The 144,179-nt window shown below is 39.4% G+C and overlaps 1 protein-coding gene across 1 annotated transcript; it reads right to left on the bottom strand.

Annotated features, from left to right (window-relative positions):
* Positions 1–58,231: 58,231 nt before the first annotated feature.
* SRD5A2 (steroid 5 alpha-reductase 2) lies at positions 58,232–99,370 on the bottom strand. The gene is made up of 5 exons (XM_042979794.1): positions 99,090–99,370; positions 70,071–70,234; positions 65,500–65,601; positions 62,896–63,046; positions 58,232–59,906 (listed from the first exon to the last, which is right to left on the bottom strand). Exons 1-5 carry the CDS (start codon positions 99,368–99,370, stop codon positions 59,840–59,842), a joined length of 765 nt encoding a protein of 254 aa, XP_042835728.1. The 3' UTR covers positions 58,232–59,839.
* Positions 99,371–144,179: the final 44,809 nt, after the last annotated feature.

Genomic DNA, 144,179 nt, shown 5'->3' with positions numbered 1-144,179 from the left:
CCCACAATGCTGTGCAATTGCCAAGGTACAGGACTTGAACACCTCTAGTTAAATTTATTCGTAAGCATTTTATATTTTTTATGTTATTGTAAGTGATAATGCTTTTAAAATTTCATTTTCCAAGTTTCATTGCTAGTATATAGAAATATAATTGAGTTTTGTATAATGACCTTGTATCCTAGGACATTGGTAAATTCACTCCTTCTAGTAGTTTTTATTTATCTGAGGATAAAGTGTTTTAATTATTCATCTCCAATATTTATGTCTTTATCTTTTTAAATTTTTACCTTATTATATTGATTTTTTATCTCCAGAACAATGTGGAGTAGAAGTGGCAAGAGTAGACATCCCTGCCTTGCTTCTGTTCTTAGGAAGATAAGAGTTTTGTATCTGTCTTATTTCTCCCACTAAACAGTAAGATCCTCCAAAGTAGGAATCATGACTTATCCAGAGTTGTATTCTCCACCATGCTCAACATAGGAATGTTTCTGACATTTAAGAAGAGTTTAGTAAACACTTATTGATGTTGACATGAATGACAGTTGGTGGAAGTGCCTTGGGACCTCTGTTTTGAATACTGGCCTCATTTGGTGTTGATCTCTTAATGTTTATCTATTTGTTTTGGAGAAGAGAGCACATGAGCAGGGGAGGAGCAGAGAGGGAGAGAGAGAAAATTCCAAGCATGCTTCACACTGTCAGCGCAGAGCCTGTGGGGCTCAAACCCACCAACTGTGAGATCATGACCTGAGCTGAAATTAAGAATCGGACGCTCAACCATCTGGAGCCACCCCGGTGCCCCTGGTGTTGATCTCTTAAAATGAAGTGGCAGCTCACAAACAGGCAGCCACTTATAAAATATTTTTTTTTAAAAAGAGTTAATAGTTTCATATTCTGAGTTTTATGCAAATATCTTATTAGAATATCTAGGCATGTCCTGGGTAAAGTGACCATTTTGAACCAGGAGGCAAAGTAAGAAACATTTCACTGATGCAGGATCATCGAGCCCAATGGTCAAGAAAGAATTGTTGAGATGTTTTGCAGTGCAAAAATGTGTTTTTATCATAGCACGACCCATGGGCAGAAAGAGCTGCATTGTGATTGCAAGGAGTGGCTGATTATACAGGGTTTTCTATCCTATGGAGGTGAAGGTGACATTAGGGCTATAGAAAATTGAGTCTATAGGTTCCTGGTGGGCTGACTGTTATTAAGATTGTGTCTTTCAAGGCGCCTGGGTGGCTCAGCCGGTTAAGCATCTGACTCTTGATTTCTGCTCAGGTCATGATGTCACGGTCACGGGGTAGAGTTCCATGCTCAGCAAGGAGCCTGCTTAAGATTCTTTCTCTCCCTCTCCCTCTGCCCCTCCTCCATGTGCATGAGTGCACACGCGCTCGTTCACGCTCTCTCTCTGTCTCAAAAAAAAAAAAAATTTCTGATTTTCTTGTAAATAATTAAGACAGTTATAAACTATAGTGGAGTTTCATGGCCTACAGGACTGCGATCTTTATCAGTTGATCGTTTGTTTTTCCTCTGCCTTTGTTGTCAGGCAGTGAGGAGTGCTGAGGAATGTTTTACGTGTATATATCCCGCCTTAAGGCAGTGGAGATTTACCAGGTGTCAACACGTGTTTTGCCCTCAGCTTGCCTTTTGCCCTCCCATCCACATTACCCTGACTCTGAAATTCTAAGCACACAAAGAACTGTTGAAAATAGCCATAATGTTCAGGTTCACCAACTGTGAGCCCCAAGTATGCCAAACTTTAAAGTTGGCTAAAGAGAATAAAAACCGGAATACTAGGATTTGTGGGAGAATGGATTCATCTATCTTATAATCATCCACTAAGTACTGTTACCAGATTGTTATTAAAGCTTTATCACCAGGTTCAGCAGCAACTGTTGATGCTTTTTCCAAAATACCATGTAATAATAAGTAACTAGCAAGTATTGAAAGCTCAGACCAAGCATGGTGCTAACAGCTAAAATACCTTTTGTTGTGTCATCCACCTACACCTGGTGGCGGGCATTGCACCCATTTTATCAATCAATATTAAATTTCTGCCCCCCCAGAAAACATGAATAGACACTTCTCTAAAGAAGACATCCGGATGGCCAACAGGCACATGAAAAGATGTTCAACGTCGCTCCTTATCAGGGAAATACAAATAAAAACCACACTCAGATATCACCTCACGCCAGTCAGAGTGGCCAAAATGAACAAATCAGGAGACTATAGATGCTGGAGAGGATGTGGAGACACGGGAAACCTCTTGCACTGTTGGTGGGAATGCAAATTGGTGCAGCCGCTCTGGAAAGCAGTGTGGAGGTTCCTCAGAAAATTAAAAATAGACCTACCCTATGACCCAGCAATAGCACTGCTAGGAATTTACCCAAGGGATACAGGAGTACTGATGCATATGGGCACTTGTACCCCAATGTTTATAGCAGCACTCTCAACAATAGCCAAATTATGGAAAGAGCCTAAAAGTTCATCAACTGATGAATGGATAAAGAAATTGTGGTTTATATACACAATGGAATACTACGTGGCAATGAGAAAGAATGAAATATGGCCTTTTGTAGCAACGTGGATGGAACTGGAGAGTGTGATGCTAAGTGAAATAAGCCATACAGAGAAAGACAGATACCGTATGGTTTCACTCTTATGTGGATCCTGAGAAACGTAACAGAAACCCATGGGGGAGGGGAAGGAAAAAAAAAAAGAGGTTAGAGTGGGAGAGAGCCAAAGCATAAGAGACTGTTAAAAACTGAGAACAAACTGAGGGTTGATGGGGGGTGGGAGGGAGGGGAGGGTGGGTGATGGATATTGAGGAGGGCACCTTTTGGGATGAGCACTGGGTGTTGTATGGAAACCAATTTGACAATAAACTTCATATATTGAAAAAATAAATAAATAAATAAAATTGGTTAGAAGACAAAAATAAATACATAAATAAATAAATAAATAAATAAATAAATAAATAAAATTTTCTGCCCCCAAACATATAGCTCCTGAGTGCTAGAGGCAAGACCCAAACAAGACTAGCTCCAAAATATGTGAACTATACCTCTAAATGCCATGCTGTGGTGAGGGCGTCCTGGCCACCCTTCTCCAGACTGCCCTGGGACCTGGGGTCAGAGTCATAACATCAGGGACCACACCTGGGTGTCACCACTGTCACCCAAAATCTAGACTGGTGGTTAAAACTAACTAGGCACTCAGCCAAATTTTGTAAGTGAAACAACATACTTTACCAGTGAATCTGAACCACAACCCTCATATTTGTTCGCTTATCTGCAATTGAAATTTTTTTCATCCAAATAGTCTACTCCAATGCTGAATTCACCCATTTCTCCTGGGAATTCCAGGTATCTTACCAATTTTTGCTTTATGTGTTTGAAACTATGTTGAAAGCATCTTTCTGGTAATTTGTAAATACTATGCAGAGACCACTCTACTCCTGAAGATGCTTTTTGTCTTAAGGTCTGTTTTATTTGAAATGAATATCTTGTCTCCAGCTTCCTTTTGTTTAAGATTTGTGTGTTTTATCTTTTTCTATCCTTTTCACTTTTAACCTTCCCATATCTTCAAAAAAGTTTTGGGCATGTCTTTTGTAAAAGCACATGGCTGAATTTTGCATTACTGCTTTCCAAAGAGACTTTCCAAAGTCTGTTTTAGGTAGTATATTTAAGTCATTAACATCTTATTAATTATTTCAATATTTGGGCTTGTTCCTACCATTTTACTTGGTGCTCTGTGTGTGTGTGTGTGTGTGTGTGTGTGTGTATGATTTTTTTCCTTTTTTTTTTTTAATTTTGAGTTTCTGGCATGTTTGCCTTCTTATTCCATTTCTTTCTCTTTTCTGGTTTGGAACTTTTAGACTCCATTTCATTTCTTTTAATGGTTGGTCCTTAAGTGTTGCCACTTACAGGTGTTTTTAAAAGTTTGCTTTGTTTCACTTTTAAATGTTCTATTCTCTTTCAAAATAGCTGAGGGCTTAAAACTTCCACCTTTTCTAAGAACAATCTGTCAAAAGCCTAGCAATAAAGGTAACAGAAGAACAATAGAATTGATAAGAAAAGTGTTTTGTAAGTATGAAACATATTGTATGCAAATTGCAGATACTTATAAACAGGAAATATCCAGACTTTAAAAACTTCATAAAGACAGAAATGTTGACTTACCAAGAAAAAGGAAAATTACTCCTTTTATCAAAACAAAATGGTTTTTTTTTAAACCAGAAGGAACTTTTGCAATCTAATCCAACTTCTTTAATTTAGAGCTAGGAAATACAAAATCCAGAAGGTGGAAATAATTTGCCCAAAATGTTGACTGGTGGACCTAAGATACACGGTGAGATAATTTCTTTTTCTGTAACTTTCCTGGATGGAGATGCAGGAGAAAATCCAAGCATTAAATAATAAGTACGAAAGCAAGACCTTTTCTTACATTAGTCTCTCTATCCAAGTAGGACCTATTGACCATTTGCATCAGTCATGGTAAAGGGAAGCATCTGGCAGATTAAAAAAAAGCCTGTCTAGGGACAGTTACTACCACCTAGCTGATTTTTATTTGCAAATTATGGTGATGAGGGAGAAAAAGGCAAGCTGAGGACAAAGCACAAGCTAGCACCCCACAACCCCCCACCAGGAGGGGTATGTGTGACATTCCTCAGGCACTCCCAGCTGACCAAAAGCAAATGGTTAACTGATAGAGATCACAGTCATGCAGGAGGGAGTCTCCATCAGTTTGGAACTGTCTTAATGATTTGCAAGCAAAAGGCAATTTCCAGAAACCTATAGACTCAATTTCCTAGAGCCCTAACATAACCCTCCCCTCCATAGGATAGAAAATCTTATATAATCAGTCACTCCTCACAACCCCAGTGCAGCCCTTTCTGCCCATGGGTCCTGTCCCAGTGCTGTAATAAACCACCTTTTTGCACCAAAGACATCTCAAGAATTCTATTTTTCATTGGCTCCAAACCCCAACACTTCAACCACATCAACAAGCCTGCAATCTCGGTGGTAGCTGCTGTCAGGGTGACCGTGGTGGCATCCATTATCAGCAAAATCTAAATGACTAACTTTGAAGAAGGGAGGTCAGAAGACCTATCTACACCCTGAGAGCTTTTTATTTATGGTCTCTCTACTGAACTAACAAAGCATAACATATTAATCTCTAATTGCTAATCACAAAGGTCACTAGATATATCTATAAAGAATTGAGTTTCCAAAGTCTATGAAGAAAACCACCCATTGCTTTCTAGACACATCTTCTATACAGATGGGAGGAATATTTATATAGTGCTTTCCAAGCTGATATTTTGCAGAATGAGAGTGCTAACAGGTGTTTAAGGGTTCTCTGGGAAAAGGTGTTTTAGGATCAAATACACATGAAAAGCCTAATAACTTTCAATGCAGACCTTATCAGAGACTCTTCTGTACCTAATGTACAAAGGGTTTTCTAGCTTTGAACAACAGAAACTTTTTCTCATGAGAGCTTTCATGGAGCACATGTTGAAAACCATGCTTTAAAGAACTGCAAGCTTTTGTGCAAACAGCACATTATCTTTCTCACCAAGCTTTTCTTTTTTATTGTGGAAAAATACACACAACATAAAACTTACCATCTTAACCATTTTTAAGTGCACAATTAAATGGCATTAAGTACATTCGTGTTGTGCAACCATTTCCACCATCCATCCACAGAACTCTTTTCAACTTGCAAAACTGAAATTGTGGAGCCATCGAACGGCTCCCCATTCCCCTCTCCCCACCCTGGCAACCACCATTCTACTTTCTGTCTCTGTGAATTTGATCACTCTAAGTACCTCATATAAGTAGGATCAAGCAGTAAGTTTCTGACTGGCTTATTTCACTGAGCATAATGTCTTCAAGCTTCATCCATGTTGTAGCCTGTGTCAGAATTTCCTTCCTTTGTAAGGCCAAATAGTATTCTATTGTACGCATATACCACATTTTGTTTATCCAGTCTTCTGTCAACAGACACCTGAAATGCTTCCACCTTTTGGCATTTGTCTGTGAATAATGCTGCCATGACTCATGACGCTTATTTACTATAAATTTTACTCTGATTCCATGAATAAAATTGAAAAAACTTAGTCCAGGGGAGGAGCCAAGATGTTGAAACAGCAGGGAAGCTTTTTGTGTGTCTCACATCCATGAAATACAGTCAGACCACACTAAACCATCCTACACACCTAGAAAGCTGATTGGAGGATTAACACAACAATCTACACAACCTTAACCACAGAATTCAGCGGGTACATGGCGCGGAGAGCTGAACTTGGGGAGCGAGAAGCTGCGAAACGTAGGGAACCCCTTTTGCGGGCAGAGAGAGGACAGAGACTGGGGGGGCGGAGAATGCGGGAAAAACATCTCTCCCTGAAAGCAGCTGGAGAGAAAGTGGAAAATTGGAAACAGCCACAGGGACTAAACTAAAAAAGGAAGAAAGGAGAAAGGAGAGGGTTTAAATTCCATTAAGACTATAAACAAGGGGAGCGCAAAGGCTGCAACTCCGGAGCTCGATACCTGGCGGTGCTCTGGTGGGAAGGGCGAATCCCCAGGAACAGAGTGGGGTTTGGGAGTTTTTGGGCCACACGGGGAAAAGCAGTTCCAGTGCTGGAAGGACATTTGGTAGAGACTGTTGAAGTCACCTGGTTCCAGCAGATCCCAGAAGGCGGCAACGTTTGCTGGAGCTGGGGCAACGTCGTTAAGGGTGAAGCCTGGTGCCATATGTGTGTTGTGATTTTCCATAATCCCTGAAATGCTGCTGCTACACTGTCTCGCAAACATTTTTTGGGGTGGGCTGGCACCCGGCTGCAGTCCTGGGGCACCAGCAACAGCTAGGGCCCAGCGGGCATTCCTGGGTGCAGCCAACATTCAGCCATTGCTCATTCAGCCACTGTTTGGTGAGACCCTCCCGCAGAGGGGTGGAACAGGTCAAAGCCACAGTCCTTTGGAACTAAGGGGCCGGGGAAAACAGCCGCATCTGAGACAAAACTTGGGAGAGAGGTACTGCCTGGGACCTGGTTACAGAGAGTGAAAAAGCGGGGAGTGGACGAGAGCTGAAGATAGAGGACAGGTGCGTGATTGCTGATCTGGGAAAACAGACTGTGTAGCTGGGTGGCGCCATTTTCATCACTCCCGCACATGCGCATATGCACCTAGGAGCACTGCAACAATCCACCCCAGCCTAGTGGAGAGTGGAGCTGTTACACTGAGCCCCACCAAACTGGGCCAACTTTGCTCTTCAAGAACACAAATCTCACCGCCGGCTTAATTTATGGACTTTAAAGAGCTACATAGACTGATTTCTAGTGGAAAACAAAGCAATTGCAGTCTACTTCAATCTGTTAGCAGATTCATCTATGCAATTTTCTTTATTTTTTTTCTTTTTCCATTTTCTCTTTTAAAATTCTTTTCTTTTTCTTGAATACAAAAAGAGAAAAAATTCATTTTTATTTTCAATTTTTATTAAAAATATTTTTCTTTAATTTTTATTACTATATTTTTTACTTTTGTGTAAATTTTTTCAAATTCTACTTTACTTCCATCATTTTATTTTAGTCTACTTCAGTGTACACACCTTTTCAAATTTCCAAACAATTTCCTTTTCTTTCTTTCTTTTTCGTTTTTCCCTTTTTCATTTCTTTTCTTTTTCTTGAATGCAGAAACAGAAAAACTACATTTTTACTTTAAATTTCTATTAAAAATATTTTATTTAATTTTATTACTACATTTTTTGCTTTTATGTAAGTTATTTCAAATTCTATTTTACTTACATCATTTTATATTAGTCTACTACAGTGTATTCATTTTTTTCAGATTTTCAAACGATTTCTTTTTTATGTTTTTTCTTTTTCATTTCTTTTCTTTTTTCTTAAATACATAAAATGAAAAAATACATATTTATTTTTAATTTTTATTAAAAGTATTTTTATTTAATTTTTTTCTGCTATATTCGTTAATTTTGTGTATATGTTTTCAAATTCTACTTTACCTCCATCATCTCATTTTAGTCTACTCCAGTGTATTCATTTTTTCAAATTCTCAAACGATTTCCTTTTTCTTTCTTCTCCCCCCACATTTCTTTTCTCTAATCTGTCAAACCACTTTCAACACCCAGACCAAAACACACCTAGGATCTAACATCATCTATTTGATTTGCGTGTGTGTGTATGTGTTTAATTTTTAATTTTAATATTTTTTATTTTAATTTTTTTAATTTCAATTTTTCTACCTCATTAATTCCTTTTCTCCCTTCAAAATGACAAAATGAAGGAATTCACCCCAGAAGAAACGGCACGAAGAAACGACAGCCAGGGATTTAACCAACACAGACACAAGCAAGATGTCTGAGCCAGAATTTAGAATCACAATAATAAGAATACTAGCTGGGGTCAAAAATAGATTAGAATCCCTTTCTGCAGAGATAAATGAGGTAAAAAAAAATAGCCAGAATGAAATAAAAAATGTTATAACTGAGCTGCAATCATGGATGGATGCAGCATCAGCAAGGATGGATGAGGCAGAACAGAGAATCAGCAATATAGAAGACAAACTTATAGAGAATAACAAAGCAGAAAAACAGAGGGAGATTAAGGCAAAAGAGCACAATTTAAGAATTAGAGAAATCAGTGACTCATTTAAAAAGGAACAACATCAGAATCATAGGAGTCCCAGAAGAGGAAGAGAGAGAAATAGGGGCAGAAGGGTTATGTGAGAAAATCATAGTGGAAAACTTTCCTAACCTGGGGAAAGACAGACAACAAAATCCAGGAATTACAGAGGACCCCCATTAGATTCAACAAAAACCGACCATCAACAAGGCATATCATAGTCAAATTCACAAAATACTCAGGCAAGGAGAGAATCATGAAAGCAGCAAGGGAAAAAAAGTCCTTAACCTACAAGGGAAGATAGATCAGGTTTGCAGCAGACCTATCCACAGAAACTTGGCTGACCAGAAAGGAGTGGTGGGATATATTCAGTGTGCTGAATCAGAAAAATATGCAGCCAAGAATTCTTTATCCAGCAAGGCTGTCATTCAAAATAGAAGGAGAGATAAAAAGTTTCCCAGACAAACGAAAATTAAAGGAGTTTGTGACCACTAGACCAGCCCTGCAAGAAATTTTAAGGGGGACTCTCTGAGGAGAGAAAAGATGAATATATATATATATATATATATATATATATATATATATATATACCAAAAGCAACAAAAAATTAGAAAGGACCAGAGAACACCACCAAAAACTCCAATTCTACAAGCAACATAATGGCAATAAATTCATATCTTTCAGTACTCACTCTAAACGTCAATGGACTCAATGCTCCAATCGAAGACATAGGGTAACAGAATGGATAAGAAAACAAGATCCATCTATAAGCTGTTTACAAGAGATCCACTTTAGACCTAAAGACACCTTCAGATTCAAAGTAAGGGGATGGAGAACCATCTATCATGCTAATGGTCAACAAAAGAAAGCCAGAGTAGCCATACTTACAGCAGAAAATCTAGACTTTAAAGACTGTATCAAGAGATGCAGAAGGGCATCATATAATAATCAAAGGGTCTATCCACCAAGAAGACCTAGCAATTGTAAATATTTATGCTCCAAAGGCAGAAGCAACCAAATATATAAATCAATTAATCACAAACATCAAGAAACTCATCGATAGTAATACCATAATGGTAGGAGACTTCAACACTCCACTCACAGCAATGGACAGATCATCTAACCAAAAAATCAACAAGGAAACAATGGCTTTGAATGACACATGGACCAGATGGACTTAACAGATATATTCAGAACACTTCATCCTAAAGCAGCACAATATACATCCTTCTCCAGTGCACATGGAACGTTCTCCAGAATAGACCACAAACAGGGCTTCAAATTAGCCCTCAGCATGCACAAAAAGATCGAGAGCATACCGTGCATATTTTCAGACCACAATGCTATGAAACTCGAAATCAACCACAAGAAAAAATTTGGAGAGGTAACAAGTACTTAGAGACTGAAGAACATCCTACTAAAGAATGAATGGGCTAACCAAGAAGTGAAAGAGGAAATTAAAAAGTATATGGAAGCCAATGAAAATGATAACACTACAACCCAAAACCTCTGGGAGGCAGCAAAGGTGGTCATAAGAGAAAAGTATACAGCAATCCAGGCCTTCCTAAAGAAGGAAGAAATATCTCAGATACACAACCTAACCTTATGCCTTAAGGAGCTGGAAAAAGAACAGCAAATAAAAACCAAAACCAGCAGAACACAGGAACTAATAAAAATGAGAGCAGAAATTAATGCTATCAAAACCAAAAAAAAAAAAACAGTAGAATAGAACAATGAAACCAAAAGATGGTTCTTTGAAAGAATTAACAAAATTGATAAACCACTAGCCAGTTTGATCAAGAAGAAAAAGGGAAGGACCCAAATAAATGAAATCAAGAATGAAAGACGAGAGATCACAACCAACACAACAGAAATAAAAACAATAATAAGAGAATATTATGAGCAATTATATGCCAATAAAATGGGCAATATGGAAGAAATGGACAAATTCCTAGAAACATATACACGACCAAAACTGAAACAGGAAGAAATAGAAAGTTTGAACAGACCCATACCAGTAACGAAATCAAATTAGTCATCAAAAATCTGCCAAAAAACAAGAGTCCAGGGCCAGATGGCTTTCCCGGGGAATTCTACCAAACATTGAAGGAAGAGTTAACACCTATTCTCTTGAAACTGTTCCAAAAAATAGAAATAGAAGGAAACCTTCCAAACTCTTTCTATGAAGCCAGCATTACCTTGATTCCAAAACCAGACAGAGACCCCACTAAAAAGGAGAAGTATAGATCTATTTCCCTGATGAACATGGATGCAAAAGTCCTCAATAAGATATTAGCCAACCAGATCCAACAATACACTAAAAAAATTATTCGCCACGACCAAGCGGGATTTATACCTGGGATTCAGGGCTGGTTCATTATCTGCAAAACAATTAATGTGATTCATCACATCAATAAAAGAAAGGACAAGAACCATATGATCCTCTCAATAGATGCACAGAAAGCATTGGACAAAATACAGCATCCTTTCTTGATAAAAACCCTCAAGAAAGTAGGGATAGAAGGAGCATACCTCGAGATCATAAAAGCCATATATGAACAACCCAATACTAATATCATCCTCAATGGGGAAAAACTGAGAGCTTTCCCCCTAAGGTTAGGAACAAGACAGGGATGTCCACTGTCACCACTGTTATTCAACACAGTATTGAAAGTCTTAGTCTCTGCAATCAGACAACACAAAGAAATAAAAGGCCCCCAAATTGGCCAGGAGGAGGTCAAACTTTCACTCTTCCAAGATGACATAATACTCTACATGGGAAACCCAAAAGATTCCACCAAAAACTGCTAGAATTGATTCATGAATTCAGCAAAGTTGCAGGATATAAAATCAACCCACAGAAATCGGTTGCATTCCTATACACCAACAATGAAGCAAAAGAAACAGAAATCAAGGAATTGATCCCATTTACAGTTGCACCAAAAACCATAAAAAACCCAGGAATAAATCTAACAAAACAGGTGAAAAATCTATACACTGAAAACTATCGAAAGCTTATGAAAGAAATTGAAGAAGACACAAAAAAATGGAAAAAGATTCCATGATCCTGGATAGGAAGAACAAATATTGTTAAAATGTCAATACCACCCAAAGCAATCTACACATTCAATGCAATCCCTATCAAGGTAACACCAGCATTCTTCACAGAGCTAGAACAAATAATCCTAAAATTTGCATGGAACCAGAAAAGACCCCTGAATAGCCAAGGCAATCTTGAAAAAGAAAACCAAAGCCGGAGGCATCACAATCCCGGACTTCAAGCTATACTACAAAGTTGTAATCATCAAGACAGTATGGTACTGGAACAAAAACAGACATTCAGATCAATGGAACAGAATAGAGAACCCAGAAATGGTCCCACAAACATATGGCCAACTAATCTTTGACAAAGCAGGAAAGAATATCCAATGGAATCAAGACAGTCTCTTCAGCAAGTAGTGCTGGGAAAACTGGATAGCTACATGCAGAATGAACCTGGACCACTTTCTTACACCATACACAAGAATAAACTCAAAATGGATGAAAGACCTCAATGTAAGACAGGAAGCCATCAAAATCCTCGAGGAGAAAGCAGGCAAAAACCTCTTTGATCTTGGCCGCAGCAACTTCTTACTCAACACATCTCCAGAGGCAAGGGAAACAAAAGCAAAAATGAACTACTGGGACCTCATCAAAATAAAAAGCTTCTGCACAGCAAAGGAAACAATCAGCAAAACTAAAAGGCAACCGACAGAATGGGAGAAGATATTTGCAAATGACATATCAGATAAAGGGTTAGTATCCAAAAATCTATAAAGAACTTATCAAACTCAACACCCAAAACACAAATAATCCCGTGAAGAAATGGGCAAAAGACATGAATAGACACTTCGGCAAGGAAGACATCCAGATGGTCAACTGACACATGAAAACATGCTCCACATCACTCATCATCAGGGAAATACAAATCAAAACCACAATGAGATGTCACCTGACACCCGTCAGAATGGCTAACATTAACAACTCAGGCAACAACAGATGTTGGCGAGGATGTGGAGAAAGAGGATCTCTTTTGCATTGTTGGTGGCAATGCAAGCTGGTGCAGCCACTCTGGTAAACAGTATGGAGGTTCCTCAAAAAACTAAAAATAGAACTACCCTATGACCCAGCAATTGCACTCCTAGGCATTTATCCACGGGATACAGGTGTGCTGTTTCGAAGGGACACATGCACCCTCATGTTTATAGCAGCACTATCAACAATGGCCAAAGTATGGAAAGAGCCCAAATGCCCATCTATGGATGAATGGATAAAGAGAATGTGGTACATATATACAATGGAGCATTAATAGGCAATCAAAAAGAATGAAATCTTGCCGTTTGCAACTACGTGGATGGAACTGGAGGATATTATGCTAAGTGAAATTAGTCAGTCAGAGAAAGACAAAAATCATATGACTTCACTCATATGAGGACTTTAAGAGACAAAACAGATGAAGATAAGGGAAGGGAAACAAAAATAATATAAAAACAGGGAGGGGGGACAAAACATAAGAGACTCATAAATATGGAGATGAAACAGAGGGTTATTGGAGAGTTTGTGGGAGGTGGGATGGGCTAAATGGGTAAGGGGCATTAAGGAATCTCCTCCTGAAATCATTGTTGCATGATATGCTAACTAATTTGGATGTAAATTTTAAAAAATAAAAAGAAAATTAAAAAAAAAAAAACTTAGTCCAAACCTTTCCTTTCAACCACAAAATCCTTCCTGATGAATGAGGATTTGTGGCTCTGACTAAGGCTCTTAAAACCTTTAGATAGCCGGCTGACAACATTTCTCACAGGCACTCTGTCCATCTTTCAGGCAAAGCCTTTGCCAGCCACATAGAACCTTCCAGAGAGCACATGTAGCTGTCTGACTATTCCTACTCCCCTGCTCCACTTTGTCCTCTTCCACAATAAAAAGTGGCTTGCTCTGCATGGCTTCAACCCCTTTCTGAGAGCCCTCAGAAACCTCATGTGGGTGCCAGGTGGCAAGCTGAGTGACTTCACCTTGAGGATTCAGGCTTTTTTTCTAGTTGGAAGAAGATAATCTCCCCTTTAGGGGAAAGAGCCTTTCATCAATATTTAAAACCCTGCAATTAGCTTCTTTAGTGGGATGGAATTTTATTGCTCTCCATCAGAGACCTTTATACTGCTCTCCATCTTTTAAGACCTTAAAGAACAAAGAGGAGCTACCATGTGCTTTTTAAAGTCAGAGAAGCATGAACTGGCACAACCTCCTGTCGTGGGGGAAGAAAGCACGAGGCTGCTTTCAAGGCATGGCAGGAAACAACATTGGCCAGTCAGACAATACAGTGTGGGAAGGAAAGAGACTAAGAAACACTGGGGGGAAACAAAGATGTCCTTCTAGTTTCTGGAAAGTTAAATTAGCACTTTCCAAGAGGACAAAAGACATATTAAGAAGTTGAAGTATCTGTTCCAAGTGCAAGACTTGGAAGACTGTTCCAAGACTCTAATCAGTCGTCTTGTCCTTCTTGTCCCTCCTTTTCTTTCTTTTTTTTTTTTTTCAACGTTTTTTAATTTATTTTTGGGACAGAGAGAGACAGAGCATGAACGGGGGAGGGGCAGAGAGAGAGGGAGACACAGAATCGGAAACAGGCTCCAGGCTCCGAGCCATCAGCCCAGAGCCCGACGCGGGGCTCGAACTCACGGACCGCGAGATCGTGACCTGGCTGAAGTCGGACGCTTAACCGACTGCGCCATCCAGGCGCCCCTGTCCCTCCTTTTCTTTAAGCCAAACTTTGCAGCTCCAGACTGCCCTGATCCTGGGTGCCCCATGCTCTCCAGCCCATCCAGCTTGCCTGTCCTTTGAGATTTAAGTAAATGTAGGTTGAACTTGATCCTGCATAGAAGAGCCCTCGGCACTCTTCTTCCACCACTATTGCTGGGACTCCTCAGAGGCTTTATTTTTCCTGGTCTTCTCTTGATCTAGCTCCTTCCTTCACTGAAGTCTTGCTCTCTGTGACATCTTCCCTCCTGCAGCTTTTTTCTTCTCCACCTTGCAGCCACCCAAACCTGGAGCTCAGTCCCTTTCCCTTGTTTCTCCCAAGCACCACCATACAGACAGTTGTGAAGAAGAAGATTTCATTGAAGATCTTGGGATATTAGCATGGAGCTGAGAGCCCCACAAACTCCCCAAGATAGTACACACACCTATCTTTCACCTGCTTCCCCTTCTCAACTTGTGTCCATCTTGCTAGGTCCTCTCCCCAACACACCTTCAGTCTTTTGCCTAGATTATTCCTTGTGTCTTTGGTAGAAGGAGGAGGATGGAGGAGATGGGGGCTGTCCTCACCTTGTCCTTTGTTAGGTTGTCCTTGGACACTCAAAATTCTGCTTTCATTATTTGTGCAGAATGGTTTAGTCTTCTTTGACTGATGCCAGCCAATCCAGGAAATTCTCCAGGCTATTCTTTCAAGTCAAAAAATTGCACATTGAGTTGTTTTGCTAAATATAGTCCTTTCAGTAAAAATCCTGATATAATAATTATTCATATTAAGCATACTTTTCCTGATAAGAACTGACCTTTGCTTAGATGTTGCACACTCTTCTAAAGATAGTGAGGGTTAGACAGAAATTAGGGTAAAGTCCTGGGTGAGTCTCCTGCTGGCAGATTGCCTAAGCAGTTGCAATCCATGTTCACATTGCAATTTCCCCCTTGCCTGCTATCATCTCCATGTCTGTGCCAACGTTTCCCAATCTGCTCTTGAAAGCCCAGTTACATTTTCCCATCAAACATGGACTTTTAAGAGCCACTGTTTGAGAGCCCTCACTCCTGTTCCTAAGGCAAGGTTAAGACGCCAGAAGAAGTGCTAATATTTACAACTTGATAACACACGGGATTGGCTTCAAAAAGAAGAGGTATGGTGCCAACAACCAAGTCCGGGAATTAGAAAGAGAAATTCTATTCTTTTTGGCTGTAGAATTGAAATCCCACAAGGTAGTTTCCAAGAGTTTTCTTATTGAGTCATTCGAGCTCCCCTCCCTGCTCCCTGTAGCTCTTCACCTATTTATGGTAAACTTTCTACCTGATTGGCAGGCAGCATGTACAGAGCCAGAAAGAAAATAGCTTCTGCGCCAGGAGGATTTCAGCTCTACTTGGTAGCAGTGACCTCTTGGTTTGCAGGTATGGCCAGGCCAGACAAACACTTAGGTCCTCAACTCCTGAAAAACTGGCACAGCTGTCTCTGTCCTTCCTTGTCCTTTTCAAAGTGCTAAGTTTGTGCATGCTTATTGAATCTTGAAAACATTTTTTTCTATGAATGCTAGAGCTGCTGGTGAATGTGTGAAGAGGAGCAAGATATTTACATGGTCTCATGTAATTACTTACTAATTACAAAGAATTTGTATGTACTCATGGCAGAGTAAATACTCAGTACAGGAGTACCCCCCTTATCTGCCGTTCTGCTGTCTGTGGTTTCAGTTACTTATGGTCAACTGCATGGTCTAGAGGCAGATCATCTTCCTCCTGACATACCGTGAGAAGGTCAAGAGTAACCTAAGTCTATGTCACGAGGCCTACATCATTCATCTCCTTCCATCTCATCACATAGGGATTTTATCATCTCACATCATCACAAGAAGAAGGTGAGTACAGTACAATAAGAGGTTTTGAGAGAAAAAGGGACCACATTCACCTAACTTTTATTAGAGTATGTTATTATAATTGTTCTATTTTTTATTATTTTATTGTTATTACTCTACAATATTATTATAATCTCTTACTTGCCTAATTTGTAAATTAAAGCTTTATCATAGGCATATATGTATAGGAAACAGCATAGCACATATAAGGTTCAGTACTATCCCCAATTTCAGTAATTATTTACTAATTACAAAGAAAAAAAGAAACAACTTTACAACAGAGGAACCTGACAGACACCGCCGTAACCCCATGATCAAATCAAACATCAGTGATAACGGACAAACCAGCATCCTGTGCTTCCTGATGTGATGTACCAAGAAGGACACAGCATCATTTTGGTGGAGTTCTCATCAGAAATGCATCATCTGACTATAACCATAAGGACACATCAGACAAACTCAAACTGAGAGATATCCTTCGAAACAGCTGATCTGTATCTTTCAGTAATGTCAAGGTCATGAAAGACAAAGAAAGGCTAAAGGAATCTAAGGAGGCATGAGAACTACATGCAACCTTTGATCCTAGATTGTATCCTGGGTTGGGGGAAAAATAACCATAATTGACATTATCGGAGACAACTGGCACAAATGAATATAGACTGTGGATTAAATCAATGTTACATCTCCTGATTTGAATCATTGTACTGTGATAATGTAAGAGAAGAGAATGTCCTTGTTCTTAGGAATTTCACAATGAAGTATTTAAGAGTAGAAGCACATGATATGAACAACATACTCTCAAATGGTTCAGAAAAATAATAATGTATGTGGGGAGGGCAGAAAGCAAAGGGAACAAATGTTAAAAAGGAAAAGCTTATTGCAGTTGGGATCTTGTCTGTTTGGTTTCAGTTTTGGTTTTGGTGTGTCTATTTTGTGTGTTCCCTGAGCACATGTTTAATCAGCCTGTTCCAGTAATCCATCCAGGCATCGGCCAATAGTGCCAGATACACCTTCTGCCCTCTCCAACCCAGAACACGGTGTAGCATTGTCAGTGCCAGGATTAGGGTAAGGCAAGTGGGGTTCTCCACTTGCTCATGTTTAACAGGGTGCAAAAAACCCACTCAATAATTAACATAAAAACTATTATAGTGCAACATCTTTTAAAATCAAAATTAATGTCAAATGATGAACAAAATATGAAAATTTTAAATAAAGACAGGATCCCAGAGTGCCATGTTGAGGCATAGTTTTAATGGTTAGTTTTTTCCAGAAGTAGATTTTGGAAAGACTATTGATGACTTTGTTTCCATCAAAGAAAGGAAAGTAAAACTATAATAAATTCTTTCAGGGGATATAAATAAAATATTTAAACTTAAAATAATGTGAGTTTTAATGAACTTGCTTATCAATTTTTCAATATTCCTTCAACTTCTTTAATGTTCTGGAAGAAAACATTAAAAGGTAGGTAAAAATATGTTTATAGGGGTATACATTTTTTCTTTTGGCCCCTGGCACTGATATGGCTCAGTGTGGTGCTGGCTTCAGTTAATAGGAAGAATACAACTCAGCTTTGGCCCCCAGAATTCTGGGTTTGGCAGAGATAGAGAGAAACAGCTCAGAAGATGTCAGAAGCCATGGGTATGCTTCTTCACACAGCCCTGAGTGGAACCAGAGGAGGAGAGGAAGACAGAGTGAAAACCACAGAGTAACTGAATGGATAGGTAAGACACTGGCACAGGTTAAGCAGGTGCTTCCCAGGAGGCCAATGGTCCATGGTAGGAAAGTGAGAACAAGAGCTGGCAAGATTAGGTTTCCCACAGATGGAACAATCACTTTCCCATGGAAGGACAGCAAGTAGAACAGGCCCACATCACCTAGTCTGGGTCTGGTTTCCTGACAGATGGAAGTGGTGTGTTACCTTTCAAATGAATCATTTTCCTCTTGAATGCCTGACTCTGCAGGTGGAAAAGGATCAGGATGGGTTAGTCTCAGGAGCTTGTTCTCCCTACCCTTTCTCTGTCACTTTCCCTTCTTACACATTCCCACCACTCCCAGCTTCCTTCTCTCCTTTAATTGTAACTCTTGTCTGGCATCCATATCTACATCCTTCATTCTATCTGCGGGGAAAATGACAATAGAGTGGGGGCCAGTGTATGCTCCCATTGTGTGACCTTAATAAAAATGTTGGTAAGTTGGATCCTTACATTTACTTCTTTAAATCAAGACTTTCCATGCTGTAAGCTTGGAAAAGCATCTGCATAGAAATGGCAGGTGGAGACTGATGTGGAAATATAAAACCCTAGACTTGGAATTAAAAAAAAAAAAAGACTTATTTGCAAAACCTTCTCTGCAGACAGGCAGATGGTTAAGAGCTTAAGGCATTGACTACCACTCCCTCAACACATCAGTGTTTCTTTCCTTTATAAATATAATCCAAAATCCTCTGAGAATTTCCTTGAAGTCATCAAGGGAAGAGGCCCTGGAAGGGGAGATCGGACCTCATGATACTCAGCACAATGGTGCGATTAGACTTTGCCTTCATAAAATTAGATACTTTCTAAATAGGCTATTTGAAATGGGTGCTGATAGCATATATACAGAAGAGGACATATTTCCCCAGTAAATATTAAAGATCTATAAGTGATCACAGCATTAGTCCAAGGGAGTAATATGTTGTTAACTCTATAAATGAGTCAAAGTCAAAAGTCAACATCCATTAAAGATAAAAACTCTTAACCAATTAGGCATAGATGGAACATATCTCAACATAATAAAGGCCATTTATGATAAGCCCATATGTAACATCATACTCAATGGTGAAAGGTTGAAAACTTCCTCTAAGACCAGGAAGGTGCCCACTCTCACCACTCCTATTCAACATAGTACTAAAAGTATAGCTGGAGTAATCATGCATTAAAAATAATTTCAAGTATCATAATTGGAAAGAGAGAAGCAAAATTGTCTCTATTTTAGATGACATGATTTATTTTTTACATAGAAAATCCTAAAGACAATAAAAAATACTGTTATATCTAATTAATGAATTCAGTAAGTCTTTAGGATACAAAATTAACGTATAAAAATAAGTAACAACATACTTTCTGAAAAAGAAATAAAGAAATCAATTCCACTTACAATAGCATCAAAATAATAAAATACTTAGGATTAAATTTAAAGTGATGACAGATTTCTACTCTGAAAATTATAAGACATTGATAAATGGAAAGGTGTTCCATGTTCATGGATTAAAAGGACCAATATTGTTAGGGGCACTTAGGTGGCTCAGTTGGTTAAGCATCTGACTCTTGGTTTGGGCCCAGGTCATGATTTCGTGGTTCATGAGTTTGGGCCCTGCTTCTGGCTCTGGGCTCACAGGGCAGAGCCTGCTTGGGATTCTCTGCTCCCTCTCTCTTCCCCTCCCCTGCTTTCTCAATCTATCCCTATCACTCTCAAAAGTAAATAAAAAATTTTTTAAACTTAAAAATAAAAGAATCAATATTGCTAAAATGCCAATACTACCAAAACCATCTCTGGATTCAATGTAATCCCTATCAAGATTCCAATGGCATTTCTACAGAAGTAGAAAAAGACACTCCTAAAATTTATATGAAATCATGAAAGAACCTGAGTAGCCAAGAAATCCTAAGAAAAAGAAAAATTCAGGAGGAATCACATTGCTTGATTTCAAGCTATATTATAAAGCTATAGTCAGCAAAAACAGAATAGTACTGGCATAAAAATAGACAAATAGACCAATGGAAGAGAATTGAGAGCCCAGAAAGAAACCCAAGCCTATGCAGTCAATTAATATTTGACAAGGGAGCCAAGAATACTCAATGGAGAAAAAGTTTCTTCAAGAAATAGTGCTGGGATAATTTAATATTCACATGTAAAGGAATGAAACTGGACTCATCTCTTACAACTCACAAAAGTTAACTCATCAACTCACAAAAGTTAAGTCAAAATGGATTAAAGACTTAAATATAAGACCTGGAGCCATGAGAAACTCCTAGAAGAAAACACAGGAATAAAGCTCCTTGACAAGGATCTTGGTAAGGATTTTTTGGATATGACACTTAAAGCACAAGCAACAAAACAAAAAAATAAACAAGAGAGACTTCATTGAACTAAAAATTTCTGTACGGCAAAAGAAACCATTGACAAAGTGAAAAGATAACCTATGGAATGAGAAAATATATTTGTAAATCATACATCTGATAAGGGGTTTATATCCAAAATATATAAAGAACTCTTCAACTCAATAGGAAAAAAAATAATAACCCAATTTAAAAATGGGCCAAGAAAAGATATGAATGGCCAACAGATACATGAAAGGATGCTCAACATCACTAGTCATCAGGGAAATGCAAATTAAAACCACATGAGATGTTACTTCATGCCCGTTAGAATGGCCATCATCAAAGAGACAAGAGATAACAAATGCTGATGTGGATGTGAAGAAAGGGGAATACTTGTGCACTTTTGCTGGAATTATAAATTGGTACAGCCACCGTGGAAAACAGTATGGAGGATGTTCAGAAAATTAAAAAGTAGAACTATCATATGACCCCAGCAAATCTACTTCTGGAGATACATCCAAAGAAGTGAAAACATTAACTTCATTAACTTGAAAAGATATCTGAACCCCCACACCATGTTCACAGCAACATTATTTACAATAGCAAAGACATAGAAACAAACTAAGTGTCCATTGATGGATGGATAAAGAATTTGTGACATATATATATATATATATATATATATATATATATATAGTATATAAATACATATATATGATAGAATATTATTCAGACATTTAAAAAATGAAGAAATCCTACCATTTGTGACAATATGGATGAGCTAAGTGAAACAAGTCAGACAGAGAAAGACAAGTACAGTATGAACTCACTTATGTGTGGAATAAAAAGACAAAAACAAAAAACAAAAAACAAAACTTATAGGAAAAGAGATTGGATTTCTGAGGTGGAGGGTGAGGGTAGGAGGAATTGGGGGAAGGTTGTTAAAAGGTACACACTTCCGGTCATAAGATGAATAAGCACTGGGGATGTGGATGCCGACATGATGACTACAGCTAACACTGCTGTATGACATATAGGAAAAGTTGTTAAGAGAATAAATCCTGAGAGTTCTTATCACAAGGAGAAAATTGTTTTTCTTTTTTTCCTTTCTTTTATTTTTAGTGTATCTATATGAGAAGATGAATGTTAGCTGGACCCACTGTGGTAATCATTTCACGATAGGGTACTCGCCCCCTTATCTGCAGTTTTCACTCTTGTCTTCCAAAGAGCACCTCACCACTCAGCTCTATCAGCCTCTGTCTGTGAAACTTTTCCTGTGCCTTGCACCTGCCTCTGTGTCACTGAGCTTAGTACACACCTACATCAGTATATGTGTTGTTCTACACCGCAGTTGTCTGTGTCTGTTTCTTCCACTAACCCGTACCCTTGGACGAGAGAAGCTATGACTTATTTATGTCCTCAGCACCTGACAGAGTAAATACTCAGTAAAGAATCTCTCCTTATCCACAGTTCTGCTGTCTGTGGTTTCAGTGACTCATGGTCAACTGCGTGGTCTAGAGGCAGATCATTCTCCTCCAGACATACCGTGAGAAGGTCAATAATAACCTAAATTTATGTCACAAGGCCTATGTTATTCATCTCCTTTCATCTCATCACATAGGCATTTTGTCATCTCACGTTATCACAAGAAGGTGAGTATAGTACAATAAGATGTTTTGAGAGAGAAAGGGACCACATTCACCTGACTTTTACTAGAGTATTATTATAATTGTTCTATTTTTATAATTTTATTGTTATTACCCTACAATAATATTATTATAATCTCTTACTTGCCTAATTTGTAAATTAAGCTTTATCATAGGCATATATGTATAGGAAACAGCATAGCCCACATAGGGTTCGGTACTCTCCCCAATTTCAAGTATCCACTGGAGGTCTCGGCACATATCCTCCATGGATAAGGGGGACCACTATTCATGTAAATCAAACCATCATGCTGGACACCTTAAACTTCTACAATGATGTATGTCAGTTATTTCTCAATAAAACTAGAAGAAAAAAAAAAGAGTCAAAGTATTTTTCCAAGAGAATAAAGTGGTGGAGATTTATAAAGAGTGAAAGTGGCTGTCCAGGAGAATAAAACATTAAGGACTCAGTGTTGGTTGAGATTTTATCTTTAAAACCAACTGGGACTGGCCTGGGCAAATTGAAATGTAAGATCATGCTACACACATACCACACTGAGGTGCGTCAATTACTCTGACTCATTTACGACAAACCCACGGGATTGCCAGACTTGAATTAGGCCGAGAGCAAGAAAAGCCTCTGCAATTAGTCCAATTAGTGAAAGCTGCCCAGCGACCTGGGCCTTAGAACCCAGAAGATCCCATGACGCTCACAGTGTCTGTAGTAGATAAAGATACTGCGTGGTCTCTCTGGCAAACCCCAGGAGCAATACAGACGCCTCAGGTTTGGGAGCAAGGCCATGTCCTCCTCTTCAAATGTCTACTCTCCTTTGAGAAACAGCTTCTGGCTTACCCCTGAGCCCTGACTGAGACTGAATGCCTGGCCATGGAGCCCAAGGCACAATTTAATCACCATTGCTCATTACGAGCTAGGTATTACCTGAATCCCAGTTTATAGCACTGGACATGCACCGCAGCATGCCAAATTGAGTAGAAATCGTTCTGAAACATAAATAAGTTTTATGAGCAGGTGGCTCAGTCTCCCATGGCACCTACTCCGGCTGTATTGCTGCTGCAATTGGAACCACATCCATTAAGTGTGCAAAAACGCACAGTCATTCTCCATGACCCTGCTGCCTTCCAGCCAGGCCAACGGGCCAGGTAAGTGAGAATGTAGAAGGAATCACTGTTCCTGCATCCTTCGAGTCTCTGGTAGTAGTACTAACTACTGCAGTTCGCTCAGGCCTTGGTAGGGAGAGGAAGTCCCAGTGGCTTCTGTTTGGATCTTCCTATCTTAACAGCCCTCAGTCTATAAGTCGGGAAGCCAACGTGATGATTTTGCCAGTTCCCAGTGGGTCTATTCCAATCATGCATTCAGGAACTTGGGAAATAACTCAAGGGAAATTCAGACTTACTAGGCCTGCTGTAAGATGGGTTTAGACCCATAGTCCGTTTATCACCCAACTTCCATGAGCCCCAAATCTCATAGACTATGGATGCATTTCAGGTCCCCAGGAATTAATATGTATTCTGATTTGCTGACTACAACTCCTAAAGATATTGTTATTTCTTTTTACTCAATTCACCATCACCTTGATACATGGATGCAGGTCCTTTGGGGGAAATTGTGGAGGAATATTTACACTATGTAATTGTGGTATTGTCACAGCTCTTTCTTCAAAGAGACTCAGTCTCTCCTTCATTCAAGAGGCTCCAAGTCAATGAATTGGCCTGAGTGGGTTCAGGGTGAGAGGACACAGTGCCACTGGGGCTACACAAGCTCAGTGCCTCTTGTCCAGATAGCAAATGTTTCTGACCATCTTTATGACTTTAGTTGGCTGCCCATTTACCAGTCACAAAGACACTGATCAAATAGCCACAATGAGTCACCACATTCAGATTGCTCTTCCACCCCTAATGACCATTTCAGGAGCTGGGCCCATGTTGTCTCAGGCACTTAAGTGCTGCTGCTTGGTCTCAGCCGCTCTGAGGGTGCATGGTAATGGCGGCCTCTATCACCTTCATCCCCAGTTAGCAAGAGACAGACTGTACAGAGCATGACAAAATTAGGGTGTTTCACTCCTCAGTGCATTTTTTTCAGTGCTCTGGGTCCTCTTAGTGGAAGGGGGAGAGTCATACCCGAAAAATTTACCCTGACCTTTGTCTCCCTAAGTCTTTGGATTCCTTCTTTTCCACTATACCAAGGAAGTCATGGCACCTCAGATTCATTGAATTAGGCCACTGGTGAGTCCAGGCTTCAGTCAACTAAACAAGTGAACTGAAAGTAACCACACCAGCTGCTTAAGATACCATAGAAATTTCAAAATCACTGGCATTTGCACCTGTATCAATAAATGCAGTTTGATGGGCCATTATCATCCCGAAAGCGATGTGCCATTATCATCCTTGGTAGCAAATATTGTATCGGTCAGGATTTAGTCAGAAAAACAGAAATCACCTTAGGTATTTTCAGCACAAAGGGATTTAATACAGGAGATACTATTTAAAAGTGTTAAAAGGACTAGACTACTGAAGTGGGGAGAGGGAAGAGAAGGACTGTTACCCAGAGATCAGGTACTACAAGAAGTCACTACCATCTGTGTTAGTCAGCCTAGGCTGCCACAAAGAAGGAAGACAAGGACTGTCACCATCAAGGGGAGTGTTCACAGCAGCTGGGATGGGGATGATAACTCTGGGCATGGTTAGAAGAGGGATTTGCTTGCTACATTGGATGCGGGGTATAAGAGAGAGCTGTAGACGGCTCCAAGATGGCCTTGTGGTGACACTTAAAACAAAGGCCAGAGTGGCCCTTGATCCATGGACGTCTTCTCTTCTGTCTCCACACTAACTACCATAGAGATCTCGCCCAATCTCATGGACTTAAATGCTATACATTTCTGGGGTGCCTGGGTGGCTCAGTTGGTTGAGAATCCTACTCTTGATTTCAGCTCAGGTCATGACCCCAGGATTATGGGATCGAGCCTCACATCGAGCTCCATGCCAAGTGTGTAGCCTGCTTAAGACTCTCTCCATCTTTCTCTGCCCCTCCCCTACTTGTGCTCTCTCTCTCTAAAATAAATAAAAAATAAAATAAAATAAAATAAAATAAAATAAAATAAAATAAAATAATGAATTTTAAATAATATTATAATACCAATATAATATAATACCAAAAAAATAAAATAAAATAGAATAAACTAAACTAAACTAAAATAAAATAAAATAAATTAAAAATAGAAAGTAAATGTTATATATTTCTATGTAGGCCACCAGCCCTAATATCTAACTCCTATATAGTATCTTCAGACTTCTACATCCAACTGTTGTCCCAAAATTTTCCCTTAAATGACCAACAGATATATCAAATTTATTATATACCACACTGGAGATAATTCTCTTTTTAGCTTTTCAAAAATGCTTCTGATATTTGTATTGGTGTCTTCCCATCACAGTTTCACTCAATTTCTAGGACCACATAAACACCTTGTCATTATCCTTGACTTTGTATCTTTGTCTCACAACGTATATCCAACCCATTAGCCAGATATGAGCTCTACTTTAAAAGATGATATAAATCCAACCACTCCTCACTCTCTCCACCCTAACACTCTGGTTCTTGCCACCACCCTACCTTACCCGGACCCCCACCCTAACCCCTTGCTGTTGGCTTAGTTCTATATTTGAGCCCTTATTGTCTGTTGTCCACAAAGCAAGCAGAGTCATTCTCTTAACACATAAGTCAGATCATGTCTGGCACCTGTCCACTTCCTTCTCCTCAATGGATAAAATGTACTGCCTTCTCTGTCACTCACTAAATCACCAGGCTAAATCCATCACCAGGCTAAATCAAGGAACCATGAAAGCCTTCCAAACACTCCCAAGCCATCAAGACATAAGCGTAGGCCTTTAGGAACTTTGCCAGACCTCTTTGGAACTTGTATTTGATTCTCAGCCTTTTAAAATAACATCTCAGCCTGTCGTCCTCAACCCAAATTCCTCAAGCCCTACACATCCCTTGCACCAATTTCCCAGCAAATCCCCGCAGTGAATGGGTCAAAATCCTTCCAACATGTTTATTCTCACTTTTTCTTATTCCTCAGGTAGTGACGGAAAGAACATGGGTTTGGGAGTTAGCCCACCAATCTCTCAAAGTCTCATATCTTTCATTCATGGTGTGGACACAATACCCACTTATCAGGGTTTTATGACATTAAATAGGGTAAAATACACAAAATGCCTGGTCATAGGCAGTTCTGAATAAATGTTTCCTTTCCCCCTCCCTTACCCCAATATCTAGTTACTTTCCCTTTCTGCTTTTTCTGCTTCTTTTATCCCACTTTCTTCCTGAATCAAGAGTCACCTTTGTCCTTATTCAGCAAAAGGAGATCCTGCCAAAGTAAAATGGAAATTGAAGCAAATGGCCAAGTTGTTTTGACACTCTCGAACCCTACTTTTAATGATGTGCAGTAACATTGAGGTTAAGGCAGCGAGTTGTGCCATTTGGGGCTAACTTAATTATTTGGCTTCAGTTGACTTGAAGAGACCAGGTTTTACTCCTCTCCCTGCCCAGAGTGAAATACTGCAAGACTGACGAGTTTCTTCTGTTTCCAGAAGTAATAAGACCTCAGAAACATGGTGGCTCCGAGAAGGGAATTCAATGTGGAACTGAATTCATTCGATAGGATACTTAAATTTCATGGCTTCCAGAGAAACTCCATTGTGTTGAAATATGAATGTGTTTGGCTCACACCATGTTTTTACTTATATAATATAGCTTAGTATAGTGAAAAAGAAAAAAATTATACGCAGACCTTTGAAAAGTAACCTAGTTTTAAAATGTGGCCCCCATTTTATGAAAGAAAAGTGGGAAACAGTACTTAAACTTGTGTAAGGAAATGAAAACCCCTGAAAAAAATAGGTTCCTAGGGATCTTTATATGTGGAAATACATGGTGGTAAATCCATCTAGCAAACTGCTGGCAGACAAGGTAATTTGTGGCCTAACTTTAGCAGAGCAGAACCCTGATTACACCTGAAAAATGTTATCAAGGAACTGGAAAAGACTGAACAAACCATCTATCATTTCAGAGCAGTTTTCCTTGTTTATAATTGTCCTTACATGTTATTCATCTCTGATTTAAAAATATAGTAAATTTTTGTGTGGCGTTTTCAAAAACATAATTTTCTGTTTCATTTATAAAGAAGCAGTTTTTCAGGCTCATGTGTAGGCCCTTGGGATCCTGGTTACATGGAACTAAGATGACTAAACCCTGTGTTTGCAAAGCTTGGTACCATCCCTTACCTCGAGGCAGCTCAGGAAGGAGCTGAATCTGCAAGAAAGGTGGGTGATCACCCAGCTTCCCAGGGACTCGACTCCACCCGACTGGAATAATTCTGTGGTGTAGAAAAGTGACACCTACCTCCTATCAAAACTGATGACCTGGAGAGATTTCAGCAGAAATAACCCATCCGACTGAAATAAATGTGTCTGGCTGAGAGAGCAAAAATCACCAAGCTAACTTAAATGACTTGATCATTGAGGTCAGGTCGGTCTTTCCATAACCCTTGGACCAAAAACGCTCTAAATTCTCTTTCTAAATGCTGTATACATACAAGCAAATCAGGCAGCTTATTTGCCATGTTTATAATAAACAACAGCAAAGGCAAAAAGGAGCTACCACAGATACTAAAAGGAACCAGTCTTCACTCATAGGGAGTTTGACTTCATTTCCTTTATTTAGAGGTTGAGGTGGAGAATGTAAAGCCCACATTTCCTATACTACTGCGATAGTATCTATATTTTTGCAGAAGGCAATGAATAATTTTGGAACTTTTTTTTAAAAGAAATACCAGCATGTTTCCAGAAAAATCTATAACACACTTCACTACAAGGTCTGTGCAGGTAATAAAAAAAAATAAAATAAAATGTAAAAAGCACAGCCATCCAGGGACCTTCTTAGAGATCAGTAGGCAGCAGTGGGGACCATGGCAAACTTCGCAGCAGATTGGATGGTACATGCTTAGAATAAGTGGGGTAGCTGCCACTCGGCTTCCACTTCATGTTGCTATGTAAAAATTCAGGTTTCAAGAGTAGATGAAAACCTGGGTTTTTTTTAGTTTTTTCATTTTTTGTAGACACAATTTAGTTTAAACAAACAAAATATTCCTGGGGCTCCATAGTTTGCAAACTCCAATTAAGCCAATCATTCTGACATTGCTGAGACCCTTGATGTTGGGGAGCACGTGAGGTTCAAGAACAGTCACTGACAAGGTGACCACAGGATGATAAGGTGTGGAAAGGGGAAAATGAGTTCAGCTTGGAGCCACCAATTTTGGCAAAGGGCAATCAGGGACCTGAGGGCATTCTCCTCGGGAGTATACCCATACTTAGGAGGCAAACTGAAGGGAAGAGTGGAGACTAGGGATTAGCAGACCAAGAAGTAGGAGGAAAACCAAGAGGGAAGAAATCATAAACACCTAGAGAAAAGAGGAAGTTAAGGAGGGAGGGGTCAGGTGGAGTGAAGTGTTACACCAAAGCCAAACCTTTTACTTGGTATCTTAGTCAATTTGGGCTGCTGTAACAAAACTACCATAGTCAGGTGATTTAAACAACAGAAATGTATTTCTCACAGTTCTGAAGACTAGGAAGTCCTAAGATTAAGGTCAGCCAATTCAGTTCCTGGTAAGGACCCTCTTCCTGGTTATGTCTTCATGTGCTGGAGGGAGAGGGAGAGAGGAAGTAAGTTCTCTCAGGTCTCTTCTTATCCCATCATAAGGGTTCCACCTTCATGACCTAATCACCTCACAAAGGACCCACCTCTTAATGCCATCACTGTGGGCATTAGGGCTTCAACACATGAAATGGGAGGGATGGACACAAACATGCAGCCCATAACACCTGGTAAGGACAGAAAAGTGTCTGCTGGATTAGGCCATTAGGAGGTCCTCAGTGGTGACCTTAGTGAGCATGGTGGATAGCCTGAAAGATCAACCCCACTGACCCAGCCCTATGCGGTCCCTCTCACATCATGCCAGGGTTGGTTTGTTTGACAGATAACATGTGGAGGAGATGGTGTATCACTTCTAACTTTGGGTTATAGAGGACTGTGGCACCTTCTTAAGTGCATTCTCTCTTTGTCTCTCTCTCTGGTCTCTTGCTCTAAGAGAAGCAAGCTTCCATGTTGTCAGAAGCCCCATGGAGAATACTTACATGGTGAAAACTGAAGCCTCTGAACAGCAGCCAGTAAGAACCAAGGGCTGCCAACAACCATGTGAGGGAATGTGGAAGTCTCCTCCAGTCTCAGTTGAACCCTGGTTGATTGTAGCTCTCCTGGAAGCTTTATTGCAACCTTGTGAGAAATCCTGAGCCAGAAACACCCAGCTAAGCCACTTTCTAATTCCTGGTTCCTGTAAGATGGCAAATATTTGTTGTTATAAACTGCTACATACTGAAATTATTTGTCACGCAGAAACAGATAATGAACACTATGAGAGCCAATTCAGGGGAAGGATGGGATGGAACCCAAGACACAGCAGGCTCAATAGTGATTTGCACAAGAGGAAATGGAAAAGAACGATGTAGATGCACTCTTTCAAGAACTTGACTATAAAGAATGGATGGGTGAGTGACAAAAATAGCAAGGATTTAGCATCAAGAAAGAGTTTGATGGTTTTTATACTTTAAGGGAAGAAGTCTGATCATGTTTTTATTTGGGGAAGGAAAAACCAATAGAGAAAAAGAGTCTGATGATAAAGATCATGGGGGATGCTGATTCATCAGTGTCTTTGTGGTGACAGAGGAAAGGGGACACATTCTCCCAGTGACTGGAGGACAGTGAGGGAACAGATCATGGAAGCTGTGAGAGAGAAGTGACATCCTAATGGCTCTGTCATGTTTGACTCTACGTCTTGCTTGCTCTAAAAATGGCTATAAATATGCCATCTCCAAGTTGCCTAGTCTCTCCAGGCTCCAAGAACTTTTATGTGCTCCCAAGTCTCCACCCAAGGAGAAAAAGTAGGGGCTCTAATATCAAACTGTAAGAAAGGAATAAATTCACAACATGAACAGTTTTAGCTCTGTTCTAGGCATGTTATTTCATATGATCAAAGCTAGAAGTGTCTACGTGTAGGAGACCCACTGTTTGGGGTTGATTGGATACTGAAGATAGAAGGATCCTCTCTGGACCACAATGAAGTCATTCCATAAAAGGGATGAGCACATGAGTCCGATACCATCAGTTCAGATTTTATAATTCTTTCCCTCTTTCATGCTTTTATTCACCATCTTCCTCCATCTGGTATGTTCTTCACCCCATCCTGGGCACAGGTTTGTGTGATCACTCCTAACCAGTTCAAAGGCTCCCTTTTTGTTTCCTAATGCTGGCCCCTGTCTGACATGTCTTCCTCTGATTCCTGTAGCATATTCTTTGAGCATTATATTTTTGTGTGTTGTGACTTGTATTAGTTATTCGTGTACTTATAATATTGCCCCAGTTACCCTAGCACACTTCTGGTTCAGAAATAAGCCATATTCATCTTAATACATTTAAGTATAGCACCTAGCACATAATAATCTAGTTACATGGAATACTGTATACAAAATATTTGTGACATACTCCTTGACACATAGGAGGTTCTCTTTTATGGTTTGCTTTCCCATTTGACTGGACAGAAGGGTCAATGTCCAGGTGGATAAATGTTTGGGTGGACTGACCAACAAAGGAAGAAAGGAACTCTGGTATTTTTATCTGTCCTTGGAGCACCCCAATAAACAGAATTCTGTACACCTTAGGAATATCTTACCTCATTTTTCCATATCTGTGGGGAACACTTGATACAACCATACTGAAGATCATTTTCAATTCTGACAGCTACCTGTTATTCGTTGGCAAATGGTTTAAGATCATTCTGATAATAAATATCCAGTATCTCTGCAGTTCCAGCTCTTGGTTTCAGAGGCCCCTGTGGCGATGTGTTTTGCACGTCAAACCGGGCAAAGTGAGGAAAAGTCCCCCATCCTGACTACCACAGAAGAAGCAAGAACCCACTAGAGTTCAGAGAAGGCTTTCTTTCTCATCACAGAATTAGTGTTCATAGCTTCTCAGTGAGATCAGTTGGGCAAGTGTTAGTGCCGTTATACAGTAAAGTTTCAATTCAATTTCATTCTGCTGGAATATATATATTTATTGTGTCAGGAGCTAATTGCTTTTCTCAGGGACACAGTCAGGTGCGCTTGTGGTTTTATTCTCATTTAAGCAGATACTCCTCTTTCCTTGGCTTTGAAGTAAGGACAAAAGCAGAAGGTACACAGAAGGTCTGAGGTATAAAGGAAGAGAAGGAAAATCTGCACTAATGTACATAAGCCTGCAGTTTATAGAATGTCAGCTGTGCCAACCACTTGAAAGTTGTCACTTTGACCTTTAGAAGAACGCCATAAGACAAATACAGTGATCCTTATTTCACAGACATGAAAACAAAAATTTAATGACATCACTCGAGCTAACAAGCAACCAAGTTAGGATTTTATCCCTCTCCAAAGCTTTAGCATTTACCACTACACCAGGTTGTCTTTCCAGCTCATGGAGGGAATAGAACCTTCCCTGTACTTTTGCTCAATTGCAACAGCTGTAGCAAGTCTATGAAACTTAGTCTTTTTAAAAACTGTCTCAAAAAAAACCTGTCTCACACAATGTATTTTTCTCATTTACTTGTTATGGTGATCTATTTTTAACACAGAGAAAACTATGGGGAATAATAACACAAGATAGATCTATGTGCCCACTGGCAGAAAACAAATTCTAGCAAGTCGCCATTTTGCTCCCAATCTTTCATTTAAAACAAATTAATCATACAGTTAAAGTCTCTAATATAACTTTTCCTAATCTCACTTCCCTCCTTCCATTCCCAGAGACAACAGTTATTCTGAGATTGGTTTGTATCACACCTGTGTTTTTATACTTTTACTGCATATGTATATCATAAACAACATTTGTTATTTTTCTGTGGAGTTTTTAAAACATTCAATGATTGGTAACACACTTTATATAATATTCTACAACCTGTATTTTTGCTTAAGATACTCCAAATGTATTGAAGCTTTCTCCTTACTTATGTATGTAGCACAAATTTATTTATCTTAACTCTGTATAAATGAGAATTTCATTGCATGGAGACGAGCTATTGATTATCTTGTTGATAAACATAGAGGTTATTTCTAAATTTGCGATGGCAAACAATGCAACCACAAGCATTCTTGTACATGTCCTCTTGAGTAGAGAGATGTGTGAGTTTCTCTAGACCAGCATTGTCTACTAGAAATGTGGTTATACTGGCACACCAGAGGGAGGCAAGTGAGGCATAGGAGGCATTCTCTCTAGGGCAAAATCTAAGGAGTCATCAAAAAACTCAGTAAGGGCCTTATATCCCTGTATCCATCTGAATACATATGGATGCATTATAGAAGAGAGTAGTTGGAATGAGCCTTAAGACGTGGGTGGGATTTTGAGAGTTAGAGGTGATAAGAACGGAGGGAGCCAAGAGGCAGAACAGCATGGAAGTTTTTTATGTGTCTCGCGTCCATGAAATACAGCCAGACCAACACTAAACCATCCTGCACACCCAGAACACTGATCTGAGGATTAACACAACAATCTGCACAACCTGAACCACAGATTTCAGCAGGTACATGGCACGTAGAGCTGAACTTGGGAAGAGAGAAGCCGTGGAGGGCACAGAGTATGCTTTTGCAGGCAGAGAGAGGATGGAGGCGGTGTGGGGGGAGAATATGGGAAAAGCACCCCTCCCCAAAAGTAGCTGGAGAGAAAGTGGAAAATTGGAAACAGCCGCAGGGACTGAACTAAAAGGGGAGAAAGGAGAAAGGAGAAAGGAGAGGGTTTAAATTCCATTTAGACTGTAAACAGGGGGAGCTCAGAGTCTGCAACTATGCGGCTCCATACCTGGCAGTGCTCTGAAGGGAAGGGCGAATCCCCAGGAGCAGAGTGGGGTCTGGGAGGTTCTCGGGCCACATGGGGAAAAGCAGTTCCACTGTTGGAAGGACATTTGGTAGAGACTGTTGAGGCCACCTGGGCCCAGCAGACCCCAGAGAATGGCCACATTCGCTGGTGCTGGAAGAAGGTCATTAAGGGTGAAGGCTGGTGCCAGATGTGTGTTGTGATTTTCCATAATCCCTGAAACGCTGCTGCTACACTATCTTGCAAAACTTTTCAGGGCAGGCTGGCACCCAGCCGCAATCACTGGGCACCGACAGCAGCACGGTCTCGCGAACTTTCCTGGGTGCAGTCGGCATTCAGCCATTGCTTGCTGAGACCCTCCTCACAGGGGCAGAGCTGGTCAAAGCCGCAGTCCCTCAGAAGTGGGGGGCCAGGAAAAACAGCCACATCTGAGACAAAACTTGGGAGAGAGGTACTATCTGGGGCCTGGTCACGGAGAGTGAAAAAGTGGGGAGTGGACGAAAGCTGAAGAAAAAGGAGAGGTGCACGATTGCTGATTGGGGAGAACAGAGTTCTGATACTAGAGACTGGGGAGCTGGGTGACGCCATTTTCACCACTCCCGCGCATGTGCATACATACCTATGAGCACCACAACAATCCACTCCAGTAGGCTAGCAGTGCCATCTAGTGGAGAAGGGAACCATTACACTAGGCCCTGACCAACTGGGCCAACCTCACTCTTCAAGAATGCAAGTCTCACCGCCTACTTAGTTTATGGACCATAAAGCACTTCAGAGTCTGACTTCAAGGGGAAGACGAACTAATTTTAGCCATATTTCAATCTGTTAGCAGGTCCATCTATTCAATTTTCTATCTTTTTTTTTCTCTTTTTCACTTGTTTCCTTTTTCTTGAATACAGAAAGAGAAAAAAATCACTTTTATTTTCAATTTTTATTGAAAATATTTTTCCTTAATTTTTTACTACATCTTTTACTTTTGTGTAAATTTTTTCAAATTCTATTTTACTTCCATAACTTTATTTTAGTCTACTTCAATGTATTCACTTTTCAAATTTTCAAACAATTTCATTTTCTTTTTCTTTTTTTTCTTTTCCATTTCTTTCCTTTTTCTTGAATTCAGAAAAAATTCATTTTTACTTTCAATTCTTTAAAGAAATATTTTTTTTACTGTATTTTTTACTTTTATGTAAATTTTTCAAATTCAATATTACATCCATCATTTATTTTAGTCTACTACAGTGTATCCACTTTTTCAAATTTTCAAACAATTTCCTTTTTTCCTTTTTTCTACTTTTCATTTCTTTTCTTTTTCTTGAATATAGAAAGAGAAAAAATTCATTTTTATTTTTAATTTTTATCAAAAATATTTTTCTTTAATATTTTCTACTATATTCTTTACTTTTGTCTAATTTTTTTCAAATTCTACTTTACTTCCATCATTTCATTTTAGTCTACTTCAGTGTATTCATTTCTTCAAATTTTCAAACAATTTCCTTTTCCACCCCACCCCCTTTGTTCTCCAATCTGTCATGTCACTTTCAACACCCAGACCAAAACACACATATGATCTACCATCATCTATTTGATTTTTGTGTGTGTGTGTTTAATTTTTTTATTTTAATATTTTTAATTTTAATTTTTAATTTTAATTTTTTCTACCTCATTAATTCTTTTTCTCCCTTCAAAATGATGAAACGAAGGCATTCACGCCAAAAGAAAGAGCATGAAGAAACGACAGCCAGGGATTTAACCAACACAGACACAAGCAAGATGTCTGAGCCAGAATTTAGAATCACAATAATAAGAATACTAGCTGGAGTCGAAAATAGATTAGAATCCCTTTCTGCGGAGATAAAATAAGTAAAAACTAGTCAGGATGAAATAAAAAATGCTATAACTGAGCTATAATCATGGATGGCTGCCAAGGCAGCAAGGATGAATGAGGCAGAACACAGAATCAGTGATATAGAGGACAAACTTATGGAGAATAATGAAGTAGAAAAAAAGAGGGAGATTAAGGCAAAAGAGCATGATTTAAGAATTAGAGAAATCAGTGACTCATTAAAAAGGAACAACATCAGAATCATAGGAGTCCCAGAAGAGGAAGAGAGAGAAATAGGGGTAGAAGGGTTATGAGAGCAAATCATAACAGAAAAACTTTCCTAACCTGGGGAAAGACACAGACATCAAAATCCAGGAAGCACAGAGGACCCCCATTAGATTCAACAAAAACCGACCATCCACAAGGCATATCATAGTCAAATTCACAAAATACTCAGGCAAGGAGAGAATCATGAAAGCAGCAAGGGTAAAAAAGTCCCTAACCTACAAGGGAAGACAGATCAGGTTTGCAGCAGACCTATCCACAGAAACTTGGCAGGCCAGAAAGGAGTGGTGGGATATATTCAATGTGCTGAATCGGAAAAATATGCAGCCAAGAATTCTTCATCCAGCAAGGCTGTCATTCAAAATAGAAGGAGAGATAAAAAGTTTTCCAGACAAAAATTAAAGGAGTTTGTCACCAGTAAACCAGCCCTCCCTGCAAGAAGTTTTAAGGGGGACTCTCTGAGGAAAGAAAAGATGAAAATATAAATAAAAAAATAAGTAAATAAACGAAGACCAAAGCAACAAAGATTAGAAAGGACCAGAGAACACCACCAGAAACTCCAACTATACAAGCAACATGATGGCAATAAATTCATATCTTTCAGTACTCACTCTAAATGTCAACGGACTCAATGCTCCAATAAAAAGACATAGGGTAACAGAATGGATAAGAAAACAAGATCCATCTATAAGCTGTTTACAAGAGACTCACTTTAGACCTAAAGACACCTTCAGGTTGAAGATAAGGGGATGGAAAACCATCTATCATGCTAATGGTCAACAAAAGAAAGCCAGAGTAGCCATACTCATATCAGACAATCTAGACTCTAAAACAAAGACTGCATCAAGAGATGCAAAAGGGCATTATATCATAATCAAGGGGTCTATCCACCAAGAAGACCTAGCAATTGTAAACATTTATGGTCCAAAGGCAAAAGCAACCAAATATATAAATCAATTAATCACAAACATCAAGAAACTCATCGATAGTAATACCATAATGGTAGGAGACTTCAACACCCCACTCACAGCAATGGACAGATCATCTAACCAAAAAATCAACAAGGAAACAATGACTTTGAATGACACACTGGACCAGATAGACTTAACAGATATATTCAGAACATTGCATCCTAAAGCAGCACAATATATATTCTTCTCCAGTGCACATGGAATGTTCTCCAGAATAGACCACATATGGGGACACAAATTAGCCCTCAGCAAGGACAAAAAGATCGAGATCATACCGTGCATATTTTCAGACCACAATGCTATGAAACTCAAAATCAACCACAAGAAAAAAATTTGGAGAGGTAACAAGTACTTGGAGACTGAAGAACATCCTACTAAAGAATGAATGGGCTAACCAAGAAGTGAAAGAGGAAATTAAAAAGTATATGGAAGCCAATGAAAATGATAACACCACAACTCAAAACCTCTGGGATGCAGCAAAGGCAGTCATAAGAGGAAAGTATATAGCAATCCAGGCCTTCCTAAAGAAAGAAGAAAGATATCAGACACACAATTTAACCTTACACCTTAAAGAACTGGAAAAAGAACAGCAAATAAAACCCAAAACCAGCGAAGACAGGGACTAATAAAAATGAGAGCAGAAATTAATGCTATCGAACCAAAAAAAAACACCCAAAAACCAAAACATAACAGTAGAACAGATCAATGAAACCAGGAGCTGGTTCTTTGAAAGAATTAACAAAATTGATAAACCACTAGCCAGTTTGATCAAAAAGAAAAAGGAAAGGACCCAAATAAATAAAATCAAGGATGAAAGACGAGAGATCACAACCAACAAAACAGAAATACAAACAATAATAAGAGAATATTATGAGCAATTATATGCCAATAAAATGGGCAATATGGAAAAAATAGACAAATTCCCAGAAACATTCCTAGAAACACTACCAAAACGGAAACAGGAAGAAATAGAAACTTTGAACAGACCCATATCCAGTAAGAAAATCGAATTAGTCATCAAAAATCTGCCAAAAAACAAGAGTCCAGGGCCAGATGGCTTTCCCGGGGAATTCTACCAAACATTGAAGGAAGAGTTAACACCTATTCTCTTGAAACTGTTCCAAAAAATAGAAATAGAAGGAAAACTTCCAAACTCTTTCTATAAAGCCAGCAATACTTTGATTCAAAAACCAGACAGAGACCCCACTAAAAAGAAGAACCATAGGTCTATTTCCCTGATGAAGATGGATGCAAAAATCAACAAGATATTAGCCAACCAGATCCAACAATACATTTAAAAAATTATTCACAATGACCAAGTGGTATTTATACCTGGGATGCAGGGCTGGTTCAATATCCGCAAAACAATCAATGTGATTCATCACATCAATAAAAGAAAGGACAAGAACCATATGATCCTCTTAATAGATGCCGAGAAAGCATTTGACAAAATACAGCATCCTTTCTTGATAAAAACCCTCAAGAAAATAGGATAGAAGGATCATACTTCAAGATCATAAAAGCCATATATTAATGACCCAATGCTAATATCATCCTCAATGGGGAAAAACTGAGAGCTTTGCCCCTAAGGTCAGGAACAAGACAGGGATGTCCACTCTCACCACTGTTATTCAACATAGTATTGGAAGTCTTAGCCTCTGCGATTAGAGAACACAAAGATAAAAGACATCCAAATTGGCCAGGAGGAGGTCAAACTTTCACTCTTCCAAGATGACATAATACTCTACATGGAAAACCCAAAAGATTCCACCAAAAATCTGTTAGAACTGACTCGTGAATTCAGCAAAGTTGCAGGATATAAAATCAACCCACAGAAATCGGTTGCATTCCTATACACCAACAATGAAGTGACAGAAAGAGAAATCAAGGAATCGATCCCATTTACAATTGCACCAAAAACTATAAAATACCCAAGAATAAATCTAACGAAAGAGGTGAAAAATCTATAGACTGAAAACTATAGAAAGCTTATGAAAGAAATTGAAGAAGACACAAAAAAATGGGAAAAGATTCCATGTTCCTTAATAGGAAGAACAAATACTGTTAAAATGTCAATACCACCCAAAGCAATCTACACATTCAATGCAATCCCTATCAAAATAACACCAGCATTCTTCACAGAGCTAGAACAAATAATCCCAAAATTTGTATGGAACCAGTAAAGATCCCGAATAGCCAAAGCAATCTTGAAAAAGAAAACCAAACCAGGAGGCATCACAATCCCAGACTTCAAGCTACACTACAAAGCTATAATCATCAAGACAGTATGGTAGTGGCACAAGAACAGACATTCAGATCAATGGAGCAGAATAGAGAACCCAGAAATAGACCCACAAACGTATGGCCAACTCATCTTTGACAAAGCAGGAAAGAATATCCAATGGAATAAAAACAGTCTCTTCAGCAAGTGGTACTGGGAAAACTGGACAGCGACATGCAGAAGAATGAACCTGGACCACTTTCTTACACCATACACAAAAATAAACCCAAAATGGATGAAAGACCTCAATGTAAGACAGGAAGCCATCAAAATCCTCAAGGAGAAAGCAGGCAAAAACCTCTTTGATCTTGGCCGCAGCAACTTCTTACTCAACATGTCTCCAGAGGCAAGGGAAACAAAAGCAAAAATGAACTACTGGGACCTCAAAATAAAAAGCTTCTTCACAGTGAAGGAAACAATCAGCAAAACTAAAAGGCAACCGACAGAATGGGAGAAGATATTTGCAAATGACATATCAGATAAAGGGTTAGTATCCAAAAATCTATAAAGAACTTATCAAACTCAACACCCAAAACACAAATAATCCAGTGAAGAAATGGGCAAAAGACATGAATAGACACGTTTCCAAATAAGACATCCAGATGGCCAACCAACACATGAAAAAATGCTCAACTTCACTCATCATCAGGGAAATACAAATCAAAACCACAATGAGATGTCACCTGACACTTGTCAGAATGGCTAACATTAACAACTCAGGCAACAACAGATGTTGGCGAGGATGTGGAGAAAGAGGATCTCTTTTGCATTGTTGGTGGCAATGCAAGCTGGTGCAGCCACTCTGGAAAACAGTATGGAGGTTCCTCAAAAAACTAAAAATAGAACTACCCTATGACCCAGCAATTGCACTACTAGGTATTTATCCACGGGATACAGGTGTGCTGTTTCAAAGGGACACATGTACTCCCATGTTTATAGCAGCACTATCAACAATAGCTAAAGTATGGAAAGAGCCCAAATGCCCATCTATGGATGAATGGATAAAGAAGATGTGTTATACATGTACAATGGAGTATTACTTGACAACCAAAAAGAATGAAATTTTGCCCTTTGCAACTACGTGGATGGAACTGGAAGGCATTATGCTAAGCGAAATTAGTCAGAGAAAGACAAAAATCATATGACTTCACTCCTATGAGGACTTTAAGAGACAAAACAGATGAACATAAGGAAAGGGAAACAAAAATAATATACAAATAGAAAGGGGGATAAAACATAAGAGACTCATAAATATGGAGATGAAACAGAGGGTTACTGGAGGGTTTGTGGGAGGTGGGATGGGCTAAATGGGTAAGTGGCACTAAGGAATCTACTCCTGACATCATTGTTGCACTATATGCTAACTAATTTGGATGTAAACTTAAAAAAAAATTTTTAATTAAAATTTAAAAAAAACTCAGTAATCAAGATAAATAATATTGTATTGCAACATTTAAAAGACAAATTAATGGGGAAAAACTCCATGAAGAACAAAATATCAAGGATGAATAACAGTTGCCTGCTGAGGCATCTTCAAGCCTTAGACAAAAGCTAAAATAAATAATATTGGGGCGCCTGGGTGACTGAGTTTGTTGAGCATCTGCCTCTTGATGTTGGTTCAGGTCCTGACCCCAGGTTGTGGGATGGAGCCCTACATTGGGCTCCACGCTGAGCATGGAGCCTGCTTAAGATTCTCTCTCTCTTTCTTTCTTTCCTACATCTCCTCTTCCCCACTCACATCCACTCTCTCTCTCTTAAAAAAAAAAAAAGTAATAATGATCTTGTCCTCTTTTCAGAAACTTCTACCATATTAGCACATCAAAAGCTTTGACAAATATTGCAGAAAAGAACCCTATTCAACTTTGTTTAATCCTACAATCCCAAATATATTTAACCACACAACATTTTTGTAAGCAACACCATATATAACAGTAGACTATTTTTCAGGACAAATTTAATATAGTCTAGCTTTTTTTAACCTTTTTTTTTTTTTTTGACTGATAAAGAAACCAAGGCATTGGAAATTCAGAAAGATCTTTCTAGTTAACTAGGAGTAAATCAATAAAAATATTGTAAATGTATGAGTTCTTTTCTTCATTAATAAGTGTAGTATAATGAGCAGTTTTTAATCTCTATTTTTGCAGACTTTAGGTCGTTATGATTATTATTAATTCATTGAGGACTGTGAATATAATTGTATAAATTGTAAGGGATTGAGTTAAATCTGTGCTGATGCAAAGTAAAATGATACCCTTCATTTCTGCTTACTGCATGAGGAAATGGAGCCAAAGAACCTGATCTTGCTGAAAATAAGAGTTAGAAAATCTGGGGGCACCTGAGTGGCTCAGGCAGTTGAGCGACCAACTCTTGATTTAGGCTCAGGTCATGATTCCAGGGTCATGGGTTCAAGCCCCACATCTGGCTCCGTGCTGGGCATGGAGCCTGCTTAAGTTCCCCCCACCTTCCTTTGCTCCTCCACCCCTCTCTCTCTAAAATAAAAAAAAAAGAGAGAGTTAGAAAATTAGAAAATCTGGACAAAATATAAAGCAACTACCCTACACTCTGGAGACCAAACAAAAGCAGGCAATATTTGGAGGAAAGTTGAAATCTGCACAAGGAACATAAGGGAACATGGTAAGTTTCCATTTTTTGTGGCTTTTTGTTGAAGGCAGTAACTTGAAGATGGATCAATAGAAAGTATATGATCTGAACAGGAAGAAAAACAGAGCCTCACAGATATATGGAACAATTTCAAAGAGTCTAACATGTGTAAATATAGTTAAAGAGGAGAGAAAGAGAAAAGGACAGGGAAAAAGTATCTCAAGAAATAATGGCCAGAAACTTCCAATTGGTTAAAAGTGTTAATTTAAAGATTCCATAGTTTCATGAACCTCAAACAGAATAAATTTGGAGAAAATCATACTTAGGCCATCATGCTCAAATACTCAAAAATCAAAGATAAATGGAAAATCATGGAATCATTATTTCTACGAAAATGGCACATTATATTTAACAACTGTTTATTTTAAAATCAAGTTTGTCTGATGTAAGTATGGCTACTCCCGCTTTCTCTTGACATCCAGCAGCATGATAGATGGTTCTCCATCCCCTCACTTTCAATCTGTAGGTGTCCTTAGGTCTAAAATGAGTCTCATGTAGGTAGCATATAGGTGAATCTTTTTTTTATCCATTCTGCCATCCTATGTCTTTTTATTGGAACATTTAGTCCATTTACATTCAGAGTGATTATTGAAAGATATGAACTCAGTGCCCTTGGGTTACCTGTAGAGTTGGTGTTTCCGGTGATGTTCTCTGGTCCTTTGAAGTCTTTGTTGCTTTGGGTTTTTTAGGGGTTTTTTTGCTCCACTCAGAGAGTCCCCGTTAAAATTTCTTGGAGGGCCGCTTTAGTGGTCATGAATTCCTTTAGTTTTTGTTAGTCTGGAAAAGTCTTTATCTCTCCTTCTATTCTGAATCACAGCCTTGCTGGATAAAGGATTCTTGACTGCATATTTTTCTTATTCAACATTGAATATTTCCTGCCACTCCCTTCTGGCCTGCCAAGTTTCAGCACACAGGTCTGCTACTAACCTTATGTGTCTACCCTTGTAGGTTAAAGACCTTTTATCCCCAGCTGCTTTTGGAATTCTCTCTTTATCTTTGGATTTTGCCAGTTTCACTATAAGTCATGCTGTTGACCTGTTTTTGATGATTTTTAAGGGGATTTCTCTGTGCCTCTTGAATTTGGATGCCTGTTTCCTTTCCCAGATTATATTATATTATATTATATTATATTATATTATATTATATTATATTATATTATATTTTATTATATTATATATATTATACCAGTTCTCAGGTATAATTTGTTTGAATAAACCTTCTACCCTTTTTTCCCACTGTTCTTCTGGGACTCCTATGATATGGATATTGTTTCATTTCATGGAATCACTTTGTTCTCTAAGTCTCCCCTCATGCTCTAGTAATTTCCTTTCCCTCTTTTTTTCAGAGTCATTATTTTCCATAATTGTTTCTTCTGTTCCCTCCTCTGCTTCTTCAGTCCTCACTGTCACTGTATCCATTGTCACTTGCATCTCAGTTACAGGATTTTTTAATTCATCCTGACAGTTCTTAGGTCTTTGATCACTGTAGCAAGGATTTCTCTTGTGTCTTCTATGCTTTTTTCAAGCCCAGCTAATAGTCTTATGATTGTTTTTCTAAATGCTTGTTCAGATATATTGTTTGTATCTGTTTTGAGCAAGTCTCTGGCTGTGATTTCTTCTTGGACATTTCTTGTGAGGAGAATTCCTCCATCTTGTCATTTTGGCTAAGTTTCTGTCTTTCACGTGTTTTTAAAGCTTGTTATGTTTCTTGTCGACAACTGTTTGAATGATTACAACTTCTCATCAGAAACCAAGGAAGCCAGCATACAGTGAAATATCTTTAAAGCACTGACAGGGAAATAAAAACCATTAACTAAGAATTTTGTATCCCCCAAAATATCTTCCATGAATGAAAGTAAAAGAAAGATATTTTCAAACAGTGGAAAACTAAGGGTATTCATTGCCACCACACTTGCACTGCAAGAAATGTTACCACAAGTTCTTTAGGCTGAAGGGAAATAGTACCACAGGGAAATTCAGAAAAGAGTAAGTACAGAGATTTATATACAAGACTATTCTTTGTTTTTGTTTTTGAGCCAGTATATTTATTTTGTGCTATTCTTTTAAATGGCAAATATTCTAGGAAGTTATGATGTTCTATCATATTTCCATGGATTTGCACATGTTGTTGTTTCTGCCTGGAATACTCTTGCCCAGTCTATCCACCTAGAAAACTTCTCTACAACCTTTCAATTTTATCTCAAAATGTATATCATTAATAACGTCTTCTGTAATGCAGTCAGCAAACCTAAGTGTCCTTCATATGCTCACACTGCATTTGAAATGTGACCCCCAATGGAGCAATTAAATTATTGGTTCACAGTTTTTTCTTTGCTTACCCTTTCCCAACTAGACTGTATGCCCTTAAAGGAAAGAGAATTGTGCATAAGTACTAGATTCCTACTCAGGGAATGAAAGAACATAGCAAACACCTAAGCCTATCATTTAAGGCAAACAAAGTGTTCATTTATTTTTTCTCTTCCTTTTATTAAAAAAAATACATATACTGAATAGTGTGTCTGTGTGTGTGTATATAAATATATATATATGGTGTATATCTGTGGTTAAAATTATATATATATATAATTATATATGCTATATAAGTATATAATCATAATTTTAAAATTATTTCCAAAGTATTTATATATGCAGTATTTAAAAAAATTTACCTTATGATTACCACATGCCATGATTAAAATTTTGAGGGATGAAAAGATTCATTAAAGGTGCAGAAATACAATAAGATCCAAATATTATATTTTTTAATCATTTTAATATTTTTCATCATGGTAAGTGTACTCTTTTTTTTTCAATATATGAAATTTATTGTCAAATTGGTTTCCATACAACACCCAGTGCTCATCCCAAAAGGTGCCCTCCTCAATACCCACCCCCCATCAACCCTCAGTTTGTTCTCAGTTTTTAACAGTCTCTTATGCTTTGGCTCTCTCCCACTCTAACCTCTTTTTTTTTTCCCTTCCCCTCCCCCATGGGTTTCTGTTAAGTTTCTCAAGATCCACATAAGAGTGAAACCATACGGTATCTGTCTTTCTCTGTATGGCTTATTTCACTTAGCATCACACTCTCCAGTTCCATCCACGTTGCTACAAAAGGCCATATTTCATTCTTTCTCATTGCCACGTAGTATCCCATTGTGTATATAAACCACAATTTCTTTATCCATTCATCAGTTGATGGACATTTAGGCTCTTTCCATAATTTGGCTATTGTTGAGAGTGCTGCTATAAACATTGGGGTACAAGTGCCCCTGTGCATCAGTACTCCTGTATCCCTTGGGTAAATTCCTAGCAGTGCTATTGCTGGGTCATAGGGTAGGTCTATTTTTAATTTTCTGAGGAATCTCCACGCTGCTTTCCAGAGCGGCTGCACCAATTTGCATTCCCACCAACAGTGCAAGAGGGTTCCCGTTTCTCCACATCCTCTCCAGCATCTATAGTCTCCTGATTTCTTCATTTTGGCCACTCTGACTGGCGTGAGGTGATATCTGAGTGTGGTTTTGATCTGTATTTCCCTGATAAGGAGCGACGTTGAACATCTTTTCATGTGCCTGTTGGCCATCCGGATGTCTTCTTTAGAGAAGTGTCTATTCATGTTTTCTGCCCATTTCTTCACTGGGTTATTTGTTTCTCGGGTGTGGAGTTTGGTGAGCTCTTTCTAGATTTTGGATACTAGCCCTTTGTCCGATATGTCATTTGCAAATATCTTTTCCCATTCCGTTGGTTGCCTTTTAGTTTTGTTGGTTGTTTCCTTTGCTGTGCAGAAGCTTTTTATCTTCATAAGGTCCCAGTAATTCACTTTTGCTTTTAATTCCCTTGCCTTTGGGGATGTGCCGAGTAAGAGATTGCTACGGCTGAGGTCAGAGAGGTCTTTTCCTGCTTTCTCCTCTAGGGTTTTGATGGTTTCCTGTCTCACATTCAGGTCCTTTATCCATTTTGAGTTTATTTTTGTGAATGGTGTGAGAAAGTGGTCTAGTTTCAACCTTCTGCATGTTGCTGTCCAGTTCTCCCAGCACCATTTGTTAAAGAGACTGTCTTTTTTCCATTGGATGTTCTTTCCTGCTTTGTCAAAGATGAGTTGGCCATACGTTTGTGGGTCTAGTTCTGGGATTTCTATTCTATTCCATTGGTCTATGTGTCTGTTTTTATGCCAATACCATGCTGTCTTGATGATGACAGCTTTGTAGTAGAGGCTAAAGTCTGGGATTGTGATGCCTCCTGCTTTGGTCTTCTTCTTCAAAATTACTTTGGCTATTCGGGGCCTTTTGTGGTTCCATATGAATTTTAGGATTGCTTGTTCTAGTTTCGAGAAGAATGCTGGTGCAATTTTGATTGGGATTGCATTGAATGTGTAGATAGCTTTGGGTAGTATTGACATTTTGACAATATTTATTCTTCCAGTCCATGAGCAGGGAATGTCTTTCCATTTCTTTATATCTTCTTCAATTACCTGCATAAGCTTTCTATAGTTTTCAGCATACAGATCTTTTACATCTTTGGTTAGATTTATTCCTAGGTATTTTATGCTTCTTGGTGCAATTGTGAATGGGATCAGTTTCTTTATGTGTCTTTCTGTTGCTTCATTGTTAGTGTATAAGAATGCAACTGATTTCTGTACATTGATTTTGTATCCTGCAACTTTGCTGAATTCATGTATCAGTTCTAGCAGACTTTTGGTGGAGTCTATCGGATTTTCCATGTATAATATCATGTCATCTGCAAAAAGCGAAAGCTTGACTTCATCTTTGCCAATTTTGATGCCTTTTATTTCCTTTTGTTGTCTGATTGCTGATGCTAGCACTTCCAGCACTATGTTAAACAACAGCGGTGAGAGTGGGCATCCTTGTCGTGTTCCTGATCTCAGGGAAAAAGCTCTCAGTTTTTCCCCGTTGAGGATGATGTTAGCTGTGGGCTTTTCATAAATGGCTTTTATGGTCTTTAAGTATGTTCCTTCTATCCCGACTTTCTCAAGGGTCTTTATTAAGAAAGGGTGCTGGATTTTGTCAAAGGCCTTTTCTGCATCGATTGACAGGATCATATGGTTCTCTTTTTTTTGTTAATGTGATGTATCATGTTGATCGATTTGCGAATGTTGAACCAGCCCTGCATCCCAGGAATGAATCCCACTTGATCATGGTGAATAATTCTTTTGATATGCTGTTGGATTCAATTTGCTAGTATCTTATTGAGAATTTTTGCATCCATATTCATCAGAGATATTGGCCTGTAGTTCTCTTTTTTTTACTGGGTCTCTGTCTGGTTTAGGAATCAAAGTAATACTGGCTTCATAGAATGAGTCTGGAAGTTTTCCTTCCCTTTCTATTTCTTGGAATAGCTTGAGAAGGATAGGTATTATCTCTGCTTTAAACGTCTGGTAGAACTCCCCTGGGAAGCCATCTGGTCCTGGACTCTTATTTGTTGGGAGATTTTTGATAACCGATTCAATTTCTTCGCTGGTTATGGGTCTGTTCAAGCTTTCTATTTCCTCCTGATTGAGTTTTGGAAGAGTGTGGGTGTTTAGGAATTTGTCCATTTCTTCCAGGTTGTCCAATTTTTTGGCATATAATTTTTCATAGTATCCCCTGATAATTGTTTGTATCTCTGAGGGATTGGTTGTAATAATTCCATTTTCATTCATGATTTTATCTATTTGGGTCATCTCCCTTTTCTTTTTGAGAAGCCTGGCTAGAGGTTTGTCAGTTTTGTTTATTCTCTCAAAAAACCAACTCCTGGTTTCGTTGATCTGCTCTACCGTTTTTTTAGATTCTATATTGTTTATTTCTGCTCTGATCTTTATTATTTTCTTCTTCTGCTGGGTTTAGGCTGCCTTTGCTGTTCTGCTTCCATTTCCTTTAGGTGTGCTGTTAGATTTTGTATTTGGGATTTTTCTTGTTTCTTGAGATAGGCCTGGATTGCAATGTATTTTCCTCTCAGGACTGCCTTCACTGAGTCCCAAAGCGTTTGGATTGTTGTATTTTCATTTTCGTTTGTTTCCATATATTTTTTAATTTCTTCTCTAATTGCCTGGTTGACACACTCATTCGTTAGTAGGGTGTTCTTTAACCTCCATGCTTTTGGAGGTTTTCCAGACTTTTTCCTGTGGTTGATTTCAAGCTTCATAACATTGTGGTCTGAAAGTATGCATGGTATAATTTCAATTCTTGTAAACTTATGAAGGGCTGTTTTGTGACCCAGTATATGATCTATCTTGGAGAATGTTCCATGTGCACTCGAGAAGAAAGTATATTCTGTTGCTTTGGGATGCAGAGTTCTAAATATATCTGTCAAGTCCATCTGATCCAATGTATCCTTCAGGGCCCTTGTTTCTTTATTGACCGTGTGTCTAGATGATCTATCCATTTCTGTAAGTGGAGTGTTAAATCCCCTGCAATGACCACATTCTTATCAATAAGGTTGCTTATGTTTATGAGTAATTGTTTTATATATTTGGGGGCTCTGGTATTCGGCGCATAGACATTTATAATTGTTAGCTCTTCCTGATGGATAGACCCTGTAATTATTATATAATGCCCTTCTTCATCTCCTGTTACAGCCTTTAATTTAAAGTCTAGTTCGTCTGATATAAGTATGGCTACTCCAGCTTTCTTTTGGCTTCCAGTAGCATGATAAATAGTTCTCCATCCCCTCACTCTCAATCTAAAGGTGTCCTCTGATCTAAAATGAGTCTCTTGTAGACAGCAAATAGATGGGTCTTGTTTTTTTATCCATTCTGATACCCTATGTATTTTGGTTGGCGCATTTAATCCATTTACATTCAGTGTTATTATAGAAAGATACGGGTTTAGAGTCATTGTGGTGTCTGTATGTTTTATGCTTGTAGTGATGTCTCTGGTACTTTGTCTCACAGGATCCCCCTTAGGATCTCTTGTAGGGCTGGTTTAGTGGTGACGAATTCCTTCAGTTTTTGTTTGTTTGGGAAGACCTTTATCTCTCCTTCTATTCTAAATGACAGACTTGCTGGATAAAGGATTCTCGGCTGCATATTTTTTCTGTTCAACACATTGAAGATCTCGTGCCAATCCTTTCTGGCCTGCCAAGTTTCAAAAGAGAGATCCGTCACGAGTCTTATAGGTCTCCCTTTATATGTGAGGGCACGTTCATCCCTTGATGCTTTCAGAATTTTCTCTTTATCCTTGTATTTTGCCAGTTTCACTATGATATGTCGTGCAGAAGATCGATTCAAGTTACATCTGAAGGGAGTTCTCTGTGCCTCTTGGATTTCAATGCCTTTTTCCTTCCCCAGTTCAGGGAAGTTCTCAGCTATTATTTCTTCAAGTACCCCTTCAGCACCTTTCCCTCTCTCTTCCTCCTCTGGGATACCAATTATGCGTATATTATTTCTTTTTAGTGTATCACTTAGTTCTCTAATTTTCCCCTCATACTCCTGGATTTTTTTATCTCTCTTTTTCTCAGCTTCCTCTTTTTCCATAACTTTATCTTCTAGTTCACCTATTCTCTCCTCTGCCTCTTCAATACGAGCCGTCGTCATTTCCATTTTATTTTGCATCTCGTTTAAAGCGTTTTTCAGCTCCTCGTGACTGTTCCTTAGTCCCTTGATCTCTGTAGCAAGAGATTCTCTGCTGTCCTCTATACTGTTTTCGAGCCCAGCGATTAATTTTATGACTATTATTCTAAATTCACTTTCTGTTATATTATTTAAATCCTTTTTGATCAGTTCATTGGCTGTTGTTATTTCCTGGAGAGTCTTCTGAGGGGAATTCTTCCGTTGGTCATTTTGGATAGTCCCCGGAGTGTTGAGGACCTACAGGGCGCTTCCCCTGTGCTGTGGTGTATCACTGGAGTTGGTGGGCGGGGCCGCAGTCAGACCTGATGTCTGCCCCCAGCCCACCGCTGGGGCCACAGTCAGACTGGTGTGTGCCTTCTCTTCCCTTCTCCTAGGGGCGGGATTCACTGTGGGGTGGCGTGGCCCATCTGGGCTACTTGCACACTGCCAGGCTTGTGGTGCTGGGGATCTGGCGTATTAGCTGGGGTGGGTAGGCAAGGTGCACGGGGGCAGGAGGGGCAGGCTTAGCTCGCTTCTCCTTAGGTGATCCACTTCAGGAGGGGCCCTGTGGCAGCGGGAGGGAGTCAAATCCGCTGCCGGAGGTTTGGCTCCGCAGAAGCACAGAGTTGGGTGTTTGCGCAGAGGAGCGAGCAAGTTCCCTGGCAGGAACTGGTTCCCTTTGGGATTTTGGCTGGGGGATGGGCGAGGGAGATGGCGCTGGCGAGCACCTTTGTTCCCTGCCAAACTGAGTTCTGTCGTCCGGGGGCTCAGCAGCTCTCCCTCCCTTTGTCCTCCAGCCTTCCCACTTTCTGAGCAGAGCTGTTAACTTATGACCTCCCAGACGCTAAGTCACGCTTGCCTTCGGAACACAGTCCATCAGGCCCCTCCACTTTTGCCAGCCAGGGCTCTGCTTGGCCGGCGAGCCGCCCCTCCGCCCCGGCTCCCTCCCGCCAGTCCGTGGAGCACGCACCGCCTCGCCCCCCTTCCTACCCTCTTCCGTGGACCTCTCGTCTGCGCTTGGCTCCGGAGACTCCGTTCTGCTAATCCTCTGGTGGTTTTCTGCGTTATTTAGGCAGGTGTAGGTGGAATCTAAGTGACCAGCAGGACAAGCGGTGAGCCCAGCATTCTCCTATGCCGCCATCTTCCTCATTCAAGAACACAATTTTTTTAATGCAAAAGATTCAAACAGTTTCCCAATAAAGAAAATAGATGACAAACAAGCACATGAGAAGATACTCACCAGTATTAGGCATTAAGAAAATGCAGATATAAAACGTTTTAAAAATCATTACTCTATACCTACTTAGAATTATCTTTTTTTTTTTTAATTGATACTATCAAGTGCTGGTAAAGATGCAGAACTGGAACTCTAATATGTTGTTGTCAGGGATGCATAATGACGGGGCCGCTTTGGAAAACCAGTTTGGCAGTTTCTTACAAACATTTGTGTAGTATATTCCAGGATCCCATTCTTAAGTATTTATTTACCCAAGAGAAATGAAACTTACGTTCACACACAAATCTGTACACAAATGTTCATAACTGTTTTATTTAGAATTGCTCAAAACTAGAAACATCATAAATATCCTTCAATATGTGAAATAGAAAATAAAACGTGGTATCCTTTGGCAAATTTAATGCAATTATTTGGCAATTGTAAGGAATGGACTGATCACACAGATGAATCCCAGCACTGTCATGCTGAGTGATGAAAACCAAATACAGGACAGTACATACGGTATGATTCCATTCAGATAAAATTTCAAACTAACCTACAGTAAACAAACAAACAAAAACCTATCAGTGATCGTCTGTGACCAGGAGTGGAGGGAAGAATGCACTGCAAAGAAGTAAAAGGAATCTTTTGAGAATGAGGAAATACTCTGTATCCTGATTGGAGGGGTCATTTATAGGTGTATATACTTGTCAAACCCATGGTATTTACACTTGAAACAGATACAGTTTATTGTAAATAAATATAAATAAATAATATCTTATCAAGTTGATATGAAAGAGGCATCTCTAATCATTTTGCTTTCTAATAACATTTTTCTTTCTCCTAAAAATGAGTAAAACATAAAATTTTCTAATAAAGTGATCTGCCTAATAAACTCACAATGTAGCATCTTTCTAGAGTCTCTTCTCATCTATCACAGTTTCTCCATCTTTTTTCCTTCACCAGCTCCTTTGAGTGCAAGTAGCATAAGCATTCTGGAACACTAACTCTACTTCTTTAGATAGAAGCTAACTTCCGTTGCCCAGATTGAATTGAACTAAACTTCTTGAATTCTGCATTTTTTCATCCACTCATATCCAGGAGTTACTGGCTCCGTCTCAGAGATCAATGCAACTGAATTATTGATGCTTGGGGAGATTGTATTCAGATTCCCATTAACTGCCTGGAACTATAGGCCAGATTGCCCCAGGAAAACTTGTCAACCAGGAATATTGTCTTCATTGCCTAGCACTCAGAGTCTCAAACTCAGAGTGGGGCTTAGAGAACACTAGTCACTGGCTTCCATTCAACCTGACCCCTCACCACCAAGATATCTTCCAGCCTCTTCTTGAACACTCCAGTGATGAGGAGCTCACAGCCAGGTTTGTTGTCTTCCTCATGATTAATCAAATCTCTCCCTTGAAGTTGACTCCTTGTTTCCTTTCTGGACTCTCTCTCCACTTTCTGGGGTGCCCAGGGTTATCTCAACTTCCAATTGCCCATGGCCCCTTCTGCACATCTAGGCAGTTCCCACCAGAGGGCACTCCAAGCACTGCTCAGTCTCTCTTCTGCAGATAGGTCCTCTGCTTCGATTTCTTCATCTTGCTCTCTGCCTTGTGACAAGGTGTCAACCAAACTAATCCCTGCCAAGAGATACTTAACTGTCATTTCGGATCATTTAGTGCTTTAAACCCAAATAAAGGTAGATAGATACCTAGGAGTAGAATTGCTGGATTGTATAGTAACCCTACATAACATTTTCTTTTTTTTTTTTTTTCAATATATGAAGTTTATTGTCAAATTGGTTTCCATACAACACCCGGTGCTCATCCCAAAAGGTGCCCTCCTCAATACCCATCACCCACCCTCTCCTCCCTCCCACCCCCCATCAACCCTCAGTTTGTTCTCAGTTTTTTATCCTACATAACATTTTCAGGAACCGCCAAACTGTTTTCCAAAGATTGCACCATTTTATATTCGCACTAGCAATGTATGAGGGTTCTTTCTGATTTCTTCACATTCCCTTCAACCCTTATTATTGTCTGTCTTTTTTAGTTATAGGTATTCTGGTAAGCATGAAATGGTATCTCATTGTGGTTTTGATTTGCATTTCCCTAGTGATTAATGATGTTGAGTATATTTTATGTCCTTATTGGACATTTCTATATCTTCTGTGAAGAAATGTCTATTTGAATTTTTGTCCATTTTTAATTGGGTTATTTTACTATCTATTATTGAGTTGTAGAAGTTCTTTATATTCTGGATATAAATCCCTTATGAGATATATGATTTGCAAATATTCTCAGTCTGTTGGTTGCTATTTTACTTTATTGGTGGTATCCTTCGAAGTATGAAAGTTTTTAATTTGCATAAAATCCATCTTGCCAATCTTCTCTTTTATTGCTTGTGCTTTTGGTGTCATATAAGAGATCATTGCCTAACCCAACATCACAAAGATTTATTCTTATGTTTGCTTCTACACATTTTTATATTTTAGCTCTTACATTTCTTTACCTTTATAATTCATTTTGAGTTAATTTTTGTTTATTGTGTGAGATATGGGTTCAAATCCATTCTCCTGCATGTGGATATCCAGTTGTTTCAATATAGATTTGCTAAACGGATAATGAAAAGTTTGACATGATTTGTCTTCAGAGATCACCAAGCATCTAGATTTTTCTAGATTTAGCCTTACAGGCTAAAGGAAAATGATGAACCTATTAAACTGGTACCAGACAGAAAAAAATCTACCTCACATATTTCCAAGGCTTTAGAATGAAGAAGAGAATGCATTAGAACTGTTGACAAAGTGTGATGGCATTTCAGCCACATTAGTCTCTGCAAATAATTCTGCTAGTAGCCAAGGGGGTATGCTGTGAAGGGTTAGAGTATTCATAGCACCTCTAAATTTGGGAAGAAGAATGCCTCATTTTTAAAAGAAGAGTAGACCTCAGCTGAATTTAGAAGACCAGATAAAGATTACACAGAGCCCCTAGAGTCCAAATAAATACTGTACATAAGACAACAGGCCTTATTTTCATCTTTAAAATGTTCTATCCCAAATTTTCAATTAAATATATTGGAAGTTTTGCCCACTTTAAAATTCATCTCTGGTTCCATACTGGCCATAAAGAGAGCCTACTTTATGTGCTGCCTCCGTGAACCCTTCCCAACCTGCCCTAGATACCTCTGCCCTCAGAATTCCAGCTACCCTGGCTTTCCCAAATCCTCAACTCTGTCTTATCAACTCGGGGAGATCACCAGCCTCTGTTTGGGCTTCCCTTCCCTGTGCTGTGGCTTGGAAACTTTCTTTAATCAATTAGCTGAGGAAATCGTGGGCTCATCTCCTTTTGATCATTTCCTTTTGCTCAGGAAACACTCATGAATTGTAGTTCAACACTTGGACGTTGTTTCATATATTTTTCTACTATTTTAGTTATAAATACAGTCCCGATTTTTACATAATAACCATTTGTGGATGTCCCATGTCACAAATTTTGCTATGTCATGTTTTTCATTTTCATTTTGACTCAAAAATTTTTTAAAGATTTTGTTTATCTATTTATTTATTTTTCATTTTTTAAAATTTATTTGAGGGAGAGAGTGCATGAGCATGAGTGCATTTGAAGAGGGGCAGAGGAAGAGGCAGAGACAGACAGAGACCCCAAGAGGCAGAGACAGAGACCCCAAGCTGGCTCCATGCTCAGCGCAGAGCCTGATGCAGGGCTTGATCCCACAACCCTGTGATCATGACCTGAGCTGAAATCAAGAGTTAGGTGCTTAACCGACTGAGCCACCCAGGCGCCCCTAAGATTATATTTTTTAAATAATTCTACACCTAACATGGGGCTCACAACCCTAAAATCAAGAGTCACATGCTGTACCAACTGAGCCAGCTAGGCACCCTTGATTCAAAATATTCTAATTTATCGTGTGATTCTCCTTTGACATACAGGTTATTTGAAAGTGCACAGATAATGTGCACAGAGAGGAGCATTGAAATTTGACTACAATTATGGATTCATTTCTCCCTCCAGTTATAGAAGTTTTGCCTATAGATTTTGAAGCTCTCTTATTTGATGTGTACAAATTTAGGTTTGCTTTCTTGATAAATTGGCTTATCATGATGTAATGTCTTTCTTTATCACTTATAATATTTTCTGCTCTACAGTCCAAATGTTCATCAACAGATGAATGGATAAAGAACATGTGGTGCATATATGGAATTTTACTCAGCCACGAAAAAGAAGAAATTTCTCCATTTGCAATAACATAGATGGATCTAGAGGGTATAATGCTAAGTGAAATAAGTCAGTCAGAGAATTGACTCATGTGATTTCATGTGATTTCACTCATATGTGGAATTTAAGAAGCAAAACAAACAAATAAAAAAAGAGACAAAGCAAAAAACAGACACTTAACTATAGGGAACAAACTGATGGTTACTAGAGGGGAGGTAGGTGCGGGGTATGGGTGAAATGGGTTAAGGGTATTAATATCATGATGAACACTAAGTTATGGATAGAACTGTTGAATCACTGTATTGAACACCTGAAACTAATATAACATTGTATGTTAACTATACTAGAATTAATTTTAAATATATTCCTTGCTCTAAAATCTACTTGGTCTGATATTAACATAACCTCTCCAGATTTATTTTAACTAATGTTTTCATAGTATATATTTTCCATCCACTAACTTTGTAATTTTAGCAGGTTTCTTGAATATAGCATATAGTTGGATCTTACTTTTTTATTTAGTCTGGAAATTCTGCCTTTTAATTGGAATGCTTATACCACTTACATTTCATCTAATTACTGATATGGTTGGATTTAAATTTACCATCTCACTATTTTCTATTTTCCCCATCTGTTTTTTATTCAATTCTTCTGCTTTCCCTACATTATTTTGGGATTGAGTTGTTTTTTATTATTCCTTTCCGTTTCCACTATTAGTTTATTACCTATATCTCTTTTTTTTTAGTTGTCACTCTAGAGTTTATGCAGTATACATCTTTAACTTAACACAGCTCACATTCAGATTTATACCTCTCTATAGATTTAGCATAAGAATCTTACATTAATGAATTAACTAATTAAATGCATTAAATGCAACTAATTAATGAATTAATTAAAGAAATTTAATTGATTTTATGGCATTTGCTTTCTAATCAATGCTGAAAAAAATGCATCCCTGTAGGGAAGGATCCTTTCCTTTGGGGCCTCTGGAGTAAAGGAAAAGAAAGACCATGAAAAAGGCACACCCTGTGGATTCTTACTCCTCTGGAGGCTCCCATCCCCCCACTGGCCTCACCAAACTTGGATGCTACCATGCACTTCTCAGCACAACTCTATCTCTTTCTCACAAGTGTCACTGCTGTACAGACTTAAAACCATCTTTATGAGGTGAGTGAACAGAAACATAATTAAATTATTTATTGTGAGGTACAACCATATGGCTTGTGTTTAAAGAAATTAAGCATCTTCCCTTATGAAAAAGGAGCTCTAAGAAGAGCTTATTCTCTCTCCCAGAAGGATTCTTTCCCTGGGAGGATAAGGAAGGGATCAGACGTATGCAAACTGAAGACAAGAGAAAGGAAAGAATCCCACCCTGTCGGGAGAGGCTCCCTCTCCCAAGCCCTTTCCCTGACTTCATCGCCCACCTTCCCCTGCCCCTACCCCTGCTCCTCCTACATAACTGCCCACCTCCTCCACTTTCTGTGCTCTCCTCCTGCTCTCAGCCAGCCTGCCATGTGGGAGAGGGTACTGGACATCCCTTACCTAGCCTCTGACTTCACTGAGCAAAGCCAAACCCTGAAATTAACAAAGATTAAGACAAAAGGAACTAAACACAGGTTAGTACATATTTAACCTTCCTCAACAGTGCATTTCATTCACCCACATCCCAAGCTATGGCTGGTGGGAAGAAATGGGACATGATACAAATAACATAGAACCTTTTAAGATCACAGCTTAATGGACTTACAGAGAGAATGAGTAAATCTCTTACTTAAAAATAAATCCACTCAGTGGCTATTAAATCATCCAAGCACCCATATCACCATCTGGTACCATTCCTCTTTCTTTTATCATGGGATAGTGGAGATGCTATAAAACAATCAGCAGCCTTTTCTAGAAGGTTTTGCTTAGCATTTATTGTTACCCTAGCTTATTTGCCATGCCTGGACCTCGGCCCACAGCCTATTAGAGAATCAAAAGGCCAGGCAAGAAAGGAAATGACTCTTCATGAGTTCATTCCTTCATGTGCCAAGAACTTTATCTTTTGATTCGTGGTGAGATTACCGTAAGGTTACCACAAAAAGTCAAGACAGCTATTAAAAAACTGCAAGGCAGTAAAATCATAGGCTTATTTATTTGTTCCTGAAAGGGTTAGACCACCTAAATCACTATTTAATTGCAAATTTCTCATTAGAGGTCTTTTTTCCCCCCCGCTTTTGAATACAGTAAAGCCAGTGCTGCTCCTTCTGGAGGTAAGCATTGGGGGTAAGGGCAATTTGGGACTGGAAACCCTTTCCAGAACACAAATGCCATCTCTACCCACCATGATCTCTACCACACCTTCATTTTATGAAACAGGTTCATGATAATGCATAGCCTGATCCTCTCCACAGAGTGCGGGTAACAGATTCCACAAAATGGATGTGACAATTGGTAGATTCTGAACTGTAGCACCACACTGAAGCTCTGGCTGTTTTTCTCCTGCATGAGTTCCTCAGAAATCTAAATGGTAGCCCCTAATGGACAAGAATCATGTCTAACTCAACAATATCCTCCCACCCCTTACCATTTTTTTTGTATTTTAAATACTTAATAAATGATTGCAGATTATGTTCAGGCCTTAAATTCTATGTAGAGCCTATCTATGTGGGCTCTGCTGGGTCTCTCTTACAAAAGCCTGCTATGCCCTAAGAAGAAAGACAAACTTTTGTTTTTAAGTTTATTTATTTTGAGAGAGACAGAGATAGCACGAGTGGGGGAAGGACAGAGAGAGAGGGAGAGAGAACCCCGAGTAGGCTCTGAGATGCCAGCCCAGAGCCCGACCCAGGGCTTGAACTCAAAACCGTGAGATCGAGACCTGAGCCAAAACCAAGAGTCCAGACGCTTAACCAACTGAGCCACCCACGTGCCCAAAGAAAGACAAACTTCTGATTCTTAAAGGGGCAAGACAGGATGGCTGCTCTGACCAGCTACGTGACCTTGGAAGGCATTTTAACACTGCAGGTCTCAGTGTCTCCATCTATTATGTGAATGGGGCAGAACTAGCTGATGTCTTAAATGTGCTTTGGCTCTTTCATTCTGAAAACAAACAGAACACTACAACATCTCCCACAAGGTCAGGAGGAAAACGTTCCCTCCATGAAAGTTTCAGCAAGAGCGAGACAGAATATTTTGTTAGCTAAGCCACAGGCATATTTTAACCTCTTGTTTCAAAAACCACTCCATAGAATCCTACACTAACCATATTTTTGTTGCACTCTAGTTTTAGGAGAAAAGGGAATACATTTAAGGATGAACACACCTTCCCTTCAGACTTTTATTGTACTCCATCTGCATACATATTCTAGCCCTACACAGAGAAAACGAGTTGAAAACAACGGCCCTAGAACACTGAGAGTACTTCAGTTTTAAAAGAAGAGTTAAGATTACGTGAAGTTTAATCTACATTATATTTAAATTAAGACAGTCCACATTAGGGACACCTGGCTGGGGCTGATATGATAGATTGTAGGACTCTTGATCTCGTGGTCTTAGGTTTAAGCCCCACGTTGGGTGTAAAGATTACTAACAAATAAACTAAAAAAAGAAAAGTCGACGATCACATTAACTTGAAATGACAATAGGGTATTTAAAATTTCCAAATATGTAAGTTACCTTATTAAATCAGGGTTGGCCTAAAAATTCTAGAGAGCACCCTCTTGTGGCAAAAAATGCAATTGCTGAATGACAGTTTTATCCAGAGATTGCACCTACCAGGCAAAGAGCAGCTGCCATTCATCAAGCACTTATTACAGTTCAAGGACCAGCCCAGATATTTTATATGGCAATAAAATAAAAGTTTTAACAAAGGCAGTTTTCAATGTCATGGAGAGAACTGGAAGTCTTTTGTTTCACGGAGCCCAAGCTACACCTTAAGGTTTACTTCACTGAGAATGTCTCCCCCACCTGTATATTCTTGAACATGAGGGGTATCATCTAGCCTTAGCACATTCTCCAGCACCTTTTCTGCACCTTCTTGGAGTACTGAGCTGTGCCTGAGACACACTGTTAAGTTATATTTCTCTTTTGTTTTCAACTCAGAGACCCTTATTTCAAGTTGACAAAATGAAGACAGAAGAGCAATAAGGAAGCAATACTTAAAAAAAAAAAAAAAGGAAGAAAACAAAAGGCAAACAACAACAACAACAAAAAACCCCACAGGTCAACACCTTATAAAAATCTTTATGAGTCCAGGGATCTTTCAATTCAAACAAAATTACTTAGCATCCATGATTTGAGAGGCATTTAATAAACAGAAAAACACTTATATGATTACAATTTATATTCTTCAGTAATATATATCATTCTTAGATCTTCTGAGCATCCTGTTTCTTATATAGCGAATTTCTGTACTTAGTACCTCATGTGATAAACCTAGTGTTCATTTCTCAAAAGGGCTTGCTAAATATTACCAACACTTGCCACAAACCTGGACCTGAGGGGACAAATATTTTTGTACATTCTGATTATGAATGTTCAGCCCCTCCCTAGAGAGCCCGATGTCAAGTTCCCATGCTAGGTGACCCCTCCACCAAGGTTGCAAATTCTAATGCCTACTAGCTGATCAGTCCCCATTCTTAGTGGGCTTCATGATCTCAGATCCTCCAACTTTTTAAAGACAATTGAAATGTAGAGACCTAACTTTGAAATTTTGGAAACTTCAAATGTTGAAAAAAAGGAAGTCAAACTATGTGTGAAGCCCTGTCTGAGCCAAACAAAACAGGCTTTCTGCCCAGTTGCGTCCCTCTGGTTCAGAGGCAGAGGTTCAGCATCTGCCCTCAGGGATTCTGAGGACTGCTGTTCAGTCTGCCCCCAGCAAATGCCTTCCTGATCAGATCCCGAGGATTGCAGTGAAGAAATCCCAGAAGAGGAGAGCTGCTGAGTGCTTCTGATATGCTTCAGTGTCACTGCAATTGTCTTCAGGCAAGCCATGTATGATCTTATCCAGTCAATTCCCTTCTTTTAACATTCTCTCATTACTTGGATATTTCCACAGGTTTCAGAGAATACCAGAGTTGACAATGTCTACAATACAACACTTTTTTTTAATTCTCTCAGGAGCCAACCAGAGTCATGTCTTTCTCTTTGTGGTCATGAAAAGCCGTCCTTCAATAAAACCCACACCAGTTTTGGGGATATCTGTAACAGGGATCATGGAATCTTTCAGAAGATAGGGGCACTGAGATAATATACAAATTTGAAATGGGGTCAGTGCCTCGTTGCATCTTTAGCAAGATGAAGAGAGCCTCCTCTATTAAAAGTCCATCTCACATCTTTCATAATTAACTAAGGAAAAGGAAAGTGTGACTGAGTTTCCATTTGGGAGTAGATTTGCTCAGGATCCATGCAGCTTCAGATTTTCAATATCTGCTAATTTGTATGGGTTTAGAATATGTACCTTTAACAAAGTCTATAAGCAATGCCCTCAACTGGGAACCTCTCTGACTACAGAGATGTCTTACATTGATGTAGAGTAGGTATTCAGCCACACGTACTCAGATCACCCAAAGAAGAAAATATAGGGAAGTTCTATACTTTCTAGGAGGAATAGCTAAGAAGCAGATAGATGCCTCTGTGTGGAAAAGAGCCTTGTTGAAGCTTCAAAAGGAGATCAGGAAAGAGACCCTCTGGGACAGTGGAGTACACACTAAGTACCCACCTCACAAGATCTCCAGGACAGCTGTTGGAACGCAAGAAGCCTACTATTATGTATATGCACAGTGCAGCTTTAAAAGTTACAGGTTCAGCAGCCTGATGGTGCTTGACAGTCATGTGGGAGCTCTGTTCCTTTTTATTTGGTTTCTTTAAAAGATGAATGGAATGAGGGCTTTCCGAGATTTGGGGTAGTCCTCAAACATCTTGAGGTAGAACCTAAAAGACAAGAAAGGATAATTATAATAAGCAGTGGTCAACAGTGGAGGTTCGCTGGGTCTGAAATCCTTATGACTAATCAACCTACAGTTATTCAGGGCCTGACTCTTCCACACGGCCATTTGTCCATCTTCTTTCTCCCTCCTGCACCCTCTTCTATAAATGCTGAAGCTTCTTGTGTTGGGAAATAAAAAGTAACAGCCAGAGGACAGTGGTGATGGTTGCACAACATTATGGATGTACTTTAAGACGACTGAATGGTACATTTAAAATGGCTAAAATGGTAAATTTTATGTTATGTGTATTTTGCCACAATAAAAAAAAAAGTATAAGCCAGAAAGAATTGCTCAATGGATTCAACCGGGAAATAAGGAACCAAAGACCCCAAAGACAATGGGCAAGGTTACTCCTTGAGACCTGGTAATGTTCCCAGGCGAATATCCCCTCATGAGGCCTGGGAATGCCAAGAAAATGTTATCTTGTGTTATGGGTTGAATTGTGTCCCCCAGAATAGATGCTTGAAGCTTTAACCCCCTACCTGGAAATAGGGCCATTGCAGATATAATTTATGAAGGTAAGATGAGATCATACTGGAGTAGGGAAGGCCCTTAATCCAGTATGACTGAAGGGGAGAAGAGACACCACGACAGAGACAGGCAGGGAAGGAGGCCATGTGGGGACAGAGGCAGAGGTTAGGAATGGAGCTGTGTAAACCATGGGACACCTCGGACGGCAGGTGCAACCAGAAGCCGGAAAGAGGCAGGGAGGGATTCTCTCTTAGAGCCTTCAGAGAGAACATGACCCTACATCCACTTTGATTTCAGACTTCTGCCCCCAGAACCACAAGGAAATAAATTTCTATTGTTTTAAGACACTCAGTTTGCGGCCATCTGTTTCGGCAACCCTGAAAGATTAACAGAAGTTGTGAAATGGCTTTCTCCTTCAGTGACCAGTCTGTCCTCCTAGCTAACTGAAGCTGGTAGTTCTCAGGTTATAGTCAAGATGATGCACTCTGTTAAAGTGCCTTAATTTGAACTGGGGGACACCCAGTAATAATATGCGATGAGAGGTGGCAGGTTTCCGGTGCTATGATTATGCCCTCTGGGCCTCCCTCTGGAGCAGTCTGACCTAACAGGACAGGGCCACACTTAGGAATTTGTTGTGGCACCAGCTGGAAACCTCTGGTGGAAATGCTGTCCTTCCCCTGACCAGCTCCACTGAGACCACTTCTCAGGGCTCCTCGAACTGCTGGCTGATGCCCTCTCTGCCCTCTCCCTCTCCACCTCTGGTAGTCAGCAGACTCTGCCTCAAGAGAGCAAGGGTGCTCTGCAGCCTGTCTCCACCAAGTCTAGGAGGTGGCTGGCACGGGTCATGAGGACAGCTACTGTTTTATTCATTTCTGACAGGTCTGAGTAAATTCCACTCCAAGGAAAAGAACCCATTCTTGGTTTAACCTTCTAAACTATGAAATTAATCATTAGCCCAACTAAAACACCTATGCAGGAGCTTAAGGGTCCCCCAGATCCTGGTGCCAAGGCTATTCTCCCCTTGGCTATCGCTCACTCTCTCTCTGTCTCCAGCCACAAATGTCGTTTTATTTTTTTTAATTAAAAAAAATTTTTTTATGTTTATTTATTTTTGACAGAGAGAGAGAGACAGAGCATGAGCGGGGGAGGGGCAGAGAGAGCAGGAGACACAGAATCGGAAACAGGCTCCAGGTTCTGAGCTGTCAGCACAGAGCCCGACATGGGGCACGAACTCACAGACCGCGAGATCATGACCTGAGCCGAAGTCGGATGCTCAACCGACTGACCCACCCAGGCACCCCTATTTTTTTTAATTTTTAAATTTTATTTAAATCCAAGTTAGTTAACATATAGTATAATAATGATTTCAGCAGAATTTAGTGATTCATCACTTACATATGACACCCAGTGCTCATTCCAACAAATGCCCTTCTTAACAAATGCCATTTTAGAGAAAGGATCTGAAATTCAAGTTCAAAGCCTGGTAACAACTTAGCATGTACCTTCCTTCCCCCTGCAGTGAGACATTTAGTCAATGCTTTGGTCCCCACCCCATCCGAGGTGCAGGGTTTGGGAGGGAGGTGGAAGTTAGTAAAGCTTTAGGCTAGCCCTACAGAGAAAAGTTTCCAAACCCATACAATTCCCCAGGTGAGGGGACAGTCCTGAAATCATACCACATAAGCACTCACTTACCCTGCCTTCCCAGGAAGCCAGCAATGACCTTGGCTATGATTTATGGATGAAGGAGGTAGAGGGAAAGGGAAGTACCCATACCCAAGTAAGCCCAAATATTGCAAAGATTCCAAAAAAATAATCCTGGAGTTTCCAAGGCTCTTTGATTACCTGGACTGTTAGCACCAAGCCTAGAATTAAAGAAAGTAGCCCCACAAGACCCGGGGCCAGGCTGTCCCTTGGTGGGACTGTATCCTGGCTGTCCCTCAGAATTACCTGTGAGGCTGTGGAAAGTTCTGCCCACGGAACACACTTAGAAATGTGGCAGAAGTGAAATGAACTGAAGCAGAGAAATGGAAGTGAGTTGAACTGAAGCATTCCTTGTGCCTCTTGACCCTTCCCTATAGCCCACTGCCACCCAGTATCCACCCACCAGCAGGTAAGCCTGCTAGGAGGGCACAGAGCCGCCTAACATATGAGGACACAAGGTGCTTCTCCCTGGGAAGCCTTCTTCATCAAGGCGTTAGGTGGCTCCCCAAGTCACTCCCCAATGGGTTTAGTTTTCCTCATAGAAAAAAAATTTTTTTTTTTTTTTACAATACTGTCATCCGGCTAAATTCCAAGTTCAGTGAAAGCCCAGGAAGTCAGAATTTACCAGTCCAGAAAACTGTATCAATTTTACCTTATACAAACACATGTCTTAGTTTCTACATCTATCTGACTCCCAGGACTGAAAGCCTGTTTAGAGAAGAAAGCTACTTGGATGCTGCCACCCTGAGTGCAAAGTTTACCTATGGTGGTGAAAAGCTCGTAGCCCAAGGAAACAAAGTGAGAAAAAGGCAAATGCAAGCGCTGGGAGTGACCACGTGGCCAGGGCATAGCCGATCCATTCAATGATCTCACCAAGGAAATTGGCTCCAGAAATGTAGGTAAACAAGCCACCTGCATGCAGAAGAAAGAAAGAATCATCGGAACTGGATCATTGCCACATTAAAACCGCTCCTCCTATGTAGAAATACAAAAGGGAGCTACGATGGACGAGGGGCTGAGGACTTCCTTATCGTCACTGCAGTCTAGGGCAGTTTTCTTGGGGACAAGGGAAAACAAAGTGATGCAGCCGTTGTTCTCGGAACATCCCAGAATCACGAGGAGTGGCAGCAACTTCTTGACAGGCTCCAGGCAGTCGCTAGCAACGGCTGCACCACTGGCTCCCAGACAAGACGCGGAAGAGGGGCAGGAGGTGTGGGGTTTGTTTCGTTCTATTAAGTAATGTTTCCAGGCCACCTCTCACCTTCTCCCTTCTCCCGCGGACACCCACATTGCCGCCAGCATATTTCACGCTGGCGCTCAGACAAAATGCAACAACACACAGTGTGACAATAATAAAAAACCTTAGTTGATGCCAGAAGTAGATTTGGGGACTGCGCCCCCAGCCCCCCCGCCGCCGCGAGGTCTGCTTCTGATTTTCAAGGTTTACTTTTCTATCCAACCATGTATGTCTGATATCAAAACTATAAATAGAAACCAACACATTTCCAATGATAGTAAATATATCCACTTTCTGCCCCACACTAAACGGGGAAACTCACCCAAAACTAGTTGTTTTCTTTCCACAATTATATAAAGAATATTTTGTTGTTTTCTTTTTTTTTTTTAAGTTTATTTATTTTGAGAAAGAGGGAGAGAGAGCACACATGTCTGTGTGGGAGGGGCAGAGAGATAGGAAGAGAGAGAATCTCAAGCAGGCTCCCCACTGTCAGCCTGTAGCCTGATGCCGGGCTGGAACTCACCAACCCGGGGATCATGACCTGAGCCAAACTTAAGAGTCTGATGTTTAACCAGCTGAGCCACCCAGACGCCCCAAGAATATTTTGTTTTCAAATCATTCTCTAACATACCTTAAAGTTGGAAACTAACTTTGACAACGGAGCTTTTAAGAGCATTCTTTGCTCTTCTTTGTTTGGTTAGTGAGTGAATATTTAAAATCCCACAGCCCCTTAAATTTATCTTCCTTACAGATGACACTGCCTCAGCAGTTCCAGACCTGTGATTTTCCAGACCCTGGGAGGAACCACTGTCCTACTGCAAAGGGTCTATAAATTGCCTGTGAATGCAGCAAATGGTATTTATCAATGTATGGCATTATTTTTGTTTTATGTAGATACCATTAGGATGTCAGCAACATTAACATTTTTAAAAATGATATTAATACCATATTGTAACTTAGGAAAATTTAGGTTCCATTTACATCAAAAAGGATGGGAGCCATCATTTTTAGGTTAAAGGAGGTTAAACCTATATAAGTACCACCTAAAATATCCAAGGATTACTTGGACTGGTTCACTCTCAGCTGCTTATGTTTGTCAACCTCACACCCTGATTTCTTGGGAACAGTTAGGGTTTCAAATATCCTGTGACTTTTTATATCTGAGAATGCATTTGTAGTTGCAAGACCTCCCATCCTAATTTGTGATTAATTATGGCTCTCCACACCTTTAAGAAAATACAAGTGGTAGGAAATATACCCCTGACTACTCACTAGACAAATCTAGGTCAACTGGAAAAGACAAGTCATACAGGATTCATCTTTATCTGCTGACTCAGGAAGGACCAACACTCTGTGTACACATGATGCTTAACTTTTTGCGTTAACCTGACTGGGCCATAAGGTGCCTAGATATTTGGTTAAACACTATTTCTGGGTATGTCCATGAGAGTGTTCCTGGAAGAGATTAATGTTTGAATCTATACACTGACTGAAGCAGATTTCCCTCCCTGATGTGGGTGGGCCTCACCCAATCCACTGAAGGCCTGAATAGAACAAAAAGGCCGAGTAAGGTAAAATTCACTCTCTCTGCCTGACTGTCTTTAAGCTGGGATGTTAGTCTTTTCCTGCACTCAGATTGGAATTTACACCACCAGCTTTCCTGGGTCTCCAACGTGCACGTAACAGATCATAGGACTTCTCAGCTTCCATAATCAATTCCATAATCAATTCCTCAGAATAAATTTCTCCATATATATATATCTGTATCCGTATCTGTATCCTAGTGGTTCTGTGTCTCTAGAGAAGCCTAACCCAGCACATGTAATCGTACCTATTGTAACTAGGTGGTAGCCTATTTCCACCTTGCCCCCAGCCTTGCACTACCCCACCTTTAGGGTGTTATGATCTCACACCTTCCTGAGGATGCCTCTGCCTTTCTTGAACTTCCAGGTTTAGATAAAAAACACAAATGTGTTGTGGGGTGGGAGGGGATGTCAGAGGCAAATGGAGATATAGTGTGTCATTTGTGCCCTCACTGCCCGCCCCCCTCCATTTGCCGTTCATAGCATAATCCCTGGGAAAGGCTCCCAAGGAAGAGTAGAAATCTGGAGGGCAGGAGAGACATTACCTTGTGGAATCCTATAGATGACTTCTCCAGGCTTCCTGAGCTGGCGCAGTATACAGTCACTATGAATGTTGATCCCCATTCCCAAAATAAATAAGAAGACACCTTAGCAAAGAAGACAGAAGGAAGAAGTTAAAAATGTATCCTGATTTTGGTGTTTTTCTCACAAGCTAAGTTTTTTTTTCTTCCTAAAAATGGAGACAAGGGCATTCAATTTCAAATTCTGAGGATGCTACAAAGAATGTCAAAGGGTGGCCAATTAGTCATGGTCCCAAATTTGGTGGAGAGGCCACATTGTTTCATAGAACTGTGTCATATGATAGAGGCAGGTGGCAGAGAAGAAAAAGGGAAGAAACACCATGGGCCAATACTTGAATGAATGAATGAATGAATGAATAGCAAGCTTTTGACTCATTCACAAATAATTAAATTGTGATTGGCAAACTCAACAAGTAATTCCAAATCCCCTTCCTTTGCCTTCCCACACTATAGAGGCTGGAAGTCTGAAAAGTGGTCATGTGACCTATTTCTGCCACAAGGATGTAAAGGGAAGTGAATGTTCTGGGTGTTTCCTTGGAAATGTTTTGCTTTTCTGATAAAAGGGCAGATGGAACAGCACCTCTTCTGTCACCCTCCTCATTCATTGCCAGATGTGATGCCTCGAGTTATAGCAACTGTCTTGCAGTCATGGAGTGAATATCATGAGGACCACATACAAACATGTTAAGAACAGTGGGAAAGAAAGTATAGAAAGTTCCTGGGATCTTAATGACATCTGTAAGCAATTGAAGGGATGCAGAAGTCACCTGCCTTTGAACATTCTTGCTATGTAAGAAATATAAATTCTTAATTATTTAAGTCATTATGAACTGGTTTTCTGTGACTCAATGCTCAGAGCATTCCTCATTGATACATCCATTTGCATGAAAGTAACATGAGCTGGACTGGGGAGACTGGCACCTAGTAAACTGGTTTCCACCACTGTCAGTCACACACACACACACACACACACACACACACACACACACACTTGTTCCCCATTCATTGGTTCAGAAAGAGCCCTGGTCTGAGGTGAGGAGAGCCAGGATCAGGGATGCTAGGTCTTACACCCCAATGGGCACCATTACAACCCAGAAACACTCTATTTTTCCACATAGATGCCCAACCTCACCTCTCAACGATGTGTATTTGTACCGATCAAAACACATGAGGCAAAAAGCAAGAACACTTGAATTCAAAACAGTCAGATCTACTCTCACCTCATTTAGTGTGATATGAAATACGATATGATATGATTTTCAGTCTTGTCTAGTCGAAAGATCATTGGCCGTGGCATGGCATCAAATGGTGACTACACTTATCTTGGTGATCTCTGAATAATGTATAGAATTGCTGAATCACCATGTTGTGCATCTGAAACTAATATAACATTGTATGTCAACTATACTCCGATAATAATTTTTTTTTTAGTTATTGGCCTGGAAGAAAAGGAAACTGGGGAGAGACACCAATGGCAAGACATTGAGAGAAGGAGGGGAGATAGCATGCACAGCAGTGAACAAAGCAGGAACCTTGGACTCAGAGTCTGTGCTGTGTGTCCTTGGGCAAGTCACTGACCTTCTCTCAGCCTCCATTTTGTCATCTGTAAAATGGAGATTCTAACAGTACCTATTTCACAAGGATGGTACAAGACTCACTTATGTGTTCATTCATTCACCTATTCATTCACTTATTCATTCAACTACTATTTACTGTTACTATGTACCAAGCACTGTCCTAAACATCAGGGATACAGTAGTGAGAAAACAGTTGAGGTGTCTGTTCTCATGGAGCTTACATTTTAGTGGAAGAAAACAAATGAATTCAAATAATTAAAATTGTTTTAATTATATAATGTCACACCAAAGCAGAAGATCATAGGATCATGAGATAGAGAATGAGCTGGGGAGGGGAAGTGGTGTCTCTACTTTAGATGAGGTGGAAAGGGAAAGCTTTTCTGAAGATTTGGCATTTGTCCTGTGATTTGAATAATGAGAATGCATAGATCTGAGGGACAGCAATCTAGTATAGGGATTAGGTGCAAAGGCCCTGAGGCTAGAATAGGTTTACCGTGACTAAGAAGTAGAAACTTTGTAGTTGAAACTTTAAGATAGAGGGAAAAGTGAGAAAATGTGGACTGGATGATAATTAAAAAAAACACAGTAAGCATTATATACCTTGGTGAGGAGTTTGGATTTTTAAGTGCAAGAGAAAGCCAGTGTCAGGTTTTAAGCAGGGAAAAATAGGAACTTATTTCTGTTTATTAATATTACAAAAGAAATAAGTATGTGGAATACTACATGTGAATTTGTAAAAATAAGAAAATCAAGACACCTTATTCCCACCACCCAGAAATTACCACCATTAAACACCTTAGTGCGTATCCTTCCAGATTTTCATCTTGTGTAGTATCTAGGCCAGATTTCAATTTCCCCAGGAAGAAGCAAAATGCTCCTTATAGCTGGGTTGAGCAAACCAAAGTCCAACATAGGACCATATCTTGTAGTTGGTCATTATCTCTTTTAAGACCATTTTGACCTCTACCTTTTTAAAACATTTTTTCAGGGCACTGACTTCTTGAAAAGACTGGACTCTTGTACCTCAGAATGCTCCCCTTTCTAGATAAGACTGGCTCATTTTCTCATGGTGCCATTCAGCTTACTTCTTCATTTGCCTTATTTCCTGTAAACTGGCATAAGTCATTTTCCTGTGTGGTTATGTTACCAGCTTGATATATAGTTAGGTACATTTATTTGTTTGTTCCCAATTTTAGGGAACTTTTTCCATTTTGATTTTTTTAAGTTTTCTTTAAATTTATTTTTTAAATTCAAGTTAGTTAACATACAGTGTGGTATTAACACCCAATGCTCATCCCAACAAGTGACCTCCTTGATGCGTATCATAGATTTTTTTTAAGTTTTATTTAAGTAATCTCTACACCCCACATGGGGCTCAAACTCACAACCCCGAGATCAAGAGTTACTTGCTCCCTGGACCAAACCAGTCAGGTGCCCCCACTTAGATTTTTTTTTTTTTACCTAAGTTATGAAGTTTTGTGATTCAAAGGACACAACCATATCAAAAGAGAAGCTCTGCCCACCATCCCATTCTCTTTCCCTGAAAACCTATGTGTCACCTTTTTAGTTTTTATCAATCTGATACTCCCTTTTCCAGTTTTATACACACACACACACACACACACACACACACACACACACTTCCCTCCCACCATTTTTACATGACAAGTAGCATACTATATATACTGTTCACACTTGATTTTTATATAACCACATATTCTGGAGACATCTTACAGGAGCACACAAAGACCTTCCTTGTTTTTGTTTTATTTTGTTTGTTTCTGTGGCTCCAGAACACTCCATTGTGTGCGTGTATCGGCATTCATATAACTAATCCTCCAGTCATTTGTGTTTTCTTTTTACTTCTTTTTTTTTTTTTTTTAAGAGAGAGAGAGAGAGAGTGCACAGAGCAGAGGAAAAGGGCAGAGGGAGACAGAGACAGAGACGCTTAAAGTAGGCTCCATGCTCAGTGCAGAGCCTGATGCAAGGCTCAATCCCGTGACCCTGGGATCATGACCTGACCCTAAATCAAGAGTCAGACACTCAACCAACTGAGGCACCCAGGTGCTCCCGGTCATTTGTGGTTTCAAATGTTGACTCTGACTGCTGTGTGCAAAAGGGGCTGCTGAAGGCCAGTACCAGTGGTAGGAAGCTTAGTTTGAAGTTCACTGTCGTGGTCCCAGCAAGAGGTCATCGCTGCTCAGATTAGGACAAAGTTGGAGCAGTGAGGGAGAAGTGAGGCCAGTTGGCACAGTTATGGAACTAAATGCAGCTGTACTAGGCTGATGGATAGAACTGGATGTGTGATGTAAAGAGAAAAATTAAGGATAATCCCTGTATTTTGGTTTGAGTCAAAGTAATGCACAATTGAACCTTCCCAACTTGAGTTCCTCTTGCAGATAATGAAAAAAAATTCAACAATTAGTGTCTTCTACTATTTTAGATAAATGGTCAGGAAAAGTCTCTTTGAGGAGGCACAACTTGATAGAGACCTAAGTAAAGTGAGGGACCAATCTCCATGAATATATGTGGACAGAACATTCTAGACAGAGGGAATGGTCTGTTTGAAAGTTTTGGGGCCAGACCAGCTTGGCCATTTCAGGCCCAGCAGGAAGTTCCCTGAGGCTACAGCACAGTAAATGGATGGAGGCAGGAAATAGGGTTGGGAAATCGTGCAGGACCAACAATATTTGGGTGTCAGAAGCAGAGGCAGTGGTAAGGAATTTGTATTTCATCCTGAGAGTAATAGAATTCTGGAGGATTCTTGGGGCGGGGGCGGGAATGATGTTCTTCAAAGTGCTCTCCTACTGCTTTATAGAGGAAAGACTGGTAGCAGGGAGAGAAGGGAAGGGAGTCACTAAGGGTTATTGCAGTAGGGTGGGGAGAGGTGATGGTGATTCAGGCTGTTGGAAGGGATATTCACTGGGGTGTGGGTGGGAGATGGTCAGGTGTACTCACCCAGGCTAAACCGTATGTCTGTGTACCAATCAGCAGGGTATTCAGCACAGTAAATCAGATAGTAGCCTTGGAGAAGTCCATTTCCCATGCAGAAAACAAAGCCTTTGACGAGGAGCACAACTGGAAAAGGCCTCCCTCTAGTACGCAATGAGTAAACAAATGTCCTGGGGTATATGGGAAAGAAAGGACAGGATACACTGTTTAAAAAAAAAATCAAATAAGATGAAACAATAAACAATTATATCAAGCCCATTTTTTAATTAATTAATTAATTATTTTGAGAGAGAGAGAGAGAGAGAGAGAGAGGAGGGCAAAGAGAGAGAGAGGGAGGGAAGGTAAGAGAGTGTGGAGCCCAGAGCGGGGCTCAAGTACACCTGGAGCAGGACTCAAATGCACAAACTATGAGGTCATGACCCGAGCCAAAGTCAGATGCTAAAATGATTGAGACACCCAGGTACCCCACATCAAACCCATTTTATAAAATCATTTTCCGGTGAACTTATGCAAAGAAGAATATTATTCAATTCTACAGCAATCATTTATGCTATTATTTATCTCGCTTCATTAAAATCCATAGTAGTCACCATTTATTACCTTATTTTATTCTCAGACCAGCCTTGAAAGTTACATTTCCTCTCCATCCAGTAGTTAATAAATTCAATCCTATGAGCCCAGAATTGGAGATCAGCTTTATATCAATCTACAAGTAAAATCCATACTATCCTGAAGAAAGGGAAAGCCTGGCCTGCCCCATGCAGCAGTGCAATGACATTTTTATAGCAGCCACTCAACGATGCATTTTTCTATGTCTCTCTGATAGACTTAATTACTGATATTGTAGCATTTCTAGAAAGTGGACTGAAGAATCTCGTGAGAAAAGAGAGAGATTCCTCTAAATGTTATGGAATCTAGAGTAATCTAGGAAGATCGAACTAAAAAAAATAGAAATAGCCTCAAAATAAAAATTTGCCAAGGTATAATTGAATGCTAGACATCAACTATATCTTCTTTGTAACTTTCCTTCTTTTATCGTTCAATATAACAATCATACAGGTAAGTTCATAAACCTATGTGAACAGGTCTTTAAGATTTTTAAAAATATTTTTATTTATTTTTGAGAGAATGAAAGAGAGACAGAGTGTGAGCAGGGGAGGAGCAGAGAGAGAAGGAGACACAGAATCCAAAGCAGGCTCCAGGCTCTGAGTTGTCAGCACACAGCCCGACGCAGGGCTCAATCCCATGAACTGCGAGGTCATGACCTGAGCCAAAGCCCAACCGACTGAGCCACCCAGGCGCCCCGTGAACACTTTAATGCATAACTATTAAATAAACACCCATATAATCACTAAGCAAGTCAAGAAATAGAACATTCCCATCACTCCCAGAAGCCTCCCATGGGTCCCTCCCTATTCATGGTACCACCATCACCCCAGACATAACCACCATCCTGATTTCTGTGATAATTTCTTTTTGCTTCTTTGCAATTTTACCACATTTGGATGCATCTATAAAAATATGGTTTATTTCTGTTCATTTTTAATTCCATACGAATGGACTCATATTCTGTGATTATTAGAGTATCATTAATGTCATGTCTTTAACTCATATTGTTAATATAAGCATGTTGTTGCATATAAGCTATATAGTTCAAGCATGTTGTTGTATATAAGCTATATAGTTCATATACTTTCATGGTTGTATATTACTGTTATGTATGAATGTATCACATGTGTTTATCTATTTTACTTTGATGGATATTTGGGTTGCTTCCAAAGTCTTATAACCACTCATTATTTAATGATTTTACATTTTACTTTTAAACCTTTGATACATTTGGAATTTCTTTTGTTGTAAGAAGTTAGATAAGAATCCAACTTAAATCTTTTTCCTAATGGTAGTAAATTTACTTAATTCTTTTTTTCACTGACATGCACTACCATTGGTATTATTAAATTGCCATAAAAATTGATTCTTCTTCTAGACTCTCGATTCTCTTCCATTGATCTATTGATTGCCAGTATTACACTGTTTTAATAATTGTACTTTTAATATATATCTTAATACTAGGTGGGGCTATTTTTTAAGTAAACTCTACTCCTAATGTGGGGCTCAAACTCACAACCCTAAGATCAAGAGTTGTAAGCTCTAGTGACTGAGTCAGCCAGTTGTAGGTGGGGCTATTCTTAAATCATTACTCTTTTTGAGGCTTTTCAACTTATTCTATATTATGTATTTCTTCATCTGAACTTTAAAACCAACTCATGGAACACTCACCCCGCAAATTTTAGAAATACTCCTAGATGTAAAAATTAATTAAGGGAGGGAAATCGCAGAAGGGGGACCTCTAAGAGTTTGTAAAAAAGCATAAAAGCAAAGAAAAAATTGGCAAAAAAAATAAAAGTCAAAATCAACTTTGTCAAAACTCTGGGATTAGCCCAGACTTGCAGCCACATGGGGAGCATTTAGGCAAGAAAATAGCTGAATCTCAGGAAGGGCCACAAACACCGTGCATTTTAACTTACTCACCTTAGTCCCATTTCCCACGTTCCAGCTCAGCACAGCCTCAAAAGTAACAGCCCGCATTCCCAGGATTGGAGGGAGGAAAACAGGGCTGGAGCCTTAGTCCCAAAGAGAAGTCATCATGTTATCTGTCTGGTGGTTCCCCTCAAAAGGCTTGTCTTTTGACCACCTCACTCAACCTTACCCAGGGCTAAATGTTTCTGGGGAAGGGGGATGTTTTTGAATGTTTTACTAGGACAGTGGCCTGAGGCAACGGATAACAGGTGGGGCAGATGAAAAACTCCTCCAAAAGCTTTAAAGGAAAGATGGAGGAATGAGATGTCCATAAGGGGTTTTGAAAATCTCAGGTATGTTTCTGGGAATCTACACAGCCATGAACATGCATAGGGCCATGCACATGTTCAAAAACAGACCTGAAAATGTCCTACACTCTCACCTCTGATTGACCTTAAGGTTTGCACAAGTAGCTAACAAGGCTAAAAGCAGAGCTGTAAACTACATGGGTGATTACTGAACAAGTCCCTTAACAGACACCCAGAGGTCCTTGGCAAAGACAAGGGAGACTTAATTGGTTCCAGGTGTTTAGGGAAAGCTCTGTCCCATCATTAAGTGATCATGAGCTAACAAGCTAACAAGCAGTGACTTCAGTGGCCACAACAATAAAGATGAAGACTTCAGAGAATGAGTTCAGAAAAGTCGCTAAGCAAACAAACGACTATGACAATAGACAGCAACAACAACAAGCCCCTGGGAGGCAGGGAGAATCTGATTCCCAGAGCTGCCACAAAGTATCATCAGAAATGCTTCATTTTCAACAATCAACCGTGGGACATACAAAGAAACAGGAAGGTATGACCCATACACAGGGGAGAAAAGCAACCAAAAGACGGTGATGCTGTCCCTGAGAAGCCCTATCACTGAGCTTACCAGACAAAAACTATAAATTAACTATTTTAAATATATGAAAACATACATTAATACAAGAACTTGCCCACAAATATTTATAGCAGCATTATTTATAGTAACCAAAATGAAACAACCCAAACGGGAATGGATGCTGAATGGATAAACAAAATGTTGTACATCCATACAATGACATGTTATTAAACCATAGGAAGGAATAAAGTAGTGGTACATATGCTACATGAATGGACCTTAAAAACAATATCCTACATGAAAGAGGCCAGTCACAAAAGGCCACATATTCTATGACTCCATCCATATGAAATGTCCAGAACAGACAAATCCTTAGAGACAGGTGGTTGCCAGGGGCTGGGGGATGAAGGAATGGGGACTGACTGCTACCAGGTACAAGATTTCTTTTGGGGATGATGAAAATATTCCAGAATTAGACAACGGTGAAGGTTACACAATTTTTTCAACATACTAAAAACCATTTAATTGTACACTTTAGTATGATGAATTTTATGGTATGTGAATTATATCTCAATTTTTAAGTTAACCAAGAGAAAATTCAAGCAGTGGTGCACAGGGGTTAAATTGTAAGGCTTCTTGGGGTGCCTTGGTGTCTCAGTCTGTTAAACGCCCGACTCTGGGTTTTGGCTCAGGTCATGATCTCACAGTCTGTGGGTTCGAGCCCTATGTCAGGCTCCATGCTGATGGTGCAGACCCTGCCTGGGATTCTCTCTCCCTCTCTCTCTGCCATTCCCCTGCACTCGCTCGCTCTCTCTCTCTCTCAATAAATGAATAATTTTTTTTTTAAATTGTAGGGCTTCTTCCATTTACTAGCTCTATGACCCTGTCACCTAACTTCATTCATTGTGTCTGTCTCTTCATCCACCCCCATTTCATAGGGTTGTGAGGATTAAGTGAGTCAGTATATGCAAGGTGCTTAGGAACAAAGAAGAGATCAGTAAACGTGTTGTTTCTGGTAATGTGTTTATTAGGTTGTTGTTGACATTACCCTTTTATTCAGGTACAGGTGGTTCCTTTGCACTAACTCAGGTCTTTTTTGTGTGTTCCCCAGTACATTTTTAAGTTTCTTCACATAGATTTTGCACATTTTTTGTTATGTTTAATCCCACGCTTTTTAAAATCTTATTTTGTGTGACTGTCAATGGGATTTTCCATTGACCTCTATTAACTGATTGTTTTACATATAGAAGGCCTTTGATTTTTCTACTATTAATATATTAATTTTGTTCCCAACCACATCCTGAATTCCTTATTATTTATAATGGCTTTCCAGTATATTTTCTAGGATTTCCTGTAACTAATGTTATACTTCACTCTTAGAAGATTCTGGAAGGCTTCATTCTTTGACCGTGCTCTGGAATGACATATAGCACTAGAATTACACAGTCTTTAAAAATTTGGCAGAAGCTTTTTGTGAAATCTGTCTGGGACTATACTGCTGGGAGGAGGGTTTGTTGTTATTATTGATAATATCCCTATTTCTCTCAGAATAATTGGTTTCTTTGTCTTATCTATGCCTTCTGGGGCACTCTAGTAAGTCCTGAAAAACACATGTTTTTTATACAAAATCATGCTTAACACTCAAGTTTTTAAATGTATTTGCATAAGGCTGAGAAGATCATACTTTACGATACTTTTAAACTCTCGGTACATTTTCTTATTACTCCTTCACCACAAGGGTCTTTCTTACTATCCTTTTATAGCCACATCCTCTCCCCATTCCTGGTAACCACTAACCTGTTTTCATTTTCCACAGTTTTGTCATTTCAAGATTATGTTAAGTGGATCGAACATATGTAGTTTTTAAAGTGGTTTTTGTCACTCAGCATGATTCCTTCAAGATTCATCCAAGTTCTGAGATTTATTTGTAAGTGAAAAAAAGGAAGCTGATAAAGAGTATATTACAAAAAGCTTGCCATCGTTTTGTAATCAAGAAAAGGAGGGGCATCCGGGTGTCTTGGTTGGTTAAACATCTGATTTCATGAGCCCCCCGTCCGGTTCTGTGCTAACAGCTCAGAGCCTGGAACCTGCTTTGGACTCTGTGTCTCTCTCTCTCTCTGCCCCTCCCCTGCTTATGCTCTGTCTCGCTCTGTGTCTCAAAAAATAAAATAAAACGTTTAAAAAATATCTTAAGGAAATAATATATACATTTATTTTTTATAAAAGCATTATTGAGATAAAATTCACATATACAAAATTCACCCTTTGAAGTGCACAATTCAGTGGTTTTTAGTATAGTCACAAAGCTGTGCAGTCATCATCACCATTATCTAATTCCAGAATATTTTCATCACCCCAAAAAGAAAGCCCGTAACTGGTGGCAGTCAATTACAATTTTCCACACCCCCAACACCACCAGCTTCTGGTCAACAACCAATCTACTCTGTCTGTAAGGATTTGCTTCTTCTGAACATTTCTTACCAGTGTAATCACACACGATGTGGTCTTTTGTGACTGAGTCCTTTCACTTAGCATAATGCTTTCCAGGTTCATCCACGTTGTACTGTGTATCAGAACCTCCCTCCCTCTTGGGGCACCTGGGTGGCTCAGTCGGTTAAGCGGCCGACTTCGGCTCAGGTCATGATCTCGCGGTGCGTGAATTCGAGCCCCGCGTCGGGCTCTGTGCTGACAGCTCAGAACCTGGAGCCTGTTTCAGATTCTGTGTCTCCCTGTCTCTGACCCTCCCCCGTTCATGCTCTGTCTCTCTCTGTCTCAAAAATAAATAAAAACGTTAAAAAAAATTAAAAAAAAAAGAACCCCCTTCCCTCTTAAAGCTGAATAATATTCAATTATATGGATATACCACAATTTGTTTACCCATTTGTCAACTGATAGAAATGTGGGTTTTTTCCACTTTTTAGCTACTAGGAGTAATGCTGCCATGAGCATTCATGACTAAATTTTATGTGAATGTATATTTTCCATTCTCTTGGGTAGATACCTAGAAGTGGAATTTGTGGGCCTTATGGTTATATTAACATTTTAAGGAACTGACAAACTGTTTATCAAAGTGGTCACATTTGCTTACTTTTGCAAAACAAAACAAACCCTAAAGGGTAAATGAGAAACTAATTTTAAAAGATACTTAGCTATAGAGGGCAGAAGGAAGGGAAAGGATAAAGAGTATAAGGGATTGAGGTGGAAATGAAACGTCACTGAATTTACCTTTTTTTTAAAAAAAATTTTTTTTAACATTTATTTATTTTTGAGAGATAGAGTGAGACAGAGCACGAGTGGGGGAGGGGCAGAGAGACGGAGGGACACAGAATCCAATGCAGGCACCAGGCTCTGAGCTGTCAGCACAGAGCCCGACGCAGGGCTTGAACTCACAGACCACAAGATCATGACCTGAGCTGAAGTTGAATGCTTAACCAACTGGGCCACCTAGGCACCCCATTTACCTTTTTATATAGCTTTGAAATATGGCCCATGTGAATGCCTTTATGTTTAAAAAGTTGCAAAAAGAGCAAACTGTAAAAGTGAGAACAAAGAGAAACATAAATCCAGTTGTATATAAAGTTGGTAACACAAGCACATACACAAAAAGAATCCTTTCAAGTGACTTTTGAACATGGTACTATGACTGTATATCCTTAGTGGGACAGAAAGAATGGCACAGAAATAACAACTGATTTTTTTATTTTTATCAGTAATAATGGTATTGTAATATAAATTATTTTATTAATATTGTCAGAGAAAGCCAATAAGTATACATGCTATTGTGATTAAGAACTAAGAACTAAGAACTAGGGCTCCTGGGTGCCCTAGTCAGTTGGGTGTCCAACTCTTGATTTTGGCTCAGGTCATCATCCCAGCATTGTGGAATTGAGCCCCACGTCGGGTTCAACACTGAGCACTGAGCGTGGAGCCTGCTTAGGATTCTCTCCTTCTCTCTTGCTCTCTCTCTCTCTCTCACCCCCTCTGCCTTTCTCCCCTGCTCACATGCTCTGTCTTTCTATTTCTCTCTAAAATAAAAATAAAGGTAAAAAAGAAACTAAGATTTTTGGTGTAAAAGAAAAGGATATGAATATAAAGTCAAAGGAAATGTAATGTTGAATTTGAATTGGAGGTATCATATAAATTCATGAGTTGTAATTCTGACCCACTCAAAGACCTAGGAGTAATGACACACCCGTAGCAATAAGCACCAGGTCTTCATTTGTGAATGCTATTCTCTAAAAGAAGCAGGCCACCATGAAGAAACAGCTCATTCCAGATCAGAGGCAGAAAAAGTATAAGGTGAGACAGAAGTGTTTTGGTTGTGTTGGAAAGTAAGGAAACAATCCAAGATCAAAAGGGAGATGACCAGGACTGTCAAAATTACATACGTGCCAACCGGAAAGGAGTTCCACTGGCCAAATTTGTAACAAACTGCATATCAAAAAGCATAATGCCTATAGTTGATGGTTAATATCTGTAAACTGAGGATAATCTTTACTACCTCATTGGATTCCTGTAAAAATTAAATGTTTATGCAAGGAAAAATGCCTGACACAGGATAGTTGCTGAAGATTTTGTTTCTCTTCCCCTTCATACCCCATGAAGCCTTGAGGGCCTAAAGGTAGCTTAAGTTCTGGAAGGCTACAGAAAGGTTATTTGAAAAATTTTTTAAATAGTTTCTTGCCTCCCAGAGTGGCCCTGTCAATGCCAACAATGCCCCCAAACTGGTGCTCGCATGTGAGCCATGCTTCCAGATCAAATCACATATCTGCCTCACCCCTAACCTCTAGACATTTTAAATCTGAATGCAAAGCCAAAACTCATCATATCTCATCCAAAGGAGTGTGTTATAATCAGAACAGGCTCATGGCTATAATAAAGAACTCTAAAGTATCAGAGTTTCCACATAACAAAAGTTCATTTCTTGCTCATGCCATAGCATAATGTTCAGCGGTGGTGCTCTGCTCCACAATCATTCAGGATCCAGACTCTTCCAGGCCATTTTCCTCCTCTGATGGGCAAACAAAGAGAGAGAGCATAGAGGATGGTGTATAGGTTTTCCCAAGGGCCAGGCCGTAGGCTGGAAGTGGCCTCACTGGGAAATGTAGCCTCACTGGATTTCCCAGCAGGAAAAGGAAAAGAGGATTGGTGAAACCCATCATAAGGAACAGGCTCTCGAAAGTCAGGAGCCCCAGAAGGGCAAATAATCCTTCTGATCTGAATGATTTTGCTGCTGGAAAGCTGGAAGCAGTTCAAAATAAATGTTTCAATGTAGAAAGCAATAAAAACAATGAAGATAAAGGAAAAGAGAGTCAAGTAGCCCAAGAGGTTGACAATTAGTGCTATGGAGGGTTGCAGGTGAGTTTCACATTCAGATCCCACATATGCTCTGAGACTCAGTTTTCCTGATCTGGGACCACTTTGCTTTAATTCCCTCCTACACTGCTAATGACATTTTCATTCTCTTGTGTTTGTTCTGATACAGAGACTGATAAGTACTCTGTAAATATAAAGTTTTCTATCACTGCTAAGTAAATATTCATTTTGGGGGACTCTTATTGGAAAGGGTTAACTGAAATTCCAAATTCAAATTAAATTAAAGAAACAACCTTTAAAATTACACATCTTCCATAGACCAACTCATATTTAACTAAGTCTTCTTCAAATATAAATGCTATTGCTAAGATTATCAAGCCTATTGAAGACTTTTCACTATATGAAATTTTAGATTTCATTGTCAATCAAAATAAATTCAAATTCTATATGTAAATACAAGGTTTCCATGTATATATTTACTTGCTATGTGTAGTAATAATTCCTTCCTCAATCCATGTCTCCCTTCATCCACCACCCCAATGTTTTGCTTTCCTTTACAGCAAAACTCCTTCAAAGAGTTATCTATACTTGCCATCTCTCTGTCTCTCCTCCTCTTCTTTCTTCCTTCCCCAGCCACAGAAACTGATCTTGGCAAGACCACCAGAGACCTTCATATTTCCAGATCCAACAGTCCATTTTCGGCTCTCTTCTTATTTGACAAGTTAACCTCTTCATCCTTCTGGAAACACTTTCTTCACTCAGCTTCCAGCACACCACTTTCTCTTGGTTCTTCTTCTACTTTACTGACTTCTCCTCATTTTCCTTTGCTGCTTTCTCTTTATTTCCTTGACCTGTAAATATTGGAGTGCTCCAGGGCTCAGGACTCTTTTCTTTATTTATAGCCTCTATAGATGAGACCATGTCTAGTCTCATATCTTTAAATATCATACACAGAGTGACAACTCCCAAATTTATGTCACCAGACAGGATGTCTGCAGTCCTTGAACTCAGATTCATACAGCCAGTGTTCCACTAGACTTCCAGTTTAAAGGATATCTCAAAGTTAATACATCCAAAGCCCAAACCCTGATTCCCCACCCTTCCCAAAACCTGCACTTCCCTAAGTCCGCCTCATCTCAGTAAATGGCAAGTTCATTCTTCCAATTGCTGATTGTGGACCTTGAACCACTGTTGACTCCTCTCTCTCTCTCGCTCTCTCTCTGCCTCTCTCTCTCATATACCACATTAAATCTATTAACAAATCATATCAGCTCTACATTCAAAATATTTCCAGAGCCTGACTGCCTCTCACCAACTCTATCAAATAGAAAAATATCAAGAACTTCTCCAAAAGTTGGAAACTTAACAGAATACTTCCAAATAATTTATGGTTCAAAGAGTAAGCTTCAAAGGATATCAAAAACTATATTGAACTCAATGAAAATTAAAATTACAATGTATCAGAATTCATGGGACACAGCTAAATCAGTGCTGAGATGGAAATTTGTTGCACTAAATGCATACAATTAGAAAAGAGGAAAGGTCTCAGAGCTCCCACCTTAAGAATCTAGGAAAAAAAGATCATAATAAACTCAAAAGAGGCAGAAGAAAGGCAATAATAAAGATAAAAGCATAAATCAAGGAAATTAAACATTAAAACGATAAGTGAGAGAGGAAAGGGAAGAGAGAGTTACTGCTGAGCCAGGGAAGAATCTGAAGCTCACAGATGTGGTAATTTTCCTAGGACCACATGAGATGAGATTCAAATGAGGGTCCTCTGCTTCAAAATAACTCACTCATTTCCAGTTGGAAAGAGAAATTGTGATCAACATATACAACCGGGGGGAAAAAATCCCACGTACCCTTCAAAAGAACCCAGGTTTGGTTTTCAGACATTTTAGCTCAAAGATCTATTACATCTATTGGAGTCATCCGTTGTATTTGCCACCCAATATTCATTCTTCCTTCTTAGAGTAACTACCTTGGTTCTCCTTCCCATCTTAGCCCACAAGGGGGTTCATCCTCTTCAGGCTCCTCAGCCAATTAAAACAGGGATAGCCTTATCACTCTGGTTATTTCAGAAATTGGCATGTGACCCAACAAATCCCAATAAGGTTTTGCTTACATTTTTTTTGAGAACTGTTCTTTTCCACATGTTGTGAATCAGAGAGGATATAAGCTGTTAGATCCTACAGTTGTCTTGCCACCACTAAAGGACAGCCTTTCAGAGAACAGAACCAGAAAAGGTAGAGCCAATAGCTGGAGAGAGAAACTGAGTCTTGATGGTATCTTTAGAACCATGCATCAATCTGGACCTGAAGTCAAAATTTTTCAGTCATGAGAGTTAACAAATTCAGGTTTTATGTAAGTCCATTTGAATTGATTTTTCTGTTACTTGGAACTGAAAGAGTCCTTATTAAAGCACCATCACACTGTTCTCCTTTGAAATAAATCAAACTTTTCCAAAGATAAAGCCAGGAATGGTGAGGGTTTTCAGTTGTATTTAAGCATAAAATAGAGTTGCCCCCCAATTTTTCCCTTTGGAGCAGAACCCACCAAGAGGTTCTTCTGTATGCCAAAGGGCATTGGGCCAACTAATCCTCTGAGCCCTTGGTTCACTTCCCTGAGTCCTCCCAATGAAATAATAAACACTGACAATGAATAGTCACTTGTCTGTATATACACAGGTGATACCTGTTATTGTAAATAATGGTTTTGGATATATTAGAGAGCGGGGTATGTAGGCCAAATGCAAGGGTGACTAGACACAGAATGAGCCAGTGATGCATCCCATCCAAGCTTACATTTTTTATGGACCTTGAGTCAAATGGTGGCCCCCTAGAAAAGATGTGTCCATCCCTAATCCCCAGAACTTGTGAATATCACTTTGTAGCAAAAGAGTGAAGACTGTGTTATATGGCAAAAGATGTGATTAAATTAAGGATCCTGAGAAGAGAGTATCCTGGATAGTCTGGGTGTACCCTGAATGCAATCACATGTAGCCTCATACAAGAAAGGGGCAGAAAAAGAGAAGAAAGACACACAGACAAAAGGCAATGTGAAGACAGAGAACAGAGATGTGACCACAAGCCAAAGAATGTTGATAGCCACCAGAAGACGGAAGAGGTAAGAAATGGGTTTTCCAGAGGGACCACAGCGCTGCTGACACCTTGATTTCAGACTTGTGGCCTCCAGAATGGCAAGAGAAAAAAATTTCTGTTATTTCAAGCCACTCAGTTTGTGGTGATTTGTTATAGCAGCTACAGGGAAATAATAAGTCTTGTTAGAGTAATATTAGGCCATTGAGATTAATTTCAGTTCAGACATTTGGTAGGAAATACCAGCAAAGGACACCAGACAGCTAATGTTTGTATAGTGCTTCCTAAGTTCCAAGTAATATTCTAGGTACTATGCACATATTAACGCATTTAGTTATTAACGTTACCTAGAGGGCGCCTGGGTGGTTCAGTTGGTTAAGCGTCTGACTTCAGTTCAAGTCATGATCTCACGGTTTGTGGGTTTGAACCCCATGTCAGGCTCTGTGCTGACAGCTCAGAGCCTGAAGTCTGCTTCAGATTCTGTGTCTCCCTCTCCCTTTAACCTTCGCCTGCTCACACCCTGTCTTCCCCCCTCCCTCCCTCCCTCTCTCTCTGTCTCTCAAAAATGAAAGAAAGAAAGAAAGAAAGAAAGAAAGAAAGAAAGAAAGAAAGAAAGAAAGAAAGAAAGAAATAAGAAAGTTACCCTAGGAGATAGGTATTACTATATTATTCCATTTTACAGATAAGGAAACTGAGGCACAATGAGAACTGGTATTTAGGTACAGGTAGAGCTAGTTCCAGAGTGTATGCTCTTGATCACTTCACTCTCTAGCAGTTACTATGTGGAAAAGGAATCAATCAGGCACATGGGGATTAGTCTACATCAGAGGTTCTCACTTCTGGTTGTACTTTCAAACCACCTTTAGGCTTTAGGACCCTAAAGGGGAAGAGTTACACTGAAGACAAATTATTCAGAATCTTCAGCATAGAATCTTGAACATCAGTAGTGCTTAAGATTTCCATCAGATGATTCTAATGTGAAGCCAAGGTTAAAAAACACTGACATAATAACCTCCAATTTGCACATTTAACTAATTTTTTCAAGTTGGCTTTGACCAGATGTTTGGCTTCTCCAAAGGCTATGCCTACACAGAGAAATTAGATTGCCAAACCTAGTAAAAGGTCTAATTCAGTAAAACCACGTTGTTTTTTCCTGAAGTGGAATAGCTGACCATTTCCTATTAAGGGCTGGACCATGGGGAAAATTCAGTGTTAGGTCTCCCCAAAGCAAGGATCCTGAGACTTCTTGTCATCTTGCTTTGACACCCTACAAGTGAAGATAGTCAGGTTCCATTATCTACCCCTAGTAGATATCTTCTGGTTTGAATCATCTAGTGGTCATGATCCCGTAGATCTATTTTAATTGTGAAAAACATTGAAATGATTAGCTCATGAAGACTTAAAATAAATGAAGCCATTTTGAAGTTTTCTGTTTATTTTTTTTATATCTTCATATTTGTGTCCTGGTAGTGTTGGGGGCTCACTCACTCACTTCTCCCTCTTCCTGCCTCTACCTCAACAGAGAAGTTCAATCTGAACATGTAATGAACTACCAAAGTTTTAAGGAACTTGGAGGGTTCCTCTGAATGATAGAAAGATAATCATCATACAAGAGACATACTACTATTGATCACTATTTATACCCCCAAAGATCAAAATCTGAGTATACAAATAGAATCAGATCAACCTCTTGGCCTGAGTAACTAATCAATTAATTCGAATAACTAGTTAAACTTTTTTTTAAAAAAATTTTTAAGTGTTTATTCATGTTTGAGAAAGAGAGAGAGAGAGACAGAGACAGAGACAGAGAGAGAGAGAGGTGAGAGTGGGCAAGAGAGAGTGGGCAGAGAGAGAGGGAGACAGAGAAACCGAAGCAGGCTCCAGGCTCTGAGCTATTACTGGACTATAGCTGGCTATAGTCCAACTAAAGCTGGCTCCAGCTATTACTGGACTGCAGAGTCCAGTGCAGGGCCCAAACCCATGAACTGTGAGATCATGACTTGAGCCAAAGTCAAAAGCTTAACCAACAGAGTCACCCAGGTGCCCCTAACTTATCTTTTCAAGTTGACTGTTTGAGGTGGATTTTGGCACTGTGTAGGAACACCTACTCAGCCATTCACTCCAACTGCTCTTGACAAAATAAGTAAATTGTAGATAGCGACATGGGGTGATTTTCAGCTTGAAGCACAAAATTCAGTAAGCTTTGTAGGCTCAGGGCAAAGTATGTAGACTGTTGGACACAAATACATCATCTCTCTAGGCTACAACTTTGTCCCCTTTATTTTTCATTGTTTGCAAAAAGAAATTTATGGTTTTCTAATTCCAGCTCTTTGGCTTTATACTGCAGCCCAGCTTTATTTTTTCTTTTTGTTTTTGTTTGTCTTGCTAGTTTTTAAATATAATTTATTGTCAAGTTAGCTAACATACAATGTATACAGTGTGTTCTTATCTTCAGGAGTAGGTTCCCAAGATTCATCGCTTACATACAACACCCAGTGTTCATCCCAACAAGTGCCCTCCTCAACGCCCATCACCCATTTTCTTCTCTCTCCCATCACCCCCCCACCAACCCTCAGTTCGTTCTCTGTATTTAAGAGGATCTTATGGTTTGCCTCCCTCCATCTGAAACTATTTTTCCCCTTCCCTTCCCCCATGGTCTTCTATTAAGTTTCTCAAATGCCAAATATGAGTGAAAACGTATGATATCTGTCTTTCTCTGACTGACTTATTTCACTTATGTAGCCCAGCCTTACAGGGCTTCTCATGCTGTTCAGAAACTGTTCTATATAGCCATGTAGCAATGAGGCCTATATAGTGCCATCATTCTGAGAACTTCTGAGAAACTTCTACCTTGATTTAAATATTGTCCTGGCACTCAGTAGCCCCGATCAAAGAGTACCATTTTTTAAAATTTTATTTAAATCCAAGTTAGTTAACATACAGTGTAATAATGATTTCAGGACTGGAATTTAAAGATTCATCACTTACACATAATACCCAGTGCTTATCCCAACACCCATTTATAAAGGAAACCACTTTCAAGGGCAAAATGGGTGATGGACATTGAGGAGGGCACTTGTTGAGATGAGAACTGGGTGTCGTATGTAAGCAATGAATCATGGGAATTTACCCCCAAAACCAAGAGCACACTGTACATGCAGTACATTAGCCAACTTGACAATAAATTATATTTTAAAAAAAAGAAAGGACACCACTTTCAAAAATGGATCTGCCTCAGTGCATCTCCCTCCTACATCTCCATTCCATTGTTCATGCTGATGAAAAAAGGAAAAGCCTTTTCTGAGGTCTCTGTGGCAGAAGTTACCATGCAAAAGTTTCAGTCCTGACATTCATAAGCATCTTCTGCTATCTCCCACACTCTATCCCCCAACTTATAGTCATGGAGCCACGGCATGAAAAGGAACCCCCCAATCTCCTATCATGCTTAGCTCTCCACAGGTTTAGAAACTTGTACCATGGGACCCAAAGTCCATTGCACATTAAACCTGAGAACAGAAAAAGTAATAGTTACAATGAAACAAAGGAAACTATTACAGACAGAATGTTTATGTCCCCCCAAAATTCATACATTGAAATCTAATCCACAATGTGATGGTATTTGGAGATGGTGCCTTTGGAGGTAATTAAGTCATGAAGTTTGAGCCTTCGTGAATGGGATTAGTGCCCTTATAAAAAGAGGCAAGAGCGCTCACTCACCCTATTCCCGCTATGTGAGGATACAACAGAAAGTCAGGTACCTAGAAACCAGAAAATGGCCATCAACCAAACTGAACCTTGCTAGCACCATGATCTCAGACTTCCAGCCTCCAGAACTGTGAAAAATAATTTCTGTTGTTGATAATCCACTCAGCTTATGGTGTTGTATTATATGAACCTGCACTAAGATCAAAACACTCAGAACAAATTGGTGGAAAGTTTAGAAACACAAACCAATGAGCTTAGCAGAGTAAAACTGAGTACAAGTAGAGGCCACCAAAATCAACACGTAAACAAGTCCTGCAAAATGTTCAAATTTTCAAAGATAAATGCTAAAACCCATTGGAGGGACTTTAGCTTCCAGTCAACATGGAGTCAACAAGGACTAGATTTACCATCCAGGCTGAACAAAAATACAAACAAGACAAATTATACAAAACAATGATTTATAAAACATTGAACATCAGGCAATGAAAGACAAAGATCCCTGAGAGACACACACACACACACACAAATGATGTGAGCCTTATAACTGATCTAGTTTACTTCGAGAGAGAGTTTTCCTCCCCAGGAAAGATGCCCTTCTCTCAGACAGAAGTTTGCAGATTTGCTGCATTGAAGAAAGAGAACTGAGATTCCAGATCAAGATATCTAGAAGTCTCAGGAGAGAGTACTGAAGATGAGAGATATACAAAGAGACTTGCATCTCAATTATTCATGCACTTATGTAAGGAAAGGATCACTCAAAAGGATTAAAGGGAATAGTGCCTAGTGCTTACACATGGCCAGGAATAGAGCCCCTTCCTACCAGCTAGACAGAGAAATATGGTACATTGGGTGGAGTATTCATAAAGTGCTTACCTCAGAGGAGAGGATTAATTATCCCTGTCACTAGCACTCTTCTAGAACTACTTAAAAACTCAGATCAAGTCCTGAAAGGATCAAATTATTTCCAAGTAATTCAACTGCATCCCAGAACAAAGTCAAGAATATTTATAGAAATACAAACATATTTAACATTCAAAAAGCTACCTATGACCATCCAATCAAAGATTGCCAGCCATACAAAGAAATGGGAAACATCCCCCTTCATGAGAGGAAAAATCAATCAAAACTGACACAGAAATGACACAGATGTTAGAATTAGCAGACAATGACATTAAAGAAGTTATTATAACTGTTCCAGTTATGGAATGAGTAAGTCATGGGGATAAAAGATACATCATAGGGAATATAGTCAGTGGTATTATATAAGCATTATAGGGTGACAGACAGTAGCTTCACTTGTGGTAAGCATAGCATAATGTATACTGCTCAAATTGCTGTTGTACACCTAAGACTAATATAACATTGCGTGTCAATTATACCTCAATTTTTAAAAAACCACCTATTATAACTGCAATCCATGTTCATAAAGTTAAGTAGCAATATGAAGGATAGCAAAAAGACCAAAATCCCACTTCTAGTGATTGAAACTGTAATGTCTGAGTTGAAAATATCCCAGATGGAATTAAAAACATAAGACACTGCAGAAGACTATGAATTGAAGACATAGCAATAGAAACTACTTCAAATGAAGTACACAGAAAAAAATAATCCAAAAAGGAAGGAAGAAAGGAAGGAAAGAAAGAAAGAAAGAAAGAAAGAAAGAAAGAAAGAAAGAAGAGAGGGAGAGAGAGAGAGTGAAGGAAAGAAAAAGAAGAAAGAAAGAAAGAAAGAAAGAAAGAAAGAAAGAAAGAAAGAAGCATCAGTGAGCTGTGGGATGGTTTTACACATGCATGGGCCTCACAAGTATGTAATTGCAGTTTCTGAACAATAGGAGAAAGAAGCAGGGAGATGAAGAATAATGTACAAAAATTGACCAAATTTAATGAAAACCTTAAATCCGCAGACCTAAGGACTTTAAAAAACCCCAGCATTACAGTCATGATGAAAACTACACCAAAGAATATGATAGATTACTCAAAACCAGTGATAAGAAGAAAACACTAAAAGCAGTCAGAGGTTAAAAGACACATGTACCGAGGAACAAAGATATGAAGGACAACAGACTTCTTTTTATAAACAATTCAAGCAAGATGACAATGGAGCAGCACATGTCAATTACTCAAAGAGAACAGCTGTCATTCCAGAAAGCCATATCCTGGAAATGTATATCTCCAAAAACAAAGGAGACACAAAGACATTTTTAGATACTCCAAATCTAAGAGAAATAAAGTTCTTGAGGCAAAATAAAAAATAATACCAGATATAAATAGGGATCAATCTCCAAAAGTGAAGAACATCAGAAATGGCAACTATATGGGTAAATATGTAAGTTTTTATGATTTAAATCTCCTTAAAAGATAACTGACTGTTTAAAAAGATAATAGCAATATGGTGGAGCTTTTTATAGCATGTATATATGTAAAACAAATAATGACAATAGCATAACTTTCAAGAGATGACATGGAAGTATTTATTCTTATTCTTATACTGTACGTGAAGGGGTATACTATTACTTGAAGGGAGACTGTGATAAATTTAAGATACGTGCAATAAATCTTTAAGCAAACTAACAAAAGAGTTATAGCTAATAAGCCAAAAAAGATACAAAATGAAAAAAGTTAACAATCCAAAAGTTGGAAGATGGAGGAAATGGGAACAAATAACAGAGGGAAAAATAGAAACAACCAGCAATATTCCATAATGGAATTAAATTATAAATTAGTAACATAAAATATCTGGAAAATCCCTGAACATTTGGAAACTAAAAAGCACCCTTCCAAAGAATCTATGAATCAGAGAAGGAATAAAAAATATAAGACATTTGAAAATGAATTAACATGAAAACAACATATAAGAATTTGTGAGGTGCCATAAGCAGTTTATTTGTGTGAAATTCATAACAATACATGCCTATACTACAAAAGGGAGAAGGTCTCAATCTATAACCTTAGCTTCTGCCTTAAGAAAGTAGAAAAAGGAGAGCAAATTAAAGCCAAAGCAGGAGGAAGACAGATATAAGTATCAAAGCAGAAAACAAATAAATAGGAAACAGAAAAACCAATAGAGAAACTAAATAAACCCAAAATACAATTCCTTGAGAAGATTAATAAAATTGATAAAGTTCTAACTAGACAGATTGGGGCAGAGTGAGAAGACAAAAATTACCACTATTAAGAATGACAGAGGTGACATTCCCACAGATTCTACAGGTATTAAAAGGATATTTATCAAGTAACATGATTATATTTTAAGGGATCTTCAACATCCTAACTCAAAGTATCCATATGGAAAGTGACAATTTCAGGAGTTAGTGACATCATAGCAGCTTAGTAGAAGAAATCTTACACATGAATGGTGATTCTTCCTTCAAAGCAAATCCCTCAAAGCAGTGCCTACTTGTAGGAGTGTCTTGATCTCTGTGGCATTTAATCGCATGGTCAGTTTGCAAGGTACTTCTTAAAATCTTAATATCAGTGTTATTTCTTCTATTAGGTTTAGTAAGAGTTAAACCATATTACAAGAAACATATAACATATTACAAGAAAAAACAGAAGCCTAAAGTATCAGCTATTTATATCACTTTGTATTCCAACCTTTATCAATTTTAATTCATGCATGTTGATGTGGATTTTTCAGAGCGTACTCTTTATGGGCTACTTTTTTTTACTAAATGGCTTTATATGCTTATTTTCATCATATAATCCAAAAAACTAATATTTTTAAGTAAACATGATATTCAATCATATTGATTATAATCAGAACTCAATTATAGGGCATTTAAGTAACTTCCAGTATTTCGCAGTTGTAAATAATAACATAACTTTGTATAAATTGACTTATTTTAGATTATTTCCCTTGAGTAGTTCCCCTAAATGAAATTCCTGGGCCAAAAAAAAAAAAAAAAAAGTGAACAATTGTTCAGCGATTGGTAAACATTGCCAGATTAGATTCACAGAAACTTAGAACAATTCTCAGTGACACAGGGCCACACATACATATAATTTTCTCACTGGCCTACCTGCAGTTCTTTTCATCCTTATTGAGGTATAATTAAGAATCAAGGGCACATATTTAAAGTATGTAATTAAGTATGTAATTTGATAAATTACTATCGTGATATCAATAATGAACATATTCATCACCAACAAATTTTGCTCATACCCTTCATAATCCCACCTTCTATCCCTCTTTTTCCCTAGGAAACCACTGATACTTTTTTTTTAATCTTTATTTATTTTCAAGAGAGAGAGAGAGAGAAAGAAAGAGAGAGAGACGGAGCATGAGTGGGGGAGAAATAGAGAGACAGAGGGAGACACAGAACCTGAAGCAGGCTCCAGGCTCTGAGCTGTCAGCAGAGAGCCTGACCAAACTCACGAACCACAAGACCATGACCTGAGCCAAAGTTGGATGCCCAATGGACTAAGTCATCCAGGTGCCCTAAGAAACCACTGATACTTTAAATACCACAGATTGGTTTCAATTTCATATAAATGGAATCATAACGCATGTATTCTTTTTTGCTTGGTTTCTTTTATCCAGAATAATTATTTTTAGTTTCATCCCATGTTGTACCATGTATCAATAGTTAATTCTTTTTTTTTAAGTTTATATATTTTGAGAGAGAGAGCATGAGCAGGGGAAAGGCAGAGAGACAGAGAGGGTGAGAGCGAATCCTAAGCAGGCTCTGGGCTCAGCACAGAACCCAGAGTGGGGCTCAATCCCACAAACCATAAATCATGACCTGAGGCAAAATCGAGAGCCCAACTGTCTGAACTCCCCAGGCACCCCAAAAATTAATTCATTTTTTAAAATTTTCTTTTAATGTTTATTTATTTTTGACAGAAAGAGAGAGAGACAGAGCATGAGTGGGGGAGGGGCAGAGAGAGAGAATCCGAAGCAGGCTCCAGGCTCTGAGCTGTCAGCACAGAGCCTGACGTGGGGCCCGAACTCACAGACTGTGAGATCATGACCTGAGCCGAAGTCGGAGGCTCAACCGACTGAGCCACCCAGGCGCCCCCGAAATTAATTCATTTTTATTGATGAGTATGATTCTATTATATGATTACACCTCAGTTTGTGTGCTTACTCACCTATTTATGGACGTTTGGATTGTTTCCAGGTTTTGGCTATCACAACTAAAACTGCTATGAGCATCTTCATACAAATCTATGTATGAATATGTGCTTTTTATTTCTATCAGGAAAAGAGCTAGCAAAAGGAATGGCTAGGTCGTATGGTATGTTTCTGTTTAACTTTTTAAGAGACTGTCAAAATGTTACTCAAAGTGATTGCCATTTACATTCCCATAAACAATGTATACAAATTAGTATGGTCAGTCTTTAATTTTAGCCATTCTAGTGGATGCATACTGGTATCCCACGGGGTGCTTCAATTTATATTTCCCTAATGACTAATGATGTTGAGCATCTATTCATGTTTTTATTTTCCTTTATGTTCTCTTTAGCAAAGTATCTGTTCATATCATGAGATGCAAGAGCAATTCATTAGAGAAAGAAAAGTATTTTCAGGAATGATACTAAAACAAATGGATATCCATACCAAAAAAAAGAACTTTGATTCACACTTCTAAGCCTATATAAAAGTTAACCCAAGATGGATCATATGCATAAATGTAATACCCTAAACTCTAAATCGTTTGTTTATTTATTTATTTATTTATTTATTTATTTATTTATTTATTTTTCCTTAATCTTTTAAGGAAACATAAGAGAAAATCCTTGTGACCGTAGCTTACACAAAGATTTCTTAGAGATGACACCAAAAGCACAAAAACAAATAGAAAAATTGGGTGGTATTAAAATTGTAAGCTTCTGATTTTTCAAAAGACATGGGCAGGAGAATGAAAACTACAAGCCACACATACTGGGAGAAAATATATGCAAAGCATGTATCTGGGGAAAGTATTTGTACCCAGAATATATAAAGAACTTGCAAAACTCAATAAAAAGAAAACAAAGGACCCAGTACTCTAATATTTAGATTTGTTTACCAGATATATGACTTTGGGCAAGTAAAAAACATTTATGGAGAGACTGAAGTGAGAACTCGCACTGCTGTTCAAAGAGAGCAAATAGGGGCAGGAGAGAGACAGACACTGCACACAGAAAAGGATCCTGGGATGTTTCATGGTCAGCTATGTCAAAAGCATATTGCCTATTTTCTTCACAGTAACTTCTAGGGTCAGCCTTGACAACATAGAATTTTGAAAAGAGCCTGGAGCCTGATTAAGGTTTGGGTAGTAGGATTGGATATTATGGCATATATTTGAAAGATATTTGGTATTAAAAAGAGGAGAAGCATTCCAAGTCAATGTACATAAAGCGCTGGACAATTTTAAGTCATAAGCCATCAGGCCCCTTTTCCTGACTGAACATCACATGCCCACCCACAAATCTGGGAATAGACCATTCTTTGAGGGCCAGACCAAGTGCCCGCCCATTACTCCCACTCACTCCCACCAATCACTGCACTCAGATGGAGCGCTGTCATTTGTGAAATAGTATTAATAACAGCAATTGCCTCAAGGACAAAATGAGAAAACCAAAGTAAATGTTGTAACATCATTCCTAGAATCCCCAGAGCTCAATAAATATTGGGTTCTCCTTTCCTTTGTCCCCTTCCCCAACCAAATAGAAGGCAAATTACATTGCTGGCCCCACTTCAGAAAGTTCTTTAATTTAGAGCTCCTACGCTGAGCTCTTATTAAAGGATTCTGGGTTGAGCACAGTGACTTTTGAAACAACCTGAGTCCAGATTTGGATGGCCCCTTTGCCATATGTGGCAGGGAGTCAAAAAGCAGAGGGGGAGGTGCTCCATGCTCCAGAACCAAGTTGCCAGGCTCTGGCAAAAATCAATAGGTAGACAACTTTTCTACATACCTAGAAAAGAAAACACTTATGTCCTCCCTCCTGCTTGCTGAGAGCCCATCATCAGAGTATCCCTCTTGGCCCTTCCACTGTTCCTCACTCATTCCTCCTCAGCGAAGAAGTGAATTGCCTGATTGGTAAACGTACAAACTTACAGCACCTCTCAGGAGGTGTACACAGCTCAGCCCTTCTCTCCCTCTGCTGCCTTTTGAAAATAAGCTCCACAGAGAAAGACCTATGGTTGTTCAGCTATGGGTGTTGCTGAGTATTTTTGAGGAATAGTGTTAGGAAGCTCACATGATCTAAAATGTAAGCCACGTTCCCCCAAATCAACTTTAATTAACTCTACTAACGGTGGTGATTGTTGCCTAAGTCTTAGGTTTATCTCTCAGTTGGTTCTGAACTTGGGTAGGAGGAGGGAGTGTCCTCTATTCAATGCACACTCAAGCACAGACAAGACATTCAGTGACAGGACTGTGCCCCCCCCCAATTAGGTCTGTATCTCCCTCAATTTGCATTTTCCCACCTGCCCTAGACCTCTCAGACTGACATTGCCACCACCCAACTTTCACACCAGAAAGAATGATAGACACATAATGATGATTCTTTCTTGCCTTCCTCCTGGAGACCAAGCACCGGGAGGTGCTTCTCTGTGTCTCCTATGGGACCTAGCATGCTTCTGAGCATGTGGAACGCTGACAAAGAATCAGAAGGCCGAGTTTAAGCACCACGCTTCCCCTTCCTGGCCATGTGATGCCATACACATCACTTCACCAGTTTGGATCATTGTTTCCTTATCTTATTTGTTCATTTTAAACAGCATTACGTGAGATTTAAAATGAGCAAGAACGTCCTTTCTTCAATGTGGCAAAAATGAAATGGTCAAGATCTCTTAAAGCTTGTTTACATTTTTGGCAAACAGAGCTCTATATTTTTCAGATGTGCTTATGATGTCATCCCATTTAGATGTAAACTCCAAGACTCCTCCTATTTCCCACAGGGTTCAGATAAAGGACTTGGAACCTAGGAATTCTCAGTAAATGATGTCACTACCAAATTCGCGTTTAAATGCACCAGAAATTTTCTAGAATCTGCCCATTGCTTTGCTACAGGATTTAACAAAATTTTATTATAGTATTACCTGAAATACAATCAATTTACTGATTGTAAAGTTATGCCATTCATGGTTTTCTTAAGGAGAGGCCGGCAAAAATTAACAGTCCACAGGCCAGAGAAGGAACACAACCACATTCATTTGTGCACATATTACCTGTGGCTGCTTTCACGCTATAACTGCAGAGTAGAGTAGTTGCAGCAGAGACTATATGCCTGCCAAGCCCAAAAGAGTTACTATCTGGCGTTAACCCTCATTCTAAAGAACCCTTTAGTTACTCCTACTTGATCAAATTATGCTTCATGAATGTCCGTAACTTATGATCAAGTGACAACAAAAATGTGGCTCATCCTGCTTTTCTTCTCAATCTGCTAGATGGTTTCCAGCGTAGGCATCACTCAACACTGATTCTTAGCCAACGAGTAGTTTCCTTCATAAGGATTTTAGAGGGGTTTTTTTTTTGAGTTTTTATTGTTTTATTTTACATGTAAGGACACATTTTTCTTTTTTTTTTAATTGAAATAGATTTATACACAACGTTACATTAGTTTCAGGTGTACAACATAGTGATTTGACAAATTTATATATTATTCTATGTTCACCACAAGAATAGCCACCATCTGTCACGATACAATGTGATTATACTACCATTGACTATATTCCCTGTGGTGTACCTTTCATCCTGGTGACTTATTCATTCCATTACTGAAGGCCTCTATTTTCCATTCCCCTTCACCCATTTTGCCCATTCTCCTCATCCCCTCCCCTCTGGCAACCATCAGTGTGTTTCCTGCATGAGGTTGGATTACTTCTGAATATTTGAGATATCAGCACTGCTTGGGAGATTGGAGAAGCATTGGCAAGGCACATCCGGAGATTCGAGTCCCAGCCCCCTCTTTGCCCCTAATTATTGGTGCTTTATTTCTGTAAAATGAGGATGCTGGATGAAGTTTCCTTAGAGAAGATAATCATGATCCAGTGTGTAAAGTGCCTCACAGAAGGCCACACTGGCTGCTATGAAAGCCCAAGGAATGGTATCACCCCTGGATTTACAGAGGAGGGACTCAGAGAAAGCTTCTTGAAGGAAGTGATCCCTGATCTGAGTTTTGAAGAATAAGGGAGAATTCACGCTTCTGGAGAATGAACTGACCCATTGAAGCAAAAATGCATCTTATGGAAGCCATCATTTTATTTGGCTAATTGGGAAATGCCATCTGTTTTAACATCTAAACCCCAGGAAAGATCTAAATTTAAACAGACTCTAAAGTACACACTATGCTGTGCTTCTGGATGGATACATGTCAGGAAAAGTCACACTGCAAGCAATTTTTCACAATATAGTCACCTTTTTTGTGAAAAGAGCCTTCTTTTCCTTTTTCAGCTAAATACCAAAGTCACATCCAAGTCTTGAAAAAGACATCAACTGCCACAGGCATAGGTGGCATAATGATCATTGCATAGGACACAAAGGCTTCTCTGGAAACATGAGGATTAAACAGACTGTGAGCAAAGGATCATCCCAGGGCTGTAGGCAAGGTCAACAGAGATAACTCTGACTTCAAAACAACTTTGGCAGTGGGATTAGGCAACATGCTTACACAGCAATCTTTTCCTGTGGCTAGACTATCTAAACATCCACAACAATAGATTCCAAAGGGAGGAGAGCTGTCTCATTTGACCGAGCCATGCAATCTCAGCAGTAATTTCTAAGTATTCACTTGCTCTCCTACAATCCTGACTGCCTGTACTAATGTCAGAGGTAGAATCCATTCACACATTCAACAGATTTAGTGAGTACCAACTATCTACTGGCACTTTTCTATACACTGGGGACACAGTCATGAAAAAATAAGACAAAAATCCTTGCCCCTGTGGAACTTACATTCTAGCATATCCCCTTTGTAAGGAGAAAAGTGAAAAGAGTTTTAACTTCTATTCAATAGGACATATTGCTGTTCTGAATAGTCCTGAAGGGACAGTTTGCAAAAGATTCTAAGCCACACTTGAGCCAGCCTTCCTCCTGAGCCCCTGTCCCTTCATCCTAGTTTCCGTGTCACAGCAATTTACAGAACAGAGTAAAGTCAAGGAAGCCTGATGCTTTCTCCTGAATGTACCCTTATTATCAAGCTACATAACTCCTAAAGCCTCAGCACAAAAATGTTCATAGCCTTTGAACCACCTCTGGGAATCTTGACTGACAAAACACTCCTACGTTCTGAAAAGAAGGTAGGTTGCAAAGACATGATTCATAGATTTAACCCCTGCAAAAAAAGGAGGGGGACAAATTGAATGTCCAACTATAAATTAACGGATAGGTAAATTATTGTTTTACGTGAGATGAAATCACAAGCAGCCATTAAGATTATATTTACAAAGATTCTATGATAATGTGGGAAAACACTTATTATAAAATGTTAGGTTATCAAGCAGAACAAAATCTATTTATATTCAATATAGCAAGCCTGTGTAAAAATCTACTAATAAAAATAAAAGCCTTGCTAGAAATGTTCCAAAATATTAACTACTGATATACTTAGGTGTGGAAATTATGGGTGTTTTTCTACTTTTTGTATTTTGTTTTTTCCTTAGTGAACATTTATTATTTTCAGAATAAAAAAATATTAATTGTAAGTCTAAGTAGGTCTTTAAAAGGTAAAGACAAGGCAGCAAGAACAAGCATAGAAGAGTTTATCATGGTAGCAAAGAACCTGACATCTGAATTCAAACTCTCTGGGTCTGAGCCATGGCTCCCCACGTTACTGTGTGGCCTTGGGCAAATGATTTAACCTTTTCTTCCCCCAGTTTCTCACTTGCAAAATGGGGGTGAAAATAATGCTGATCTACATACGTTGGATGAGGATTAGTAGATAATCCACAGAGTGTTCAGCAGAGTATAACACCTTATACACACTCAAAATGATAGCAGATCCAGTACTCCAGTGGCCTTGAAGAAAGAGCTCACACAAGGGGAAGGTGAGCAAATATCACATCTTCATGCCTCAAGAACAACTAACTCAGAGCTGTGCTTTCAGTGGGAAATTTTCCCTCCATCAGAATCCATCTCTAAATCCTTTACTTTTATTTTTAAAATTTCCCCTGAGATACAGGAGTGCTGATGCATAGGGCCACATGTACCCCAATGTTTATAGCCTCACTTTCAACAAGAGCCAAATTATGGAAAGCCTAAATGTCCATCAACTGACAAATGGATAAAGAAGATGTGGTTTATATACACAATGGAATACTACTTGGCAATGAGAAAGAATGAAAACTGAGTATTTGCAGCAACATGGATGGAACTAGAGGTATTATGCTAAATAAGTCAGTCAGAGAAAGACAGATACCATATGTTTTCACTCATATGTGGATCCTGAGAAACTCAACAGAAGACCAGGGGGGAGGGGGAGGGGGAAAAAAGTTACAGAGAGGGAAGGAGGCAAACCATAAGAGACACTTAAATACTGTGAACAAACTGAGGGTTGAATGGGGGTGGGGGAGAGGGGAAAGTGGGTGATGGGCATTGAGGAGGGCACCTGTTGGGATGAGCACTGAGTGTTGTATGGAAATCAATTTGACAATAAATTATGTTAAAAATGAATAAAATAAAATAAAATAAAATAAAATAAAATAAAATAAAATAAAATAAAATAGATTTCCCGTGAAAAAGATGGACAGTACATCGATACTCATTTTATGGGTAATTACTTCCTTGGGTTTTTTTTTTCTTTTTTAATGTACTGGTCATCATTTATTGTGCAAAGTGACTTTTAATTTTAAAAACAAGTCTAAAAATTATATTAATAGGACTGTTAGAGAACACCAATCATTACTTTAAGATGAAATGACCTCAAAAAAATACTGTCTATGGTGCTAACAGACAGTTGTTAATTTGAAGATAAAAGCCATTGTTGTAGAAGCATACTTTTTGGTCAAATGTCAATTCTAAAAACAGTGAAATCAAAAGATCGTCTCTTATCTGTTTTTTTTTTTTTTCCAGTACACATGAAACCATTTAAATCTGGGCAAAATGACATGGCTGCTTATTAAACCTGCACCCTGACCACAACAGACTTTTTGTAAATATTTGCACAAGGGACACCCATTTCTGAAATTTTAATTCTTAGTTCTTGTTGCTTGCCAATCCTCATCTTTTTAAAAGAATGAGAATTCACTTTCAATTGTATAAATATTAAATCTTGACCAATAATAAAAGATCCGGAGCATAAGATAGGTTAACATGGTCTCTCTACAAACTCCTGCTCCAAAAAATGAGGCATCCTTATGGAAAAGGATTGTGCCTTTCAGCTTCCAGAGGCATTCTTTATCCTGAATTCTAAACTAAACTTCCTTCATCTTTTGACTCCAGAAATAATCTACTCAAAATTAGTCTGTGCTTGTGTTCAACTTCTTGATTTGGTTTGGCAACTTTTCTCTGCCATGGACTCTGTTTTCGTCTTGCATGGACTTTGTGCCTGCTTAACGTGGTGAAAACGTCTTGAACGGTGGAGTTTCACTGACTTAAGAGTTTCATTGAAACGGTGGAATTGCATTGACTTAGATTTGAATCTGGCCAGGCATTAGCTGCATCGTCTTCCTGGAGTCCCTTAACCTTTACTCAGCATCGACTTCTTTGTCTGCATAGTGGCATAACTAATTACAGATCTCGCCAGGTTACAATGGGGCTGGAAGAGACACCAGATGCTAAATGACGGGACGCGACAGGCAACTTACTCAGGTGCTCCTTCCCTCCCCAGGGGGTCTTTTTTGAGGGTCTGCAGTCAGTGTCCGAATGCCCGAAGCCTCTGGTTTCGGTCCCATCTTTCCTTAGACCGGAAGGCAAAGTTGTCCCGAATTTGGGATTCTTAATTTAGAAGAACATTTGAGCTCTAAGTTAACTTCGACTCATTCACGCTTATGTCCCAGGGTAACTGACCAGGTAGATGAGTTGGTGGCGAGCGCAGCCCCTTAGGGCTGAGAATTGGGGTTCCCGCTCAGGCCAGGGGGTTCCCACACGTTCTCTCTCCCATCGTGGAAGTCCGGGTCAGGCTCTGCCCACCTCCCTCCTCAGACCCACAAAGGTGAAGTTATCGGTCCCTCCGAACACGGCCTCCTCCGGGAGATGCCAATACGTAGACTCACTCACGATCCCAGGACCAGCCCGCCCCCCACCCTGCAAAGGAAAAGTGAAAGGGGACGGAAACGGAGTGGGGGGGTGGGGGGTGGTGAGCCGCCACAGGTGACCGGGCGCGCGCGCGGAGGGAACGGTGGATGCCCGCAGCTCTGCCCTGCCTGAGCTTGCCAGCCCACCTCCCGCTCGCCGGACCTGCCTCCCCGCGGCAGCCGGAGGGCCCCAAGCCAGCCCGAGGGGCTCGCGGGGCCGGGGCAGTGTCCCGCGACCGCTCCTCGCCTGGCCCGCGCCCCGCCAGGTGCTCCCCTCGAGCCGGGCTCCGCGCTCCCTCGGCACTCGCTCCTGGACGCCGCGCCCGCAGCGGGCAAACGCTACCTGTAGAAGTAATGTCCGCAGAAGAGGCCCAGAAGCACGGTGGCCGGAGGGCCGAAGAGAGCGCGCGGCTGCCGGGCGAGGATCCCCGCAGGCACCGCAAAGGATGGCAACTCCTGCAGGAACCAGGCTGCGCGGGCTGGCAGGCGAGTAGCCGCGGGCATTGCGCGCTCCGAGTACTTCCCGTAGCTGGAGGGCTCCGCCAGGTACAGGAGCAATGCCCCCAGGGCGGCCAGGGCGGCACTGCCCGCCAGCACCGGGCTCTGCTGGCAGGGAACCCGCATCGCACCGCGTTCCCCACCGGTGGCCGCAGCCCACGCAGAAGAGAGCGCGGTCTCACTGCCCCTTTATGGGGCGCGAGACGCCACCCTGCGTCCGCCCCTTCGGCTTTGGCCCCCGCCCCTCCATCCTGCTTTCTTCTTGGCGCGGCCAGCCCTGGCTCGGCTCAGCATCCATGCCCTTTTCGCACGGCTGGCGCTTGGGGAGGCAGCCGGGGAGCAGGCGAGGACGAAGGGATCCCCCACCGGACCCCGCCTGGGACTAGCCCTCGTCCGCGCCTCCGCCCGTGCGCCCACCCTCCCCACCATCTGCCACTGGCCTCCCCTTTAGATTGCCCTTCGAAGACCTGTTCCTTACCCATCACCCTCTGATGCTGCCGCTCCTAACACCAGAAAATCAGAAGAGAAAACCACAGGGACGATTTAGCCGGGGTCGTGCTCCCGTCCCAACACACTTCTGTTCCGCAGCCACGCATCACCTCCATCCTCAGATCATCCCAGGATCTCTCGAACCCCTCCGCTTCCCTACGCGCCTACACTCCCTGTCCATTCCCACCCAACCCTGCACCCATCTTCCGACCCCGGGCTGATTTCCAGGCACTTCCCGAGCCCGTGAGCCCTTCTGCGCGGGGGCTCGGCGCTCCTTCGCTACTCTCAGCATCAGAGTCCCCTCTGCCCGCACCACGCCCCCAGGGCCTTCATTCCTTCGTGGTTTCTCTCTGCTTTGCTGGGTGCACCCCTCGGTCAACGAGGCGCACGTCCACTGAGCACCAACGCATAAGCAAGGATTGCGGCCGGGAGTAATGATCCACTCGGTCCGCCCTAGCTTCTCCGCCACCCCGGGACCCCTGGAGTCTGCCCGGACTCCAGCTAAAGTCTAGGGCTTCTGCCGTGGGACGCCCTCTCCCCACTCCTGGAGTGGATGAGTCGGGCTCCATATGGTGGGGCCACTGGAGATGCTACTGTGCTCTGAACATCCAGACGTGGTTCTTTCTTCCTTCTGTTTTCCACCCTCCTCTCATCCTTCACCCCACTTCGTTCATTATCTATTTCTTCTACCTGCTCAGATTTAGTATCTGGAACCTCTTTGGCTGCCCTCCTTCTATGTTTTGTGCCCCCTTTTAATGTCTTCTGTCTTTCTTTGACTTGGCTTCCTCCAGGTTGGCCTTCTCCTCCCAAGTGCTGTTGACCTCATGCCTCCATTTTCTTGTCCCACCCCAACAGGGATTACTCTATCCCTATTAATTTTCCCCTCTGGTCCCTATGTCAGGCTCTACCCCAGTCTTCCCCCTACCCCAATCTTCCCCCACACATACACACACACTCCCCTTTCCTTGGCTCTTTCTTCATCCTTCTCTCTTCATTCTTCACCCTTCACTGCTTCTCAGGAGCCCCAGTCAGTATTCCCCCATCCATTCCTTCCCTGTTCTACTGTCTGTTCCATGAAAGGCACACGGTCCCATCTGCCCAATTTAAATGGTGTTTCCTGACACCTGGGACACTTTACAAATTTGATGAGAATCCCATCTTACAGATCTAAGAACCTTGATAAACTCTAAGCAAGAAGAACACATACCTCCAACTCACAGCCAGCAAATTGCTGGCAACCAGTGATAAAGAGGAAAATCTTTAAACCAGCCAGGAAAAAAAAAAAAAAAGACCTAGAGGGACAAAGGTAATAAGTACAACAGATTTCTCAGATACTATGCAAGCCAGAAGAAAATGGGATAATACAATTAACGTCCTGAAAAAGAGTTTTTATCAACCAAGAATTTCACATCTAATTAAAATAGCCTTCAAAAATGGAAGTGAGATTGGTTTCCAGACATGATAGACTAAGATTCTTCTAGACAGACAGACACACACACACACACATGCACACAGCAGAAAGTGATGACAAAACCTGGGAGGAAAGAAATCTGCTTGAAGTTACTACAGAGTGAACAGCAGGAAACATGCTCAAGGGGAAATCACCTTCACATGGAGGAGGGACATGGACAGCTATGGCCCTAAGTTCCTATTTTTTGACACTTTTAGCCTGGGCTAAATGCAGTCTGAATAATGCACACAGCAGCAACAAAGACACATGTGAAAAAAAACTACCAGAGTCCTAAAACAGGAAGAGCCAGAGAGGGCAATCCCCCAATTCTGTCTACCCATATCGCTGGATGACTCCTTAACGGCACATTATAGAAGAGACTCAAAGCAACTCTGCTCAGACAAAAGTTCTGAATGACACAAGAAGTTCAATCCCAGCCCAGGAAATCACCAGCTAAAACAAATGAAATATTCATAAGAGAAAAAGAATATAACCCATCATCTCTACTATTTAATATGCATAATGTCCAAAATTACCTGACATAGGAAGAATCAATTCAATGAAACACATTCTCGAGAGAAATAAAAATCAATCAAATCCAATATTACAGTGAACCAACCTTAGAATTAGTAGACAAGTATTTTAAAGTAGCTATTATAATTGTAATAGTTTGTTAGGGCTGCTATACCAAGTATCATAGTGGCTTAAACAACAGAAGTTTATTGCCTCACAGTTCTGGAGGCTAGAAGTCTAAGATCAAGGTGTCAGCAAGGTTAGTTCCTCTGAGGGCAGTGAGGGATAATCTGTTACATGCCTCTTTTCTAGTTTCTGGTGATTCACTGGAAATCTTTGGCATTCCTTGGCATGTAGAAACTTCATTCCAATCTCTGCCTGACTCTTCACATAGGCTGCACCCTGTGTGTTTTTATCTGTGTCCAAATTTCTCCTTTTTATAAGGATACCAGTCATATTGGATTAAAGGCCCACCCTACTCCAGTATGATCTTATCTTAACTAATTATATCTTCCATAATCCTATTTCCAAATATGATCATATTGTTATGTACTTGGGTTAGAGTTCAACATAGAAGTTTTGAAGGAGACACAATTCAACCAACAGCAGTAATTAACCTCAGTAAAGTATAAAACAAAACATATCTTCAATGCATGAAATCACAGTGTAGAAATGGGAAATAGTGAGATATTGAAATGATTTTTAAGGATGGAAATTCTAGAACCAAAATTACAATTTATGAAAGAAAAAATTATGGGATAGACATAACAGCTGAACAAAGATGGAAGGAAGAATAAGCAAACTCAAAGATAGATTATTTGATAAAAGGCAGAAGTTTACAGATTCAGATTATTCAGTAAGCAATAAGCAGAAAAACACAAAAGCCCATGCTGAATCAAATCATATTTAAGTTACTGAAGATCAAAGATAAAGATGACATCTTAAAAGCAGCAATAGAAAAACATCATACTATATATAGGAGGACAACAATCTGATTAATAGCTAACTTCTTATCAGAAAACTTGTGAATCATAACTGAGTGGAACATCTTTTTTTTTTTCAATATATGAAATTTATTGTCAAATTGGTTTCCATAAAACACCCAGTGCCCATCCCAAAAGGTGCCCTCCTCAATACCCATCACCCACCCTCTCCTCCCTCCCACCCCCCATCAACCCTCAGTTAAGTGGAACATCTTTAAAAGCTGAAAGAAAATCTCTGCCCATAATTCTACCTATATCCAACAAAAGTATTATTCAGTAATGAAGGTGAAATATGGATATTTTCAGAACAAAAGCTATGCACATTCAAAACTTCAATACAATAAATGGTAAAGCTCTTGTGGCTGAAAGGAAGAGATAACTGATAAAAACATAAAGGATGGTGAAATATGAGTTTATAAGTTTGCAAGATTTCTTATTTTTTTAAGTGAAGCAGTACATTACAACTATAACTACACCATGATAGTTATGAATGCATGTTGAAATCCATAGGGAAACCCTATAAAAAATTTAATAAAGAATAACTACTGTGTATAAGGGTGAATGTTAACTAGACTTACTGTGGTGATCATTTCACAATACATACAAATATCGAATCATTATGTTGTACACCTGGAATTCACATAATGTTACATGCCAATTATACCTCAATTAAAAAAAAAGAATAACTATTAATTCAACAGTAAAATCAAATAAAAATCTTTAAAAAAATAACCAAATAACCCAAATGGAGGGGACGGGAAGAGAATAACAAGAACAAAACACAGAAGAGTTAAATTGTTGGAACAGCTTGGAAAGGAAAAAGTGAAACTACATCTATTCATAAATGACATGATCTTGTATATAAAACACTAAGAAATCTACCAAAAAACTATTAGAACAAATAAGCAAGTACAGCAAGGTTACAAGATACAGGATCGATATACAAATATCAATTGAAACTAGCAATGAGAATCTGAAATGAAATTACAAAAACAATCCATTTATAACAGCACCAAAACCCCCCAAATACTTAGTAAGTTTAACAAAAGTTTAACAAAAAAAGAGTAAGACTTATGCACTGAAAAATATAAAACATTGTTGAAAGAAATTAGAGAACACTTAAATAAATGGAAAGATATCCCATGTTCATGGGGTGGAAGACTTAATATCGTTAAGATGTTATACTCCCTGCTATAGACTGGATTGTGTGCCCCTAAAATTCATATGTTGAAGCCCTAACCCCCAATGTGGCTGTATCTGTTTCTGAAAATAGGGTCTTTAGGAGGTAATTTTTAAAAATATTTATTCATTTATTTTGAGAGAGAGAGAGAGAGAGAGAGAGAGAGAGAGAGAGAGAGAAAGCAGGGGAGGGACAGAGAGAGAGGGAGAGAGAGAATCCAAAGTGGACTCCACACACTGTCAGCGCAGAGCCCGACGCAGGACAGACTCAGTCTCATGAACCATGAGATCATGACCTGAGCCATAGTCAAGAGTCTGATGCTTAACTGACTGAGCCACCCAGGCACCCTTAGGGTCTTTAGGAGGTAATTAAGGTCCAATGAGGTCATAATGATGGGACTCTAATCAGATAAAGGACTGTGACCTTATGAGAAGATCTCTCTCTCTCTCTCTCTCTCTCTCTCTCTCGCTCCCATGTGAAGAAATAGTGAGAAGTCAGCCATCTATGGCTCAAAGAGCTCTCACCAGACACCAACCTTGCTAGTGCTTTGATCTTGGACTTTTAGTCTCCATAACTGTGAGGATAAATTTAAGTTTAAGCCACCCAGTCTATGGTATGTTGTTATGGCAGCCTGAGCAGAGTAGGACGCTCCAAAAAGGTCTTCATATTCAATTAAATTCCTATCAAAATCCCAGCTGACTTTTCAGAAATGGAAAAGTTGATCCTAAATTTCATATTCAAATGCAAGGGGCCTGGAATAGACAAAGCAATCTTTAAAAAGAAGGAAAAATTGAAGGACTTATACATCCTGATTTCCAAACTTATTACAAAGGAACAGTAATCAAGACAGTGTGGTACCAGCATAAGAATAGATATATACATCAATGTAATAGAATTTAGAGTTCAGATATAAATTCATACATCTATGATAAACTGATTTTCAACAAGACTGCCAAGATCATTCAATGGGGAAAGAATAGCCTTTTAAAAAAATGGTGTTGGTACAAATAAATAGCCCCCTGGAAAAGAATAAAGGATGGCCCTGTGGTTGGCAGAGGGGAAGCCCTGAGTTGTCTTAGTTCCTCCAACTTATTTTGCATAAACCAATTCAATTCAAGATAAAAATGCTAGGAAGTATAATTGGAGCTATAGGTCAAAGCTGTGTTCTCCAAGGCAACTTTACAAAACTTTACAAAACTGATATTTTGATGTTTGTTGTTACTGTTTTTGTTTTGCATGAAAGAGCAATTTTTAAAGGTTGATTCCAAAAATAAATAAATATTCCACTAATAGATGAATGGAATAAATATCTAAATTTTTAGATTCAAATGTTCTCATTTATATAACCAAAAAATGCATTTTATCTGCTTGGAAAACTCCTAATCATTCTTCAAAACCCAGCTCATATTTATCTCTCCTATGAAGCTTTGCCAGGAAGAATTAATCATGCCCTATTCCATTTCCATGGTACTTTCTGCATGTCTTACTGTATCATTTTCCACAGTTTTCACAAGCTTCTCTTTTTTTTTACTTGAAAGGTTTATTTTTTTTTCTTTCTCCATATTTTTATTTAAATTCCAGTTAGCTAACATACAGTGTAATATTAGTTTTAGGTAAAGAATTTAGAGATTTGTCATATACATATAACACCCAGTGCTCATCACAACACGTTTCCTCCTAAATTCCCATCACGCATTTAGCCCATCCCTCCTACCTACCTCTGTACCCATCAGTTTGCTCTGTATAGTTAAGAGTCTGTTTCCTGGTTTGCCTCTCTTTTTTCCCCTCCTATATTCATCTGTTTTATTTCTTAAATTCCACATATGTCATATGGTATTTGTTTTTTTCTGACTTATTTCACTTAGCATAATACTCTCTACCTCCATCCACATCATTGCTAATGGCAGTGCTAATGGCACATCATGCTTGGATGCTCAGTCTGAGACCATGGAGTTGGTAGAAATCAGTGATTTTTCAGAACATTGGAAGGTGCCCACAGTTGGCACTAGTGTATTTTTTGTCCGTTCAAAGCACCTATGGACAGTCCTTTGCTTTTCCATACAAGAGTAAACTTAGGAATGCTTAGCTTCATTCTAGGTCAGGCTGCTTGCAGATACAGACCCTTTACTCTGGAGCCTTCCTGTCAGTTACATTAAATACAGTCTATGACAAGAGTTTCTTCATACTGTACTACAGTCAACATCTGTTAGTGATAGTGAAAATTGTCCTACGCAATAACCCTCCTCTCTCTTGTCTCCCTTACACCAGCCATGAAGGTTTTCAAAGTTAAGTGCAGGGTAATTTGTTTATTTTTCTTTATATTTGGTATTTTGTTTATTATTTTGTATTATATTACAATTTTGGTATCATTTTTATATGAATATTTTTGGGTTGTGGAATAAATCATCTGAGTTTCTTTTTTTAATGGGGAAATTTGCCTTAACATACAAGTGTTTTGGATTACAAGCATGTTTCCAGAACAAATTATGCTCACAAACCAAGGTTTTATCAAAACTTCTTTATCCATTCATCAGTTGATGGACATTTGGGCTTTTTCCATATTTTGGCTATTGTTGGTAATGCTGCTATAAACATCGGGGTGCATGTATCCCTTTGGATCAGTATTTTTGTATCCTTTGGGTAAATACCTAGTAGGGCAATTGCTGGATCATAGGGTAGTTCTAGTTTTAATTTTGTGAGACACCTCCATACTGTTCTCCAGAGTGGCTGCACCAGTTTACATTCCCACCAATAGTGTAAGAGGATTCCTCTATGCATCCTCACCAACACCTGTTGTTTCCTGTTGTTAATTTTAGCCATTCTGACAGGTGTGAGGTGATATCTCATTGTAGGTTTGACTTGTATTTCCCTGATGATGAGTGAAGTTGAGCATCTTTTCATGTCTCTGTTAGTCTCTGGATGCTTTCTTTGGAAAAATGTCTATTCATTTCTTCTGCCCATTTTTTAACTGGGTTATTTGTATTTTGGGTGTTGAGTTTGATAAGTTCTTTATAGATTTTGGATACTAACCTTTTATCAGATATGTCACTGCAAATATCTTCTCCCATTCCATAGGCTGCCTTTAATTTTGTTGATTGTTTCCTTTGCTGTGCAGAAGCTTTTTATACTGATACAGTTCCAATAGTTTAAATTTTTGCTTTTGTTTCCCTTACCTCCGGAGATATATCTAGTAAGAAGGTGCTATAGCTGATATCAAAAAAGTTACTGCCTGTGTTCTCTTCTAGGATTTTGATGGTTTCCTATCTCACATTTAGGTCTTTCATCCATTTTGAATGTATTTTTGTGTATAGTGTAAGAAAGTGATCCAGTTATTTTTTTTTTCAAAGCAATCTACACATCTAATGCAATCCTTATCAAAATACCACCAGCATTTTTCACAGAGCTGGAACAAACTATCCTAAAATTTGTATGGAACCACAAAGGACCCCAAATAGCCAGAGCAATCTTGAAAATGAAAAGCAAAGCAGAAGAGATTACAGTTCCAGACTTCAAGTTATAGTACAAAGCCATAGAGATCAAGACAATACGGTAAAGGCACAAAAACATCCATAGATCAACAGAATAGAATAGAAAACCCAGAAATGAACCCACAACTATATGGTCAACTAATCTTTGACAAAGCAGGAAAGAATATCCAGTGGGAAAAAAGACAGTCTCTTCAACAAATGGTGTTGGAAAAACTGGACAGCAACATGCAAAAGAGTTTTTACAAGTTTCTGTTTACATGGCAGTTTCCCCTGAAGAACGTAAGCTCCTTGGGGCACCTGGGTGGCTCAGTCGGTTAAGCGTCCGACTTCAGCTCAGGTCATGATCTCGCGGTCCATGAGTTTGAGCCCCACGTCGGGCTCTGTGCTGACAGCTCAGAGCCTGGAGCCTGTTTCAGATTCCGTGTCTCCCTCTTTCTGTCTCCTCCCCTGCTCATGCTCTCTCTCTTCTCAAAAGTAAATAAACATTTAAAAAATTTAAAAAAAAAAGAATGTAAGCTCCTTGAGGGCTTACATAACATTTAAGATAATAAGGCTTGAAGTCCAAATGTTGGCTCTTTTCTCTACTGTTAATAGTTGTATAACCTTGAGCATCAGATTAAACTCTCTGACAATGATTTTCTACATCAGTAAAATGGGTATAATAATACTATCATGAGCAATAGTTTTTAAGATATAAAATGACAGAGGGGTGCCTAGGTGGCTCAGTTGGTTGAGCATCTAACTCTTGGTTTCAGCTCAGGTCATGATCCCAGTGGGATCAAGCCCCGCATCGGGCTTCACGCCAAGCATGGAGCTTGCTTAAGATTTTCTCTTTCTCCCTCTGCCCCTCTCCCCATCATGCTCACACTCTCTCACTCTTTCTCTATCTCAAAAAAATAAAAATTTTAAAAAGGCATATGGCAGAAACCTAATTCAAATGATCTTAACCCAAACAAAACAAAACAAAACTTTGTGTTCATGTATTCATAAGTAGAGAATTCAAGAAGTGGTTACAAGGCAAGACTGGATCCAAGGGTCCAAACTTTGTCACTAGACCCTCCTACTCATCATCAATTAACTCTGATTTCTTCTGCTTCATTTTCAGGAAGGGTATTCTAGCAGCTCCAGATTCAGTCAGGCCTTAGTTCTTACAATCTAATAGATTCCTCTTGAAGAAATCATTCCCTTTAGAGAATTCTATCTCTGCTTATGTCATATGCCTGGAGAGGAACCGGCTACTTTGAATGGGGTAATTTTGTGCCCGTCCTACGGCCCGGAGGCATCCAATGATAATCCCATTAAACCTAAAATTCACATGGTTATGTGAATGTGTGTGCACACATACACAGGGCTGGGAGTTAGTCACAATTTAGTGCGAAAACTAATAGTACTCAAACTACTTCAAGCAGAAAGGCCCACCTTGCAGAAAATTGCAGAATTGTTGGAAGGGGCTGCAGTAGCTAAAGTCAAGACAGTGCTGCTGGGCTTCAAATTCACCTCACCATTGACTTCATACAAGTGACACACAGAGGTCAGCATCTTAGTGTGGCCCATGAAGTTGAACACACACTGGAAAGTGGGTTCTGGCAGCTGTAAAGACTCATTTCTGCACAACACCCCCAAAACGACCACCAGGACAAGTAGGCTGGCCTTCACCTCCCTTTGACATTCTAAGCCTCATTGGAGTACATCTCATTAGCAGGAGCTAAATCACGTCTAGAACCCTAATTGCAAAGGAGTGTTAGTCAGACTACTCCTTATAATACAAGCAGATCCTAGGGGGGAGGGACATGGATACTGACTACCAATAAACAACACTGAACACTGACAACCAAAAGTAATAGATAACTGGTTTTCAATATCTATTTTAATGTATACTTCACAGTTTTACACTTGAGCAACTGACACATATGAACTACAATTGCTCATTTTTCCCATGTGCAATACTAAATTCTTACTGTACTTTCAGTGTAGGGGAAGAGTTCACATCTTAGTTCCCATTATTATTGTTATATAGTAGCTAAAAATTGTTATAAACAAAATATCAGAACCTCTGTCACTTAACAACTTTAATTCATTCCTGAAAAATGTGCTAAGTTAAGCGATTTGACATGGGAAAGAATTCCATTAATCTTAATGAGAAAAGTCAAGATGAACTCCAAGCCAAGATTCACACAAAAAAGTCAACTGAACATTGAAGTAACTTCATATACATAATACATAGAAATTTTTAAATGAATAAGTAAAGTTCGGATGTAAACTGTAATTTAGACAAGGTTTACTGTACTCGCTAAAGAAGGCAAAGAAAACCTGATAAGAAGTGGTAATTGATGTAGAAGGCTACAACAGAGTAATTCTCTAGCAGGCACATTTTTCATTCTGTACCATTTTGTTTGTATTTCAACCTTTTGTCGCTTTGTGGTTATCTTACATTCAAAATATGCTCAATGGAAAGAAAAACACAAATTGAACAAAATAAAGCTAAGTAAAAGAACATCTTGAAATACATGGAATCATGTGCACATATATGAGACGGAAAAACCGCACTGCTTCTTCACCCTGCTTGCTTAGCATATACACAAAACACACACTGTCTGGGGCTCATCCAAAGATGTTGAGCAATTCAAATCTCTTCTGCTACTTCCTGATTAGAAATTGTTCTGTCGGGTAAACTGATGAGTCTTTGCCTAAAATCATAATGTTGAAATATTACTTCTTAGCATTTATTTAGCGTGCTTCATCGTGAAAATATATACAAAAAATCATCTAAAACGTGGTCTATGTTTTCAATAGCATGTTCCAAGGGCCTTAATTGAACGGTTGTTGTGTAAGCTAAGTCTGTCCTTGAAAAATTCAAAGCAAATAATTTCGAGTAAATTCACTTGCAGTTAGAGAATTACCTTATGCTTAAAATATCACTTTAATAATTAAATGAATTAATGTATGTAAAGTACTGGGAACTGGGTTTGACACACAGCAAAGATTTATTAATATTTGATAATATTAGTCTCAAATTATACTTTATTTATATTTTAAACTCATACAGTTATTAATTGTGTGATGTTACTTGCTCAATTTCCAATCAATTTAAAAACCTTACTGGTGAAACTTATATACACTAGACTGGTTTTGGGGCAGGACAACAGAAAACAACAGTGGCCCAACACCAATCTAATAAGCAATAGCAGTCTACCAATGGGGAAAAGGCAAGAGTGTATAAAGAGTTCCCTCTGTGGTGTAGGCATATACAGGAAAGGCTAAAAGCTGAGACTGGACCAGAAACATTGGTATAAACTTCCTCACATCCTAGCCTTCACCCAACACACAGGATAACACAGAGGGATTTGAAACAGTGATGCACTAAAGACAGCCATAGCAGCAATAATGGTCAAACCTCATTTTCTGAATAGACTGACTCCACTCACAAACATGAACAGCCAAGCAGAAGAAAATATTCTTCTCATTCTCAGGCATAAATATTATTTACCTCAGTTCTAGTGTTCTACTACAATGTCAAACATTCAACCAAAAAGTATGAGATGCAAAAAAACAAGAAATAAACAACCCATGACAAGAGATCGTGCAATCAACAGAGACAGATTCTGAGATGACTCAGATATTGGACCTACCAGGCAGAAAATTTAATGTAACTAATTAACATGCCAAAGCGTATAGTGGAAAAGGTGAACAATGTGAATGAATAGGAAATTTTCAGAAGAGTGATGGGAAGTACAAGAAGTTAAATGGAATGCTACAAATAAAACACATGAAAACAGAAATGAAGAATTGTTTCAATAGGCTTATTACTAGACCGGATTCTAAGAAAAAAAAATTATTGAGCTTGGATACAGGCTTACATAAACATCTTACAGATATAACAGTCTATTTTAGGCTGATAACATTTTTTCTTCAATCACATACAAAAACTCTATGCTGTTACTTCTCCTCCTCCCACACTTGATGCTATTGATGTCACACTTTATATCTTTTTATATTGTGCATCCATTCACAAGTTATTGTAGCTACAGTTACTTTTCATACTATAATATAGTATATATAAAAAAACAAATATATTAGAGGGACATGGATACTGTCCATTGGATACTGTCATTCTTTTTAAATGAATAAGTAAAGTTTGGATGTATAAACAACCATTTTGGTTGTTTATATATTCTAATATAAAAACAAATATATTAGAAATAAAAGAGATTCACACACCATTACAGTAGTAGGGTATTCTGAATTTGACTACATATTTACATTTATCAGTGAGTTTTACACTTTCATGTTTCATGTTGTTAATGACTGTCCTTTTGTTCAACTTGAAGAACTCCTTTTATCATTCCTTATAAAGCAGGTCTAGTGGCAATGGACTACCTTAGCTTTTGTTTCTTGGGAAATATCTTTATTCCTCTGTCATTTGTGAAGGACAGTTTTACCAGGTATAGTATTCTTGACTGGCAGGGTTTTTTTTACTTTCAGCACTCTGAATATATCATCCCATTCCCTCATGGCCTGCAAGGTTTCTGCACAGAAATCCACAGAGAGCCTTGTAGGGGTACCCTTGTATGTGAGGAGTCATTTTCCTCTTGATTTTTTAAAATTCTCTTTGACTTTTAACATTTTTATTATCATGTGTCTCAGAGCAATCATCTTTGGGTTGTTCTTGCTCAGGTTCCTTTGAACTTCCTGTACCTGGAGAGCTCTTCTAAGGTTTATGATTTATCTTCTACTGAGATTCTCATGATGCAAATGTTAATTTGCTTGATAATGTCCCATAATTAACATAGGCTTTCTTCATTCTTTTTCATTCCTTTTTCTTTTTGTTCCTCTAAGTGACTACTTCCAAATGATCTGCCTTTGAGCTTGCTGATTCTTTCTTCTGCATGATTACATCTGTTGTTGAAGCACTCCATTAAATTTTCCAGTTCTATCATTGTATTCCTCAGCTCCAGGATTTCCATTTGGTTCTTTCTTATGGTTTCTACTTCTTCTTCAACTCTCTAATTTTGTCCATGCGTTGTTTTCCTGATTTAATTTAGTTGTCTATCTTCTCTCTTGCATTTCACTGAGTTTCTCTAAGATTTTTATTTTTAACTATTTGTTAGGCAAATCATAGATCTCCACTTCTTTGGGGTCAGTTATTGGAGTTTCATTAATTTCTTTTGGTGGTGTCATATTTGTCTGATTCTTCATGATCATGAGCAAACACTTCCATGAGCAAACATCTCGAATTTCATGATCATGAGCAAACATCTCTTTCAGTTTTTACAGACTGGTTTCAACAGGTATTGACTGTCTCCTTTCTATTCCCTAGGCTGATAAGATTACCTCCAGAATCATAGTCATGCTGGGATGGAGCAAGTTTTGAGGTTGTCACTGAATCCGCATGGGTGATGGGATCATTACCAGGGCATTGGGGATGCATGGATCCAGTCTGTCCCTGGGTGGATGATACTGTTTCCAGTACTTTGTTCAGTAGGATGGTGCTGGGACAAAGGTCCACAGTTGGATCTGGAGACAGTGGACCTATTATCAGCTGTGTAGACAAGTGTGGTTCCAACCAGGTCCCTAGAACACCTCCTGCCTTGTCAGTGGAAGGGCTCCTGGGTGAGAAGGAGTGGCCCTGAACCATGGCTGAGAGGGGTTGTAATAAAGTCCTAGAGATGTTTCAGATTTCATAGTTAAGACTGAGGTCTTCAGACCTGGCTCTGGATAGGTGTGTGTGTCTCCCACTAGGTCCCTGGGAAGGCTGGACTGCTCCCTAATCATGGCTGAAGTGGTTGAAGTGGTTGGGGCCATGTATAGAGATGTTTCAGGGTCTCATGAGGTACAGACTCAAGTCTCCCACCAGGTCCCCATGCCACCAGGTCCCATGCCACCAGGACTGCTCATGGACTGTAGCTAGGAGGGCCTATATTCAAGTATAGGGTCCTTTCAGAATCTACAGTCTGACCAAGTTTGGCAGGTTTATTTCCAATGTTTCCTAGACCATGGCCAACAGGGACTGGAGCTGGTTCATATGCCACTTCAGGGTCCACAGCTGGGACCAACACCTGTATATGTATTATCTATGCACAGGTGGGCATGACTCCTCCCAGGTCCCTAGGTGCATGGTGCTGGGGACAGGACCAAAGCCAAATGTGACTGAAGCTGAGCTCTCAGGGGTATACAGCTGTTTTCAATCTGTAGCCAGGACCACAGCTGCCAAATCAGCCACCTGGATGTGAGCCTACCTTCTCAAAATGGCTCTCCTTAGCCTTAGACCACCCTGGGGTTTTTCAATCTCTGTACTGGATCCCAAAACTCCCACAAAGGCACTCCTGTCCATGGATGGATGCCAAATTATCACTGTTGAGGGAAAATGTTAGTAAGGGATGTCTCACTTGGCCATCTTGCTGATGTCACTCCAGAATTACTTCATTCTTTCTCACAAATGCTAAGAGTTTATTCTATGGATGTGCCTAACTTTTTACATACATGAAGACTTTCTGCCATTTTGCTATTACAAATAACATGGGGTACTCATGTGTGCACATTACCCTACACAAGGATAAGTGTGTTTGTAGGATGAATTCCTAGAAGTAGAATCGGGTCAAAATGTGTATGCCTTTTTTATTTTGCTAATGGTATCAAATTGCCTTCCTTACAGGTTTTTAACAATCTACACCCCCTCCTCAGCAATATATGAGGATTATTCATTGGGAAGCTGATATGTGAGGATGGTTGAATTGCCCATAATGTAAATTTAGCACATGTCAAATGCACCAGCATAGTAAAGGCATTAAAAAATGAGTAAAAAGGAGATCCAACATGGTGGAGAACTAGGGGGACCTGAATTTTCCTCATCCCTCAAACACAACAGTGTTGAGGCCAAAGAACTTTCTGTTCCAAGAGTCCAGGCTTCAGAGTGACAGAGACATCTCCAGTGACCCATGGGGACAACCTGGTGGGCCATAGGTATGTGATGGCGAAATGGGAGAGAGAAAATGGCGACAGAGGAATGGAGAGCAGGGATCCCGTTCTGCAGAGAGACAAAGAGAAGAGAGAGAGAGGCTGTGGAAACATAGGACTATATCTGGACAAGAGAAAAACCACAGACTGGGAGAGAGAGAGAGAGAAAGATCCAAACTCTAACTACGGGGCTTCCTCCAGACTGGGGCTGGCTGCCCAGTTCATTCACCTGGGGCGGATGGGAGCCAGCCCTGGGCTCAGTAACTAGTTCAGAGGCACAGTCCACAGAGGGAGAAAGCAATCCCCTCCCTTGAGTGCTGTGGAAAGATGGTATATAACCATTTGAAGAACAAAGGACCCTGCCTGCACCCACCAGCCAAAGACCATTTATCAGTGGCACAGAGCGGCACTTCCCTGGAACCAGGGCTCACGGAGTGGGACTCTTTAAGACATCAGGTTTAAATCCCAGCCGAGTGCCAGGGAGACAGGGGAGTCAGCAGAAAGGGACAAACCTCCTCATTTGCACCCACGCGGCAGTGGGAGGAGGTCTTCCATAGGTGGGGTGAAGTGTCACATCCCTGGAACCCCGGGCTCGCAGAGTGGGACTCTTCAGGACATCTGGGTTTGAATCCCAGACAAGCCCCAGGGAGGCATGGGATACTGTGGAGCAAAAAACAAAAACAGCCCGCTGGAGCCTGCACAGCACTGTGAGAACTGCCTGAACAGAGTGGTTTGGGACACCCAGTCCAGGGAGGAGAGACTGGGGTGTCACCATTTTTCTCCCCATCACCAAGGTGGGGCTTCAGGGAAGGGACAGTGGGCCCACAGTGGAAGCGGGACCCGCCTACACCAAACCACACCCCTTCATGCCTGGTAACTGCATATCTACGGGAGTGGGATTGATGCTGACAAACCAGATAGCCGAGCCTCCAGACCAGTGCTGCTACCAGTCCCAAGGCACCCAGCAGCTTTGCATCTTCTGATTTAAGTCTTGGACAATTCTTACTACATATATATTTTCTTTTCTTCTTTTTCTCCTTCTTATTTCTTCCCTTCTTTAGTCTGGTTTTTCTGGTTGTTGGTTTCTTTAAGCAGACATATCTAATCTATTCTCTTTATACCTGTACTATAACTCCTTCTTTATTTTTCTCTCTCTCTCTGGATTAAACCATATAGTTTCTCTGGTCAATTTTCTTTCCTTTTTCCCCACCCCTGTCATTTCTCTCTTTATATGGAATAAGGCCTTTTCAACCAACACCACCCCCACCCAGTTTTTTTTGTTGTTTTGCTGTTGTTTTTGGTTTCTTGTTTGTTTGGTTGGTTGGTTTTTCTTAATTTTTCTTTGTTCTTTTTTTGTTTGTTTTTCCAGGGCTACTTTGACAAACAAATCAAAGTACACCTGGTGGAGGGTCCAGAACATCGCTACAAGTAGGGAGATAACGTAACCAAAGTCACAAAAACAGAGAGTAAATAAGACACTCCAAAAAACACCTCTTGAAGGGCAAGGCCCTAGACAGTGTATAACCCCTCTTTAATATAGTAGTTCTCACAGGTGCAGGACATATAAGAAGCTTTTAAATCACATAAGGGACAGAAAACTAGCCAAAATGATGAAACAGAAGAATTATCCTCAAAAGAAATTCCAGGAAGAAATGACAGCTAAAAAATTGATCAAAACAGATATAAACAATAGAAATGAGCAACAATTTAGAATAATAGTCATAAGATTAACAGCTGAGCTTGATAAAGGCACAGAAGAGAACAGAGAATATATTGCTGCAGAGATCAAGGAACTAAAAAGCAGTCATGATAAATTAAAAATGCTGTAAATGAGGTGAAAAATAAGCTAGAGGTGGTGACAGCAAAGATTGAAGGGGCAGAGGGGAGAATGAGTGAAATAGGAGATTAAATTATGGGAAAAGATGAAGCTGAGAAAAAGAGATAAAAAAAAATTCTAGACCACAAGGGGAGAATTAGAGAACTAAGTGATTCAATGAAACAATAATATTTGTATCATAGGAGTTCCAGAAGAAAGGGGGGTGGGGCTGAAGGGGAAGGAAACAGACATTGAAATCCAGGGGCACAGAGAACTCCCTTCAGATGGAACAGGAATCAATCTTCTGCATGACATATAATAGTAAAACTGGAAAAATACAAAGATAAAAAGAGAGTTCTGAAAGCAGCTAGCGACAAACAGGCCTTAATCTACAAGGGTAGACACATAAGGGTAGTAGCAGACCTATGTACTGAAACTTGGCAGGCCAGAAAGGAAATCTTCAATGTGATGAACAGAAAAAATATGCAGCTGAGAATCCTTTATCCTGCAAGCCTGTCATTCAGAATAGAAGGAGAGATAAAGGTTTTCCCAAACAAACAAAAACTGAAGGAATTCATCACCATGAAACCAGTCCTACAAGAGATCCTAAGGGGGACTCTGTGAGTGGAATGTTGCAAAGACCACAAAAGACCAAAGACATCACTAGAAGCTTGAAAACTACAGATAACACAATGACAATAAATCCATACCTTTCAATAATAACACTGAATGCAAATGGACTAAATGCTCCAATCAAAAGATATATGGTATCAGAATGGATAAAAAAAATAAGACTCATCTATTTGCTGTCTATGAGAGACCCATTTTAGACCTAAGGACACCTTCAGATTGAAAGTGAGGGGATGGAGAACCATCTATCATGCTACTGGAAGTGAAAAGAAAGCTGGAGTACCCATACTTACATCAGACAAACTAGGTTTCAAACTAAAGGCTGTAAGAGAGATGAAGAAGGGCATTATATCATAATTATGGGGTCTATCCATCAAGAAGAGCTGCCAATTATAAATATTTATGCACCCAATTCAGAGGCACCCAAATATATAAAATAATTAATCACAAACATAAGCAATCTTATTGATAAGAATGTGGTAATTGCAGGGGACTTTAATGCTCCACTTAACAGCAATGGACAGATCATCCAGGCAGAAAATCAATAAAGAAACAATGGCTCTGAATGATACACTGGACCAGATGGACTTGACAGATACATTCAGAACTTTCCATCCAAAAGCAGCAGAATACACATTCTTGTAGAGTACACACGGAACATTCTCCAAGATAGATCACATACTGGGTCACAAAGCAGCACTCAACAAATGCAAAAGAATTGAGATCATACCATGCACATTTTCAGATTACAATGCTGTGAAACTTGAAATTGACCACAGGAAAAAGTCTGGAAAACCTCCAAATGCATGGAGGTTAAAGAATATCCTACTCAAGAATGAATGGGTCAACCAGGCAATTAAAGAAGAAATTTAAAAATATATGGAAACACATGCAAATGAAAACATGACAGTCCAAACCCTTTGGGATGCAGCAAAGGCAGTCCTATGAGGAAAATACAATGCAATCCAGGCCTACCTTAAGAAACAAGAAAAATCCCAAATACAAAATCTAACAGCACACCTAAGGGAACTAGCAACAGAACAGAAAAGAAACTGCAAGGCCAGCAGGAGAAGAGAAATAATAAAGATCAGAGAGAAATAAACAATATAGAATCCAAAACAAAAACAAAAACAAAAACAGTATAACAGATCAATGAAACTAAGAGCTTGTTTTTTGAAAAAATAAACAAAATTAATAAATCCCTAGCCAGGCTTCTCAAAAAGAAAAGAGGGAAAACCCAAATAGATAAAACCATGAATGAAAATGGACTTATCACAACCAACCCCTCAGAAATACAAACAATTATAAGAAAATACTATGAAAAATTATATGCCAGCAAACTGAACAACTTGGAAGAAATGGATAAATTCCTAGACACCCACACACTTCCAAAACTCAAACATGAAGAAATAGAAAATTTGAACAGACCCCTAACTAGTGAAGAAATGGAGTCAGTTATCAAAATTATCCCAACAAATAAGAGTCTTGGACTACATGGCTTCCCTGGGGAATTCTACCAGACATTTAAAGCAGAGATAATACCTATCCTTCTCAAGCTGTTTCAAAAATATATAAATGGAAGGAAAACTTCCAGACTCATTCTATGAAGCCATCATTACCTTGATTCCCAAACCAGGCAGAGTCCCCACAAAAAAGGAGAATTACAGGCCAAGATCCCTGATGAATATGGATGCAAAAATTCTCAACAAGATACTAGCAAATCAAATTAAACAGCATATAAAAAGAATTATTCACCATGATCAAGTGGGATTCATTCCTGGGCTGCAGGGATGGTTCAATATTTGCAAATCAATCAATGTAATACATCACATTAATAAAAGAAAGAATGAGAGCCAAATGATGCTGTCAATAGATGCAGAAAAAGCATTTGACAAAATTCAGCATCCTTTCTTAATAAAAACCCTCCAGGAAGTTGGGATAGAAGGAAAATACCTAAGCATCATAAAAGCCATATATGAAAAGCCCATAATTAATATCATCCTCATTGGGGAAAAACTGAGAGCTTTCCCCCTGAGATCAGGAACACGACAGGGATGCCCACTGTCACCACTGTTGTTTAACATAGTGTTGGAAGTTCTAGCATCAGCAATCAGACAACAAAGGAAATAAAAGCCATCAAAATTGGCAAAGATGAAGTCAAACTTTCACTTTTTGCAGACAACATGATACTCTACATGGAAAACCTGAAAGACTCCACCAAAAGACTGATAGAACTGATACATGAATTAAGCAAAGTGGCAGGATACAAAATCAATGTACAGAAATCGGTTGCATTTCTATATACAAATAATGAAGCAACAGAAAGAGAAATCAAGAAATCAATCCCATTTACAATTGCACCAAGAAGCATAAAATACCTAGGAATAAACCTAACCTAACCAAAGACATAAAAGATCTGTATGCTGAAAACTATAGAAAAGTTATGAAAGAAATTTAAGACACAAAGAAATGGAAAAACATTCCATGCTCATGGATTGGAAGAATAAATATTGTTAAAATGTCAATACTACCCAAAGTAATCTACACATTCAATGTAATCCCAATCAAAATTGCACTAGAATTCTTATCAAAGCTAGAACAAACAATCCTAAAATTTGTACGGAACCACAAAAGACCCCAAATAGCCAAAGTAATGTTGAAGAAGAAAACCAAAGTAGGAGGCATCACAATCCCAGACTTTAGTTCTACTACAAAGCTGTAATCATCAAGACAGTATGGTATTGACACAAAAACAGACACGTAGACCAATGGAATGGAATAGAATAGAGAGCCCAGAATTGGACTCACAAATGTATGGCCAACTAATCTTTGACAAAGCAGGAAAGAATATCCAACAGAAAAAAGACAGTCTCTTTAGCTGGGAGAACTGGACAGCAACATGCAGAAGAGTGAAACTAGACCACTTTCTTACACCATACACAAAAATAAATTCAAATGGATGAAAGACCTAAATGTGAGATAGGAAACCATCAAAACCCTACATGAGAAAACAGGCAACAATCCCTTTGACCTCAGCCACAGCAATTTCTTGCTCAACACATCACCAAAGCTAAGGGAATTAAAAGCAAAAATGAACTGTTGGGACCTCATGAATATAAAAACCTTCTGCACTGCAAAGGAAACAATCAACAAAACTAAAAGGCAACCAACGGAACGGAAAAAGATATTTGCAAATGTCATATCAGATAAAGGGTTAGTATCCAAAATCTATAAAGAACTTATCAAATTCAACACCCAAAAACCAAATAATCCAGTGAAGAAATGGGCAGAAGACATGAAGAGACACTTTTCCAAAGAAGACATCCAGATGGCCAAAAGACACATGAAAAGATGCTCAATGTCACTCATCATCAAGGAAATACAAATCAAAACCACACTGAGATAACACCTCACATCAGTCAGAGTGCTAAAATTAACAACTCATGAAACAACAGACGCTGGCGCGGATGTGGAGAAACGGGAACCCTCTTGCGCTGTTGGTGGGAATGCAAATTGGTACAGCCATCTGGAAAACAGTGTGGAGGTTCCTCAAAAAATTAAAAATAGAACTACCCTATGACCCAGCGATTGCACTACCAGGTATTTATCCAAGGGATACAGGTGTGCTGCTTCGAAGGGGCACATGCACCCCAATGTTTATAGCAACACTGTTGACAATAGCCAAAGTATGGAAAGAGCCCAAATGTCCATCGATAGATGAATGGATAAAGAAGATGTGGTATATGTATATACACAATGGAGTATTACCAGGCAATCAAAAAGAATGAAATCTTGCCATTTGCAACCATGTGGATGGAACTAGAGGATATTATGCTAAGGGAAATTAGTCAGAGAAAGACAAACATCCTATGACTTCACTCATATGAGGACGTTAAGATTAAAAAAAACAGATGAACAGAAGGGAAGGGAAACAAAAATAATATAAAAACAGGGAGAGGGACAAAACATAAGAGACTCTTAAATACAGAGAACAAACAGAAGGTTGCTGGAGGGGTTGTGGGAGAGGGGATGGGCTAAATTGGTAAGGGGCATTAAGGAATCTACTCCTGAATCATTGTTGCACTATATGCTAACTTGGATGTAAACAAAAAGTTTAATTATTTAATTAATTAATTAATTTTTTAAAAAGAAAAAAATGGTAATAATAGCCCCTATAATTAAAGACAAATGCAATGATGAAACAAATAAATGTGTGTAAAGTGCTAGAACAAGGTCAAGCATATAAAAAGTACTACAGAAGTGTTAGCTGTTTTTAATAAGGTTTTACTCTACCTGAATTTGATTTTGTATAGGATATGAAGTAGAGATCCCATTTCATTTTTTCCCATTTAAGGAGCTAATTATTCCAGCAATATATAGTTAATGGTCTATCCTGTTCCCACTAATGTGCAGCATCACTCTAACATATTAAGTTTCCATAAAGGTCTACTTCTGTGCCTATATATATATATATATATATATATATATACTTAAAATGCCCATACCACACAAAGCAATCTACAGATTCAGTGTAATCCCTGTCAAAATTCCAATGGCTTCTATAAACATCAGGGTGCATGTATCCCTTCAAATTATTATTTTTATATCCTCTGGGTAAATACCTAGTAGTGCAATTGCTGGATCATAGAGTAGTTCTATTTTTAACTTTTTAAAGTTTATTTATTTATTTTGAGAGAGTGTGCACAAGCAGGGGAGGGACAGAGAGAGAGGGGGAATCCCAAGCAGGTTCCGCACTGCCAGCACAGAGCCAAATGCAGGGCTCAAACTCATGAACCACAAGATCATGCCCTGAGCCAAAATCAACAGTCAGATACTCAACTGATTAAGCCACCCAGGCACCCCTATTTAACTTTTGAGGAACCTCACATACTGTTTTCCAGAGTGGCTGCACCAGTTTGCATTCCAGTCAGCAGTGTAAGAGGGTTCCCCTTTCTCTGCATCCTCACCAACACCTATCATTTCCTGTGTTATTGATTTTATCCATTCTGGCTACATGAGGTAATATCTGTGTGTGTGTGTGGGTGTGTGTGTGTGTGTACAGATGAGTATTATGCTAAGTGAAATAAGTCAGTCAGAGAAAGACAAATACCATATGATTTCAGTCATATGTGGAATTTAGGAAACAAAACAAATGAACATAGGGGGAAGAAAAAGAGAAGAAAACCAAGAAATAGACCCCTAACTATAGAGAACAAATTGATGGTTACTTAGAGAGGATAAGTTAAACAGATGATGGGGATTAAGGAGGGCACTTGTGATGAGCAACAGGTGTTCTAAGTGCTGAATCGCTAAACTCTACACCTGAAACAGATACTACACTGTATATTAGTTAAATAAAAACTTGGGAAAAAAAGAAAAATTCCAACGGCATTTTTTTACATAACCAGAACAAACAATCCTAAAATTTATATGGCACCACAAAAGACCCCAAACTGTTATGGAAATTTTGAGAAAGAAGAATAAAGCTAGAGGCATTACACTTCCTGATTTAAAACTATATTACAAAGCTACAGTAATCAAAACAGTATAGCATTGGCATAAAAACAGACATATAGATCAGTGAAACAGAATACAGAATCCAGAAATAAACCCACATATATGCAATCAATAAATTTATGACAAAGGACCCAAGCATATAGTGTGGAAAAAGGACAGTCTCTTCAATAGTGTTGGAAAAACCAGACAGACACATGCAAAAGAATGAAACTGGACCATTCTCTTACATCATAAACAAAAATTAATTCAAAATGGATTAAAGACTTGAACATAAGACCTGAAACCCCAAAACCGCTAGAAGAAAACACAGGCAGCAAGCTCCTTGACACTGGTCTTGGTGATGATTTTTCAGTTTTGAAATAAAAATTAAAGGCAACAATAGCAAAAATAAACAAGCTACATCAAACTAAAAAGCCTCTACACAGCAAAGAAAGTATCAACAGAATGAAAAGACAACCTACTAAGTGGGAAAAAATATTTGTAAATCATGTATCTGATAAGGAGCTAATATCCAAAATATATAAAGAAATCATGCAACTCAATAGTAAAAAACATACAAACAGATACACACACAAATAATCCAATCAAAAAATGAGCAGAGGATCTGAATAGACATTTTTCCAAAGAAGACATACAGCTGGCTACAGGTTCGTCATGCAGCATTAGGGAAATAGAAATCAAAAGCACAATGAGGAACTAGAGGGTATTATGCTAAGTGAAGTTAGAGAAAGACAAGTATCATATGACTTCACTCACATCAGGACTTTAAGACATAGAACAGATGAACATAAGGGAAGGGAAATAAAAATAAGAAAAACAGGGACAGGGAAAAAAACCTAAGAGACTCTTAAATATGGAGAACAGAGGGTTACTGGAGGGGTTGTGGGAGGGGGGATGGGCTAAATGGGTAAGGGGCATTAAGGAATCTACTCCTCAATCATTGTTGCACTATATGCTAACTAACTTCATGTAAATTAAAAAAATAAATAAATTTAAAAAAACCACAATGAGATATCACCTCACGTCTGTTAGAATGGCTCTTATAAAGAAATAACAAATGTTGACAAGGATGTGGAGAAAAGGCAACACTTGGGCTCTGTTGCTGAGAATGTAAATTGATGTAGCCACTATAGAAAACCATATAGAGGCTCCTCAAGAAATTAAAAATACAACTACTATATGATCTAGCAATCCCACTTCTGAGTATTTATCTGAAGGAAACAAAACACTTGAAAAGGCATATATACCTTCATGTTTATTGCAGTATTATTTACAATGGCCAAAATATGGATGCAACCTAACAAAATGTGGTAATTTTATTTATATATGTACAGGAATATTATTCAGCCATAAAAAAGAAGGAAAACTTGCAATTTGTGACAACATGGATGGACCTTGAGGGTATTATGGCTAAGTGAAATAAGCCAGATAAAAGAGAGGCAAATATTGTATGGTCTCACTTATATGCGTAGTATTTTTTTTTAATGTTTATTTATTTTTGAGACAGAGAGAGACAGAGCATGAACGGGGGAGAGTCAGAGAGAGGGAGACACAGAATCTGCAACAGGCTCCAGGCTCTGAGCTGTCAGCACAGGGCCCGATGTGGGGCTCAAACTCACGAACCGCGAGATCATGACCTGAGCCGAAGTCGGACGCTTAACCGACTGAGCCACCCAGACGCCCCATGTAGTAGTATTTTTTTTTTAAATGAACTCATGGATACAGAGAAAAGTTTGGACTGGAGGTAGGGGTGGGAAAAAGATAAGTAACTTCCAATTATTAAGTATATAATACCTAAGGATGTAAAGTACAGCATGGTAACTATAGTTAATACTACTGTATTATATATTAAGTAGTATTAAGATACATCAATAAAAAAAGTACAGCATGGTAACTATAGCTAATACTACTGTATTATATATTAAATAGTATTAAGATATATTAATAAAATACATCTTAAGAGTTCTCATCACAAGAAAAAAAATGTTGTTACTATATGTGGAGATGGAAATTAATTAAATTTTCTTGTGATGATTATCCTACAATATATATAACTATCAAATCATTATGTTATGTACTTGAAACAAACATACTGTTATATGTCAATTACATCTTGATTTTTTTTAAGAAGTGGGGCACCTGGGTGGCTCAGTTGGTTAAGCATCTGACTTGGGCTCAGGTCATGATCTCATAGTCCATGAGTTTGAGCCCAGCACTGGGCTTTGCACTTCCAGCTTCAGATCCTGTCTCCCTGTCTCTCTGCCCCCCTCTCCCACTCTCATTCTCTGTCTCTCTCTCTCAAAAATAAATAAACGTTAAAAAAAAAAAAAAAGGCAAAGCGTTGCCTTGTTTGACCTCAGTTGGGAACATGCATATTGGGCAACTCATATTTTTCATTACTCTGTGCATGTAGTGAGTGACCACAAAAGTGCTACAAATACTGATTTAGGGCTTACAAATAAATTTCAGAGGGAGGCAAATTTGAAAACACAAAATTTACAAGTTATGAGAATTAACTATATGTTTGCCAAATTAGAAGGCAGAACATAATTTATTTGATAGTTCATTGGCTTGATTTATAACTTTTAAATATTTACACATATGGAATTGGGACTTCAATTTGATTCTTCCCCAGATGCTAGGGAAAAGGCCTGTTCTTCATCCTAAGGGCCAACCCTGGTCAGAATTGTGAAGCAGGCAAAATTTGTGGCTAATCCCTCTAATCCATACATTTTGGGGCCTGTAATACATTCTTTTAATTCCTGTCCTCTTATTCATAAATCATCATTACCTCCCTATGCTTAGGGACACACAGACAAACATACACACTCACATACGCATCATTGCTTTCTTCAGAAACTGACTCTACACAGAATGGAAACCTAAGCTAGTTAGAAAAGAAAACTGACATTAGTCTCTAATGTTTTGTCCCCCTCCCTGTTTTTATATTATTTCTGCTTCCCTTCCCTTATGTTCATCTGTTCTGTATCTTAAACTCCTCATATGAGTGAAGTCATGGGATACTTGTCTTTCTCTGACTAATTTCACTTAGCATAATACCTCTAGTTCCATTCACATAGTTGCAAATGGCAAGATTTCATTCTTTTTGATTGCCGAGTAATACTCCATTGTATATATACACCACATCTTCTTTATCCATTCATCCGTCAATGGACATTTGGGCTTTTTCCATACTTTGGCTATTGTCGATAGTGTTGCTATAAACATTGGGGTGCATGTGCCCCTTCGAAACAGCACACCTGTATCCCTTGGATAAATACCTAGTAGTGCAATTGCTGGGTCATAGGGTAGTTCATTTTTAATTTTTTGAGGAACCTCTGTACTGTTTTCTACAGTGGCTGCACCATTTTGCATTCCCACCAGCAGTGCAATCAAATGAATTCTTTTATGATAATGGACTACTCAGCTCTATTAAACTATGCTAATAAGCTATTGCTCCCAGGGGATATCAAGTTTCAACTGGATTTAATTTTTTTTCTGGAAAACCCCTGAAGAATGACTCAGGATTTAAACATAATAGCGTATCTTTCTGGAAGATACTTGAGGGCTACACAGAGCTTTCAAATCATATCACCAAATTAGAATCTGTTCCGTGGGACATTTTATGTATTAATGTGATCCTTTCCCCTAGTAGTCAGCCAAAAATATCATTAGAAAGAACAGGAGACATCCCTTCTGTGTCCTAAAGGGGAATGGAGAGTCCATTAGTCAGGCAGAAGGGCAAACATCAAAGGATATAAGCTATGGGGTTGGACACATACCACAGCTCTGCTGAGCCAAGTTCACTGTGTTCTTGGAGAAGCAGGTCCACATAAGGAGGAAACTGGGTCAAGAGTAAGGGCAGATGAGGTCTAATAAAGGAATTGTGCATGTAGGGAGAAGGAGCTGAATGAATCTAGAAGCAAGGAGCTCTAAACCCACCTCTTCTTAAAAACACTCACTTCAAGTCCCCTGCCTCTGGGAAACCAATTTTTCCTTGGAATACCAAAAAAACAGTGGTTCTTACACTTTGAAATTTCACAGACTATGCTTATTTCTTTTAATTGGGATACATGAATAGCCAACTTTTTACTTTGTTAATTGAATACATTTTTTTAAAAACCTAACATTTAATTTCATTTAAGAAAGTAATATTTCCACATCAAAAAAGTAGAACAATACAATTACAGAATAAAGGAGAGTCTTTTCCATTCTAGAAATAACAGCTGATGGCCTGACACTGACATTTTGTGGCACTCCAGTGGAAATGTCACCGCAGACTGGCACAGTCCTGGAGATGAGCAGCTGAAATCTCTTTTCCAGAACCAAGCTCAAACTCCAGGCTCACTGTCCCAGGGCCATGTTTGACACTGGGAATCTAGACTAGCTTTATGGTCAGGAGGAATCCCTATGGCTTCTTCGAACAGAAGCTTGTGGCCAGTGTGGACGTCCACAGTGAGCTTCATTGTGCTTTCTCCAATAAGCCTTCCCTTAAACCTCTGCCTTTGATGCTAATCAGAATTTGGGGTGCCAGGGTGGGTTCAGACCTCAAGCAGAACCTGGCCAGAAAGGGCTTGATATCAGATGGTTCTTACCTGGAAAGTCACTCACGCGGCCTTCCTATCCTGAAAGACAGGGCCTGCCTGGAGCCCAGCGGGAAATGTGTGCTCAAAGCACAACGGCAGCTAGTGTTTCATAGTGTGGTTCATTCTTCCAGGAAGAAAGGTTTTTCGCCGCAGCCAGTAGACCAGTGGAAGAGACAAGCTAGAGAGAGCATGTGCACAGGTGCCAGCTGAGGGTGTGTTTCAAACACCCTTTTGGCATCTCATTGTATCTGACTGAGAGGCAGTTAGGCCAACAAAGGTTTCAGCACAGCCCAAGAGGCTAGGTGGGCTCTGACGATGGGCATCTGGATGGGAGGACGTGGGTGAGCCATTGTTGATCCATAGTCAAGGTGTTTTCCTGCTTCCTGAAGTATTATTTAGTTGAGATCACATAGGTCTGCTTTGGCACTCAACTTTGGTTTCCTGATTCTGGATTAACCATAAGACAACTTGACCTATTTCTAGCTTCTGGAAATTTAATTTGGAGCTGAAAACATACTGGCATATGTTTCAAAGTTCTAGTATCAACTATTGATCTGATATTATATTTGAGTATCATCACCTCACGCCATCTCACCTCACATCACATCCATGTGTCTCAAGCTTGCTGTCTGTGAGGTCAGAGCAATAACTCTAGAAGCCACTTGTGGTATAGCCATTGTTCCAAATATATGTACCATTCTATATGCCTTTTTATGGATAGGTTTATCCTACATGGGCACCTAGAGAGAAGACAACTTTGCCAAGGTGATGGGTAACATGAGAGTCCTATTCAAAATGGTCCTTCAGAGATGGAGGCACTGGTAAAAACCATGGAGAAATGACTGACAGAGCCAACACAGCCTTAAGCAGAGCTTCCTAAATGACTTCTGACCAGGGAAAACTTTCTCTCAGTCATAGCCCCACTGGGATTCCCTGTCTGGGAACCACTGGCCAAGATCACCCCCCATTTGCTCAGTGTCTGGCTGGTAGCTACAGAACAATGCCCCTGGGACTGTGAACTAAATTACCATCTAGAAGTTGAACTAGAAACAGTCTCATAACATCTTTACCTAAAGGGACATGATAATTGCTTAGTCAAAGCAGGAAGAATGACCTAGGAATCAAATCAAGGTATGAATAAACTTGAAGGAAAAAAATTATCTAATCAACCATACTAACGTACGCGAAAACATGAAACCAAAGAGCAAGTTTTAGTAAATGTTATTCGCCTCCCCCCCAACCCCAGTCCAAAGGAGGTATAGTGAAGACACTGAACTGGATGAGTTGATGGTCTGATCACATTAACATACTCTACCCTCCCAATCTACCCAACATCCTTTGCTCTGGTTCAAAATTCACCAGGCAAAATGCTGGTAATGGTTTTGATTCTTTGTCTCCTGAGGAGAGGATGCTCTGAACACAGGCACAAATATTTGAGGCCTGTGGACAGGCATGTCCTCCTATTGAAAACCAAATAAATAAATAAATAAATAAATAAATAAATAAATAAATAAATAAATGGCATTCTGGTTTACACAGAAATCTCTTGTGAATTTTGCTTGGGTGGATTGGGCCTGGATGGTCTTGTGGTCTCTGGAATTACAGACAAAACCGTTTATTTGCCCTACAAGATTGACTACAATTTGAGGATCCCACTGAGACACCACCTGAAGGCTCAGCCAGCCTCCCTCTATGCCTTTTTGCCAGCAGCAGCCTCTGACATCTGCACTCACTACTCATTTGTCTCTTCCGTAAGTTGCCCTACATTATAGGTGCCATGACACCCCCAATTTTTCAAGTAAAACACAATCTGGTCCTTTAAATGTTTATCCAAGTAGTTTGCAAGGTGCATGAGAACAGAAACATCTAAAAACCTCTTATATCCCCAGGGAAGGACCTGAATAGAGTCAAGGAATTTGGAACGACTCAGTAGGAAGTAGGGTAGGTTGGAAAGAGCTTGAACTCAGAATGATGACAGTTGGGGCCCAGCTCTACCACGAATGAATTCCTTACTTTTTCTGCATCTCAAGATCTTCAGCTGTAAAGGGAAGGATCACCTGGAATTTTCACTCTATACTACAGTGGATCTGTATATAATCTGCTGAGGTTAAAAATTAGAATGTCAACTATTTAAATACCAAAGTGTCCATTTCCCCCCAAATCTGGGGTTTCCAGGGAAAGATACAGTTCTATGGAGCTTCAGGCTTTCTTCTAAGCCCCAAGTTTCTATTGGGCTAGAGATACAAGTATGTGAGGATAAATGACTGTCAGAGTTAAAGGTAACAAATAATTGATCCCAACTGAGCCTCCCTAAAGGGGTCTAGGGAAGGCCACAAGCTGTGAAAGTCCATCTGAATGATGGCTCCATTGCTTAAGGGACTTCATCCAGGACAGTTTGAACCCAGTGACACAGAACTCAAAGCCTAAAACAGGAACTAAGAAAGAAATCCTCAGAAAGACAGTCACACCCTGTGATCTATGTACTGGCCAGTTGTCCTGCTGGCCACTTTCCAACCTTGTGATTAAAAGACCTTGAAGCTCACGTCCAGTGAAGGAACAATGTTATTATTCTAGCCAATAATTTCCAGTTCCCTCTCCACCAATCTCAAAGACAAACCAGAAACACGTTCAGGCAACAAGACATTTCAGTTGTCCGACATCTTTAGCTATAAAATGTTTTTTAAATTTTTATTATTGCAACCTTCAAACATATAGAAGAGGAGAGAAAATGGTATTATGAACACTCATATACCCATCACCTAGATTTTAAAATTGTTAATATTTTGCAATATTTGTTTCTTTTAATTTTCTTCTGCTAAAGTATTTCAAATACCAGATATTTTATCTCACCCTTGTATATCAGTATGCATCTCTGAAAACTGAGGACCTGTTTACATAATTACAATAGCATTTTTCACACATAACAAAATTCATAATAATCTCCTAATATCAACTAGTACCTAGTCTATATTCAAATTTTCCAGTTACCTGCACCCCCCCAAATACCTTTTATAACTGATTTATCTGAATGAACGTCCAATCAAGTACCATACACACATTTGGTAGATGTGTCTCTGAGGTCCCTTTTAAATGAGAACAGCCACCCCCTCCTTTTTCATTCTTCTGTTACTGAAGAGGCCAAAGTAATTGTCTTGTAGAACAGGCACATTCTGGATTTGTCTATTTGTTTCCTTGTTGTTTTATTATTTTTTTTTTTCTGTACCCTCTGCATTTCTTATCAACTGTAGTTAGGTCTAAAGGCCCTAAATGAGATTGTGTTTAAACATTTTTTGCAAGAATGCTTCATAGATAACACTGTGTGTGTCACCGTGCAACACAGCTGGAGATAGCCCATGGCATCTGGTTATCCCTCCATTGAATGTTGATTTTATCATTGGGGTGAGGTAGTGATTACCACATCCCTCCACTGCAAATTCTGATTTTTGCCCTTGGGACTAGTAGTGGCTCTGGGCAGTGACACTTTGTGACCAACTAGTTCCTCAGCTCTTTTTATTTTTTAGCAGACATTCTTCAGTTCTTCCGTACTGAACAATACAGTTGTCCTGATATAAATTCCTACTCTGTGCTTAATTCTTTCCCCTTAATTACTATATCCAGAATAAAAACTTTCTGTAGTAGTCACCCCCAATGATTAGTAAGCAAGGTTTTCTTTGTTTGGGATTTTTCTCAGTACAAGAAGACATTTACTGACTTTGTATACGTTCAATACGTTTTCATCATTTATAGTCATTGGGGTTTTGGGGGGTTTTGGTTTTGGGGGGTTTTTTTGGATCCTCAAATTGTCCCACTTTGGCCATTGGGAACCCTCCAGACTGGCTCCTGTGTCTTTTTGACATGATTCCATTACACTTGAGTGCTGACTTCTTTTCTGCAAAACAAGTTATTCCAGGCTCATATTCTACATTCTCTGTCCCAGACCTGAAACCAGCCATCTCTCCCAAGCTGCCTGCCATGCTCCTTTTTGTGGAAAAAACAAAATCTGGCTGCTGGGAGTACTCTGCTCCTGTGGTGTCACTGAATAATATATTTAGCACTTAGCATGTTTAACGTTATGTTGGCTTCTACTACTGGATGTGACAGTTTACATCATATACTTTAATTCCCACCTGTGTGGCAATCACTTCGCTTATTTTATTTTCTTCCCCCTTTCCTCTTTCTCTCATATTTTTATAGTTTGGATGTTTTATACTATAGCTTACACATCACATTTAGATACTGTTCTTCCACTATTATTTCCTCCTTTTGTTTAATCTTAGGTCTATAGTTAACTGTATCCAGTGCCCACCATCCATTCTTGGGCCTAAGTTTCTCCAATCATCTCTTGGGCTGAAGCCTATCCTCTAGCAGATTACATAGGATAAGTCAACAAGTACTTGCATGTTCAAAATAGCTTTTATGTGTCCTTGACATTTGAAAAATAAGTTGGTTAGGGCGCCTGGGTGGCTCAGTCACTTAAGCGTCCGACTCTTGGTTTTGGCTCAGGTCATGATCTCACGGTTCGTCGGTTCAAGCCCCACATCAGCAAATCCTGCTCAGGATTCTCTCTCTCTCTCTCTCTCTTTCTCTCTCTCTCTCTGTCCCTCGCCCACTTCTACTCTCTCTCTCTCAAAATAAATTAATTTTTTAAAATTTAAAAAGAAAAACAAGTTGGTTGGATATGAAATCATTAGTTCACACATATTTCCTTTCGTATCCCATAGAAGTTCTTTAACAACTTTCTGCATTGAATGTCTGCATTATATGTCTGATAAAGCCCTAATATTCTTCCTTCTGTAAGTGATTTGGGTTTTCACCTGGAGGCTCAGATTTTTTTCCTTTATCTTCAAGATATAATCATTTTGTTAGGACATGTCTAGAATTACTGTAACAGGAAAATTTTCTCAAAATCATGGTGTGTACTTTTCAACATGTAAATGCGGGTTTTATTTCATCAGACTTAAAAAAATTTTTTTTTAATGTTTATTTTTGAGAGAGAGAGACAGACAGAGCGTGAGCAGGGGAGGGGCAGAGAGAGAGAGGGAGACACAAAAACTGAAACAGGCTCCAGGCTCTGAGCTGTCAGCACAGAGCCCGACCCAGAGCTCGAACTCATGAACCGTGAGATCATGACCTGAGCTGAAGTCTGGCACTTAACCGACTGAGCCACCCAGGCACCCCTGATTTTTTTTTTCTTGAATTACAATTTTTACATATTCTGCCTGTTTCATTTTTGTTTTTCATGGTCTTCAATTATATAAAGGGTGGATCTTCCTTGCCTGTCTTACAAATATTTCATTGACTCTCTCTCTCTCTCTCTCTCTCTCTCTCTCTCTCTCTCTCTCTCAACCACACACTGCTCTTCCAGAGCCCCCCAGTCTCTTGCTTCTCTCTGCACATGTTGTTTCTCCAGGACTGTTGCACAGCTATCATTTGACAATTGTCCATTAATGCTATTCTAAACTGGATCCTCTCTTTCTTGGATCCTGTATCTTCTTCTTTCTTTTCTTCTTCTTTTTTTTTTAACATTAATTCATTTTTGAAAGACAGAGCATGAGTAGGGGAGGGGCAGAGAGAGAGGGAGACACAGAATCCAAAGCAGGCTCCAGGCTTTGAGCTAGCAGCACAGAGCCAGATGCGGGGCTTAAACTCATGAACCATGAGATCATGACCTAAGCTGAAGTCGGAGGCTTAACCGACTGAGCCACCCAGGCGCCCCTTCTTTCTTGTTTTTCTCACTTATTTAGTGGAACACATTCTCTGATAAATTCCTGATAAAATGTACGTGGTAGGTAAAGTTTTTGAGATGTTGCATGTCAAAAAAAAAAAATGTTCATCTAACTTCACACTTCACTCAAATATAAAATTCTAGGTGAAGAAACATTTTCACTCAGGGGCACCTGGGAGGCTCAGTTCATTGAGCGTCCGACTTCAGCTCAGGTCATGATCTTGTGGTTCCTGGGTTCGAGCCCTGCGTCAGGATCTGTGCTGACAGGTCGGAGTCTGGAACCTGCTTCGGATTCTGTGTCTTCCTCTCTCTCTGCCCCTCCCCCGCTCACACTCTGTCTCTCTCTCGCTCTCGCTCTCTCTCTCTCTCAAAAATAAATAAACATTAAAAAAAAATTTAACTTCATTCAGAATTGCCTTTTCCCACTGTCATCTAGCTGTCAAATGTTGAGGTTAAGAAATTAGATGCTATTCTTATTTGTTATCTTTTGCATGTGACTCTTCTCTCCAGACATTTTTAGAACCATCACCTAGAGTAATATCCCAAATAATGATGTTTCTTGTGTTCTGTCATTTCTCATTCCTTGTGGGACACTCAATCACTTAAACCTGGAGAGTTATTTTCTTCAGTTATGGAAACATTCTTCATTTTTTAAATATAATTTCTTCTCTCTCAACTTAACTTGGAGGTTCATTCTCTGCAATTCCTATGAATCACATACTGGGTCTCATAAATTTAGTTCTCTAATTTCTTTAGACTTTATGTCTTATTTTCCTTCTCTTTATCTCTGTTCTCTGTGATTATTTGTTCAATTTCTTCTTCCAACCCTTTCACTGACTCTTTTATTTTAGCTGTCCTATTTTTTTATCTTCCAGGAGCTCTTTCTTGATCTCCAGTTACTCTCTTATGAAGCATCTTGTTCTTGCCTGTTATTACAACATGGTGTTATCTCTTTAATAATATTTATTATAGTTTATTTGTTTGACCTTTTTCTTTGCATCATCTCTTTTCCTCTAGCTCTTTTTACTGTTCATCATTTTTGTTATTGTTGTACTCTTATTTGGGTCCCCTTCATATTAAGGTCTCTTTAAAAACTGTCTGATGATCCTTGGGTTTCTACTTTTATGTGAGAGGGGCACACTAAAAAATTTAAGAGTTCTATGTGCATGAGCAGGACATGACTGCTGGATGGCTTCTCTAAAAAGTGATCATGCAGTTAGTCCACTTTTCACTGGAGACTCAAATGTCAGTATTGCTAGATATTTACTCTGAAGATATTAGTATTTCCAGAAAAGTGTTTCAAAACTAGTGCCTTGGGGATGCTTTCCAGGAGCCAAATAAACAAAGAGGAATGTTTGTCTCACTGCTTAAAAATATTCCTTATCCTTTAAGCTTGAAATCTCCACTTTGCCTCATGTCCAGAGACTCTCCGATTCAATTTTTTGAGAGATTATAGCTCTTGCCTTTTGTGGAGGGGTAGATTAGCTCGATACTGAAAGAAAAAGTTGGGGATGTAGTATCTAAATGTTACTTTTGTAAACTAACAAAAAATGACCTTGAGAATTTTGGGCTAGGTATTCAAGTGGGCCAAGAACAAAATGGGGGCCCTGGTCCTCCAATCCCTAACACCGTGGGTGACCAGTAAGAAGCAGTGCAAAGAACATCCCCAAAGGCAAGGGAATTAAAAGCAAAAGTGAATTACTGGGACCTTATGAAGATAAAAAGCTTCTGCACAGCAAAAGAAACAACCAACAAAACTAAAAGGCAACCAACGGAATGGGAAAAGATGTTTGCAAATGACACATCGGACAAAGGGCTAGTATCCAAAATCTATAAAGAGCTCATCAAACTTCACACCTGAAAAACAAATAACCCAGTGAAGAAATGGGCAGAAAACATGAATAGACACTTCTCTAAAGAAGACATCCGGATGGCCAACAGGCACATGAAAAAATGTTCAACGTCGCTCCTTATCAGGGAAATACAAATCAAAACCACACTCAGATACCACCTCACACCAGTCAGAGTGGCCAAAATGAAGAAATCAGGAGACTATAGATGCTGGAGAGGATGTGGAGACACGGGAACCCTCTTGCACTGTTGGTGGGAATGCAAATTGGTGCAGCCGCTCTGGAAAGCAGTGTGGAGGTTCCTCAGAAAATTAAAAATAGACCTACCCTATGACCCAGCAATAGCACTGCTAGGAATTTACCCAAGGAATACAGGAGTACTGATGCATAGGGGCACTTGTACCCCAATGTTTATAGCAGCACTCTCAACAATAGCCAAATTATGGAAAGAGCCTAAATGTCCATCAACTGATGAATGGATAAAGAAATTGTGGTTTATATACACAATGGAATACTACGTGGCAATGAGAAAGAATGAAATATGGCCTTTTGTAGCAACATGGATGGAACTGGAGAGTGTGATGCTAAGTGAAATAAGCCATACAGAGAAAGACAGATACCATATGGTTTCACTCTTATGTGGATCCTGAGAAACGTAACAGAAACCCATGGGGGAGGGGAAGGAAAAAAAAAAAAAAAAGAGGTTAGAGTAGGAGAGAGCCAAAGCATAAGAGACTGTTAAAAACTGAGAACAAACTGAGGATTGATGGGGGTGGGAGGGAGGGCAGGGTGGGTGATGGGTATTGAGGAGGGCACCTTTTGGGATGAGCACTGGGTGTTGTATGGAAACCAATTTGACAGTAAATTTCATATATTAAAAAATAAAAAAAATAAAATAAAATAAAACAGAAGCTACAGTGGTGCCTGGAAGAAAAAAAAAAGAGTCTAGATATCATATTTCATTATCAAGATTTAAAACCTTAAAAAATACAAAAAGAATATTTTTTTTAATTTTAGCAATTGGTTCAACTCCTTCTTTAAAATCTATCACTATATAAAGAAATTGTGGTTTATATACACAATGGAGTACTACATGGCAATGAGAAAGAATGAAATATGGCCCTTTGTAGCAACATGGATGGAACTGGAGAGTGTTATGCTAAATGAAATAAGCCATACAGAGAAAGACAGGTACCATATGGTTTCACTCTTATGTGGATCCTGAGAAACTTAACAGAAACCCATGGGGGAGGGGAAGAGAAAAAAAAAGAGGTTAGAGTGGAAGAGAGCCAAAGCATAAGAGACTCTTAAAAACTGAGAACAAACTGAGGGTTGATGGGGAGTGGGAGGGCAGGGAGGGTGGGTGATGGGTATTGAGGAGGGTACCTTTTGGGATGAGCACTGGGTGTTGTATGGAAACCAATTTGACAATAAACTTCATATATTGAAAAAAAAAAAAAAAAGAAGCAGTGCAAAGAAGCACTCAAAACACTGCACTGCTAACATTGGATTTCTGTCCCAGCAACTGCTAACTCTGATAAGTGCTTTGTTTTAAAATCGTTATTCCAGTTTTCAGGACAATAAAGGTACACTCAAACCAGGGAAATTTAGAAATCATTTCCTAAATTATAGTTGTCAAATGAGAATTTCTGGAGCTAAAGTGTACAGTTAAAGTCTAAAATGTATGCAGATAGGATAAGTTTTCAGGAGTGAACTAAAAAGAACCAACTTACCACTGAGTTTGCCAATGCCAGTTTAGGTAAAGCTGGGGAAAGGTGTATTTCAGTGTCAAGAAACTAGCATTTCCTTACTAACTAAGATTTGAATTTGTGAGGTTTAAAATATATAGAGAGAGAAGTAAAGTAGTGACAACAACAATGCAAAGGCAGGAAGGGTTTATATATAGTTTAATTACTCCAAGGCTCTATTTTTATCAACAGAATGGTAGAATTATTTATACTAAAGTGTGTAAGTCAAGGATGTGTGTTGTAATCTCTGTGATAATTACTAAAAGAATAGTAAAGGATGTGCGCTTGGGTGGCTCAGTCAGTTGGGTGTCTGACTTTGGCTTACATCATGATCTCATGGTTTGTGGGTTCGAGCCCTGCATCAGGCTCTGTGCTGACAGCTCAAAGCCTGAAGCCTACTTTGGATTCTGTGTCTCTGTCTTTCTCTGTCCCTCTCCCACTCATGCTCTCTCTCTCTCTCAAAAATAAATAAACATTAAAGAAAATTTAAAAAGAGTAGTTAAAAAATAGAAATAACAAATTAATATAGAGGATAGGAGTAAGATAATAAAAAATTATTTTGGTTAATACAAAAGAAGACAAGAAAGGAAAGAAAAAATAACATAAAACAGGTAGGTCAAATAGAAAACAAACAATAAGATGGTAGAGAATCCAAATTTATCCATAATCCCACTACTTATAAATTGGCTAAATCTCCAATTAAAAGAAAAAATCAAATTGAATTTCTAAAAAGCTAGATGCTACCTATTTTTAAAAATTTTTTCATTTATGTTCAAGTTAGTTACCATACAGTGCAGTATTAGTTTCAGGAGTAGAACCTGGTGATTCATCTCTTACATAGAACACCCAGGGCTCATCCTGCAAAGTGCCTTCCTTAATGCCCACCACCCATTTAGCCCATCTCCCAGCCCACCACCCCTCCAGCAACCCTCAGTTTGTTCTCTGTATTTAAAGTCTCTTATGGTTGCTTTCCTCTCTGTTTTTATCTTATTGTTCCTTTCCTTCCCCTATATTCATCTGTTGTGTTTCTTAAATTCCACATGAGTGAAATCATGTGATGCTTGTTTTTCTCTGACTAACTTAGCATAATACACTCGAGTTCCATCCATTGTTGCAAATGGCAAGAATTCATTCTTTTTGATTGCCAAGTCGTATTCCATTGTATATATACACACCATATCTTCTTTATCGTTCATTAGTCAAAGGATATTTGGGCTCTTTCTCTAATTTGGTTATTGTTGACAGTGCTGCCATAAACGTTGGGGTGCATGTACCCCTTCAAATCCACATTTTTGTATCCTTTGGATTAATACCTAGTAGTGTAACTGCTGGGTCGTAAGGTAGTTCTATTTGTAATTTTTTTGAGGAACCTCCATACTGTTTTCTAGAGTGACTGTACCAGTTTGCATTCCCACCAACAGTGCAAAAGTGTTACCCTTTCTCCTTGCCAACATCTGTTGTTTCTTGAGTTGTTAATTTTAGCCATTCTGACAGGTGTGAGGTGGTATCTCATTGTGGTTTTGATTTGTATTTTCCTGATGATGAGTGATGTGGAGCATCTTTTCATGAGTTTGTTGGCCATCTGGATGTCTTCTTTGGAAAATATCTATTGGTGGCTCAGTCAGTTGAGTGTCTGACTTTGGCTAAGGTCAAGATCACATGGTTGGTGAAAATGAGCCCCACATTGGGCTGTCTGCTTTCAGCACAGAGCCCACTTTGGATCCTATGTCCCCGTCTCTCTCTGCCCCTCCCCCACTTGTGCTTTCTCTCTCTCTCTCAAAAAAATAAAAATAAAAATAAAAATTTGATGGCGATTAGGGAAGATGGCAGCAGGGGAGGATGCTGGGCTCACCTCATCCTGCTGATCGCTTAGATTCCACCCAAATCTACCTAAATAACCCAGAAAACCACCAGAAGACTAGCAAAATGGGCTCTCCGGAGCCAAGCATAGACAAGAGGCCCACAGAAGAGGGTAGGAACAGCGGAGAGGCGGTACGTGCTTACACGGACTGGCGGGAGGGAGCCAGGGTGGTGGAGGGGCAGCCCGCCGGGCAAGGAAGAACCCCCAAATTCTGGCTTGCAAAAAGCAGAGGGGCCGGACTGCATGAGTTCTGACAGCCAGCAGGACATAACATCTCAAATGTTAGAAGTCAACAGCTCTGCTCTCAGAGAGCGGGGAGGGCGAGAGGACACTGGGATGGAGAGGTGTGAGTCCCGGAAGGACAGAGCTTGGTGGGGGAACCAAGGGTCTGGAAAGCACCATTTCCCTGGCAGAAAATCTTTAATGTGATGAACAGAAAAAAAATGCAGCCAAGAATCCTTTATCCAGCAAGTCTGTCATTCAGAATAGAAGGAGAGATAAAGGTTTTCCCAAACAAACAAAAACTGAAGGAATTCATCACCACTAAACCAGCCCTACAAGAGATCCTAAGGGGACTCTTAGGATATAATGCCCTAAGAAGGGCATTATATAATAATTACAGGATCTATCCATCAGGAAGAGCTAACAATTAGAAATGTCTATGCGCTGAATATGGGAGCCCACAAATATATAAAATAATTAATCACAAACATAAGCAACCTTATTGATAAGAATGTGGTAATTGCAGGGGACGTTAATACTCCACTTACAACAATGGACAGATCATCTAGACACAGAATCAATAAATAAACAAGGGCCCTGAATGATACATTGGATCAGATGGACTTGACAGATACATTTAGAACTCTGTATCCCAAAGCAACAGAATATACTTTCTTCTCGAGGGCACATGGAACATTCTCCAAGATGGATCACATACTGGGTCACAAAACAGCCCTTAATCAGTATAAAAGAATCGAGATATATCATGCATATTTTCTTTTTTTTTTTTTTTTTTTTTTAATTTTTTTTTTCAACATTTTTCATTCATTTTTGGGGCAGAGAGAGACAGAGCATGAACGGGGGAGGGGCAGAGAGAGAGGGAGACACAGAATCGGAAACAGGCTCCAGGCTCCGAGCCATCAGCCCAGAGCCTGACGCGGGGCTCGAACTCACGGACCGCGAGATCGTGACCTGGCTGAAGTCGGACGCTTAACCGACTGCGCCACCCAGGCGCCCCGATATCATGCATATTTTCAGACCACAATGCTATGAAACTTGAAATCAACCATAGGAAAAAGTCTGCAAAACCTCCAAATGCATGGAGGTTAAAGAACACCGACTAAAGAATGAATGGGTCAACCAGGCAATTAGAGAAGAAATTTAAAAATATATGGAAACAAATGAAAATGAAAATACAACAATCCAAATGCTTTGGGATGCAGCCAAGGCAGTCCTGAGAGTGCAATCCAGGCCTATCTCAAGAAACAAGAAAAATCCCAAATACAAAATCTAACAGCACACCTAAAGGAAATGGAAGCAGAACAGCAAAGACACCCCAAACCCAGCAGAAGAGAAATAATAAAGATCAGAGCAGAAATAAACAATATAGAATCTAAAAAACAGTAGAGCAGATCAATGAAACCAAGAGTTGGTTTTTTGAATTAAACAAAATTGATACACCTCTAGCCAGGCTTCTCCAAAATAAAAGGAAGAGGACCCAAACAGATAAAATCACGAATGAAAATGGAATTATTACAACCAGTCCCTCAGAAATACAAGGAATTATCAGGGAATACTATGAAAAATTATATGCCAACAAACTGGATAACCTGGAAGAAATGGACAAATTCCTAAGCACCCACACACTTCTAAAACTCAAACAGGAAGAAATAGAAAACTTGAACAGACCCATAACTAGTGAAGAAATTGAATCAGTTATCAAAAATCTCCCAACAAATAAGAGTCCAGGACCAGATGGCTTCCCTGGGGAATTCTATCAGACATTTAAAGCAGAGATAATACCTATCCTTCTCAAGCTGTTCCAAAAAAATTGAAAGGGAAGGAAAACTTCCAAACTCATTCTATGAAGCCAGCATGAATTTGATTCCCAAACCAGACAGGGACCCAGAAAAAAAAAAGAACTACAGCCCAATATCCCTGATGAATATGGATGCAAAATTCTCAACAAGATACTAGCAAATCAAATTCAACAGCGTATAAAAAGAATTATTCACCATGATCAAATGGGATTCATTCCTGGGCTGCAGGACTGGTTCACTATTCACAAATCAATCAATGTGATATATCACATTAATAAAAGAAAAGAAAAGAACCATATGATCCTGTCAATCGATGCAGAAAAAGCGTTTGACAAAATTCAGCATCCTTTCTTAATAAAAACCCTCGAGAAAGTCGGGATAGGAGGAACATACTTAAACATCATAAAGCCATTTATGAAAAATCCACAGCTAATGTCATCCTCAATGGGGAAAAACTGAGAGCTTTCTCCCTGAGATCAGGAGCACGACAGGGAAGTACACTCTCACCGCTCTTGTTTTATATAGTGTTGGAAGTTCTAGCATCAGCAATCAGACAACAAAAGGAAATCAAAGGCACCAAAATTGGCAAAAATGAAGTCAAGCTTTCACTTTTCACAGACGACATGATACTCTACACAGAAAACCCAAAAGACTCCACCAAAAGTCTGCTAGAACTGATACATGAATTCAGCAGTCGCAGGATACAAAATTAATGTACAGAAATCAGTTGCATTCTTATACATTAATAATGAACCAACAGAAAGACACTGATCCCACTCACAATTGCACCAAGAAGCATAAAATACCTAGGAATAAACCTAACCAAGGATGTAAAAGATCTGTATGCTGAAAACTATAGAAAGCTGATGAAGGAAATTGAAGAAGGTACAAAGAAATGGAAAAACATTCCATGTTCATGGATTGGAAGAATAAATATTGTTAAAATGTCAATACTACCCAATGCAATCTACACATTCAATGCAATCCCAATCAAAATTGCACCAGCATTCTTCTCAAAGCTACAACAAGCAATCCTAAAATTTGTATGGAACCACAAAAACCCACAAAAGCCAAAGTAATTTTGAAGAAGACGAACAAAGCAGGAGGCATCACAATCCCAGACTTTAGACTCTACTACAAAGCTATAATCATCAAGACAGCATGGTATTGGCACAAAAACAGACACATAGACTAATGGAATAGAATAGAAACCCTAGAATTGGACCCACAAAAGTATGGCCAACTAATCTTTGAAAATCAGGGAAGAATATCCAGTGGAAAAAACAGTCTCTTTAACAAATGGTGCTGGGAGAACTGGACAGCAACATGCAGAAGAATGAAACTAGACCACTTTCTTACACCATTCACAAAAATAAACTCACAATGGATGAAGGACCTGAATGTGAGACAGGAAACCATCAAAACGCTAGAGGAGAAAGCAGGAAAAGACCTCTCTGACCTCAGCCGCAGCCATTTCTTACTCGACACAACTCCAAAGGCAAGGGAATTAAAGGCAAAAATGAACTATTGGGACCACATCAAGATAAAAAGCTTCTGCACTGCAAAGGAAACAATCAACAAAACTAAAAGGCAACTGACAGAATGGGAAAAGATATTTGCAAATGACATATAGGACAAAGAGCTAGCATCCAAAATCTATAAAGAACTCACCAAACTCCACACCCAAAAAACAAATAATCCAGTGAAGATATGGGCAGTAGACATGAATAGACACTTCTCTAAAGAAGACATCCAGATGGCCAACAGGCACATGAAAAGATGTTCAACGTCACTCCTCATCAGGGAAATACAAATCAAAACCACACTCAGATAACACCTCACGCCAGTCAGAGTGGCCAAAATGAACATATCAGGAGACTATAGATGCTGGAGAGGATGTGGAGAAATGGAAAACCTCTTGCATTTGTGGTGGGAATGCAAATTGGTGCAGCCACTCTGGAAAACAGTGTGGAGGTTCCTCAAAAAACTAAAAATAGATCTACCCTATGACCCAGCAATAGCACTGCTAGGAATTTACCCAAGGGATAAAGTAGTGTTGATGCATAGGGGCACTTGTACCCCAAAGTTTATAGCAGCACTTTCAACAATAGCCAAATTATGGAAAGAGTCTAAATGTCCATCAATTGATGAATGGATAAAGATGTTGTGGTTTATATATACAATGGAATACTACTTGGCAATGAGAAAGAACGAAATATGGCCTTTTGTAGCAACGTGGATGGAACTGGAGAGTGTTATGCTAAGTGAAATAAGTCATACAGAGAAAGACAGGTACATATGTTTTCACTTTTATGTGGATCCTGAGAAACTTAACAGAAGACCATGGGGGAGGGGAAGGGGGAAAAAAAGTCATAGAGAGGGGAGGAGGCAAACCATAAGAGACTCTTAAAAACTGAGAATAACCTGAGGGTTGATGGGAGGATGGGAGGGAGGGGAAAGTGGGTGATGGGCATTGAGGAGGGCACCTGTGGGGATGAGCACTGGGTGTTGTATGGAAACCAATTTGAAAATGAATTTCATTTTAATAAATAAATAAATAAGACTTTTATAATATGGGAAAAAATAAAAATAATAAAAATAAAAATAAAAAATTTAAAAATAAATATTTTTTAAAGTGTCTATTACTGTCTTCTGCCCATTTCTTCACTGGATTATTTGTTTTTTGGGTGTATAGTTTGATAAACTATTTATAGATTTTTGGATACTAACCCTTTTTCTGATATGCAAATATCTTTGGATACTAACCCCATTATCCAGTTTGCAAGTATCTTTGCCCATTCCATCAGTTGCCTTTTAGGTTTGTTGATTGTTTCATTTACTGTGCAGAAGCTTTTTACCTAACTAGATGCTACTTATAGAGACACATCTTCAGTGTAGGATCACAGAAAGATTGAAAATGAAACTTTGGGAAAAGATATACAATGCACTCACCCCAAAAATGTTGGCATAACTATAGTAATATCAGACAAATACTGAAGAACAAAAAATATTACTAGAGAAAAAAAGGAATAATTTCATAATGATAAAGATACCAGTTTACCAAGAACATATGACAATCTTAAATATATATGTATCTAAGAACACAGCATGAAACAAAAATTTAAACACTTAAAACAGAAGCAGGCAGACCCAAAATCATTAAGACAGATTTTAACATACCTCTCCTGATAGCTGACAGAACAAGCATCCAAGAAATCAGTAAGGCTCTAGAAAACCTATAGAGCACAATAAACAAATTTAACCTCATTAACATACAACTATAGAATAATGCACCCCACAACGGCACAAAAAACAGTCTTTTCAAATACCCATGGAACATTTGGCAAAACTAAACATTTGCTGAATCATGAAGCAAGTGTATTAATTTCCTATTGCTGCCACAACAAAGTACCACAAACTGGGTGGCTTAAACAACAAAAATTTATTGTCTCACAGTTGTATAGGCTAGAAATCTGAGATTAAGGTGTCAGCAGAGTGATTCCTTCTGTAGTCTGCAAGGAAGAATTTGTTCCGTGACTCTCTCCCAGCTTCTGGGGGTTTGTTGGCAGTCTTTGGTGTTCCTTACTTGTAGACACATTATCCCCAATCTCTACCTCCATCTTTACATGGTGTTCTCCTGGTATGTTTTAGTCTCTGTATCCAAATTTGCCCTTTTTATAAACACACAGTCATACTGGATTAGGGCCACCCAAAGACCTCATCTTAATTTGGTAACCTGCAAACACTCTATTTCCAAATAATATCACACCGACAGGTACTGAGGGGGAAGACTTCTACAGCTTTTGAGAGGTACGGTTTAGCACAGTGACTCATAATAGCAAGCCTCAACAAATTTGAAAGCATAGAAATTACACAGCACACTAACCATAGTAAAATTAAACTATAAATCAATATGACAATAATCTCCAAATGCTTGCAAATTAAGCTGTAATACTTCTTCATTTTTAATTATTTTTAATTTTTTTAATGTTCATTTTGAAAGAGAGAGACAGAGTGTGAGCAGAGGAGGGGCAGAGAAAGAAGGAGACACAGAATCCAAAGCAGGCTCTAGGCTCCGAGCCATCAGCACAGAGCCCAACGTG

The sequence above is a fragment of the Panthera tigris genome, chromosome A3, assembly GCF_018350195.1.
Source record: "Panthera tigris isolate Pti1 chromosome A3, P.tigris_Pti1_mat1.1, whole genome shotgun sequence".
Lineage (NCBI taxonomy): Eukaryota > Metazoa > Chordata > Mammalia > Carnivora > Felidae > Panthera > Panthera tigris.
Note: the sequence above shows the minus strand (reverse complement) of the source record. Positions and strands in the feature narration are given on the sequence as shown.

Bases quoted from the DNA above. Each gene is read 5' to 3' on its own strand.
- SRD5A2 (XM_042979794.1), bottom strand. From the start codon at position 99,370: ATGCGGGTTCCCTGCCAGCAGAGCCCGGTGCTGGCGGGCAGTGCCGCC. The intron at 65,602-70,070 runs GTGAGTACACCT...TTCTTTGCTAAG, and splicing joins AGACATACGGTTTAGCCTGG to GTGTCTTCTTATTTATTTTG. The intron at 63,047-65,499 runs GTAATGTCTCTC...TTCTGCATGCAG, and splicing joins CATCTATAGGATTCCACAAG to GTGGCTTGTTTACCTACATT.